The following is a 143799-nucleotide window of genomic DNA, read 5'->3' on the forward strand; positions in this document are numbered from 1 at the left end:
CACTCGTGCGAACATGGTCCAGATGATCCTCTGTTCAAACAGATCATCAGAGTGAGGGAAAAAGGTCATTTAAATAACTTTCAATGTAGAATGCTTGTGATGCCAGGGTGGTCTGATGACCTGGGATAACTATTTCTACAGTCTGCAGAGAATGGTTAGAAAAAGAGGAAAGCAGCAGCTATCTGGGTTACAATTTCTTGTTGATTCTAGAGGTCGTAGGAGAATAGTCAGACTTGTTTGAACCGATAGGAAGGCAACAGTACCTCTAGTAATCACTTGTTACAACCAAGGTATGCAGAAGAACATCTCTGAAAGCACAACACATCAAATTTTGAACCTTGGGCTACAGACCACAATGGGTGCGTGGCCACGCCTGTCAGCTAAGAACAGGAAACTGAGGAAGTTATTATATGTAATATAACTGTAGTGTAGTTTGCTTAAAGGCTACTGCTAGCGTTTTGATTCTTAAACGATTGAATATTTTATTTCCTTATTGCATTTACACTTCAAAAATTCTAAAAGTTGGAATAACTTCTGACACATTTTCAGCTGGAATCCAAAAACCTAGTTGCTGGCTTTTTGTCACATGAAGCAGAGTGATCATTTACTTCTGGGTTTACTTGGGGCGATCGTGGCTCAAGAGTTGGGAGTTCGCCTTGTAATCGGAAGGTTGCCGGTTCGAGCCCCGGCTCGGACAGTCTCGGTCGTTGTGTCCTTGGGCAAGACACTTCACCCGTTGCCTACTGGTGGTGGTCAGAGGGCCTGGTGGCGCCAGTGTCCGGCAGCCTTGCCTCTGTCAGTGAGCCCCAGGGTGGCTGTGGCTACAATGTAGCTGCCATCACCAGTATGTGTGTGTGAATGGGTGGATGACTGGATGTGTAAAGCGCTTTGGGGTCTTTAGGGACTAGTAAAGCGCTATATAAATACAGACCATTTGTCCTAAAAAAAAAAAATCTCCATGGGACAAAACAACAGATCCCCCAAAAACTTCCTGTAACGTATGATCTTTTTATCAAAGATCAACTTTTAATGCTTCACAGAGCATGCACACCCTTTGATATAAAAAAAACTCTTTATTTTGTTCCAAATAGCTTCAGGAGATTAAAGTTCTGCAGAATTTTAAAATAATAAATAGAAAATTTTCTTGTTAAACTTTTTGAACTTGTTGATTTTTTGTTTATTTCCTTGTTTTTGCTCACATGTTTATTGAATAGGCGACCATATTTAACTAATCTAGAATACAATCATGCACATGTGACTGAGATTTCATACCATATTGATACTTTGGTATTGTTATAGATTTTCTGTGCATTGGGTAAACTAGATGAATTGCATGATGTTAGTGTTCTTTTTCATTTATTTATGGAACGTATACCTTAACTTATAACCTACACCTGTTTTGCATCAGTTAAAAGTATGAATAATTCATTTAAGTGTCATCATAAATCAGATTAAGAAGCACTCTGAGAACACAAACCTCCACCATGGCAGCTCACTCTCTGCACACTATTTGCTTTTATGCAAATAGTTTTGTATTTTTTGTATATTCATTTTGCCTTCTTTGTTCTTTTTAAAAGTAACTTAATAAGTTTAAGACGTGAAACAAATGCATTTGAGCATAAATGTTTATTATTATTTTTTATTTATGTGTTTAGACAAATTTAAATGTTTAGCAATAGATACATAGTAGGGAAAATGGATTTGCTAAGTAAATAGTATACGTTTATTTTGTTTTCCAAAAGAAATTAGTATTTTGTACATGCCTTCAAATTTTTATGCATTTAAATCGTGATGAAACCTGTTTCTGTAATGTACACAAAAAGTATCCAATACCAACATGTTTGCGTCAGTCTGAAAGCCTGTTTTCATTTTAAATAGTTCTCTATCCCTTTGACCTTGAGGTAAGTTTATTGACCTTGAAGGAGAGGTCAGAGGTTAAATCTAAGATGAATCATAGTTCCTAAGTTTCTAAAAGGTTTTCTGTCCATTTTCAACCAATAAGTCATCAAGCTGGCCGTGACGACCTTAGTGGATGTAAGGCAAGTTGTAATGGATTATTACAGTAACATGACCCCACTCTACACAATAAACTTTTATCAGAATCAATTCAAAACTTTTTTAGCTATTGTGTTCATGGGACAAAATGACATACATGCAAATGTGGCCAAAAACATGGTGGTGGTAAGAAACTTGCTGTGGAGTTGTGAGATGTGATACATGTTTGTGTCACCTTATTCATAAAGGAATTAAAAGAAAATTAAAAGAATTTAACTAAAAAGACAACTTCAAGCATAATTACACTCTTTTCCACTTTTGGTGCTTTGTCGTTACTCACCCAACAAGCAGTTGTTTTCCTAAATTTTCTCACACAGAAAGTCGACTAATGTGAGGTCATCACAGTTTACCAAGTAAAAGTGATCACCTCACGTTAGCCTCTAGAGAAACAAGGATTTCTTCTTAGCTTGAAAAAGGAGATGTATATATTTAAGAAAAAGAAGAATATCTCTAAAGTGTCAAATTATATGTAGACATATGAAGAAGAGAAAATAATTAAAATGAAAAAAATCAAGACACTGATGCAGAAAATTTAAATTGAATTCCTGTATAGTCAATATTTGAGAAGGTATAAAAACTAGATAGGTGTTATTAGTGGTCCGTATAATGAATGCAGGCCTATTTAAAACTGTAAAATGAACCAATAAACTCTCAGAGACTCAATGATGAAACGCAGAAAGAGTACAGGCAAACATTTACTTCCTATCATCATCTCCTCTCCTCCTCTTTAAATTGTGTCTGTATGTGTGGCTGTGTGTGAACTGCATATTGGTGTGTATCCATTTTGGAGTGTTTTGGATGCATCACACCTCTGCTATCTCTTAGCTAATGGGAACAACGATAACATACCTTCCATTAAAAGAACACACACACACAGAAAAATGATGTTAACACTCTGGCTGACTGCTCCTAACTATTTTTAAGAAGCACTCCAGTGGTGTGGCAGCGCACACCGGGAGGTTGGGTTTATCTGAACCTCAGCACCTCCTCTGACAAACAGCTGACTGTCACACCCGAGAGAGAGAGGAAGCTCCAAGAGGGATGACAAAGTCGAGCAAAATGTTAACACAGTGCTGGAGCTACAGAGTTTTGTTATCGGAAAGGTCACACTGTGAACAGAAGCCTACAACAATCATTTCCAGAATCAAATATTTAAAAAAACTAAGTGCAATTCAACTAAAAATAGTTTTTTTTCTAATATGGCCAAACTTTTCAGATGAATTAATATTTATTTTCAAACGCTTATCCACTAAAACAGCTGCTGCCTACTGTCTAACCTTGTGTCCTTATCTTAGTCTAGAAACACATGTGACTGTTAAGCTGCTTGCTGCTGTTATATGGGCTGATCAGACCAAGATGATCCAAGTTTGTTCCAGTGTTGTTCACATGATACTGTTCTTAGCTAAAAGCACACACTAAATATCTTATCTTTATCTTGAAGATTGTTTATGACATGATTGATATTTTGTGATTAACATTTGGAACTAATGATGACACCTACTACATAAAGAAGAATGGATCCATCTATGGTCTCATGACTCTCCCCCAGTTACAGTTCTGGCCCCTGGGCACAGTTTTTCTGCATGTAGACAGTTTGTGTTTATGTTTAAGATTAAATATTAGCACATCTACCTCCCGAATCCCATTCATTATTGTTCAGTGTGCTGGTAAGAGTATAAATTTAGTCGTAGGGTTTACACTTATCTATGAGGGCAGGTTGGTAGAAATAGTCTGTGTGGGACTGTTTGTTTCATTCACCATCCTGTTTTTTATGTAATATGTGGATGCCTAGTGTACTGCTTCACACATTTGCCTGACAAGTGAAAGACACACAGCCTGCCCTCTGCTGGTCACAATGTGGTACTACCTCATCACGCACAAGCTACATTTTATGTGTTCCTGTTGTGTTATAAACATTTTTGTCTGTTGTAAAAGTGAGGGCAGAGGTGTTACTAATGTAACTACTGATAGTGGTTTGAAAAGCTAAGCCAGCATGCAGTACCTGTGTTGTTATTGATGGCATTTAGATATAGAAGCACTAAAAAATGCAAATGCTTTACTTCACTTGGTGGTCTCAGTGCTACAGCACTGAGAAACTGAAGGGTACAGAGGCCAAACAGGGCAGAAAAGTCAGTGATAGTAAAAACTAACAGCTGGAGAATTTTTTCTTTATTAATTAGGATAATTAGAATCGAGATTGTACACAAAGACTTTGTATCTTAAGTCCAGAGAAATAGTTTATTTATCTAATAATAAATAACTAAATAAAATATAATAAAGAATATAAATACATAAAAATATAATAAATATAAATAAACATTTAAAAATAGATTATATAAAACAAATCTATATTCATAAATACATATAAATATAATTTGTGAAAAAAACAGTGGCACTTTTTTTTTACTGAAATTTGTCAGCAGTGACTCTTTTTTTCCTGCATCTGTCAGTCACTGTTTAAAGTTGTCTGAACATGTTGCGTGCCTTTAACTCATCATTCCTACCACAGAAGACAAGTGGGTTTTTATGTGTTTCTGAGGCTTGGGGGGGTAGAAGGGTGGGGGTGACTCTGGACAGCTGGTCTTCTTTCTGTTCCTGCATCACTCCTCCTCCTCTTCTCCCTCTCTCTCTCTCTCTCTCCTCATACCATGCTGTCATTTTTCAGCAGAACAAAGCAGGAGTCTTCACCGATCACTGCTGGATATAAACTCATCATCTATGCAGGTACATGAGGATATTTTGGAAGTTTGGGTGTTTAGCTTTGAACAGACTCGCTATAAAGTGAAATTTGGGTACAGGCAAGTTGGTTCTTACAGGCTGATTGCAGCAATTACTGAACAAAGTATGATCAGACTCAGTCTTCACTGCTATTTTATTTTTCACAGTAGCATTACTGATGGTATCATGCATTAGAGTGCCGCTTTACCTCTGTCATTGTTGGACAGCATCATGATTGTTCCACTCCTGTCCACTTCAGATGTTGACCATCTCTGTGCTCCTGCTGCAGTTCCTCCTCTTCTTTCATCCTGTGTCCTGCTCTCTCCTTTCCAAGGTAAACTCACTGCTGAAGATATGTCATTTTGTTTTTATTTTGATAAAATGGAAATTGAGAGAAGTGTGCGGAATAATTATAGTGCTCTATTATGTTTAAGTACTAATGAGAATATGTTTAATATTACACTAAAAAAAGCTTTTGTTGTTACTGTTGTTGTTGCTAATACTCACTAGTTAGTAGCTGATGTTTACAGGCAGGTGTGTGCTTGCATATGTTGAGGTAATCATGATTTAGGAAAGTGTCTGTATGTGTTTTGTGCAAATGTTTTTAAGGCAACATAGAAACCCACAGAAATATAGAACAGGTCCTCAGGTGTGTCTCGCACTCCCTCCACCTGTAATTTTAGTGAAAACACACTCTGCTATGAGTAAGCTTGTTTCAAAAGAAGTTTCCATGGCAACTTTTTTTAAGTTACCTTTGAAAGAAGATTAAAAACATATGGTGACACACATTAAAATTTACTTTACTTCAAAGGTTTCAACAATCATGAGATAAAAACACTTTTTGAAAAATGTGAATAGAGTAACTCCAACATGTCTTTTTAAATTTATATGTCGTACACAACAGCCAATTAATAAAAATACATCGGGATAAAAAATGAAAAAATACAATAAACCAGAACTTTAATACAAAAATGTTACAAAAAAGACAGAACAGAATCCAAAAGGACTTTTGAGGGAAAAGTGGATTACTGCAGAATTGAAAATCTACACAATATTCATGCAGAAGAAGAACAGGATTGTTAGAGAAGAGAATAATGAGGTTGACTAAGGGAAGGAAAGAGAAGAGAAAATATAAAAGAGAGAACGAGAGAACAAATCCAGAAACTTGTTTTGCAGCCAAACAAAGTAAATAAGACATATACTCATAATTACACCAAAAACATTACTGCGGTGTTTGTGTGTGTGTGTGCGTGTGCGTGTGTGTGTGTGTGTGTGTGTGTGTGTGTGTGTGTGTTCCGTACCATCAGCTGGTTGCTAACAGCAGGTTTTCAGTGCAGCAGGTGTCAGCTGGACAGCCACAGGCGACAGATGTACCTATTGTGTGTGTGTGTGTGTGTGTGTGTGTGTGTGTGTGTGTGTGTGTGTGTGTGTGTGTGTGTGTGTGTGTGTCTTTGTGTAGAACAATCTGGGAGTGAAGACAGAGAACTTTTTTTTTTAAATGACGAGTTTGTGCAGTCCTCTTTCATTTAAAAGTCTGTCCTCAGATCAAAGTGAAGATTACTGCTGGAACCTGAGTTAAGATGTCCTTATGGTAGAGCTTTGGGAATAAAAAATGTTTTTTTTGTTCCTCTGTGTATTGAGTATTTTATTCACTGTCTCTTTAAGAACACTTTGAAAAGGAAATCTTGGCTTGTCATATCATAAACATGATGAACTTACTGAGAATTATCATCTGAATCTCGTCTGTTTTTCAGCTGTTTTAGTGAGTTTATGTTGCACTGATTACCTGCTGTCAGGTAATCAGTACAGGGATGGAAATAAATACAATACAAGACTCTGAATATAATAAAGAAAACAAAATATTTCACAGGTAATCATTATTATTTTTATTTTTTATCATTATAATCATTTTTGTTCAGCATTTCTCATTTGCCTCCAAAATGTTGGCTTTTGAATAAGTTTATTAAAATTGCCTAAAATAATATTTATATAAATATTTAATAATATTACAATATATTATAACACTGCTTTGCCTATATTTACATTGGTTATAACAACATTTTACTTATCAACTGTATATTATCAACTGCATCTTAATTTGGTGTTTAATATATTATTTTCTATACATTCACATTTAATTCTTTCAGTTTCTTTAATATGTAACTGGGTTTAAATGGACATTTGTTGATAAATCAGTTTTTGTCTCACTCAGAAATGGAGGTGGTGAAATTAAATTTTAAATTATAAACAATGAAAAAGTCCTGAAGAAGACAAAATTTTAAATGAGATGCATCGCTGCGCAGCTGCTCCAATACATTTTGTCTGTGTGTGTTTGTGTGTGCGAGAGAGGGAGAAATTCATGATCATTCAACGTGCCATGTGGCCTTTCAGACGAAGGTCAAAGGTCACCATCTGGAATGTGGAGCACACCCACCCCAAATTATTCCTCCGCTCTTCCCAATTCTCTTCACTGTGATGACAATGTCTTTGTCCCTGTGTGTTCTTCTGTGTTAGGATGAGTCGGTGTGTGCCAGGACTTTCTGCGGTGCAGGTAGAGAGTGTGTATCAACTGACCGAGGAGAACCAGTCTGTCGCTGTTTACAGGTAAAGGTAGTGACTACTAGCAAACATGCGTACTTGTAAAAGTGTACGTCTGTATTAGTTTAGGGAAAGACTGCAGGTAATATTTCTGCAGCTACCATTTTTTGGTAATCTTCTATTGACAAGCCTCTTTTATTTCCTTTGCAGCAGTGTGACATGTCAGAGCACTGGGTGTGTGGCAGCAACGGAAAATCCTACAGGAATCACTGTGAACTGCACAGAGACGCCTGCATCACCCAGACCAAGATACACGTGGAGCACAGAGGACACTGTCTGGGTCAGTTTCCACAAACACAAACTCTTTAAGCTTTGAGTGAAGCTTGTGCAGTCATGAAGGATTTGTGTGTGTTTCTATTTGCAGAGAAACCAACAAAGGCCAATGTGAGCCCCAGTAAGTCACGAAATATTTCACATTTTTACACAATTCAGCAAATTTGAGTGGCTGTCTAAAGCCGGTCTCTTTTTCATGCTTCACGCTTGCAGTCGTGTGTTTCCTATCTGATCGTGACTGGATGAGAGAGAGAGTGATCCAGTGGATTCAGAAAGAAGCTGAAGATCTGGCCTCAAACACATCAGCCGGTGACATCCTTCAGACATATTTTCAGGTGTGAATACTTCATACACTGTATAATAATTACAAATGTATCTGTTAGTCACTTGTAGGAAGAAATGATACATTTTAGCTTATTATCTTGCATAGCTTCAGCCTTATGATATACCATTATTGTAACCATTTATTAACTTACATGGATTCTGACACTGACTGCTTGCATAGTCATTCTTAATATATTCACTTCCTAGTTAGAGAAGGAGTAATATATGAGAATATCTGTGAATAAGAGGTAAAAGATTTTGAATGCAGTTGTTGATGGTGTTTTTGTGTCACAGGCGTATGATGATGGGGATTCACAGCTTGATTCGAATGAATTTCTGCGATTCCTGAAGCACAATGAGACGGCACTCAACATCACATACTCAGACACTCTGCAGACTAACCTGCTGCTGAGGTATTCGTTTTTTCATCGCTGAGAGTTTGTTCTTCTAATTGTTTCGCGTTTTGTTTTGTTGTTTTGTTTGTATATTGCAGCACACATTTTGCACATCATTTTAGAAATTAAATGGCTGTTAAAACTCCATATCCAGACTTCTCCAGTCATTTGTCTCTTACTTCTTTCTTTTTCTTAGATCTCTGTGTGTCGATGCTTTGATAGAGCTGTCGGATGAAAATGCTGACTGGAAGCTGAGTTTGACTGAGTTTATCAACTGTCTTACGCCCACCTACCACCCAACTGAGAGAAGTAAACATGCATACACACAAGCAGCAAAATAAGAGTATGAAACTGGACAAACACTTTTTGTGTTTGTGTGATTGACATTTTTATAAGATTTCTATTTGCTTTTCTCCATTGTATTCAGCTTTGGATTTATCCTAACACTGTTTATCATTTGAAGACTATTATTTACTGGACTTTACAATCAAGAACAAAGAGTTTACTACTTGGGGATGTATGTATAAACAAACAAAAAAGGAACATATAATTACACAAACACATACTTAGTGGCAAAGTATGTTTAACTCAATGTATGATCTACATCAGGAGTGTCGAACACAAGACTCACGGGCTAGAATCAGCCAAGCAAAGTTTTGGATAATGTGAAGAAGAGCACATATTTTGGACTATTTTTTTTTTTTTTTTTTTATTCTCAAGCGCTTTTTTTTACTTTTTATTTTCATTTTTTAAATTGAAAACGAACAACAAACAAACAGAAACAAACAATAAAATACATTTACAGTTATGGGACAGAGTAGGTATCATCAACTAGCCAAAGCTTGACTGGCCATTATGACCAAAAAAAAAAATATTCTCAGGAACACACTCTAGTATCTTTATCTTTCAAACATAGCCTCCACCCTCTGAGGACCGAACACAGAAAATACGGGCGTATTAATAATAATAATAAAAAATAATAATTATAATAGTAACAGTATTGGTAATTACAGAAATTAAAAACAAAAAAAAAACAAAAAAAAAAAAACAAAGGAAACAAAGGAAACAAAAAAAAGAAAAAAAAAGAAAAAAAGAAAAGAAAAACATATCGTGTGAACCCCTCCCACCATCCCCCCACCCCTTTACCCCTGTATGGCTCTCAACTTCATCACATTCGTGTATACAAACAGCCCATATTTACACCCGTCTATACACAAGAATCAGCACAACATTCAAGAATTCTGATCAGAAGGGCCTAACCAAGGATCAATTCAGGGTAAACCCAGAGGAATTTACATCATCTCTATATTCTGTCAAGTCCAAAGACGGTAATACTGAAAGAAATGGTCCCCAAATTTTTTTAAAGGTTCCGTATTTCCCTTTTACACTATGCGATATCTTCTCAGGTGTACAGTAGGATGCTAACTCATTAATCCAATATCTCAGTGTTGGAGAATTTTCAGATTTCCAATGTGTCAGAATACATTTTTTAACTGCAGTACTCGCAAGTAAAATAAAATATTTCTTGTGGTAATCCACATTTATAGAATCTATATCACCTAAAATCCATAGTTTTGGGTCCATTTCGACTTGGATCCCAATTACCCTTGAAATTATTTCAGTAGTCCGTCTCCAGAACTCCTCTATTACTGGGCAATTCCACAGCATATGAAGAAGATCACCATCTATCACCTTACATCTCAAACATTTGGGAGAGTAATTAATATCAATTTTATGTAATCTGTAAGGTGTATAATATGTCCTGTGGAATATATTAAATTGCATTTGTCTATGATTTGTAGAAATTAACATGGTCTGTGCCTGTTCCATTAGATGGTACCATTCTACCTCTTCATTTTGGACTATTTTAATGTATTTTCACACATTTTACAGCATCTGTTCCTTTTACAAGAATTTTTATTAAAAACTGAAAACTGAAACTTTTTATATTTTTAAGGACAAGAAAGTTAGCTGTTCTTGTGTTTATTACATTGTGTTTTATGTGTGTAGAGTGTGCTCTGGAAGACGAGGTCTTTGAGGATGGAGCTGAAACTCAGATGGAGTGCAACAAGTGTGTGTGCGCCTGTGGAAACTGGGTGTGCACCGCTCTGACCTGCAATGGTGCGAGTTCACTTAAAAACAGTAGTCGTATTGTATGACTGCTGCATTTGTTCTGTTTCTGCCCGCTGCTGTGTTTATCTTTGCAACATGTGTTTCAGGAGAGCATCAGGTTGATGAAGATACTGATGAAGGAGGAGAAGATGAAGAAATGACCGAAGAAGAGTGGAGCAGGAGGGTGGCTGAACTCAATGCTTTACAGGTCGACAGTCTCTCCTGAAACAATATTATTAACCTTTAAATTATTATTCACAGAGACGTTTAATCTCAACATAAAAGTTACTCAAATTTAGACCAGAGTGGCAAAAATACATTTATTTCTTCTGAATAAATAAATGCATTAAACTGCAGAGTAAGGGAGTTTAACAGAAAGGCACAACCAGAAAGAGTTCCACTTCCAGGTTTTCAATAATTGTTGATTGAATATTTTTTATTAATTAAAACTATTCACTTAAATAAGTCATTTAAATGTACAACTACAAAATTCTTCTGTAGCAATGTGATGCACACATGATTGGTATAAGTTTAAACACAACCTACAGGTCAATGAACGTCTCTTTTACCTGTTTCAGGCATCTGTCACCATGGAGAACTGAGGTCGCAACAGCCAGTCATCAACTGAGTGGCCTTCCGCTCCAAACATGAGGAACAGGTTTAGTTTAAATAGCTGTTGTTATTATTCTTATAAATGATTCAACACATTTTATTTGTGTGAACTGTTAAATCACTTCTAAACATTATTCTACCTCTTATTTTACTTCCTGAATTTAATGCACTGAAGTTGGTTGCTAATTCACAACCAGTTTTTAGAAAATGTTTTTAATTTGTTATTGATTGCTTTATACTTTTAAAGAATGGAATTATATTTTCTGGCTTTTGAAGAACACATGAGCACGTTTTTGTTTTTTTCAATTTTTGATTGATAACTCTGTCTAAACTTTGATTTCCCTCTGTATTAATGAACAAGTATTTATGACATCTAATTTCTTATGATCAGTGAAACAAACAAACAGCCCCCAATGCTGTTTGTTTTCTTGAGGTTTGTAATGAGATACTACTTTAACTGTTTTGATAGTGAAAGCTATTTTTGTATCATTTTTTATCTAATAAAAATGAGCGTGAGAAGCAACTATCGAATTCTTTTTTTTATTATTCATTGTTCAACACAATATATACAAATGTTGTTTTAATAAATAACAGTTTACAAAATATCAAGAATGTAGGTTTAAGGATTTATTCTGAGAAAAAAAGAAAGAAAAAAGATAGAAAAACATTAAAATGGGTTAAATGCTTACATTATGCTAAAATAATAAATCCAATCATCAATAAGGTCTCCAAACAGGCTCCTCCCCTCTCATGGAAAGACATGCCCCTTCAATGTAATTGGTCAGTGCTGTGACAACATTGCGGTCCTCCCCTGTGGTTTGGAATGGTTGGTTGGGCCCGTAGTGGAAGCTGCCGGCCTGGAATGGACCACTGTGGCTGAGCGGAGCGGGGGGAGGAGGAGGAGAAGACAGATAGGAACTGTATGGAGGAGGTTGGGTAGAGTAAGGGAGAGCAGGCAGGTGGTGCATTCTGGGAGTAGGAGCGAATGAAGATGCCAAAGAGGTCATTGGGCCCAGAAAGGACTCATTCATCCACAGAGAGGTGGAAGGAAAGGATCTGCATTCTGAAGCGAGACAAGAAGCATCAACATCAGTGTTTCTCCAGAACTCGTTGTCTTCTTTTGTTGTTTGCTCAGCTGTCATGTGACATGAGCATGACCACGCCCCACTACTGTTTCATAAGAGAAAGTTTTCTTTCTAAAAACTAAAATTACAAATGAACAACATAGTTTTTAATTTTCAGTGGCCTTGCTGTGTCATTCTTGCTGTGACATTTTATGTCTTACCTGATGAAGCTGTGCTGCTACTGATGCTGCTGGTGGGCCTAAAAACTCCAGCCTTCATCTCCTTCTGCCTCTGACCTGAGATCAGAAGAAATAATGTTAAAACCTCATCACCTCAGAATTGATCCAATCATACTGTTTTCACTCGTATTTACTAACGTCTGGGCAGCCGTGGTCCGTCCACGGTAATCTTGATGGCCCTGTGTAGGGTGGCGATCTGAGGAGGTGATGTCAGCACGTTTATCGTCAAGGTGAAGCTCTTACCTTTAAAACGATAATAAAACATATGTACACATGAAACTAGTTGAGTATACTTTATATACATTTGCCTACTTTGTTTTTATTTACTTAACTGAATCAAATTTTTTGTCTTATTCACTGTTTTGCTTTGACTGCTCAAAACTTTTCACTTGTTAATGTACTTTATCCAGCGTTATTTCTATTATATTTAAATTTATTTTTAATACTCTTAATTGTATTTAGTGTGTTCTTTATTTCTTTTAAATCTTATGGCTTTTTAATTTATTTAAATGTGCTCATGATTACACATGATTTGCTTTCTTTTACTCAGTTTTGCTCTGATGTTATTGATTAAGAAACTAATTAATTAACTAGAGTTAATTAATTCTGGCTCCATAGCTTGATTATTGATCTAACTTTACAGGTATTCAAATATTTAAAAGAAACATATAACAACAACTAAATGTTTTAACTGTGTGATTGCAGGGCACTGCAATTGCAAATAGTGTAAGCAGTGTAGACAGAGGTGGTAAAGATGGCAGGCTGCAGTCTTTCCTCTTGTTTATTGACAAACAAGTATGAATAACTTGTAACAGTGCTGCATGTATCTGTTTGTATACCTCTGCCGCTGCGGCCGATGAAGCGGAGGTCGTTGAAGTGGGCACAGCCTTGCTTCATGGTGGCTGTGGCATTACGTAGCTCGGCGCTAACATTTTCATCATTGCCAGCCATCACTGTCACAACCACGCCATCAGGCACATCGTTCCCCAGGGCAACAACCTGAGAAATGAAAAAACATTGTAACAGGTCTTTTATCTTTGTGAACAGAGGATTTTTACTCTTTCAGTATGAATAAACTGTATTTTGGTTTAAAAAGACCACCAGTGTATATGTAGATTACTCACAGTAAAGGCTCTTGGTAGTGTCTTATTACACCTCCAGTGCTGAGGCAGGCTGCTGCAGAGGAAATTTGGGCTGTCGGTCGGGACCAGTCCTCTGGGTGGAGCTGTACTGCACTGGTGGAGACACCTCAGCTCCTGTTCATCCAGTTGACGAGTGCTGGCTGATGGTGACAGGCGGCACTTCACCACAGGATCTTAATGATAGGAATAAAGAAGTCCATTTTTATCCCATTTTGTCTTTCATTTTTTGTTCTTTTCTCTGAGATTACATGCATTTTAGACTTGAATATATTTTTATTTCCTGAAGTCAGTCTTAGATTCAGACTTTATTAAGAGTCATATTAGATGGCAATTTAAATAAAGGGTTAGCTATTGTAGCTACTGCCTCAATCTAAAGCACTCCAACACCAGTTATATTTGTATACATAAATGTGTATTGTAAAATCATTACTAATTATATACATTTATTTACTTTTTAATTTTGGACCGTTTGGTCCTCCATACAAGTGAGATTGCCGCAGGAGAGCGCTCAAAGATATACAGCATATTTTGTTAAAGCTGTGTCGCTATGGTGGATATGTTAAAATTCTGAGTACTGATTAGAGTATAAACACTTCCCCCTTAAGCTGTGTATCTTCTTCAACTGTAATCTCAGCTGCTAACCTTGTATTTAACAGCTCATAGCTGGAGTGTAGCGCCTTTCGACCAGGACATGTAGAAAACTACAACTACCACACCCTCGCGGTCCCTTGCGTCATCAAATCGCGCCGAAAACAGAAGAAAACCAGAACATTAACAGTAATAGCGTCTCTCTGACAGACTCTGGTGAGAGTTTTTACTTGTTTTATGCTTTTCTATGTGTCTTTGGTTCTCCTCTTCGCCTCCCCTCCTCTTTCCCTCCTTTGTTTCTTTTCTGCATTGTGTTTCAGCCGCCGCAGTGTTTGAATATGAGGGAACTGCGCTGTATTATTATTCATATTTTACTGCCGGAGGGGAAGTTACTGCGGTCACACCACCTGTCCAACTGTAGGAGTGTGTATGTGTGTTTTTATATTTATGTATGTGTGTGAACGTGTGTTAGGACGTTGTGTTTATTCTCCCGAGCTCTGTTCTGCTATTTTGTTGTTTTAGGCTCTTGGCTCGGCTTCTGTTGTGCTCTGATTTGTTTAGATGAAGTGATCCCAAAATACTAAAACCACATGAAAGTGAACTACAAGTGCAGCATTGTGATTTATTTCATTTGAAACACACACACACACACACACACACACACACACACACACACACACACACACACACACACACACTGTATAAAGAAGACACACATACACATCTGTCAAAGTAGAGACTAAGTGCAACAAAGCCGTAACATGAACCAGCAGGTTCCTTCACATAGATAAAAACATGATGCAGGAGGATCAATCTCAGATGCAGCAACGATCAGGATAAAAAAAGAAGCTAAAAAAGCTGCAGTATTTCTAATTGGAGCTGCTTTAGCTGTTCTATACTGAGGGTACCTGAGTTTCTGTCTCTATTCAGACAGTGAAAAGGACGGCACATAACATCCACATGCGTGAATGAAGTTATGGTCGTTGCCACTAAACTTGAAGATGAAACTTTTCAGAAGTTTCAAGCAGATGAGATGAATGTTACTTTGTTCAGCTTGGGACTTTATTGGCATTAACTTGGCCGGCATTAACAGACAGAGTGTTTGGAGCTGCATGAATGTTAGCATGCCTGTGGATACACCAGAACACTAGCTTACAGAATGACTTTTCAGTCTGCAGTAATGACCCAAAGCAGGCTTTCAGAATTAACCGAGATTCCTTATTTCATTCCTTATTAAGGAGGGGGGAAAAGAAGAAAACTATAACACGCTCTGATTTTAGTAGAATATTCAACACTGCTATCAGAAATCATTCAGGAGGCTGAGAGGCGAAACTGCTTTTAAATCCTAAAGAGGTCCAGCTGCCTTTTATGATGACATTGATGACTGAGAACCTACACAGACATTTATATTGGGGGTGTTCTCTTCTTGTACAGTCAATAGATGATATAAGAAGATATAGTATATTTTGACTATATATAGTCAAAGTATACCTTATAGTCAATAAAGTATATTTAAAGAGAGAACAAAAGTTAAAATATTGTTAGATCTTTTCTTCACTCAAAAGATTGTAAATTAATTTTGCTCTCTAGTTTAATGTGGTTCTGTCTTGGTTTTCTCATCAGGTGGGTGTGGTTATGAGCAGTCCCATGGCTGGCTCCGCCCCCTCCAGCTCTAAAGACCGTCCAGCTTCCAGGATCAATTTTATCCCAGAGCTACAGAGCATGATGTAAGACACACACACACGCACACACACACACACACACACACGCAAACAAACAAAGAGAAGGAGTCTCACCCCAGTACAGCATTGGGCTGGGGCTGCTGAACAGACTGTTTGAAGCCATGGAAACCTGTTTTTTAAAGGAGAGAGCCACAATATTAGCATTGTGGTTAATGACACTTTGCAAATCCAAAACAGATGCCTGAAAACAGCACATAGCCCTTCATTTCAATATTTTATATAACACATTTGTACAAAGAGTTCAGAAGAATTTCAAGAAATTAATTTTTTTAATTGCTAAAGTATAACTTTAAGTAACATTTGGTTTTATGTCAAGCAAAACAAACGAAAAACAAAAACATAAAAGTATGAAATTAAATGGCTCATATCCAGAGACATGAGCCACGAGTGATAATCAGTTCAGACTTGAAGTCTCTAGACATTTAGTTAACCTTTACATTCACAACCAGTCAATATGACTGATGGAAAAAAGTACTGCTCTGCACAAAAGAAAAAAAAAAAGAAATCTAATTAACATTCCTACAAATTCACAGTAAGTGACAGTAGGTCAGTATATACAGAATGTAATGTTTTATCAGTTTTTATTAGCAACTCTTTCATTATTAGTTTATTTTTAGGTTAAAATAATGACATTTTCTTGTATTAAGTGACAAGAAACTCCATATATTTAGATTTTGGACCTTTTAGTTAGAAAAGAAGAAATAATCAGGAAGGTTCAGCATTAATAAATAATCGGCATTTTTCACCATTTTCTGAAATCATCCTGTCGAGGAAATAATTAGTGGATAAATCAGTGAAAGTGGAAAAAGATCTTTAAAAATAAAAATGTAGTTAAAAACAACTGTTAAAAGCAACTGTTAGTTAAAACTGTTAGTTAAAGTTAAAGTTAAAAACAACTGGACAACTCCGGTACCATAACAAATTACTTTTTGACTTAGTTTCTAATATGAAGTCACTTTTTCTGCTTAGGTTTTTTAGAAGTACTACACGTAAAACTGTCATATTTAAATTCTTACTGAAGGATTTTTTTTCTAAAGAAGCCACATGCCTGCTGCAGCCTCCTTTGTGTTGTGTGTCTTTTGCTGTACTCACCTTGTGTGGGCTGCAGAGAGGTGATGCTGGTGGTCAGAGAGGCTAAAACCAGACTAAACCCCAAAACCTAAAATCAACCTAAAGTCTGAAGCCAACCTCCGAACCTGAGGCCAACCTGCCCACAACCCCAAACCAAAACCTCTCTCACCTGTATGACAGAGCAACAAACAACCAATCAGGGAGCAGGTTAAAGGGCCGGGGGGCAGAGATTAAGCAAGGGGAATGGTGGGGGTGGCGATCAGGTGTTTGTATTTCATAGAGAAATAAAAGGAGAGAGTGGGAAAGAGAAGAAATGAGAGAAGGAAAGCGCTCCAGGATGTGGGTTTACGTTAGTCTGCCATCATGGAAGTGGCTTTCTGGATGCAAATTGAGGTTTTGACCAAATTGTGGTCAAGGTGTATGTGTGGCCTGTTGACCTTAGTGTGTGTGTGTGTGTGTGTGTGTGTGTGTGTGTGTGTGTGTGTGTGTGTGTGTGTGTGTGTGTGTGTGTGTGTGAGAGAGAGAAACAGAGACATACACAGACACATTTACTGGCTGCATGTTTATTTGGAAAGTAACCAAAACTTCAGCTCTGCCTTGTTTTTAGACAATAAATCATGTTTTTGTTTAGTTTAGTAACAGTTAATAGTTAAAAATTTTAAAACTTTAATACCGTACAGATTAAGAACTGCTTTTCATCTTATGAAGATTCCTTTACTTATGTAAAATGTTTATAAACAAGCAGTCACACCAGATTTTTAACAAATCTGAGCTGAACTGAATCTCACTACCAACTTAAAGTATCTGCTAATTTTTCTCCTGCTATGTTTCAGTTAGTACCAAAACAAGTTTTAATATCCAGCTACATTTAATTTGGATGCAATTAAAGGTATTTAAAGTAATGTGTGAGACGCATCCTTTAAAGGACTAAAGTCATCTGAGACAGCGCGTTTTACAGTACCTGTAAAAAAGTAAGTACGCCCCACTTTTAGCAGCAATAACTTGATTTAATTGATTTCTGTATGACTTCCTCCGTCTGTCATATTCTTCACAGCATTTCACAGCAGTTTGATTCTCGTCTCTTTCAGCCATTGTGCTGTAGTTTTGCTGCTGTGCTTGGAATCATTGTCCTGTTGCATGACCCAGTTTCAGTCGGGTTTTAGCCATCTGACATGACCTTACACTTAACCCCAGAATACTTTGAAATAGTTCACAGTCAACTCAATGGCTGCAAGGTGCCCAGGTACCCCCGTACTTGATTTGTTTGGCTTTCTCCAAACGTGGTGCTGTGCGTCATTGCCAAACATCTTCACTTTGGTCTTGTCTGTCCAAACGGGATTGTTCCAGTCTTGTGGTTTGACTGCCATGTTCTCTTTTTTGAGAAGGGGCTTTCTCCTGGTAACCCTTCCAAACAAGCCAGTCTGTTTCTAATTATTTGCAAGTGTTAGTGGTTTATGGTGAGAATAAAAATGAAGGTAATGTCCTGTAATGACAGTGTTGAATGTGAGCATCTTTGTATGTCTCTTTAAATTACTAATAAAATATCTCACCATTCACAGGTTTTAGCTGTTGTATAGTTAGTAACGATGTGTTATTCATAATTTATTTATTTTGGGTAAATTTCTGTGTTTTTATAAGGCATTTCTTTCTTGTTTGGTAAATAAAGTACTTTGCTTCTTGTCCAACTGGAAGAGGCTTCAGCCTCCCTGAAACCTTTGGTGAATAAATGGTTTTTAAAAAGGGATGGATGATAGAATAAATATAACTGCTGTAAAACTATTCTTATAGCTGTTATAATGTACAAAATATATACTTAGAATATATAAGTATGTTTCTCTGCAGGAAATCCACTCTTTAAAAAAATCCATACCATATATTTAGCTTTTTTGTTACTTATTATGATTAATTATGTAATATATTTACCTTTTAAATAACAGTGTATAAATACAGTAATTTTAATTTTGTGAAGGTGGTAAGAGGCAGGCTTCATTAATGGAAAATGATAGAAGTAACCCGTTAGAAGTGATCTTTCAGAGCAGCAGTTTAAAATGAGTGCTGTTAGCACAACCGGCGCTATGTTTAAGAAACGTTAATGAGTTATGACTTTAGACTTTAACAATTAGCAGCTCTTTAGCACGTGGCAGTGTAATTAGATTCGACTGACGCACTGGAAGCTCTGCAAGGCTCTGCACAACTATGATTATAGTTGTGTTTGATTTTCAGGTTTGCTCTGGGAGACGCTCGCAGGCCTTTGCAAGAGACTGCAGCGCTGGTGGAGGATATTGTACACACACAACTCATTACTATGGTAACATACAACATAACAAATATAACGCTGTAACAGTTATCTGTTCAAACTTCAAGATCAAAGCCTAAACCACCTGAAGAGGTAATTACAGGCTGAACAATAGTAAAGCACATCAGACAAATAAAACCCTTACATGTATAACTGATGTGGCTGTAAAAATCCACGATTCTGTCTCATTTCGGAGCCTCTGAATAGCAAAAAAACCTAAATGTAATTATATTAAAGCATAAGTGCAATTCATTTCTGACTTTACTGAAGCAATTGGTTTATTTCTCAGCTGCATCAGGCCTGCGAGGGAGCGGCTCTGCGTGGCTCGAGGGTTATTTCACCTGAGGACATTTTATTCCTGATGAGGCGAGACAAGGTACAAAATGCACACGTGAACAAAAAAACATTAAATATTCAAAACTGTATGTCCATGAATCTTTTCTTCCTTTATTGTTTTTTAAGGTTTGAAATAACTAATTCCTCTCCCCTTTTTCTGTTCTTTATCTTCATGCCTCAAAATCTACTGACCAGAGGAAGTTGGCGAGATTATTAAAATATCTCCAGTTTAGAGATTATAAATCCAAAATACTCAAGACTCTTGAGGATGAAGACACACAGGCAGAATCAGGTATACACAGAGCCTCACACACACACAGTGACCTTTTAAATGTTATTATAAAACCCCTGTGACCCTGTTTTGGAGTGGAAATCAATGCGTGGGCTCAAGAGCACTTCTGAGTCATTCAGCTTGTTGTTGCATCCACAAATAGAATTTAAAACTCTTGAAAAGAGCATTTAAATAGTTTAAATAAGAAAAAACTTGTTTGTTTTTTTTCCTTGGCTCACACTTCTTTCACATGGACTGATGCAGAATTGTGCTGTGGCCTGATTGGTTAAAATTTAAAGCTCATTATGAATGTGGTCGCTCTCCTCTTACACAGGCTGAGTGATATATGTGATGGGTTGGCTTCACATCTGTAATGGCACCATTGATGCTTAACATTTGCTACTACTAACATTTGCAAGGCGATGTCAAATCGTATCAGCATTGCACTATAGTTAAAAAGTCCGGGTGTTAAGCTTGTGTACACTTGTGTCACATTATGGAACAAAAAAAAAAGCCAATTTTAAGTTGAAGAACTTCAATTATGTGTCAGACATAAGGGTCTCGTCAGCTCCCAAACGTTTCTGTTTAAAAAAGTGATGCAACACACTGGAAAACATGGTCTTGTCCCGTCTTGTTGGCTTAAATGGTAAATGGTCTGTATTTGTATAGCGCTTTTACTAGTCCCTAAGGACCCCAAAGCGCTTTACACAACCAGTCATCCACCCATTCACACACACATTCACACACTGGTGATGGCAAGCTACATTGTAGCCACAGCCGCCCTGGGGCGCACTGACAGAGGCGAAATTTAACATTATCATATTGCACATTGCACAATACAAAATTCACCTTAGTTCCCACATTTGATATGTTGTTTTTGCAATACCTTAAATTACATATAGGTTTTAAATAATTTGCAGATCTTTAAAAATATATATTTTTACAGCATCCAAACGTTTTCAGAAACCACTGTACAAAAAAAAGCTTCAAATGCTACAGTCAAAACCCAAGTGAATACTGAGCTCTGGTTTTCATCTTAAGTGTTTCTTTCTTTTTTTGTCTTTTGTGAACAAATGGGGTGCTGTAGGTCCTGCTGGTGCTAACCAGCGGAGGCAGCGACTGGCCCAGGACTTCCTGGTGTGGATGGATCAGACCGGTGAACTCCTGTCATTAGCAGAACGTCAGGAAATAGACCCCATCAAACAGGAGAGGATGGAGGTCAGAGCCCATCGATGTCTGCATGAAAATGATTGATTAGTAGGGCTGTTTTGAAAGTAAATGACACATATATGAACTTATAGATTTAAAACGCCTTGACGCATGCTCAATCAAGATTTCCCAAAAAGTTGATTCTGCTCATCTGGATGTTTTCAGTGGGAGAAACTTTTTGGGATTATAGATTTAACTTTAAGTGTTTTTATGTGTATTTGAATCTTCAGCGTTTGGAGCGTCAGACTCGGAATATGGACCCGGCTCAGTACGCCGAGTTCTGTGAGAGTCGACAGCTCAGCTTTGGTAAGATTTTAAACGGCCCACTTAGTATCTGTCTCAGGAAGTTGATTCTGTCATAGGTACAAAAGGAGTAAAGGATTACATTTTATTGCTAATGTTTGCTTTCATGTCGGTTTGATGTTGCGTATATTTTTTTAATGCGGACTCTACCTGTGCTCTAAATCATGGTTTATGGGCATCTTATAAATAAGCAAATAAAGCTGTGGACTGTGTTTTTATCCTGTTAGTTCACCAATTGAATAATCAGCTGATTATTTCACTTCTAAATTTAAAAACGTAAGGTACGTACGGTAAAAACCTGATTCAGGATCAGTTTCAGCATTTTAAGCCTGTCTGACCTCTTGTCGTGTGTGCTTACTTGTGCTCACTCCAAGCTAAGAAAGCTTCAAAGTTTCGGGACTGGCTCGACTGCAGCAGCCTGGAGCTGAAACCCAACAGCATGGCCATGGAGATCCTGTCATACCTCGCTTATGAGACTGTTGCCCAGGTAACTAACTCATTACTTCACATATGTGCGTGTAATTTAAAAGCTTTCCCCTGTTTTAAAATGCTTTTCCTTCATTCAGATCGTGGATTTGTCGCTCTTGGTGAAGCAGGAAATGACAGCAAAGACTAATCCAGTCAGTCATGTGATCTCTGCCAGCTACATCCACTACAACACACATGCTGAGGTGCATACACACACTTCATCACACATTGAGACCTATCAATCGCTAAAGCTACCGTCATAATATTACTGAGTAAATATCATCTGTCTTTCGTCTTCCTCCCCAGCAGGTGAAGAAGGATCCAGACTCACCTGAAGCCACCCCTCCCTCCACCCCAGGGTCCTCACACTCGTCAAAGCCCGTCCTACAAGGTAACGGCAGTGTGGATGGCAGGGCGAGGCAGAGGAAACGTAAAAAGGTGAGTCCCAGCTGCAGTTTCCTATGAGTTTAATGTCTGTGTGTATCATGAAGGCACAGGAGAAATTACAAAGGCAGTTTAATTATGGCGGCAGGTTTCAGCAAAGGCGTTTGTCTGCCTCTGGATAGGTTTTGTCAACAGAATGGAATCACAACCTTACATGAGATCTATATAAAGTGTGCTTAACAAAAGATCGTCATCGACACGACCGTGGAATAAAGGATGCCGCAGAGTAGGGGGATTAAGGGGCTTTTGGCTGCACAAATACACCCTGTAAAACATCCTTTTTAACTTGTAAATTATTATTAAGTATCTGGTGCATAAATGTTTGTTTTGTATGATGAATGTTGTCAGAGAAGTCACTGCAGGTATGATTCCAAACCAGTGGTTTTCATTTTAAATGAAACGCACTGAGATTCAGTATAACTCTAGAGATCAAAACACATGTTAATAGTCCTGAATCTAAGCAGGAGTGTCTGGGTTAAATGGGTCTAAAGTTTGGACCCCAGGTACAACTAAAGTAGCCAATAATTGTTGTGATTTATTGTACATTTATTTGCTTGATCATATTTTTAGAAGGACTTATGATAAATAATGAATAAATGCTCTGACAATAACAAACATTTTGCTGTATTAATCTCTTGATTGTACTAATTTTTGACGAGTCAGACTTTAATGTGTCTTTTTAGGAGAAAGTCTTCTGTGCAGATGTAGAGTATGAACTCCTCTGTTAATTTTCTTAATGTACATAATAACTGATGTTATTGCTAATTGCTAAATGTAAGTCTCTGAACACACAAGACAAGGTGACCATTTTCAGCTCATGGAAAACTCCACGTTCCTAAAGGAAACATCAAAAACATTCCATTGCGTCCTCTGTTGTATTTGTGTTAATACTTATTACTCATGATTGTGCTTCAGAGCTGTCCGGCTACAGTGGAGCCTCCCAGCGGAGCGATCCAGCCCTGTCACATCCGAGAGGCTATTAGAAGATACAACTACAGACACACAGTATGTACACAATGAGAAACTTACACAACTTTTCCACAGCTGATTATTTTCTTTTTTTTTTAAAAAAAATTCATGGGTTAAAAGTCATATAACTAATGCATAAAATACTCTTAATTTAAAGTGTTGGTTTAGATGTTTTACTTTTTCTGTACATGTCTTAACCTGTAAGATTAAAGTTAGTGATTGCTGAATCAATAACTTTAATTTGTCCTTCATGCTCACCGATCCAGATCGGAGTCAAAACGAGCATTCCTTGCTTTTTGTGAAATAGGATTCAAAGTTCAGTTGAATGCAAATGTGACATTTAAAAAAAAAGTTAACAAAGGTAGGATTTTCCCACAGCCGTCGTTTTTTTGTGCACAAATGTGGGTTGTGGGGAGGTATTTTTATATTATTTTAAACAAACCATTAGGTCTTTTTTGGTACTGAGTAACTAGTCATGTTTGTGATTTTGGTTGTCACAAGAAAGCGTCTGTGAATCGCTGTTTTGTTGCAGGAAAAGAACAATTACTCTGCTACCAAACCAGTTATTACCAGACCCCCCCAGAAAAAAAAAAAGTTATTTGAAGCAAATCTCTCTGTACCTTGTGTCAGAAATACACTCTGGACAGGAATTTAAATGTGTTTTTTCCTACTGAACAACATGCCGTCCATCTTCTCTCTCTGGCAGAGTGCCTATTCCAGGAGTGGGATGACCTTCCTCACCTGCTGAGGACGCATCAATTATTTTAGGCACATTCTTGGATTTTATTCTATACATTTTTTTTTTCAATTTCTATTGTAATAAAAACTTTTCAGTAAGCCGGTGTCAGATTCATGGTTTATTGATTTTTACAGACCCAAGGTAGTTTTCTTAAAATACATTAAACTTTACTGTTTGCTGCACTTGATAAAAATCTACCCCAGTGATACTAAGTTATGTTGAAAAGAAACTTTATTGGTCACTAATACAGAAACACAAAGGACCACTGAGCATGCTGAAAACTCAGCCTGTGACATCTTAACAACATGAGCACATGGAGGGCTTATCTGTAGGATTTGCTGCGGGAAATTAAAAGGTTCAACACTCGCGGCAGCGGTCAGTTCGACGTCGATGTCTCTGTGATGAGTTTGCTCAGTATTTCTGAGCACTGTTGAGCAGCGACTCCCTCTCCATCAGCAGCTCTCCATATCTCTGCTGAAGTTCTTTCTCTCTCTCCATCTGCCTCTCCACGTCCTCCCGCAGAGCCTGAAACACAAGTTGAACACTTGTAAACACCAGTGAGATGTGTTAACTAGCTTTTTTTAATAACCTCAGTTACACCGCTGCTTTTAAACTGGATAATTTTAACCCCACTTTTTATTTGGGTGGGCGTGTAGTGCTGCAAGTGGTCTGTGATTGAATTTCTAACATTCAAAGTGTTAAAGTTACCAACTTTGTGTGACCAATGGAACAAAAGCAAGGAGACACCTTGCAATGTGATACACAGGTTTGTGTGTGTAATGTCTTACCTCTTGGCGCCTGGGAATGGCTGTGTCTTCTTGTTTCTTCAGTTGAGTGAAGGTCTGGAGCTCTGTGGCTGCCTGCTCCACCTGGTGGACACATTATGAATAACATGATTGTTATAGAAACTATGACACTGACTTGCACACTGTTTCAGGCGCCATAATAATTTACAGCCTGTGACAACACAACCTGTCAGTCCAATGAAAATGTGTTCAGTACCTGTTCCCAGAGTTCGCTGTGCTGCTTCAGGAGACCCAGCGCTCTGGACTGAAATCCTCCAAGCAGGATTTTCAGTTTCTTCTCCAGTTTAGCTGCTCTCCTGGCCTCTGCTGTCATGTGACCACGGTTCACCTATAGGGTCCACAAATACAGAGATGTCAGTGTTTAGACCAGAGCTCAAAAAGATGAAAGAGTCAAGTTTGAGAGCTTTTTTTTGTGTGCATTCTCACATCTAGCTTTTTCTCCAGGCTTTCAATACGGTCTTTCTTTGATGCCAGGTTTGCTCTGGTGTACCTGTTCTGAGTAGGCAGATACAGCACCTGTGCAGACGCAGATAATATGAACAGTTTCAACAACAGACAAAAATTTAATTGGTACCAATATCGTGAGATCACGAGTACAACAGTTTCCCCACATACCGTAAAGAAGTGTATGTAATGCATATTGTTAAAGGTGGCACACAGCAAGCCTACTCTGCTTTAGATGCATCCTCACTGCTGTATATTCGTCCTTTGGTTTAGGTGAGGGTGTTACTTTAGTAGAGCTTAGACTGCTCAAGTATAGCATGAAAACAAATTGTTATTACCCCAATTTGCTGAAACGCATATTATTCCAGTGGGGAGGTGGGGGGTGAAAAACAGAAGATACAGAATCACACAAGGCCCAGACTAGTGTTTTAGATCACAGTGAACTTGCACACCTCAGGAAACTCACTTCAAAACACTTAAGCTTCGGGGAGAATGATCGAGAGTCAACACCTCAGCTGTGTGCCATCAAAGGCAGACTGGGTGTGTAATAACTACCGTATTTTCACGACCATAAGGCGCACTGTGCTAAAAGGCGCAGTCTCAGTTATGTGTGCCCTTACTGTATTTAACACACACATAAGGCGCACTGGACCATAGGGCGCATACAAGTACCGTATGCGTATTTAAAAATAAAGCGGGAGCAAACCTGAGTTCGGTACCTTACTCACATTTTTATTACCAGTAATCGTCATCATCAACAACACACAAGCATACAAGTGTGCATATTTAACAATAAAGCAGGAGCAAAACAAAGTTTGGTACTCACATTTTTATCATCAATCAAACCCATGGAAGTCCTCATCCTCTGTGTCTGAATTGAACAGCTGCGCTAAATCTCCATCAAACATGCCAGGTTCACTTTCTTCACTGTCAGAGTCACTTTCCGTGCCGTGCGGCTCCTCGGAAATGATGCCGGCTTTTGCGAAAGCTCGAACAACAGTGCCAGCAGACATGTTAGCCCAAGCATCTACAATCCATTCGCAAATTGTGGCGTAACTCGCCCGGCGCTGCCTTCCACTCTTAGTGAAACTGTGGTCTCCATCGGTCATCCATCGCTCCCAGGCCGCTCGCAGCCTTACTTTGAACGGGCGGTTCACACCGATGTCCAGCGGTTGGAGTTCCTTTGTCAGGCCTCCCGGAATGACAGCAAGCTCACAGTTCATTTGTTTCATTAGTTTTTTCACATCGGCTGTGAGATGGGCACGCATAGAGTCACAGATTAAGAGCGATGGTGATGCGTGGAAAAAACCACCTGGTCTCCTTACATACACCTCCCTCAGCCACTCTTTCATCATTTCCTCATCCATCCAGCCCTTTTCATTTGCCTTAATGATGATTCCTGCTGGAAACTTCTCTTTAGGCAAAGTCTTTCTCTTAAAAATCACCATAGGCGGCAGCTTCTGTCCATTAGCATGGCAGTCAAGCACAACAGTAAAAGAAGACTTTTCGTGCCCCGTTGTGCGTATCGCTACCGTGCTGGTCCCCTTCTTCTCCACAGTGTGACTCACCGGGATGTCAAAAGTGAGCGGGACCTTGTCCATGTTTGTGATGTGGCTGGGCTGGATGTTTTTGTCGCCGATGTGCTTGCTGCAGTAGGAGCGGAAGATGGCCAGCTTTTCCTTATAATCCGCTGGAAGTTGCTGCGCTACCGTAGTCCTGGTCCGGATGGAAAAATGGCACCGTTTCATAAAAAGTGAAAGTGAAACTGCTTTTAGCCGAATGGTGACCGTCGAAACGCTTCTCCCGCTCGTTCTTTGCTCGATGATCCACCGCTCGAGTCTTTCCTCCAACTCGGGCCACCTCGCCTTATGTCCGCGGAAACTCAGCTGCGTTTTCTTGACCTGCCGGAGCTTGTTTTCCAGCTTCCTCCATTTGCGAACCATCGATTCGTTAATCTTAAATTCTCTCGCCGCTGCTCGATTTCCATGTTCCTCCGCGTAGCTGATGGCCTTCAGTTTAAACTGTGCTTCATAAGCGTGTCTCCTTGCCATTTTCAGGGTTGCGCCCACACTTCACCCTTTAGCGTTCTCATGGTGTTCTCTACTACGTCCTCCTTACAACACACAGGGCGCACTGCGCTATAGGGCGCGCCGTACTTTTTGAAGAAAATCTAAGACTTTTAAGTGCGCCTTATGGTCGTGAAAATACGGTAGTTGGGTTAGACTGCACTACACTCCATCCATGTGTATTTCTACACACTAGAAGCTTCTAATTTAGAAATATGACAAATATACTGACCAAAAGGTGGTAACAAATCTCTACACCTGTTTATGCTTCTCTGACTTCTCATTTTTGGTCCATGGGTGCTCACCTGTCCGTAGCATTCCTCCCACACCTGGCTGTAAGCCTCCATGCTGAGGTCACCGTGACCCATACCTCCCTTCACCACCTCCATTTCTGCTGCCAGGACTAACTTTGCCTGTTTGTTGACACACAGGTAAACAGAATTACTGAGTGTAAACAGTGTAAGGGACTTCTTTTTTTAAAGCAGAGACATCAGTGCTGCCGGGTTACCTGTTCCATCTCCTCTGTGCTAATTGGCTTGTAGGAGGTTTTTTCCAGGTAAGCAATATGTGACGCGTTGTTAGACGTAGACGTGGGGCCTCGGATTTTGCCGCGCTGCAGCTGATTGGCAGCATTGGCTGAAGGGTGATGCAAGCAGTCAAAATGCAGCATGGTAATCATTTCCTGTTTGATGAGCTCTTCGGCCTGCTGGAGGTCAGAGAGTGGCTCCATGGAGGCGGGACGGAGAACAGACTCGTTTACCTGCAGACACGGAGGATCATAAGCACAACTGGATCCTTTTAATGCCAGCTAAAGTAGACGAAATTAGTTTTTTCTTTGCTCGCTTTGATTTCTGAAAGATTTGGTGATTACATTCAAATACACATTTTCCTGCATTTTATTTAAATTATTTTAATGTTGTAATTTTACCTCAGTAGGTCTGGGGAGACTCCTCTGAACAGGAGTGTGCCGCAATTTCAACTCCTTCTCTCTTTCAGCGTCTCGTTGAGCCTGGAAAATGGCATAATGTAAACCTGTTGGATATATCTTATTCAAACTACGTGTGTGTGTGTGTGTGTGTGTGTGTGTGTGTGTGTGTGTGTGTGTGTGTGTGTGTGTGTACACGCACCTGCTTGCGTGCTTCTACATCTGCAGAGTCTTCTATGAATCCCGTCTCAGCCTCGGTTTCTTCGAGTTCTTTCTCAGCGTTTTCAGGAAGAACGATCTCAAAGTCGTTCTTAGGAACAGGAAGTGACATCAGACCTTGTCGCAGGTGCTGCAAGCTTTCCCTTTGCTGTGAAGAGAAGAACAGCAGGTAATTCATTCTGTGGTGTGTTGTTTGTTTCTTAACACACAAACTGTGCATCTGCTGCCAAAACATAAAACTAATTGTTTAAAGTTGTGATTTTTTTCATTGTATTTAATTTTTATTCAAGACACAAAAACAGAAAACTTGGAACTTTTCTGCAACATTCAGGATTTGTGGCACGTTACACAGATTCTTAACCGATCATTACAAATCTGTTTGTTGTGCATTCACATATGTATTAGTGTTTTTTATTTTACCGTGTGTTTAGCATATGCAGGGTCAGCCAGTTGTTCCTCTGTGTTAATATTCAGTTTGTCTCTCAGTGGTGTACGGCCGGGAGTTAAACCTGGAGTCCCTCCCACACGTGGAGTCATCGCACCTCCGACTTGAGGTGTCATGCCATCTGACCCCTGACCTGGACCAGGAGTTCTGTTGTAGTTGAAATACACAAAATTATTGGAATTAGTAAACTGTATAGGAACAAGTATAGAAACAAGTCTAGGAAATCCTTTCTCTTTGGTGAAAATGGTTGAGTTGTGACATGGAATAGTGCACCACACATTCAACAAATGCAGCTCAACAAATCTGACACAGCATTTGAGGCTTGAGTACTAAATGGTAACACATGTCTCTTTAAGATTCTTTGTTCACACTGTTTACAAAATGTAAAAGGATAATAGCATCTGGTTTTTTGTTAGAGCCTTGACAAAGACCACTTTTGTGTTTATTACATCTTAACTTGATGCAGAGAGTAAATTTAAAAAAAGAATTCAGAACTCTATTTACGTGACAGAGAGTAAACCTTATGCTATGTGACGGATTAAAGGTTTCTTACCTGAATGGTGTACTGAGAACAGTGTTGGGCGTTTGTATCTGTTGGCGCTGAGGCGTCACTCCACTGAAATCGCTCTCATGCAGCGGGGTGTTGAGGCCTCCCTTCAGAGGGGTGTCGATGTTAGTCAGAGCCATCAGGTTCTGAGCTTCCTGAAAATACAGACACACACACAGATGGTAAAAATTAATTTACAGATAAATACTAAAAACAAAAAGAAAGGAATTTAGTATAATTTCAATTTAATTTAATTTTACATTAGTATAGGAGAAACATGCTCTCTCTTTCTAGTCAGTACTTTTGCTGCAGCATTTGGGATTAACTGAAGGCTTTTCAGGGAGTTTTTAGGACATCCTGATAATAATGAATCACAGCAGTCCAGCCTGGAAGTAATAAATGCATTACCTAGTTATTCAGCGTCACTCTGAGACAGGATATTTCTAAATACATTAAGACATTAGGCAAGTGGACGAAAGGAGTCCTACATATTTGTGTTATATGTGCATTGAAGGACATTTCCTGGTCAAAAATGACTTCAAGGTTCCTCACAGTGTTGCTGGAGGACAAAGTTATGCCATCCAGAGTAAGAATCTAGTTACCCACCATATTTCTAGATTTTTAGAGCCAAGTACAATTACCTCTTTCATCTGAATTTAGAAGCAGGAAATTGGTATCAACTTTGTAAAGTTACATTTTTACTGACAACGATATTCCTTAATGTATACATAAATGCAAATACATAAATGATGCAAAAAGATTGGTGGCCAAGTGATCAACACATAACATGTACATGCATTTTTAAGCACTATCCTGTCTCTACTAACTTAAGTTTATTATTATCTGGATTGGCAATAACTGATCAAACAGCAGACTATAAGGTATTTTTCTGATGTAACTTGTATGACAAAACAAATTTCCCACGTGTGGGACTAATAAAGGTTATCTTATGACATTCAAATGTGCAGACAGGACTGTGATTTCACATTGGCCCTCTAATTTTGATTGACTTTATTCTTTATTCATGAGGGACAATTTAGCTTAGCATCGCTGTAATTACATGGATCAATTAATATAAAATATCACAGATATGCAGAAATCACACATATGAGATTAAACAAAACATATGTGAGACATTTTGCTTTTGAGTGTCTTTATTACCTGCATGATTCTGTCCTGAGCAGCAGGGGTTCGTGGGGTCCGTAGCCCTGTTGCCATGGTATTGGTGACACTGTATTCTGAGAGGAGGGTGGAGGAGGCGGAGTTAGCGCTTTCACTCTCCTCGGCAGCTTGACGGGCGACCTCACTGGCGACACCCAATTTGACAACTTCCTCCAACTCAGCATCACTGATCTGTGAAGAAAGGCAAATTAAAAAACTGAATGTACTACCTGTTATCAATATAACAAGTACATTATATTGATATATAAAATCAAGAAGTAATAACAAAAGAAACAAAACAAAGTGGTTACCTGTGGTGCGGGTAACACTAGTTTGGAACGTTTTTTGGTAAACTCAGCTACTCCGCTGGTCTGCAGGATGGCAGATGGCAAGTCACTCTCCTTCTTCTTCTTTATCTTCTGTTTATCTTTCTTCCTCTCCCTCTCTTCAGTCTCACTATAAAAAAAAAAAAAAAAAAACACAATAGGGCTTATGAATGGATGAAGACAAAAAAAAAATGTCGAACACATTTTGATCCTTATTATTTATATTATATAACATTAGCGTGACAATCTCACGCCTTCGCTGGGAGAAGCCAAGAACCAAGGAAAATATTCAAGTGACATAAACAAGGAACTTGTTAGCATACAGAAAAGCACCAGAAGTTTAAAGTTATACTAACTTGCGTAATTCTCCATCCAAATGCTGCTGTCTGAGCCTCTTGAAATTAGGCTCCTGAGCATCATACTGCTCCATGCTGGTGTCATAGAAACCCTTAAAGTAAACAAAAGACAACAATTAGTACTGTAAGATTAAGTTAATCTCACTGCTGATGTTGTGGGTTATTTTTAAGGATACAACACATAAAGCTGTGGTTACCGGTGCAGGTTTCTTTTCAAAAGGGATTTCAGCATTATAGTCTACTCCTCTCTTCTTCTTTCTCTTCTTCTGAACATCGATTCCTGCTGCTCTCAGCTCTCTGCGTTTCTGCAGAGCAGCCAGCCGTCTACAGTATGACATCAGGAAAAAATAGTCAAATATGATCATTTTATTATTACATGTCAACTGCTCTGTAAGAGGTCCAGTTATGGACCTCTAAGACAGCTTGTCTTAGAGCAATTGTAAAAACATTATTAGCTGAACCTGGCTTCCTCCAGCTGTTTCTCTCTGGCCTTCCTCTTGGCTTTCTTGCCCTGAGTGTTGGCCAAACGAGCCCTGGCCTCTGAAAGCATCTCCAACTCATCTAGAGACCGATGAAGAGAGACAGACACACACACACAACACATTGGTTAGTTACCACATGTGACTGTGTTATGATTAAACTTATTTTTAAACTCTCACATGACTCGACTGAAAGTACAAAGTAGAAAGGAAATTTTTTAAATAATTAAATATAAAAATGTACAAGACAACTAGGAAGCAAATCCATTCTTAACATCAGGATACATTCTTTTGTTGGCTCAAATAAATCTGACAGCATCTGACAGTGTGTTTTTGTACCTTCATCCATATCCACAGGGTCAGGTCTGGCAGGTTTTGTTTCAGGATTGGGATCAATTTCTCCTGGTTTCAACTTTCTGGGGTCATCTCCCACTTCCTCCTCATTGTCTCTTTGAGCTGCTTTGTCCCTGAATAAAACACAAAATACATCTCAATTACAAATCGACAGTGATTAGCAACAATGAATGCTCCTGAACATACAAGGTGAAAAGCCACAGAATTACAAATCATAGTGAATAAATGTGTCCTTAGAGATAAACATACAGCAGGTATTCGTAGTGTTCCAGACACTGAGCAGCAGTCCTTCCTATGATAGGAGCAATGGTCCTCCACTGGGTGGGCATCAGCTTGGCCAAGTGAAGCAGCTTCTCCTCCTCTTCTCTGGACCATTCTGTTTTCTTGATACTGGGGTCCAACCACTCGTACCTACAGACAGAAACAAAGCCAGAGGAGAAGGTCTTTATTTCACTCTTCATAAAGAGAGATTTGAAAGCTAAAAAAAAAAAATCACAGACAGAAGAAACAACCATCAATGTATATAGACGTTTAATTAATCTCATGTTTTTGACACATCACACATCTCTGACTCAAAACTCACCATCGGGCTTTACACTGTTTGGCAGACTTTCGGTGCAGCAGGGAGGCGATACGGGACCACTGGTTTTTCCCATATTTCATTACAGCTGCCTTGAGGATCTCATCCTGAATAAAAAAATTTTTTAAAAAGGAACAGACGTCCATAAATTAAATGGATGTACTGAATGACAAATGATTTATAAAGACTAAACATGTCAAAATCTTTTATCCTCAATCCGCAGAGGGCTGATTAATTTTCATCCCAGTGCTGAACTACAATTATATTATCCCCTATCTTTTGCTCACTTATAAACTTTTATGAAGTCTTGTGGTTTATTATTTTGGCCATCTAGACTGCCAAATATTCGCTAACTGTAAACATATATGTTTAAGTGCAAATTAAAAAGCTGCGTTCATGCAACTCAACACAAGCACGAAATAAAGTATTAAACACAGCTGGTGATAATTTAAATGAACTTAAAATGTCACACGGGATAAATTTGTTAAGTGAGTAGCTAGCTTTATGCTAACTCGAGACCACAGGTTTGCTTTCGGAGGTTAGCATCATGCTAACCAAGCTAGCCATGTAAACACGTACCTCAGTGTTGCGCCAGACGCCTCCTTTAATCATAATTCGCGGCATCTTGGCGGCTTCGTTGTATCTCCTCCTTCAGTGAAATGCTATAAGTGATTCTTATCCAGTTGTGGTGTTTTGTAGCTTAAGATTCAAACAAAACAAAAATCCAACTACAGAACAAGCGCTGCGAGGGAAAAGGCGACATGCACCATACCGGAAACTCAGAACGGGTCCACCAACTGAATTGTGGGTAATGTCGTCGATGAGTAATGACGAAAATCGATGACAGTTTCCTTTACCCCTCCTACCCCGCCCCCCTCTTTCGGAACTTGATTAAACAGACAAAGTCTATGAAAAGCACACACCATAGCATTAATACATGTTAAAAAAAATAACATGAGACACGTCTGAACATTTAAAGATAAATAACTTGTCGGAAAAAATAATTCATTTTAAAAAACACCGTTGGAAAACACATCCTCTGTGTATACACATTTTCATATAATGAGAGCATATCTATTATTCCATATTGGTGTTACGTGTAGCGTGAAAATATGTTTCTCAACCAGTTTCGAATAGATAGGAACCATTGATATGTAAGTTCCTGAATTCAAATCATAATAAAAAGTCTATTCCTCCTAAATTTTGAAATAAAAACAAATAAAGTTTGTTAAACCAAAAATAATGATCTACTATTAAGGAAGGGTTTTAACCATTTTAACTTTAAAACACCAACACCAGATGGCATCTGTCATTATGTCATTCAAGGTTATCAGGCAATCAAAAGAAATGTGCAGGATGGTCAGCAGAGTACAGCTGAGACACAAGGTCTGATGCAGTGTCCTGCTGACTAGGTGAGTGGATGAATAAATACAGAGCTGCTTGCTGTCTGGAACTCAAAGTCCCACAGGACTTTACCTCTGTTGTTGTCAGTCACCTGTGGTGGTGTCTCCCATAGTCACAAAGGCACAGATGTTCCTCACCACTTGGTTGTGCCTCTCAGTGCATGCGGTCTCAGTTTGCATCTTACAGTCTGGCAACATGTGTTTGATAGTCTGCAGGGCACACTTTGCACAGTCTGCAACTTGTGTCCTGTCATGCTTCTTTGGAAGCAGTACTTATGGCCTCTTCTTACCCTCAAACACACAATAATAACATGGACTGAACCACCACTCACAACCACTAGCACTTTATATAGCCTCTGTAGAAACTATCTACACCCTCACTTATCTTAACTGCACTACTGTATAGCTCTGTGTAAATAATCATTCTGTACATTCGATAATTTTTAATCCTACAACTGTTTACAACTTGCATAGTTCCCATTTCTGTATAACTGTATATCTCAGATTTCTGTAAAGTTATTTATAACATATTCTGTATAGTTTTTCATATTTATATCCTGTTCATAGCCTGTACATAGCTTGTACTCACTAGAGCCTGTACATACTTATAGTTATAGAATATTCACAACATACTTCATACCGTGTATATTATAACATACCATAATAGACCCATTTCTGTAATATACTTACATATCTATACTATTGCTAATATATATTGTAATATATCTATATCACTGAAGCACTTCTGGATGGATGCAAACTGCATTTCGTTGCCCTGTACCTGTGCATGTGCAATGACAATAAAGTTGAATTCTATTCTATTCTATTCTATTCTATTCTTCTGCTGCCATGATCAGAATTTCTGTGCTGTCCTTTAAGCAGGCCTTTTCAAGCCACTTCTTGGCTTCAGGCATTTCCTCTATCAGTCAACAGCACATCACATGTAAAAGCTTGGTCTTCTATGGCAGTTCCTTTTCCTGTTCTGTATATATACATGAAACAAATATTCTCTGAACACAAAAGCTAAATATGAACCTCCTCACCATTCCTTGCTGAGCTGTGTTGAGTGTTGCAGAATTCATCTTGGTGTATCCACCTGCCTTTGGGAGAAACCTGATTGACTCACTCTCACCTATGACTAAAATCCATTTCAGATCCTAGCTTCCAAAATCTGTAACTGCAGCAATAACTACCACAGAGACACCAGTTCTATTTAGGAATGCGTCTACGTTATGTTATTAAAGTGAATGTAGTGTATTTATTTTCCTTTATTTATATTTCTTTTCATGAGATATTCTACTTTCTCAGTGTTCTCATCTTCTGGCCTGTGGTCTGTTTCCATATTCTAAATAAACACCCAGATACTTGGAGCGCTGATGTTTTTATTCAACTCGGTCTCTGAAGTACATATTTACCGATTTCACACAAATGATACGAGGCTACATGTATGTTCTTCACACATTAGCACAACACGGAAAACACTTACAACAACATGACAGTAGACATGCACAAAACAAGGCAGTGACAGGAGTCACCACTGGTGGCTTACTGTGCCGAACCACCACTGGCCTGAACACAAAGAGCCAACCAATCACAATGGGTGATTTCTCTGATTTGACAGGGTGTGGGGATGCGGAGAGGACAGTGAGAAAGAGGAGGAGGAAGAGAAGAAGTAAAGGAGAAAGGAGAAGGAGAGAGAGCTGAGGGGCTAATACCTAAAATAGTAAGACAAATCATAACACTGAGCACCTTAATAAACAATACATATGTTCAGTATTGACAATAAATATCAGAAATCTCATAAATAATATTTCTCAATATTTTTTTTTAATAACATATTTCCTTAAATCTCATGTAAGCTGCAAACTTTCCCATCAGACAGTTTCATTTACCTTTCTGGTGTGGACACACACACACACACACACACTCTTTCTCACACACACACACACACACACACACACACACACACACACACACACACTCTTTCACACACACACACGTTTTCTTTCCACTCTTACTTTTTAAGTACAATTCTGTCCAGTGTTACGAGAGCAATACTGCAGGACCGGGAGACACAGGGTGATCTTAAGGTGATTTAAAGGTGATGCTTAGCTCATTGGGGGGCAGGTCACATGCAGACTGATATGTACAACTGTAAACTCCTTCACCTCCCACCCTCTTTCATCTTTCTGCCTTTACTTTATTCTACTTTTGCACATCCATTAAGATACATGCCTGTCTCTTGTCCCATCATTTAATCCCCTCCACTGTCATCTTCCTTCTCTCTTCAATGGCCCCTTTCCCTATTCCCCCCCCTTTGTTCTCTCCCCCTTCTAAGTGTGTCTATTTCAGGTCCCCAGCGTCCCCCTGGATGGTTTTCTTGATGCGTAGCAACATCGTGGTCAGCCACTGGTCCAGGCGAGACACAGAATCAAACTCCTTCACGGCCTCCGTGAACGCCTCGCTGTTCTGCTCCTCGTGGGCTTCTAGCAGTTTCTGTTGCACAGAGGAGTGGCGAATAGGCAAAAATGTTCATGGGAAAAAAAAACACACAAATGGCACAATTAAGCTCTGATTAGTAGCAGCAGTGTTTTAATGATCATATTCTGTGGGCTTTCCTTTACATCATAATGTTCTTATGACTATTTACATTAAATACTATTGAAAGAAATCTACATGTTTGATTTCAGTGTCTAAACTTAACTAAAGGTGCAATATCTGAAGACATATCAACTGAAGTTGGGGTAAGGCTGGGCTGTACCTTTGTGTAATGCCAGTTTGAACCACAAGATGGTGCACTAAGTCAATGCAATTGTTATTTAATCACGTAAGTCAAAGATGGAGAGCTACAAAAATATACAGAAAACATTTCAATGCATCCACTAATAAACAGCTCCTCACTTTCGGTGAAAAGTTTAGTCTAAACCTTTGCAGAGGTTAAAAACACAAATTACATTTAAATTTTCCAGGAATTTCTTTCATAAATCACTGCCTGCTTGTTGTAAAGAGTGTTTATATTATTTTTCATAAAATTATTGTTTCAGCGTAACAGATTTTATAAACCGTTAAAACCTTTAATAAAATATTTATGCAAACTTAGAAAGTTACGTTGAAAAAAAACAAGAAAAGGTAATTTACCTTTAACAGTTTGAGCTCTCTGGAGTCTGAGAAGGCTGGAAACATCTCTTCATACTTCTCGATGGCCAACTGAAACACACAGGCGTTAGTGTTAACGGTACGTGTAAACTGATTTCTGCAATGAACAATTAAGCATGAAACCCGACCCACAAATACATCAGATTCAGTGTGCATGTGTCTGTGCGGACTCAGTGGCTGGCTATAGTTGTTGTTTGTTGTGTTACCTTGGCATTGAGCTCATCCACAATGAAATGACAGAGCGATGCCTTAAAGAAATACTCTTTTGCGTTGTACTTGAGTAGGGGATTGTCCATGGTGCTCATTGCAACCTAAAACACACATGGAGGCACAAACATTAACCGAAGTGGGCAAATGTCATAAACGACCAGTTTTTAAAACCCTCTCTTTAACTTGATACATTTTTACATTTTTGGTCACTTATAAACCAATAAATTTTGAAATGGGATGAAACATTATAAAAAAGGGTTCTTTTCAAATACAATAAAAACTTAACATTATTGCATTTATAAAAGCAAAATGGGTATAACAATCAGTTGTTACCTGCTCATAGATTTCAATCGCTTTCTGGTACTGTTCCAGCTGAGCGCTGTAGTGTCCGACCTTCAGAAGACATTTGTTAGCTGAGCTGAAAAGACGCAAACAAGAAATTTTACTTTAACATCTGCTGTTTCTTTCATACTGAATCTTCCTACAGATGACTGACAGTTTTTTACCCACAGACTGTATACAAAGCGTATTATCCAGCTGTAAAGACCATCAGGCTTGGCTGAGTGAGCATCACTCAATGACCACTTCATCATATTGTATGAGTGGCAGCTTTATCATGAAACACTCCACCAGTGTCAACAATATCACAGTCACATTTATACATGTATAGTTATACATTTTCCCCTACAAGGGCTAGAACCACTGCTTATATTTTAATTACAGATCAGGTTCTCAGTTTTTTCTCACTAATCAGACTAAAGAGTGATCCATCAAACTCCAAGAAACACAACTTTCCCCAAATCAAAAGAAATAAGAGAGTCCATAACACAAAAATACCAAATAAGCAATAAAATCAGCAACCCCACTTCCAGATTAACCCTCTGTGTAAACTCTTATGTTTTCCTTTGTCCTTTGTTCAGTTGTCTGTAATCATAATCTGGTTGGTTCCTTCCAAGTTTTCACAAAATGATATACTGTCACGGCTGCTGAGACGAGCCGTGTGGTATTGAAGGGGAAAAAGGACCCAAAACGCAGGCAGTAGATGATAACGCTGGTGATGATTTATTTACACAGTGGTGAGAAGGCAAAACAGGCAAGAGGGAAGACAAAACTAAAGACCTGAACTGGGAAAGCTAAATGACAAACCTGAGAAGATACAAAAAGGGATGAGAGGCAGCGAGACGAGCAGGACACCGAGTAACACAGACTGACACCGAGTAACACAGACTGACACCGAGTAACACAGACTGACACCGAGTAACACAGACTGACACCGAGTAACACAGACTGACACCGAGTAACACAGACTGACACCGAGTAACACAGACAAACCAGCAACAGGCAGGAAAACACACAGGGCTTAAATACACACACCAGTAATCAGGGGATGACAGACAGGAGGGCAACACAGCTGGGAGGAATCTGGGCTGACGGGACAGGGGAAACGTAAACTGATCACACTCACATACGACACGGACCTTCACAATAAAACAGGAAACTCAGACACATGGAACCAGACAAGACATTGAACTAAACAGACAGATTCACAAACAGATGGGGTGACACCACAGACAGACAGATACAGACGCAGACACAGAGGCAGACCGAATATAACACAGAACCTAAACAATCAGCATCTAGAAAATGATAACAAACTAAAAGCGCTGGGTCACCGACCCAGGACCATGACATATACTAGTCTCATAAGTATGCTGATGAATATGGGGTAAATTTAGTAGTTGAACACAATAGGTCTGCAAAAAAATGTATAAAGATAGCATTAACATCCACAGTTAGTTTAAGAGAGAGCACCTCCAGGAGACAACAAACAGGGGTAGAGAAGACAGAAACTGTCATGGTCCCCGTGTCTCCCTGGCTGGCTCTGTGTTAGGCAACATGTTTTTTTGTTGTTTTATGCGCTCTGTCTTTCGCTCTCTCTCCTCTATCTGCGGTGAGCTCATCACAGGCTCCTGCCTCTGGCCCACGCACCTGTCTCCAATCACAACACCTGCTGCTCATCTCCTGCAATCCTACGCACTATTTAAGATTGTCACTGGGTTGTTGAGTATTCTATGTTAGTCTGGCTGGCAATTTCTGATCTGAACCTGTGTATTTATCTTAGTCTGTTTCTAACCGAGTCCTTTGTGTGAATAGATCTTCCTGGACCCGTCCCTGTAAACCCAAGGGACCTGAGAGCGTTTGAGTGGCAAAGTGCTTAGAAGCGCGAGTGCCTACAGAAGAGAGTGGAGTGGAATTCCGAACAGTGTGGCGTGTGTGTGGATCTCTCCCTTTCCCACGGACCCTGGAGCCCTGGTCCCCGCGCCCCCCCAACCCCTGCAAGTTGTACATATTTGCAGTTGGTGTTTACTGTAAATAAAATCACTGCTTTGCAAAGGATTCCTGGTCTGCGCCTGAGTCCATTTGAGTAACCTGAAAAAAATGGTCTTTCTACTTTTAGTAATAGAAATAATTGTTTATTAGAACAGTTTTTTTTTATTAATATTCTAATTTATCAACCTGCAAATGGTAATGTGTTGTTTTTAACCCATTATTATGTCAAAAATTCCAGTAATTGTGATCTACCAAGTCAGAAGATTTGTGTAATCCCAACACAGAGACTTTCTGCTGTTTCTGTGTACTCCCTCGATCATTTACTGTGATCACATCAGCTTTAAATCACATCTTGATTTTACTTAAAACAAAAAAAATATTTTGTGCATTGTTTAGTTTCTCAAATATGTTTAAAATTGACTTGAGTTCATGAAAAATGTGTCTAAGATTGAAAGATGTGAGACAAATCTCTAGTGGCCATTTTCAATGCTGAGTCACAGCTCAGCAACATCCAATAATCGTAAATGTTTTGCTCTTATATCTGTTTTTTAAATTGCCCCACTGCTTGATTGCAAAAATAATAAACAAACCTGACTCTATAAATAAATGTCGGTTTTAGCATTATGTATGTACTATATAGTTATTTAGCTTTTAGCTAAACAGCTCATTTACCTGTTAGATTCTTCTCCCTTGTAGTAGTCTGCTGCCTGCTCGTAGTGGGCAATGGCCTGAAAACACACACACAGACGAGGACATTCAGAGCGTCGCACATAGATCCAAAATCTTTTCATCCCAAAGAAAGGGAGGAAGTCCTTTTACTCCCCACTTTACCTTCTCAATGTCCACCAGCTCTGACTCATAAATCTCTGCTATAGTGATGTGATGTTTGGCTGCAATGGTAAACCGACCCTGTAGTCAGCACACACACACACATAGAAGAGGCAGTACAGGACATTAATCAAAGGAAAGACTGAGATCATTGTCAGAGAGTGAGATCTAATGGCTGGCAGAGGTCTTACCATGTCAGTGTAGATGTCAATGGCCTGATTTAAACAGTTGATAGCCTCTGGAAAGAGACAGATGAGAGGGTAAGGAGGGCTTTTATAAATACAAAGAAAATGGAAAGTGTGCTGAAGCCCCGAAGTCAAATTAATAATCTCCAATTTCAGTTTCCTCCCTATGTGACTGTTAACCTGATAACCCGCTGTATTTTATTAAGCTCATCACCAGGAAGCAGGAAGTCTGTCACAACACAACCCAGATATTAATTTTCCTAGAGCAAACCAGGGACCCATTTTAATCTTCCAACAATCCCACCCCTGGGCCCGAACCAGTCGGAGAAATGCAGTGATGCAGAGGCTTCCCCTTTCACCGTGTAGCTTTACACTTTTTTGTAGTTGTTCTGAGGAAACTGAGGAAGTGTAAACACAGCACATTTATTTAGCACATCTGTGGAGTCAGCTTTAACCTCTTTAATATCTCAGTTAAAACTGTTGCAATTTGATAAAACTGTTACTGCATTTTGGGGGGAATGGGAAGCAGCAACCACCAGAAACAGGATTTTCCTGCTTTGAACATCTTACATAGAGGCAAAGAAATGAACCAGTGCTGTCAAATAGTAACTGTTTAACCAGTTTTTACATGTATTTTTCTTTACCTAAACACAGCAAACACTATTCTTTTGGTTAAATTGTCAAGACATTTTATGCATCCTGCCTCATTGAGCTCCATTGTAGAGCCCTTTCAGCTACAGTGTTCAGAGGCTCCTGTTTTTCCTGTTTCTTTAAATTCTTTAAAATCTTCTTTTTACTACTTTAAAAAGTGTTGAATGAATGTTTTTATGGAGCCAGGCTGGTTTAAATGGACCCTGTGCTATGTTTAAACAGCAGAATTTGCTGCCCAATGTTCAGAGAAGCTTTAAACATGTAAACCCACAAACAAGTAAGAAAAAATGGATAAAGAAGGACAGTAAACAGTTAGGGCAGCTCAGCTAATCCAATCTTAATCTAATTACCATTATGGCTTCCACTGATTATAAAAACAAGCATATCTTGTTGTAATGTCACTGCAATGTCTTTCCATTACAATGATGCACTTTCAACCTTCTCTAAAACTCCAAACTCACTCCTCTGACGGGATGTGGAAAGTTTTTTCTGCATGGGCCACAACAACAGAGCACCGGCATTCATATAATGCTTTTCTAATCTAATCAAATGTTGGTTTCCAGCACAAACGCTACGAAGACTGATTACCACATATTCTACAACCAGCTTAAGAAAATCAGCATAATGAACGTAGATTAAAGTTCTGACACACCCATATTCAGTCCTGTCTGCCTAAGCCTGCTTCTACTGGAACTTTCTTCCATCTAAAAGGGAGTTTTTCCTCCCCACTGTCACCAAGTGTTTGCTCATAGGGGGTCATGTGATTGTTAGGGTTTTCTCTGTATTACTGTAGGGCAGGGCTGCCCAATCCCAGTCCTCGAGAGCTACTATCCTGCAGCTTTTAGATGCATCCCTACTCCAACACAGCTGAATCAAATGGTTTGATTACCTCTTCAGCATGCCATCATGTTTGGCAAAGGCCTGATAACAAGCCATTCATTTGATTCGGGTGTGTGGGAACAAGGATGCATCTAAAAGCTGCAGGACGGTAGCTCTCGAGGACCGGGATTGGGCACCCCTACTGTAGGGTCTTTACCTCACAAACATAAAGCACCTTGAGGCACATTTGGATACTTCTCATTAAACATTTTACTTATGTTGCACTTTGTGAATAAAGGGTGAAGAAATCCAAGAAAATTGACAAATTTGGGTATAATTGTGGCTAGAGGAGGACAGTTTAGATGGTCAGTTTAATTCTAGTGCCTTTTCTGTTGCTCCTCCCTTCTCCACTTGTTAAAGCGACAGGTTTGAAGTACAGAAATCTGAATAAAGCCAGATCAGGAGGTAAATGATAAGAGTCCTTGAACAAAAAAAACAACACACCGATTTTATCTCCGGGCTGACATAAATGGATGGTTTTATCTCCTGAACGTCAACAGCACCTATTAAAATTGGATCTCACTCGGCTCATCTCAGAGGAGTGAGTTTGGTCTGATTAAAATCAAGGCAATTATCTGCGTATCAACCAAGCAGCTTCTAGCCAAACATCGGTGCACCACAATGTTGTTCTTACATAACAAAAGTCATGTTTTATGTCAGCAGACCTTTCTGACACAGCCCCAAACAGACCTGTGTCTCCTCTCAGCAACCAACCATCGTCCTGTTATTAGGCAAATGTGTAAATCTGTGGTGCAACACTTAAAGGAGACATAATGCACGGCCTAAATGTAAGTTTGTAGTGGTCACTCAGCCAGATGTGTGTGTCTGTGTGACAGAAGCACTCACCCTGTGGGTCGGCCTTCTTGTAGGCGTTTCCTGCATCGACGAAGCTGGTGGCAGAATCCAGTTTGTTCTGAAGCTGCATGTGGAGCCGAGCGGCCTGACAGAACGCGTTCCCAGCAGCTAAAAACACACACACACGCACACAAACCACACACACACACACACACACACACACACACACACACACACACACACACACACACACACACACACACACACACAGTGTCACATCTTGAATGAGAAAAACTTCATCCAGGTTTCATTTTTTTACTCCTGCTGCATTACACGACCATGCTCACGACTGACTGTGTGGACGGACACACATCAGGCTGCATCAAAACACACATCCAAACAGCTAAATTCTGCACAGCGTGAGCTATTATTGGCACATCTGGCATATGTAGAGCACAGGGTGGCTCCTGCAGACAAAATCTCACTGATCAGTCCATGTTTAAAGATCTCATTGCTGTATGTGGTAACATGATGTTTTCTACAGGCTGTTGAATCATTCATATGTTACTAAAATGCAGAGGGTAAAAGCATTCAGATACATGTGCGTGTCTGCATGTGGGTGTTTGTGTGGGAGTTTATCTTTTTTTTGTAAAGCATTTTTTTTTTACTGTCTAATGAATGTGACGCATGTACTTGTGTGTAGATAGTGTGTTTGTGTGTGTGTAGATAAGTGTGTGTCACCCACCACTCCAGTTCTTTGCCATCTTAAACATATTGGCTGCTCTGGCGTACATTTCGCAGGCGTCCTCCACCTTATGGTTCCCCCTAAAACACACAACAAGGATGCACATAAAAAGCAAAGTCAAACAAAATGTATAATTTCTTTTGTCTGTTTTCATCAACCTCATTTTTGAACCTGACATAAATGTTATTTTTTAATGTAAATTTACTTCAACACTACAAGTTATTACTACAGCTCTTCCAGTTTAAGGACATACGTGCTGAGAGGACAGAAACCCCTCCAGCTGACACACTCTCAAGTCTCAAATCAAATCCTTTTTCTCTTGCATATTGTATTGCTGTGCACACAGATACTTGCTGCACAACTCAAACTATATTTTTCGTTCCTGTTCGATAACCGTGCTCATCTGTGCATCATATTTCTTTCTGGTTTACTACATGAAGCCTGAACTAGATCACAAAGTATTTACGTCACACTCCACAGGACAGAGGACTGGTTTGCATCTAGAAGAAAAGGAGGACAATAAACCAAGCAACCATAAAAACGAGAGAGGCAGGCTGCTAATTTGCTGATTAGATATGGATAAAAGATGCGTATTTCTCTTGCAATGAGAAATGTAATCTGTTAAATGTGATTTAAATAAGGACCATTTCCTCAATTTTGCAAACATTTTTATCTTAAAAAACAACTCAATGATTTATTTTCTGTAAAAAAATGCAAAAACAAATGTGGAAAACAGTGTTAGGGAGCAAAAATGAAAGCGATATCGCACGGTGTTCTTTGCGTGCAAACCACAACAAACAGACAAAGTTAAAACCCAACAAGGATCCTTCTCAAGCTCAATGATAAATAAAAACTGTAGATTTTGTTCAGCATTTGACATTTCGTGGCTTTGCTACTTCCCTCAATATTTATACAAGAGTCTTGAAGAAAATCTTTCACAAAAGATTTCAAATAAAAGGCAAGTAGCTCTAAATCATGAAAAAAAAGAAGGGGCTTTGTTTAGCAACAACATCTGCACCTTTCTGTAGGAAAATAAATGCAGCTTTTAAATTATACATCAACACTAATTAGATGTATGATATGATATGGCATCACAAATCTACAACCTACCTCTGGTCACAAAACAGCCACAGCTTAACTCGTCTCATCTTTCAACGCAGGGGAGAAACTCATCAAATAATCATGGTATAGCTTATTGAGTGACCTAGCTCTCAATTTTAGCACACCAAATAAGTAGCTCTGTGTCAAGTCCTCAGTTTTTTGTCAGCAATGTAATTTTTGACATTTTGTCACTGTACAATACCAAAATGAATTTGAAATGAAGCAATCTGTATGTGTCTGAAGTGTTAGTGCATTAACTATCTAGAAATTGCTCAAATTTTTATATGGTTTCTTCATTTTAATGACTCAAAAACTATTAGGTTCAAAAAGGACTGATGGGTTTAACTGTTACTACATGACAAATCAAACTCAATCAGAGACACTATTCGAGAGGTACATGACACTCAAAGTATCCTGAAGCAGAAACTATGGGAAACTTTTTTAAAAGTAAAGATGGTGCCAGAAAAAAACACACATTTTAAAACCTTATTTTGGGAGAGATGAGAAAACTTTGATCTCTGACATGCAGTTTTTAATGTCCTAGTGGTCAATAAAATGAAAGTTAATTAGGATAATGCTTCAAAATATTTGCCAGAAAAAGTGTTTTTATGCATTATCAGGATGATTTGCTTTTAGAAGAGCTTTGTCTCAGTTTATAGTCCAATGAGGTGTGGACACAACTGTTGTAGAGTTAGAAGGAAAATTATTAACACTGTGTCACAATCACTATCTATCTATCTATCTATCTATCTATCTATCTATCTATCTATCTATCTATCTATCTATCTATCTATCTATCTATCTATCTATCTATCTATCTATCTATCCATTCTTTTATAAATATGCATATATAAACAAAGATTTAGGACCTATAATATAACTGTATTTTCTGATACTGTATGCCAGACTTGGTACTCTGGTATTAACCATAAAAGACTATATGGGATTTAGTGTCTGATCGTGGCTACTCCTCCTTATTCTTTCATGGTTATTTAATAATAACCAGTTCTGCTTTGTTGGACAGCCCACTTATTGTTCTGTGTGATCTATTTTATTGGCTTCTAGGTTCATATTACTTGCTTAATCTTATGTTTGATTTTAGTTAATTAGATGTTCCTTAAAAAATGGCTGATCATAAATCATAAAATCATAAAACCCCATGTTATATCTCTAAATATGCAAGCTGTCAGTTGAATGGACCAAAAATTGAAATATTCAGAGTAGTCCATTAGTTGAAAAAACAAAAACACCCAAACAAATAAAATTATTATCTGTCTCCGTTGTGTAGTAAGAAAGGTTTTTCATTGATCCTGTTCAAAACAACTCAGATGATTTCTCTTTTAAGTTAGTTATATTAAGTTATATTAGCCAGCATTATTTTTCTTTTCTTATTTCTTAAATAACGATAAATTCCTAAAAATCACTTGAAAATACACTTTATGTATAACTTTATAAAACCGACATGACTCTAACAGATACTCAGGACATGCAGATTAATTGATTTTAGAATCTAAACCTCAAAGATAATTAGGGTAAATGCACATGTTCACAGTGTTTCCTTATACCAACCTCAAACATATCTGTTTGAGTTGAAGCTGGCTGCAATCATCTGACCCAAATTTATCAGATTCAGATAGTAAACAGTCAGATTTGGAGAGACTAATCTCAGAGGCCATCGGGTCAGTTTGAATTTGGAGAGGCCTGCTTTGCACAGAATACATGTTTTTCTATTTTTTTTTCTTTATTACACAAAGAGCCCTCAGTTAATAAGTTGCCTCAAGCAAACCGGCTGTTTGTTATCAATGGTTACATCATATCAAAAATGATGGCTAAACATCCGCCCCTCCCACACGCGTGAAATAAGCTAACTCACTCCCATTCCCACACACACACACACACACACACACACACACACACACACACACACACACACACACACACACACACACACACACACAGAGAGAGCAAATAAAAAACCAAAAAGAAAACCATCCCCCGCAAACACCGCATCACCACCGGCCTGCCTGCGCTGCTCTCCCCGCCTCCCTGCATCTTTGCCTCGGTCTCACGCTTCATCCAAACTCGCTCACCTCCAGCATCCTCAGCATCAGCACCATCCAGAGATGTGCCACATTTACATTTGCCAAGATGCACAATCTGCGGTGCCAGCCAGTGTTTCTGGCATGAAGCCGACTCCATGATTCGTTTATAAACGTTTAAAAAAGGACACAATGTCATAGTGAAAGTTAGGCGCACCCGGTGGGATTTATAAGGAATAAATTAAAGGGTGATGATAAAATACAAAAGCGTGCAATGCAGGCTCATGTGCCGCTCGCTTCTGAGCGTCAGGCGCGTTATTTGTATATCACAGGCTTAATATAGACGTAATAAAGCGGCCTGTCCGTGGAGAAGATGGGCCCTGTGTGCAGAGAGCCCCCTCCCCTCCCCACCACCACCACGACGAGCTGGTAAACAGAGGCAGAGAATCAGAGCATCCTTTACCCGAACATCCCTCCGAGGAAGGATCCGGACGCTTTGACCTTCTTGTCGGCTTCAGCCATCAGCTGCATGGCCTCCTTCTCTTTCCCGGAGTTGTCCATGACGAGCTGGGTGTCTGCCGCTGGAGGAGGGACGGGAGGAAAACAGGCCGATGTTCCGCAGTGGATGGAGAAGAGGAGAGCTGAGCAGAGGAGAGGAGAGAGGAGAGAGAGACGTCTCTGCTGGTTGCTGAGAGGCTGCAGCTCTTCTTCGACGTCGAGAGTGGAGCGTTAGTTGTGAGTCAATGGCACCATCTGCTGGAAGGAAGCGGAAGTGCAACTAACTGGCGCAAGGTTGAAACTAAACTAAAAACTAAAAAGTTAGGAGAAGTGTGGGTTGACCCCTAGTAATCTAATGGTGCCCAACACCTTTGATGAGCATGAATAGCACCTGTTGAGCAATTAATTATTAGAGTTAATCAAGTAATTACTGAAGGTGTTTATCTGCCTCTAACCTGTTATTTCTTTATGCCAGCATTGTACTTTGTACTCCATACTGTTTTATTTGAAAACTTTACTCTTTATTTTGTGGACTTTAAAACATAAACCTTCTTATACTGCCACTTCATTGGAAAACTGCTCATCAATGCAAATATCTAATTATCCAGTAAATGGCAGAACCTTGGTGTATTTAGATTTGAAAGATTGTAAAGACAACCTGCCGGTGACCTTCAAAGTGAAAATCAGAATAGTGTTAGTTTAGAGACTGATGATTTGCTGGGATTTTCCTGCACAACTACCTCAGGTTTGTAGAGAGTGGTACAAAAAGACAAAATATCCAGCGAGCTTTGCGTGAAAAGGTCTTGTTCATGCCAGCGCAGATTAGCCAGACTGCTTGGAGCTGAAGGCAACAGTAACTCAAATAAACACAACTGAGTTATGTAGAACAGCACCACTCAGTGCACAACATGTTGGACCTTGAAGCAGAAGAATCAGCAGAAAACCACACGGTGTGCTACGTTCCTCAGCTAAGAATACAAACGGAGGATACAGTTACTGCTTATCAAAACTGGAAAAGACAAGATTGTAAAACTGATTCTGATGCAACATTCAGATAGTCACAATGTGGTATAAACAACATTATTCAGGCCGGCGGTAGTGTCATGGTGTGGGGATATTTTCTTGGCACTCGTTGGACACCTTAGTATCAATTTAGCATCATGTAAGCTTCGCAGCTGACTTGACTACTGTTGCTGACCATGTCCATCCTTTTGTGACCAGAGTACCCATCTTCTGATGGCTGCTTCCTACAGGGAAATGTGTCATATCATCTTATACTGTTTTCTTGAACGTGACAATGAGTTAACTGTGCTCAGATGGCCTCCACAGTTACCAGATTTCAATGATAGAGCACTTCTGGGATCTGGTAGAGCAGGAGTGTCTCATCATGAATGTGCAGCTGACAAATCTCCAGCAAGTATGTCATGCCATCCTGTTAACATGGACCAAAAATATCTGAAGTATGCTCGCAGAACCTTTTTTAATCTGCGACATGAAGAATTAAGGCAGTTCTTAAGGCAAAAAGGGGTCCAACACAGTATTAGCAAGATGTACACAATAAAATGGCCATATACTATACTTTATCACTACTGACAAAGCTTAATTAAGCTAAATAATAAATTCATATCGAGCTGTGAGATTAAAAAATTCAGCAATTATGATCCAATAATAAAATATGTTCACAAATGTTCCATTCTGCATATTGAGTATTTCAACTTAAATACTTTAAGGATGATTTTAGGATACAACTGTTGCTCGATTGCTACAGGGAGATTATGACTTTTACTTAAGACAGTAATGTAAAATAAAACAAGTTAAGGGCACCAGTTAAGAGACTATTGTAAATATTTGTGTTCGGTATAGCATTTCAAAAGTTGCAAATTTGGTTAACTGATAAATTTGGCGATAAATGTCTTATTACAGATCTCACAAAATTCAGTGCAACAACAAATATAAAGACACAAACAGCAACAACAACAAAAAAAAGATTTGAATTCTGGTCTGAGTTTAAATTTTATCATTACACCTGCGTTATTGTTCTTGCTCACTAGAGGGCAGCAGAGTCATGCAGAAAACATCTGTCAGAAAATCATCTTATACGGTTAAAAAACAACGCAAATGACATCAGGGCAAATGAAAACATACAAGAGGAAAGTTCTATTGACAAATATGTTGCGTATATTAAGGAAACATAATTAAAAATATTTTCGGAATATATGTTGTGTTTAATTAACAGTTCATGTACGGCTTGATTCAGTTCACTACATGTTTTGTTATTTAGGAAGCAGAAAGGTCATCATAGTCACATTAATCTCCTGTGACAGACTGCCGCTCAGCTCCTCCACTTTCCTCCCCCACACCTTCAGTACGGCGCCCGAAAGCTCACGTTATCCCGGCTGTGCACGCAATTACAGCAACAGCAAAGTTTTGTGAACAGGCACGATTCAGTGGGCTTGCCTTTGACGAGGCTGACAACAGCAATTACCTCCTCTCACACAGTGCCTGAACAGTGCATCTTCTCGCAACACTGTAAGTCTTCAACTGTAATGGTAGAAAAAACATTCCAAGAACACTTTGTTTTTTAGATCAAATATTTAATAGTCTGGTCTTAAAATAGCATTCAATTAACCCAAGAAACAATTCAACTGGTGGAGAAATCTAATACGATAAAGCATGCTCAGTATATGTGCTAAAGCATGAGGCATGTTCAACAACACATTTTTGCAGTAGAACCTCAGCCACTTTGCAAACATGAACATCCTTAATAGACAATTTAGTGAATGATGAGGCACTCTGATGTTAGTGTGAAAAGTTAATGACTGAGTCTCTATATTGCCATGAAGACTGCAAGTGTAAGCTACCTTTATGAGGTCAGGAACAGACAGTGACCCCAGATTGTTCAGCTCAATCATGTGTGGCTTAAATTTGAAGTAAAGGTTCACGGCAAAAAAAAAGTTGTTGAAAGCAGCTGAGGCCTTAGAGGAAAAAAAAAAACATCATGGAAAATGTTCCAACAAATATTGTTCTGGAAGATCACTATACAAAGAGGAACAAGCTCCAATCATTTTACATTTTTACAGCAAAGTAAAACTTTACAAATTATGCTGTTAAATATCAGGAAAATAGCAACCGATAAATCCATACGTCATCAGAATGAGGACTACGTTATGTACATCTTTCACATTAGAACAAATAAATCATGCAGTGGCAGCAGACTTTCACATTTAAAAAAGACGCCTGGCCACCAAATCAGCTCTGCAGCAGCATCTGGGGCAAGTCGAGGGGGTGATTGCTGCAACTACAGTAGTCAGAAAAAATCCAAAATAGGCCGATAATAAAACCTTTGTACTTTATCTTTCAGTGCAAATCCTTCTCACTCGTATAAACATGTCTTCTACTAACAGTCTTTAAAAAAAAACAAACAATGAAAAAACATATCAGTTTTACATTTCCTTCCAAAATCTCATGAATAAATACACAAAGCAGATAATGATACACACTTACTGGGAACTAGCATAATTTCTGCTAGAATAAAACACAGAGTTCTGCCATTAAAAAATCCTTAAAACAGTTGTGTCAAAATCCTTATTAATGTTCAGATAATGCAGTATATGGATGAGTGATACACACCCACACACATACAAAGAGCTGGATATTAACTTCTTGAAATATAACACATAACAATATGTTTATATAACAGAATCCTGAAACCACAAATATGAAATTAGATGTTTATGCAACTGCATGAGGCAAAGGTTTAGGATAAGAATTACTGACAGAGGACCTACTATGCTCATATTTTTGTTCTTGGGCAAAGCTAAAGTAGCTTTGCACAACTCACAGGTGAAAATAAGCCTTATTTATCTTATACTGGGCACTGTTGAAGCACTGTTGATTCATTCATCATCCTTTAAGACTTCTCTTGCTTTAAGCCTTCTGATTGTCTGGCCTTCCTAACCAAAGGATGGAAAAACAGTTGGGACTTGCCTGAAACGGAGCGAAGAGTACAAAAAAATTATCTGAAGTCCCATTGTGACCCCTTGCACCTTTGGTCTGTGATTTCCCTACTCACTCCAAGCTTGTACAGAGAGAAAACATCAACCTCTGCTTCAAACTGACCTGAGTTTTGTGTGGATGGTCATTAATTGTAATGTGAGCAGGGTCTCTTTCCAGTTGAAGACTTCACCGTTTCCACTTGTAAAGGCATCTCTTCAGACGAGAAGTGGCAGTGAGAGAATGCTTGTCATTTTCTTTCAAACTACATATGGCTTTAAATTATAAATTCACCTCTCAGTGAGAGACTGTCAAGACTGAATATAATTGTAGCAACTTGAGTCAGTGGAAGGATATTTAAAGGAGAACATTCAGAACAGAACTGAAAATGCAGGACTTAAGCCACTAAAACAACCTTTGCATACTGCTTTAGACCAGTCACCAGATTTGTCTCCCTGCAACAATTATAGAAATGAAAATCAAATTGAAAGATCGCAGTTGTGACACATAAGAGGAGATCCAGCATCTGTCACAGAGGCACAAGTGCAAGAGGACAAAGAGGGACTTCCACTGGGAGATCTAAAAAAAAAAAAAGCATCTCTATTAAAAATTGTCCAGATGTGCACCAGAAGATGACTTTTTAAGGGAGATCAGACAAACTTACAGCAGGTAAAGGTTTTTTATATTATGGAGTTATTGTCAGCTCCTTTAAAAAAAATCACACCTCATCTGTATGACAGTAAACAGGGGAAAAAAAATCCTATTTAAAATCAAAAAAAGAAACGGAATGCATTATTATCAGGATGTAGGCAGAAAAAAGAAAACATTTGCCTCTCTTGCATTTCCACCACTGAGGTGTCCCTGACAAAATCACCAACATCCCAGCTGCAAAGCTGCTCGGAAGTCAGGCATGTAGCCTGTGGCTATATCAGTGATGCTAGCCAAAAAGAAAGAAAGAAAAGAAAGCATTTATAATAACAGTGATAAATAAATGTATAAAAAAATACAGCATTAACTGTTGTCATGTATTAACCCCTTAAATTCTAATCTTTCTGTCTTTCTGAATAAAAGAGTTTCATCCAGATTTAGTGAGCAACAGCTTCCAACTGTGAGTTCAGCCAGCCTTGGAGTGGAGATACTTGGGAGAATTGTGAATTGCAAAATGTCTTTTTCTGTCCTTGAGAGATTTAACAAAACCCAGACATTAGTGGTTCTGTTTTAAAAACTCTCAGCTCAAACAAATGCTACAGTGCATTTTATTCTTGGCAGCACCAGACCAAGTGTGCTGATTGTGTTTGTAAAAGCATGGCGCCGAGTGCTCCAGGATGGAATTGTTCTAGCTTTGTAGTTTTTTAAATTTTTTGACATTGTTATAGCAGACTGGACAAGTAAAAAGGGCAAACAGCTGCTTAGAATTTGTTGAAACTCTGTTGAAAACTCTATATTTGTAAAGATTTCTCTCCAATAAGACAGAGCCTGATGTATGTTCAGTGATCTTCAAATGATCGATCGATCGATCGATCGATAGATAGATAGATAGATAGATAGATAGATAGATAGATAGATAGATAGATAGATAGATAGATAGATAGATAGATAGATAGATAGATATGCAGTCATGCAGTACAAACTGTTGAGGTCTAAAATAACAGATGACAGAATAGAAGACTTAATGCAAGACTAAACGGGGTCTGATTAAACACTTGTATTAAACACACAAAGTTCATGCTAGAATGGAATAAAAAATAAATTGTTAAAGCATTCTTCCATTAAAAAGAAGTAACAGTCTATATAAACTTGATTATTTACTCTTTCGCGCCCTCTTCATCAATACTTCTTGTTATCTTTTATTCTCATGCTTTGCATTTCATTGATCTACTCCACGCTGCTTCCATTGATCCAATTGTTCTCGTTCCTCATTCCCCCTTGCTCCTTCATCCTTTTTTCCCCTCTTCAGTCCTCCTCTGAAAGAGCTTCGTGTGGGGTGGAAGGTCGTGACTTGCTGTGGCCTCGAACCTCCAACTTCCTGTCCTGCAGGAAGTCGTGAATCTCTCCAGGCAAACGCTGGAACTTCTCTTGAAACTCTGCCTCCACAGAGCCCTGCAGCTGGAAAACACCACACACATTCGCTTGCTCACTGAGGATAGATTGCTTTTAAAGATTTTTTGTGGCTAAGGTGGGATTACATAACGGCAGATGTAGCGAAATATAACCATGATGAGTCAGGTCCCAGTCAGAAACACCACACAAATTTGTTTAGTTATCTCCTACAGTTGAGACAGATGGGTTGTACATTCAGAAACGCAACCAGCTGTTGTCAGCCGTTTCTGCCAACACTCGAACAGCTCCAATATGGCTGCCAGAGGCCACATTGCATCCTTTAAATGCCCCACGTTGACGTCAGCGCTGCCTCTAAAGTGCGTGGGTGTGGGCAGACAGCAGCACCAGTTTGGAGCCTCGTGTACAAGAAATGTTCTTGCCAAGCAGTGCATTTGAGCATGAAGCTTGCAAAGTGGTCGGTGGCAGATTTCACTGACTTTGGCTAAAAATAAATGAACTTAATTGTGGACAGAAAGAGAAACTTGTATTTACCTTTGGCTTCTGGTCTTGTATCTCCTGCAGGAGATCATTGTGTTGCTCCACCAGCTGCTCGTGGCGCTTTGCCTGAGTCTCCTCAAGCTGAGGATAAACAAACAGACATACAGACAGAGTTGCACTAAATGGAGAGAGTGTTGCAGCCATAACATTTTCATAATTGTCTCTTTGGAATTCACTTTATGGAAAGGCCCATAAAAATTCCTTTAACCTCATCTGCTGCTCACCCTTTTAATGTTCTGGACGACTTCATTGACGTAGGACTTATTGATCTCAATCTTCTCCCTGGGAACATAGAGACAAATGGATTGACATTGATTGGATCTGAGATAAATATTTTTCTCTTCTAATGAGACTAGATCAGTGGATCAGTGCATGAAGCAGATGAGCAAGCTACAGCAGCTAGATAAATAGTGAAATGTGTGTGCGTGTGCTTATAGATCATACTCCTCAGCCAGATGTTTCTCTTTGGTCTTTGCTTGGTTGATCTTCTCTGTTCTCCTTCGATCCATCTGCTTCTTCAGCTCTTTTTTCTCCCTATAGAAGCAGAAAGAAAGATTAGGGCAAATGCTTGGTGAAAAACATGGTATCAAGTTTTTAGAAGTGCACTGGGTAAAAGTCTGGCTCATAGTATCTTTTGAAGAACAGCTGAAATAAGATAGGGTACATATAAAGTATCACGTACTTTAAAAAGACATCTTTAGCAAGGCTAAAAATCCAGAGCCATCTTGGCAACTCTTCCTGGCAATTATTTGGGCCGGTATTTGAAGAATTGCCCAGATGATGCCCTCTAATCTGTCCCTTTCTATTGTTAACCTTATTTTAATTGTTACTACAATGTAAAAACTGAAAGCATAGAATTACCACTTGAATCTGATTCAAACTAAAAGCTTTTTTTAATTTATATTTTTTATATAACAGAAGCCATGGTTTTACCATCATGGCTTCTGTTGTGGAATTCACATCTAATTTTTGCTTCCAGTGGAGTTGCTCCCTCTGGGGCCAATAGAAAATGCGGAGGTCAAAACGAGCTTTCATGCCTCACACTGCAGGCTTACTTGTTGCTCCCAGAGTATTCAAAAGTAGAATGGGAGGGAGAGCCTTCATTTTCCCTCCTCAGTGGAACCAGCTTCTAATTTGGATTTGGGAGACAGACACTATCTCTACTTTTAAGATTAGGCTTAATCTTAACTAGATAAATACCTAAGATTAAGCCTTAGCTAATCTTAGCTAGGTTTTCTTTTTTGATAAAGCACGTAGTTAGGGCTGGATCAGGAGACCCTGAATCCCCCCTTTGTAATGCTGCAATAGGTGTAGGCTGCTGAGGGATTCCTATGCTGTATTGTGTTTCTTCTTCAGTCACCTTTCTCACTCACTGTGTGTTAATAGACCTCTCTGCATTGAATCATACTTCTTATAAATCTCTGGCTCTCTTCCACAGCATGTCTTTATCCTGTCTTCCTTCTCTCACCCCAACCGGTCGCAGCAGATGGCCCCGCCCCTCCCTGAGCCTGGTTTCTTCCTGTTAAAAGGGAGTTTTTCCTTCCCACTTATAATCTAAAGTGCCTTGAGGCGACTGTTGTTGTAATTGGTGCTGTATAAATAAAACTGAATTGAACTGAATTATTAAATCACCTTCAATTAGCTCTAGGAGCCATTTAAGCATTTCAAGGTAACTGCCTATAATTTTAAGCTGTTAAATGCATGCTTTGTCTGTTTTTCCTTCCACCATTTAATATGATAATACTAGGAGAATCTCTACATTACTTTCAATATAAAAAATTAATAATATTGCAGATCATTAGTTTCATGTTCTACAATATAAATATTTCTCAAAATGCTGGCAGTAGATATATTATGTTGTCATAATTAGGTGTCAAAACAGTGATTATGATTTCATTTGAAAAAGAAAATATGCTTATGTGAAAATGTGTCTGATAAATAAATAAATGACATGTTTTATTTACTAGAATATGCAAATACATCCAAACAGGAACACTTCCAGAAATCAGTGTCTGTGAACACTGTGGATTTGCTGTGCCATTCACAAATGCAGGTTAAAGCTCTATCACACAACGGAGAATCCATATGTGAACATAATCCAGAAATGTTGCTGCCAAAACTCAAACTGGAAACCTGTTTGAGAACAATTTGATATTTTCTTTTGGAAAACATGGAAACTACATCCTTTGGACTAAAGAGGAGTGGAACCATCTGGCTTGTTATCAGCACTCATTTAGAAGTCTGGACTTGGCAGTTTGCACATCTGGAAGGGCACCATCAGTATCAATATACATTCCCATTCAGATGATGCTGTTTTTCAGGGAAAGCCTTGCTGATTTCAGCAAGATAATTCAAATGCAACTATTGTGACAGCCTGGCTTTGTACTGGAAGAATCCGAAGCTGAACTGCAGTCCAGACCTTGCTTTAAAAAATAAGAAAACAGACCATTGTTAAAAAATGAGGGGATGCTACACAGTAGTAAACACACCCTGTTTTTTTTTAGTTGTATTGCTAGGATCAAATTCAAAATTAACTCTTAGCCCCCTGAAAGCCTACTAGTAGTTATCCGTGCAGCTCTTTTCTGAGCCGAGTTGTTTGCATCAGAAGTAGGGAGGACGGTTTCTAGTGGTTGTCAAACCACATCTTTATTCGTATATACTGTTACGACCCGGCTCAAAAGCCGCAACATAAAAAAGGAGACGAATACCAGAGTGTAGGTAAAAAGAGGTTTATCTTAAAATGGACTATCAGGTTGGCTAAAATTGCTGGTGCCACCAAGGCAAAGACTAGTGAGCTCCCTGGGAAGCTTGCCTCAGGTATGCTTTTATCCACACCTGATTAGGTGTGGCCAATTAGCACCAGCTGAACACACTGAGCAGATTCGAGGCTGCAGAGGGACGTAACAATACCGACACATCCAAACTTGTCATTAAGTGTAAAGGGGAGGTTGTCAGATTTTGTCTTTATGGTATAAAGACCATAAAGAATGGCACCATGCCCTGCAAATATCCAACCTGCTGTTGCCTGAAGCAGCTCAGAGGGAATGCTCTGCAAGCTACTGCTGTTATGAAAATAACTCTAACACCATGTGGAATTCCTCTGAGCTTAAAGACCCGTGAGACTTCAGTCACAGATTTTTATCTCACTTGTCACAGATGTCTTTGAGCTTCTTTATCTGGGTGTTGTGACTCTCCTCAGCCAGACTGGTCAGCCGCTCCGTCAGCTGGAGGGAACAAAGACAATGTTTCACACAAATACATTTTACAGACATGCTCAAAACTGAAGGCGCTAACTTAACACAGAGCCTGTCAAACATCATTCTTATTGCTATACCTGGCGGGGAGAGACTTTCTGTCATGCCAATCATAGCGTGATACTTATTAGCAATTTGTCTTTTGGGGAAGATGTTATTATGAGTTTCCCTTGTCAATAATACTTCAATCAAAAGTGAAGAAACTATTTTTTTTGTTTTAAAAGTTCGTTTTGTTAGATTTTACCGTTTTAATGTGTTCTCTCTGCAGATATTTCTGACTATAGTACTGTTCCTGCCTCAGAGCCAGAAGCTGCTGATGCTGCTCTTCTCTCAGCTGCTGCAGACGGTCGTCCTTCTCACTGTCCGAGTTCGAACTCCTGACAAGGGCAAATCGAAGATTTTAAAATGAAACACTTTCCCCTCTCTTTCACAGTAAAATAACAGGTGTTATTTCAATATGATAAGAGAAAAAAATGTTATAATTAAAAAAACACAAACATAACGTGTCTGTGTGCGTCAGAGTTATTACAGCTTTAAAAAGTATAATTATTTTTCTCTTTTTTTTCATTTTGACTTTGTAATTTTCAATTCAGTTTAGTTTTAGTTAGTTTTATTTCATTCACTATAATAATGTTGGTGTGCGTACCTGTTCTTGCTGCATTGTCTTGCTGTCTTCTTGTACTTATTGTTGAACTCTCGGAGGAGTTCTGACGTTTTCTTCTGGTGTCTCCTCACTAACTCCTTCAGCTCTTTAAACTGGCGTCTCTGCTCCTTCTGGTAAACTTTGGACTGCTGCAGATTCTCCAAAGTGCACACTGGGACATCTGTTACCATATGTGATCACAGATCATACAGTGTATTAGTTTGTGTTAAAACTCCGGAATCACCTTAAAGTACACCACACTTTATAAATAAAATGAATAAATAAATAAACAAAATAAAAAATGATGCCATTCATGTTAATGACTGTGATCATATACTTAGTAGGAATGTATTTCCTGAGATCATAAATCAATAAAGTTAATTTTCCCTGCTTCTATGAAAACAGACTTCTTCTGCAAGCCTTTAGAAAAATCACAGGTTTAAGACATGCATGGATTGGCTTCACTTTTCAGACCTAGTCCTAGACTCACCTTTATATAAACATATATAATACACGATATATTTAAGATACACTCAGTGCTAATTTTGCTCTTAATTATTTTTTAAATTTGCTATCATTGAATCACACTTTCAGACCAATCCAGAGAATTAAAATAAGAAATCTTAATGTGTAATTTATGTAAATACTGACCTATCAAAACACTTAAAACCAGGTCTTCAGTCTTGGCTGCTGGTTTGGCTGCATCTAAAATGTAGAAAAGAGAAAATCCATACCAAAAAAGTAAATTTAGTATTTGTACATATTACCATTAGAATATCTGCAGTTCACTTTTATCAGTCATTTAATATTTGTATTAGTGTGTGCATCTTCACTTGCAGTTGCTAACTACCTGTCGTGGCTGCCTGTTGATTGGCTGCAGAAGCTTTGGGTGTGGTGGCGATGGGGGTGTGGCCCGGAGGGCCAGAGACCGGGCTAAGCCCGTTTTCTAGTGGAGCTGATTTCAGATCAGTCTTACGCTCTGCACAGCTTTCAGTCTCCTCCTGGAAATCAATACCAAGACCTTTTACAGCCAAACTTTTAGCTCACGAGACAAAGAATGAATAGAATCGAAGCAGGTCTGACCTCAGTCTGCGTGTCCTCCTCGCCATCCTCCAGAGTCAGGGCTGCCAGCTGTTTAGATCTTTGCTCCAGAAGGTTGACATAGCGAATAGGGTTCGATAGAGCCTCGATTACATCTAGAAGAAATAAGAACAAACACATACAGAGCTGATGGCATTGCATTGAGGACTATGTGGACATCATGAATATGGTTATGTGTATGTGACCATATCAGTTTGACTAACATGTAGCAATTATTTAAAACAGGAAGAAGTCATAGTTTTTGTGTACACATATGAAGATAAAAATTGAAATGCTAAAACCAAAATCAAGACCAAAATCAAGACCAAAATAAATAAATACATTTTCCACTGAATGCACCAGAAATATTAAAAATACACGCAAACATTTTTAATTTTAATTGGAGGGACATCGGTTGACTGGTTACAGTGGCGTAAGGCAGGCATCCTTTATGTATCAGATTTATTTGACTGTGGGACTAAATGTTTTTTAAGCTTTGATAAAATTGTGGAATTATATAAGTTGCAGCGTAATCAATTCTGGAGATATGTCCAAATACATAGTTCATTATCGAAGTGGCTGGGAACCCCTTTGAGTTGTCCTGTGGACAGCCCTGTGGAAGTCCTGCTCTCAAGATCATCCTTGGGTAAAGGCATCACCGCAAAGATTTATCACTTATTGCAAGAACGGTCAGCTGACCCTCTCCTTAAAATTAAGGGCTACTTGGCCCAGGACATGGCATTGGACATATCTTCAGTTGAATGGGATTCATGTTTTCAAAATGTTAATACTATGTATAAAGAAACAGGCAGTAGATTTATTCAACTTAAGATAATCCATAAGTGGCATCGAACACTGCAACAATTGTATAAATGGAACGTGGTCTCTATGGACAAATGTTGGAGATGTGATGGTCAAAATGCTTTGATTTTACATATCTTATGGAGCTGTTCGGCACTTTGGGATTGGTAGGAAAACATAATGGAGGTCATTTTCAGTGTTTTGAAAAGGAGATTTGGTATCTCACCAAAACTGTCCATACTTGGTATAACCACACAACTTTCTGATGGAGATTTTTCCAGTTATACAAAAAGATGGATGATTCTGGCTCTTACTACGGCCAAATGGGTCCTGCTAAGACATTGGCGGAAAAAGAACCCCCCCTCCCTATGAAGAGTGGCAAAATGGCAATGGCTAAGTTGGCATCTTACAAAAAAGTGACTTATGGCTTATTAGACAAATTGCATCAATATGATTGTATTTGGTCCCCTTTACAAAATGGTTTTCTGTAACTTGAAGAACAGAGGAGTAATGACAGAGTGGTGGTGTGGGGATTGGTGTGTTTTTTGGGGTTATTTTTTTGTTTGTTTTGTTTTTTAAATTATTTATTTGTGTATTTATCTTTAAGTTCTGTTATTGAAGTTTAAATGAAATAAATAAAAATTGTTTATGATAAAAAAATACACGCAAACATGAATTAATTTATAAAAATATTTAACTTTGTATTAATTCCCCTATTTATTTACATCCTTATGTAATTTTCATTTTTTTCACCATTTTTATTTAATAATTTTAGCAATTTACATGGATTTATGTTGATTTTTTGTTACTGTATTTCTTTCCATTTGCCGAATTATGCAAATTATGAGTAAGTGGATGAAGAGCATATGTAATGGGGTCCTTTCTTTCTTTACTGTATCAGAAGAATAGCAGTACTAATGTTTATTTATGTGATTTGTATTTATGTGATGTGATTTGTGATTTTGTCAGTTTTGGTCATTCATTAAACAAACAAACAAACAAACAAACAAAGGCGCCCCACTGCACTCTGGACTTTAAATGCATAAACAATGTTCTGAAAGCTCTTCGGCTGATGATCAAATAAAATATTTTAGCCGTTTAAGACACTTGTGCTCAATCATGTGGGTGAGACATTAAAATGATAAAACCTTTATTCTATTGAGCCAATGAATATGTTCAAGAGATTTACTGCAAGGAGTGGGTTTCTGCTAATGGATGAGCCAAATAGACGCAAAAACAGGAGCCCACTTCGGCCATGATTGGTCACAATATGTCCTGTAGGTGGCACTACAGAGCTTGGGATCCTACATGTGTTGAAAAACTGTCACAACAGTGGATACCTTTCGCTGTAAGCCACCTTGCATAAATAAAGACACTGCCCTTTCCCCCATGTTCTTTTATGTGATGCTTGGTTTTGTTATGAAAACAAAAAACATGAAATAAATCAGTCAGTGTAGATATTTGGTTCTGTGATGCCATTAAACAGTCCAGAAGTTTGTACCAGCAAATGTATCTGGGACATAGTCTTTGACTTCAATGTAGACGAACACAGCTGGCAGAATCAGAGACTGGTTTTTCTCATTCCTCAAGCCGATGTAACGATAACCTGCAGAGTAACAGATGCAACAGTCATCTGGTTCATGTAGACAGATAAATATTTAATGCAATGCACAAAACCCCGGCAATAAAGTTAGTTGGCAGTAAGAAATGCTAAGTGTTTTCAGACCAAGCATGAGTGAAGTCAAACTACACAGAAAAAAACTTATTTAGTTCACATTGTTTGTGCCTCTGCAACCTGATCACACGACATAAAGTCTGAACATAAAAGTCAGGATGCTTCCCGGGAGGTAAGGTAAGTAGAAAAATCAAGAGCCCCAAAATATGGTCAATGACACAAATATCAACGTCTGTACAGTCTCCACAAGCATGAAAAGCCAAAGAAATATTTATGTATGAATCTTTCATGATAGGTGCCATAAAACATCTACACATATAAAAAATGCTGATTTTTATTCTCTGTGACTTTTTATTTTATTATTTTATCATCAGTTCATTTCCTGGGAGTTTGGACAGTTATTGTCTGCTAAGCTTTATGACATATTGCTGTCTTTGTACAAGGAAAACACAATAAACTCCATAAGAAACATGGAGAAGAAAAACTGCAATACAAACTAGTGAACCCATAGAAACTCAAGCACACTCAAAGAAATCTCTAAGAGGTGTAGTTAGTAATAGCAGTCAGCACTAAAGATACAAAAAGGTCAGTATCTGATAGATAAATACTTTAACATTTAACACCAGGGTGAGAATCAAAGGTTGAAATGAATGAATACCTGGCCTAATGGCAGACACCGGAATAATTCGATGACCAATAAACTTCCCTCCTTCTTCAAAGGCAGCAATTCTTAGTGAGGCCAGGGTAGGAAGAATCACCTGTGAAAAGATTTGTCACAGTCACACTGTTAATAGGCTAATTAGTATGCACAGGTAAGACATCTGACTCCCTGTAACGCACCTTTTTGAACACAATCGGCTCTTCGTCCCACACTGGATTGATGGCATTGTTGTTCTGAGACGTTTTGGTCTTCAGAGCTTTCCGCCGAGTGTCTGCAGGGAGTCCGAACATCTCCACCTCCACATACACCCCCACTCTCCGCTCAGTCAGGAACTGGCCTGAAATAACCTGAAACACAGAGGATTCACTTGCATTTGTTTAAACACATACAGGAAGATACTACAAGAGTTATACCAATAGAGACTGTTTAAAAAAAAAAAGCACTGTGAATATACCTTCACAGAGAGGGTGTTAGCTACAATGCCATCTACTGTGTTTTCCGTAAAAGGGTCAAAGTGTTTGTCCGGGCGCCTCATGAACTCAGGCTTCAACCTGTAGCCGCTCCGACCGTTGTACTCAAACATAAAGAGATTCAGCTGCATGGACAAATCTGCAACAGAAAATTGAAGTTTAGCATCACAAAGGCTTAAAGCACCAGTTTGAGTTTGAGCTGTACAGCTGCACTCTGGTTGTTGCACAAAAGAGCAGCAAAGTGGAATGTGTTATTTTGGGGAATCAGTGGCTTCTGAAGTACATTTTCAGCTGATCTGACTCTAAACAAGGGTAAGTGGTTAACAAATGAGTACATTCAAAGCCTAGATAGCCTTGGAAAGACTATCTCCCTTAATTTAAAATGCACTTAAAAGGGGGGGAAATCTTGAATGCTTTCTTTTACCGAGGCAAAAGCATTATAAGGCAGAGACATGGCACTCAAAAGAAACCTAAATGGGAGAATTCTGCAATTCCAAAAATGGCATTCCCTTTAAAATGTCAATAAGGATATTTCTTCATGACAGTCAACGGTGGCACATAAAAGTCGCAATCTTCCAGTTGAGGTCCAGAACAGTTTCAACTGTGTCAAATGTTTTTCTTGGTTTAATGTGGATTAGCACAGCAATTGTTCAAGATCTCTGTAGGGATGAGTCAGAGATGAACTGTTATGTTCGTGGCTCCATTAATTCAGATTAGTCTTTTAACCTGGAATTGGCCAATGGGCTTTCCATGATAGGATACTTGCTTGTGGGAGGACTTTTATTAAAGGTCCTTGAAGGCACCTTTTACAAAAAAAAAAAGAAAAAGAAAAAATAGTTTACCAATAGTTTGGTAGTTTAGAGCCACCAGTTGACATCCTGCGTTCCAGAAGAGTTGAGGCATAAAATTTGATGAATCCACTCTGGTTCCTTTTGGGTAGATTCGACTCAGCTGAGATTTATTATATCTGGTTAACAGAAGGTTAAGAACCATTATTTCATTAGTGCTAACATATAGATTCATGTAAAATGTATTGTACTGAAACTGCTGGTATAGAAACTGATGAAATGAAAACTTAATCAGAACTTACTGAGTTACAAAGATTTCTGAAGGTTAACAGAAAAAAAGCAAGCAAAAGTGAGAAGTCAATGAAAAATAAAGTGATGGTGCCTTGGTGTGATGTAACTGTGGTAACTGTTGCCAAGGATACTCTACAAACTCCACTGGTGACTTTGTGAGATGCTCCAACGCTTTGGTCTCCACAAAAGACGACATGTGGTAACAGCGGGCTGCCTCTACACAAACACACACAAAAATGAGAACACACGCATTTCTGAGCAATTAGTTTGGTTTCAAACTTCCTGCATCTACAGAAAGTTAACAAATTGAAGGAATTGGATGAACCCATTGGTCTCTATGTGGGGTGGCTCAGTTATTTTGTGGGGGCCACTTTACTGACACGTTTTTGCTCTTTTAGAGGGACATGTCAGTGTAAGTGTCTGAGTAATTACCTTTATCCTACAATTAAAGGTGCCTCTTCCAAGAGGACAAAGTGTTCACTGAATGGTTTGATGAGAATTAATATGATGTAAATCCTGTGCTATGATCTTCACAGTCACCAGATCTTAACCAAACTGATAAATTATGGGAGGACTGAGGTGTTAAGTGTTCAACATGACTGTGTATAGATGCGATTGCAGAGCTTTGCAGATATGAGCTGCAGGTCTGTAGCAACCACAGGGCAGTGTCAAAATATGTGGTACAACCATAAAAATTGCCTACTTTTGCTTATGACTGGCTGGCTATAGTTCACTGAGAGAAAGAAGTCTTGTTTGATTTTTAAAAAAGTTTTTATATTATATTATGGCAATGTTTTTCTCCCTTTGAGGGACTGTTTTCAACAGATTCATCCATGTGTTTTATTACTGGCATCAAGCTACGCACTGGTAGCTCAGTTTTATTCACACAGCAGTTACATTTTATATTGTAAAGAAAAACATCAGTATCTACAAGAAAAGCCTACAATTAGATGGTCCCCTGTGAGCAAGCACCTGGCAACAGTGGGGGGGGGGGGGGAAAGTCCTTTTTAACAGGAAGAAACCTGTGGCAGAACCCAGCTCAGGGAGGCGAGAAAAGAGAATAGATAAAATAGAAAGAATGAAAAGAGGAGACAGACAAAGAGAAGAGAAGGAAGAATTCCCACAATCACTCTCTCTGCACAGCCACAGACCCACACGCATAAACAACAACATGGGACAGTGAATCCTGATTTACACAACTCTCTCCACCACCATCGCCTAAACACCAAATGAAGATCTATCTTCTGGGAATTATGTTGTTCCATTCTTCCAGTAGAGTTTCAGAGACTTGAAAGATTCATCCCAACCCTGAAATTTTCTAGACATGTCTTTTGAACGTAAAAACACAGATCTACAACCCAGTTGGATCAGATATTTAGGGGTTTTCAATTTACTAGCTCCCTATGCCAAACTCACAACATGAGCATAGTGCAGGTAACTATGGGCTGGGATCATGTGACCTGCCTATTGAAAGCTCTACTTAGGTTGAATTCCAGCAGTCAAAACACATTTGGCCCTGAATAGCTCCTGCTGTGTGTAAAACATTGACCTGATCCCCTCTTCACACATTATCATCTATTAAAACTGATTAAGTCACTTTGTGTTGAGTTATCCTTTCATTTGTCACCTGACTTTACTTTAGATAACAATTTTAATTAAAAAAAAAATCTCTCTTAGTTAATTTCACACCCTATTTCGTGAACACAGTGAAGGCCAAACTTATGCATTATATCATTTATATTGAGTTACAGTGGATATCACTACAAAATAACATATCTATAGTGAGCTTTTCTTACTCTTGGAGGCTTCGAAGGAGTTGAACTTGGTAGGCTGGACGTAGTTAACCAGAGTTGACATTTCCTCTGTTGCCACTGCTTCCCGCTCAGCTGAGCCCTGCAATAAACGACAGAAGGAATAAAGTATAAGCGTCACACATCCAAAGCATAGTTTCAATGAGATGAGACACATCTTTTTCCATAACATCTGGAGGGAACAGCAGCTGTCATTTGAAGCAGACATTTTCATTGTTTGCAGTCCTGCATTTCTCTGCACAGCACTTAGTAACAAAAAGAATGGCAGCAGCAACAGAATCTGACAGCAAACACTAATACCAACACAACAATAAAAATATACAGCAAAATGAAATCCATCGACTTTTTAAACACAAATACACAAACACTTGTGCACACACTCTATGTCCGACCTGCTTTTCATTTCATTTTTTGTTTATTATCCTGCTACTTTTTGTTGTGCTTATTTATTTTTTTCAACCTTTCACTTTCGTCGGTGTAATGAATTCTGTCTTTCTGTCTCAATACCTAACACACTTGTCTGGTCTGTTTGATATCTCTTGCCACATTATGTCTCTTCTACTTTTATTCATTTACAGTCAGCATCATCTGAAACTTAAAGGGGAACTCTGACATCAAATGCATATCAAAGACTGTTTACAGCTCCTGGGGAGTGCTTTAAAACAAAGTGAAAAACACGCACGTTATATAAAACCTCTGGTGGCTCTAAACAGAGTTGCATAAAATCTGATAAATGGCCTTAGGTGATTTCACTCAAGACAGCGAGTTTAAAAGTTAGAAAGAAGGGAGCTTACCAGACCTTTGAAGCCAGCTGATCACTTTTGCTCAAGGCTACATTAGCTTTTGATACATGCAGTGCAATAAATTCCCCAGTAGCAAAGATAGAGGTAGAACAAAGTATATTTAGATGCATATATTTAGATATATGTTATAATCTATAACATATATAGAGGTGTCAAAGCTCCTCATTAATGGTACTAAAGGGTACATTAGGGGTACTAAAACAATATCAAACAGGTGATTTTGTATTTTCTTTTGCAGTGAGGTGCTGTGTGTGCACAGCACGATCTCATCTTCTATAAAAATTAATAATTACTGCAACAAAACTTTTTTGTGATGCCAAAGCTTGGAAGAAAGCACAATTAAAAAGGCTTTTAAATACATATTTAATGCCGTTAAATGGTTTATTTTACTGGAAAGCAGGATGTTTTCCTAAATCTATTTCCTCTGTGCTGTACTTTGTTATAATTTAATGCAGATACACAGAAAGAATAAAGGCTGAGAGAGCAGCACTAAGAACTCATCACAGAGTGGGCATTAACAGCAACAGATATGAATCTGTCTGGGATGAAAGTGGGTTGCAAAGGGGCTTGCAGATATGCAGAAATTGTCGACAGGCTGAAGCAACTTCAGTTGCACTATGATATCGCAATACAATGGCTGGTCAACTGCAGTGATTTTGTGGGAACAACATTAGTATGATGCTCTAGCAAAACCAACATCCTGGTTTCAGACACACTGTATAACCCCCAGTCAGATAAAATGATAGTAAAGTAATGCTACATAAGTGCAGTCACCTTATTAACAAAAACTGTGAAAACAGAGGAAAATGCACGAATGGTACAGATACGGAATAAACCACAAGAACCACTGGAGAGACAACAGAAAAAATAAAGCACAAGCAACAGCAAAAAAAAAAAGAAAAGAAAAAAAAAAAAGCAAGTGTTCACAACAACCCACAACAACAACAATATTCAGGGTTCAGAACAAGATTAACAATGACAATGGCTTAAAGAATAAACAGCAAAACCATGAAAATAAACAGCACTTGTAAACATTAACGAATGGCGACAGCAGTGAGGGTGACCCTCTGTCAGCTCTGTTCGATGTCACCACTGACCTTTTTACCATCATCATCTTCATCATCATCATCTTCCTCACTCTCAGCTTCCATCTCTGTTAAAATTAAACAAGTCTTCATCATCTCTTCATCTCTTTGTCTTTTTTTTTTTCAGATATAAACGGCCAGAATAACACAGTTATTCAGCTGACACAAGAACAGGATTTGCATTCTGCTTTTCAAGCAGAATGCAAATAAAATACCCTCACATAAATACTTCAGTTTAATGAGATGTGTCCTAAAGCTGGTGAAAAGAGCTAGAGACTGATAAAAGTATTCACTGGAGGAAACTTAGCCTGTGAACTGCTAATCAGGTGTGATTGATATAATCATCCAGGAATTATCCATTAACATGACTGTTTGGTAACAATTTAGCATATGCCTGAGAGCAAGGACAACAGATTTTCTCCTGAGCTGTACAATAAAATCTGTGCACAAATAAACTAATAATAGATAATCATGCACAGCATCTGAGAAACACATGACAATGGCAAATTTGTGCACCAAAGAGCAGAATATAAATCAAGCAGATAGTGGAAGGAGTTTAAACAGCCCTGTGCTTTAACTTCTCTGGTGCTGATTATTCAGCCCACTCAGGCAGTCGTTGTCTAAAGGGTCACGGCCACTGTATGAGCATGGACTTCAGTAAAGATGCTGGTCTGATCTTCATTCACGGTTGTGCTCTCAATTACTGTCCTGTTTTCAGAATCTGCATGTCAAACATGTCAATAAGGCTCCCTCATTTCCCTCTGCTCTGCTATTTAATTGCTGAAAAGAGCTTCAGACCTCATCTGGGATGTCCTGCTCATTAAGCATCCCTGATGAGGTGGAGTAGATAATACTTTGGGCCAAAGGATTTTACAAAAAGTCATGATGGAAATTGTGGTTTAAAGAAATGTGCTGTCCTCTGATAGTGACCTTTCAGAAAACTAAACACTACAAAATGATTTGGGGCAGTAATCACATTATTTTTCCTGGGTCTTTAAAACAAATTTCTCAGGGACAGTGCTGAAGCTCCAGCCACTGCGCCTTTTCCCAATGATGCTGATTACCCGATGACTCATGTTTGTGAGGACATACGCCTGCTGAATGTGAAAACACTTTGAAAGACACACAGTGAAAGTGTTTTTTGGACATCTGATGCCCTTAAGTTACAGCCAAAATATGCCTGTGTTTTTAACATTTCTCCAGCCCCGTGCAGCTGTTGAAACCACAGAAGAATTTACTGTCTGTCGTATTTTTTTATACAAAGGCTGTCGCAGTTGAATACATTTCACTTGGATTTCTGGGCTGAAAAAAAGTCCTTTTGTCTTTGTGTCTTACCTCCTGTGTTGTTGCTAGGAGACACTGGTTCATTGCTCTGATTGGCAGGTTGGTCCGTCAGTCTCTTTGTGTCTGTGTTATTGGAAGGTTTGTGGGATTTCTTGTTCTTGATGAGAATTTTGCCCATCAGCTCCTGAGGACTGGGCAGAGGGACACCTGGCTCCAGCTGCAAATACACACAATAGAAGAGAAAAAAAAGACAGAAAAGAGAGAAATTAATTTAAACTGCAGTCTGATCACAAAATAGACACTTTGAACACTTTCACGTGTCAGTATTTCTTACAGGGTATTTGTCCAGAGGGTCAATCAGAAGAGCTTCTCCAAAAATGGATCGACAGTATTCAGCCATTTTAGCCTGCTGCTTCAACCTGATAGATGGGTAAATGGAAAATTACAGATATAAACAAAAAGATCTTATGATTCAATCAGGATATTAAAAAACATAAATAATGAGATTCTCACGAGTCCACGTGGTTTTCAAAAGACAGGATCACAGGGAAGGGTGAGGTCTTGAAGGCGCATTCTGCAATAGCTTCAATCACCTCCTAGAAAATGAAAGACAAAAACACATTGCAAAGTGGCTTGCAGATATTCAGAAACTCAAGGCAGGTTTTTTAGGGAAGACCTTACATATTTAAGTAAGATAGTGTGATGAATCTATTACAACAGCATGGCTTCGTAGTAGAAGAGCCCTGTTAAACTGGCCATCCCACAGTCCAGACCGTGAACGGCTGAAATCATTTGGCACATCATGAAACAAAAATTACAGAGTCAGGACTGTTGAACATCTAGAATCCTATGTGAGACAAAAGTCCAGCAACGGTCTGGACGTGCAGATTACCACTTTATTGAGACATGATTCTGCCTCTTCTTACAATAGTACATTTTGTCAGTTTCATTTGACAAGTTTTCTATGTAGTATTGTGAATAAAATATGGGGTGTCTGCAATGCTATAGTTATTGTGAATTCTTAGGGCCATGATAATCATGCACACCAATAGTACAACAATCCCTCAGAGAAAATGAATGTTTTTAGCCTGCTTTTAAAAGTTAATGGTTGACACATTTGATGTATTCTAGCAAACAGGACCATTCAAAACAAACACAAGTTGGCCTCTTTAACAAGCAGAAGATCTAAGCCAGATGACTAAGAGGTTGCAATTAGCTCTTAAACAGTCCAGAATCATTGCAGATGGCTTGGCATTTTCATTCAGCCACAAAAACAATGTGAGCAATCAAATTCAGAAGGTTTAATCCAAATCTATTTATATTTATATTTCAACAGCACCGAGACAATTATTGTACACGTTACAACATTATACACAAAAAACCCCAATAACTGCCCTATGAGCAAATGCTTGGCGAGAGTGTGGAGAAAAAAAAATCCTTTAAACAGGAAGATGTCCAGCAGAAACTGCTTGAGGGAGGGGCAGCCATCTGCTATGACCGCTTTGGGTGACTGGGAAGCAAAGAGAGAAAAGAAGAGCATATAGACCAAACAACCAAGAGGATTAAGACGAACCTTCTGGAGAGAAAACACAAAATTGTACCAAACATTTGCTTAAATGGCTTCCTAAATGTGCACTCTTAACTTGCATGATTTAATTCCCACTTAGACACACCTTAAAGGAGATTTCTGAAGTCATGGTGAATCCATGAGTGATGACAGGTTCCTCCTCAGCAGTCCGTCCTTTCCACACATCCAATTCCACACAGCGGCACCCGGCCAACAGAACTTGCCTGTACATTTCTACTGAGGAGCTCCCGGCCAGCTGGCCCGCTGAAACACAAGGACAAGAACAAATGATGCAAAACAAGGCTATAGATTTAAATACAAAGCTACTTCCTGTGTAGTCTGTGTAGGCTCTCAGTCACTGAGGTCATGGTAGACTTGAGGACTTGAAAAGAAGGAAATTACTTCTTTTTGCTTTGTTAGAATGTTTCATCTCTCATCCAAGAGTCTTCTTTGGTTCTAAAACAACTCATGAAGAGTCCCAGGTATTTAAAACATAGCAGGATTGCCCCTTAGGATGTGATCCCGAAGGTTGTTCGTCCATTTATCGTATGAATAGTCACATAAGCCAAGATGTGAAAGAATGCATGGATTATTAGTGTCACACCTTGTCTCCTTGTGTAATAGATAACCAGTTCCGTCAAATATTTTTTCTAACTGTTGGACAAGCAGGGAGTTTGCATGCTTATAGAAGCAGAAGAAGCAGGAGACACTTGAATCCCACCAGGCCACGATTCCAAGCTCTCTTTTTAGGCCATCTCGTTTTAGACTCAGGTGCAACAGGCCTCAGGTCTGTGCATAATTTTGATGAAACTGAAAAATGTTATGTGCGTGTTAAGTCGTTTTGTGTCCCATATCCTTTATGTCTTCATTAATGTTCAGCCTATTTGGAAAAATCTGGATGAGATCTGCATTTGGCTCATTTACATGCCATTAAAGTGCTTTTGTTGCTGCAAATGCATACTTTTTGTTTAGCAGAGGTATTTTTCTGGGATGTTGTTTAGCTCAGTGTCACTCTGAAAAACTATAATGGCTCTCTTAGTAGAGCTGTGTGTTCCCCCGATACACTGCTTTGTTGGCAGAATTAAACTGTCAACTTGAAGAAGACTTTGGACGTATTTGAGTCGCAACTAATAAAAAAGTTTGGTAATTCACCTTTTCTCCTGTTTGCATCAGTTGTTAATTGAACAGACAAATATTTTATTTTCTTCACGCTCACACATTTAAATCAACTCATTTGTTCTCTCCCAAGAAGTTGCCAATGCCTATCAAAGAGAATGTATTTGGATCAGACCGGTGATGGAAAGTAATGGATTTATTGCTGAGCTTTTAGGACTTGTGCATGCGTACCTGTCAGGTAGGTATTATGCGATGAGTTGATGAAATAGTGAGATATCGGGAAGCTCATGTCTTCAGACTGATCCAGCTTTTCTGGTGGAATGACTCCATTCTCATCACTAGACAGATAACTGGAGAACGCCTGGAGGGAGATCTTGCCTAAAAATATTGTTCACACAAACACAAAAGACAAAAAGTGAGAACCCTATTCCAACAAAAATCAGTTCAGGACAATAAAAACTGGTCACTTTGACTCTTACTTCATTTAGGCGTGATCAAGACAATCTAATGAAGTTGCGAAAGTGAATTTGAAAGTGCCGTAGAGTTTGGTGGCACACAGGCTGGTATTTCAGAAGCTGCTACTCTTTTTTCCCACACAACCATCTCTAGTATTTACAGACAGAAAAGGAGAAAATAGCCAGTGAGCGTCAGCCCTCTATGAAAAAAAAATGCTTTGTACATGCCAGAGGTCAAAGGAGAATGACCAGACTGCTTTGAGCTGAAAGGAAAACAGCAGAACTCAAATAACAGCTCGATACAACTACGGTACATCTCTGAATGCACAACATGTTGAACCTTGAAGCACATTGGCTACTGCAACAGAAAACCACACCACATCAAAAAAACAGGAAAGGATGCTACAGTTCATACAGGCTCACCAAAAGTGGACAACAGAATATTGGAAAAACTTTGCCAGGTCTGGGAAGTCTCAATTTCTACTGTAATATTCCGATGATTGGGTTTGGAAAAAAAAAACATTAAAAGATGGAATCATCCTGCTTTGTATCAACAGCTGCTGTCGGTGGTGTAATTGCGTGTGGGATATTTTCTTGGCACACTTTAATCCCGTTACTACTAAGTTATCAACATTTAAATGCCAGACGAGTTTTGTTGCTGAACATGTCCATCCCTTTATGACCACAATGTGTCCATCTTCTGATAGCTCACAAAGCTCTAATCATCTCAAACTGGTTTCGCCAACAAGACAATGAGTTTACTGTAATCAAGTGGCCTCACATCTGACCTCCCTTGCTGCCTTTTTATTGAGAGACAGTTCACACAAAAAACATCAGAACAAAGCCACGCCCACATGGTTCTAAGACAAGGCATTGTATGTATATGTGTGAACTTCTGTAAGAATGTGTGTGTGTGTGTGTGTGTGTGCTAAATGTTAGCGTCATAGCATCATTGTCATACTCATTAAACCCCTTTAGTGACTTGTCACCATCCTAGAATAAAGCTTCAGGTTTTTCCTTTTTAATTTCTCAACCCTCCTCTATAATGAATTTTTAATTTCTGATAAGGAAATATAATATAATACGAACATAATCATTTTATTTCTTAGATAGCAGCACTGTTATCTTATGGGTGAAAAACAATCTGTAGTTTATGTTTGATGCAAAGTAGACACCTAAATTTCTTCTAGTAGGATCTACACAAATTACAGAGTAAGTATATAGGTGGGTTAGAAAGGTATTTTTGGATCAACTTGTGTGGTTTTTTATTTTTAACCTCCTAAGACCCGAACTCTTCCATAGCATGCATTTTTAATTTCTCTTTGATATTTGAGCATATTGGGGCCCGATGAATGTAAAAAGAAAGAATTACCAGATTTTTTTTTTTACCTTATTTTCGTTTTTATGAAAAATAAGAGCCACATATGAGGATATTTGTTTAAAATTTTGATAGAACAGTAGCAGTATAATGTCCTCGTAAGTGGATATCAGGCTCTTGTAGAGCAAAATTGAGTATTTTGGTCTAAATAACCCAAAATGTGATGTCCACATATGTGGACGCCAGGTCCTAGGAGGTTAAAGTAAAAAAACAAAACAACAACAAACAAACACATAAAACCTCCAGCAAAATCTGCTTGTCTAAGTGTGTACCTTGCTTTAGTTGTGTCTGGTCATGTTGATACCTCTCCATCGCAGTGTGCGTCTGTGCAGGACGAAGAGGTGGGTAGAGGATTTCATTGAGCCTTGGGTCTCTCTGCTTATTGTTGATGAACTCTGTCATCTGATCGACTGACAGCATCCTATCATTGGCTCCTCTGCAGAGCAGAGAAGAGTCAGGTTGAAAGTCAGAGCATTAGAGGATAAACCTTCTCAGAAATTTGTATGCTGTTTGGGTATTTTTGTGGAACCACTGCTGGAGTGCTGCTTAACCTCATACTCTTGAAAAACAGTTTTTAAAATGGGAAGAGTGCTATTGTATTGGTTTTATCAATTGATTAAATCAATTAAGTTAAATCAATTTGCAAGGGTTTAGAACGTTTGTAGAAACTGGAATACGTCAACATGTTTTTATGTGTGATGAGAAACCACTAGAACAAATGTACAAGTGGTATGCTGCATAAATCTGCCAGTTTTCACATTGTACAGATTTATCTACTGCTTTCCAATGCTAGAAAAAACCCCAGATACAGAGAATTACTACTACAAGTACAAGTGTAGTACAAGTACTACAAAAATTATAGCTAAACATTTAAATTATTTTATTATTATCATCCTTTATTGATTCCAGTTTCTTCGATGCAGAAATGCCCTGTGATAATATTTGAGAACAACTAGATGATACGCTTCTTTTTAAAAAAATATCAAGTTGTCATTCTAAGTGTGAAGATACGATGTGAAATTTCAGATTGGGCCCATCTCACAGTGGTTCAGGTCTCAGTCACACAGACCTAGAGACCTGTTGGCACTTATCTAGCAACCACCAGTCATGCGGGAAAAGTGTGTATTCTGTGACTAGTAAGCGAGTGGTTGCTGGAGGTTCCTGACAGTCTCGTGCATAACAAACTGGTAGTAAAGAGGTATATGATGAAGCACTGAAAAGCTCCTTGTGATTGCTGTGGTCATTACTAGGCTACAAGTAGTTTGCATAGATGTTTGCAGTTTCACTGTAGCTCAGAGAGAAAAAGGTAGAATGTCTATTTTGCAGAATAGACATTTATTTTCCTAGTGATCAGTGGTCGCCAGGGGGTTGTTGACTGGTCTTAATGAGGTCTTAATCATCATATATTTCCAACTGCATATCAACTTGAAATAAAAAGAAATTGTGACGTATTGTCTTGTTGTTCAAGTAATTAATACAAATAGATTTAGATTTAGACACCTTTCTGGTTCTAGGGACACAATTACATTAAAAAAAACTCCAGGATCAGGATTTAGATCGGCTTCAGAAAGCTAATTACTTCTAACAAACTGGTCCAGTTGCATAACATCGTTGGAAGAGGGGATAGATTAGTTTTAAGAATATGATTACTGCTGCAAAGCTAAAGATCAACCAGTTTGTTCAATCCCTGTCTGTCTGTACAAGTGGGACAGGCGATGAATCACGATTTTTCTGATATCAAAAAAATTGGCCTGAAGCAAATAACAACTTTTCATTTTGTAGAGTAGCTTCTTCATCTTTAATACATCTTTTAGCAGAGTAGAGGTCAGTAGCTGCAGCAAGAGCTCCAGCTCAAGTTATTTTCTGTTTACTTACTGCAGTTTGAAGATGTTCCCAAGCTCAGGACGAGGGCACAGACTATCCAAGAAGTTCCGGTAAACTTCAAGTGTTAAGTCTTCCAGTTTGATGCTGTCACCCTGTCAAATACAAAGAACATGGACATTAATTATTGATAATGCCAACTGCAAAATATAGTTCAAAACCCTTTTTAAAATGCAACTTTTCCTCCAACATGTCTTCTTCAAAAACAATCTTTCTGTGCTCACAGGAATATTCAATGTGTGATTCATGTAAAATCAACACCACTTTGTTTTGAATTGGAAGTGGCTGCTTGAAAACTTGATGACCCAGATATCTGAGCTTATTTCACCCATCCATGCACTATGAGTCATTCTGGACAAAACCAACAGACAAAAGCTTCAACAGAAAACAGAAAACTGAGAAGAAAGAATAAAGAGAAAAAGAGAGAAAAAAACTAAATACTTTGTGAGTCTAATATGTAGTTATCCATGAAAAGAGAACAGCTTTTCATGTGTGTCTTTCATTCCCTGCCACCTATAATAATCCAAACTAACTGAAGTATTTACCCGTCCATAGGGCAGTTTGCAGCTCTCCAGGGCATTCTCGACTCTTTTTCTGTCCGATGAAAACAGCCGAACAATACTGAAACAGACAGTGGTGCAACAATATTATGATCATTCCACCAACCCAAAACTCATTTTTTTACTTTCCGTAAGAACCTCTACATATTCTTCTCTCCAACTAATGGGCCGACATTTACGGTGCTAATCCTCCATAACGGTTCTTGAAATGCAACTATTCCCCGTGTACGCAATTTCACTTTGGCAAATCTCACCCTCTTCACTTGAGCCCAAAGCTTCGACTGTGCAAACTGTCAAACCGTGCGGGCTTTCTTAAAACTCTACTCCCTCGGCTTCTTAGATATCAGCTGACCTTAATTCGGCTCTCAGTTTGCTTCTAAAATACAGCTTCCTGTCATAACTGTATTATCCATCTCATGCTCTGGCAGTGGTTGATTACCAGGTCAGTGCTGAATTAAGCACCTTCATGAATCCTGTCCCTGTTTTTGCTTCCCCAAGTGCACATGGAATTAAGTTTATTTTTGGAAGCAAGGGACAGGAAAGAGCAAAGTTAAAGTTTGTGCGTGTCTCTGAAGATTTCTTCAGGCTAATTCCTCACGTTCCCAACCATATACTGTAACATGTGCCTCAAAGCAAATGCTTGGGTAAAACCACTGAGTGAGGCTTGGGGACCTAATAATCATCGGGAACTCACTTCTTGACAGGAATTCTCCCCTCTGCATTCGGCTGAAGAGTTAACTTGATGTACCTGAAGCAGAAAAATTAGAGGGTGTCAGTTTCAAAGGGTGAAGTAGCAAAAGTGGTCGGGCAAATGGGTCAATGGTGTGTGTGAATGAAGCATTTTGTAAAACCATTAAGATTAAAAGATGTGCAGAAAATAGGTTTCAAAAAGGTGTCAGGAAGCAGCAGGGATGATTAAGTTTATCACAAAAGACTCAGTATTTTTTTTATTAACCTCCAAACTCCACAAATCCACATCTGTGCTTCCCTTTAAGCCATATACTGTTTAATAAAACAAACAAGTGCGTGCAGTGATGAATGTGTGCGTACTCACGCTTTCAGCAGACTCTGGTCTCGGTTGAGATTGTGGCTCAGCAGGTTGGAAGACAGAGAAAACAGTTCCTCACACCACACCTACAAAAAAACGAAACACAAAAACAGTCACACACTGCATCATCATTATCATCACAATTAGTCATGGTCACGGTCGCTTTAATGAGCTCAGCACCTTGGCTTCGTCCTCCTGCGAAGCGATGAAGTTAAGCTGGTTGACGTTTACAAGGTCTGAAGCCGTAACCACGGTAACCATGCGGTTCTCCAGCCTACCAACCAGGTTTCCCACATCGAGCAGCTCCCGCAGCTTAGCCTCCTATTGGATGACACAGAGTGAAAGCTGTCAGTGGAATTAGAGCCACGAGGGAGGCATGCACTGTAGAGAGGAGACGGATGAAAGTGAGGGGACCTGGAGGGATGCGGGGACGGCTGAGACCATTTGAGGCAGTTTATTTGCATCTATTTTTACCCAGTGTGACATGTTGTTTGCAACATACAGTGTGTTATATGTGTAAAGAGAGTGCAGGCTGAACTTGATAGTAAATCAGGCGATCAAACAGAGAAAGATGTTTTTGTGGAAAGTAAGGAAATAAAAATTATTTAATGTTTGTCACCTTCCTCAAGAGGGGCTCCACATTTTCTCCAGTTTTTCTGACTGAAGAGGGTCTCATCATCGCTCATGCAAGTCTTGAGTTTCCACTTATTTTTTTATTTTCTAGTAAAATGGGAAATAGGCACAGCGACTCATTGAAACTTGTGCAAATATACAGGGAGTGCAGAATTATTAGGCAAATGAGTATTTTGTCCACATCATCCTCTTCATGCATGTTGTCTTACTCCAAGCTGTATAGGCTCGAAAGCCTACTACCAATTAAGCATATTAGGTGATGTGCATCTCTCTAATGAGAAGGGGTGTGGTCTAATGACATCAACACCCTATATCAGGTGTGCATAATTATTAGGCAACGTCCTTTCCTTTGGCAAAATGGGTCAAAAGAAGGACTTGACAGGCTCAGAAAAGTCAAAAATAGTGAGATATCTTGCAGAGGGATGCAGCAGTCTCAAAATTGCAAAGCTTCTGAAGTGTGATCATCGAACAATCAAGCGTTTCATTCAAAATAGTCAACAGGGTCGCAAGAAGCGTGTGGAAAAACCAAGGCGCAAAATAACTGCCCATGAACTGAGAAAAGTTGAGCGTGCAGCTGCCAAGATGCCACTTGCCACCAGTTTGGCCATATTTCAGAGCTGCAACATCACTGGAGTGCCCAAAAGCACAAGGCGTGCAATACTCAGAGACATGGCCAAGGTAAGAAAGGCTGAAAGACGACCACCACTGAACAAGACACACAAGCTGAAACGTCAAGACTGGGCCAAGAAATATCTCAAGACTGGTTTTTCTAAGGTTTTATGGACTGATGAAATGAGAGTGAGTCTTGATGGGCCAGATGGATGGGCCCGTGGCTGGATTGGTAAAGGGCAGAGAGCTCCAGTCCGACTCAGACGCCAGCAAGGTGGAGGTGGAGTACTGGTTTGGGCTGGTATCATCAAAGATGAGCTTGTGGGGCCTTTTCGGGTTGAGGATGGAGTCAAGCTCAACTCCCAGTCCTACTGCCAGTTTCTGGAAGACACCTTCTTCAAGCAGTGGTACAGGAAGAAGTCTGCATCCTTCAAGAAAAACATGATTTTCATGCAGGACAATGCTCCATCACACGCGTCCAAGTACTCCACAGCGTGGCTGGCAAGAAAGGGTATAAGAGAAGAAAAACTAATGACATGGCCTCCTTGTTCACCTGATCTGAACCCCATTGAGAACCTGTGGTCCATCATCAAATGTGAGATTTACAAGGAGGGAAAACAGTACACCTCTCTGAACAGTGTCTGGGAGGCTGTGGTTGCTGCTGCACGCAATGTTGATGGTGAACAGATCAAAACACTGACAGAATCCATGGATGGCAGACTTTTGAGTGTCCTTGCAAAGAAAGGTGGCTACATTGGTCGCTGATTTGTTTTTGTTTTGTTTTTGAATGTCAGAAATGTATATTTGTGAATGTGGAGATGTTATATTGGTGTTACTGGTAAAAATAAAGAATTGAAATGGGTATATATATGTTTTTTGTTGCCTAATAATTATGCACAGTAATAGTCACCTGCACACACAGATATCCCCCTAAAATAGCTAAAACTAAAAACAAACTAAAAACTACTTCCAAAAACATTCAGCTTTGATGTTAATGAGTTTTTTGGGTTCATTGAGAACATGGTTGTTGTTCAATAATAAAATTATTCCTGAAAAATACAACTTGCCTAATAATTCTGCACTCTCTGTATATGGAAATACAGTATATAAGGGAAAATCAGAGTCTGTACAATTCTAACAAGGCTGAAAGCCAACACTGGGTATACACAGCAACCTCTATTCTTCAGCGCAGCCTGAATTCTCCTAGGCAAGCTTTCAAGTAGTCTTCAGGAATAGTTCTCCGGGCTTCTTGAGGGAGATTCCTCTTGTTCCAGTCAAGATGATACACGGTGTTTCAATAATGTTGAGGTGCGGGCTCTGGAGAGGCCATTCCTACTATATGCCATCTTACTGATAGTGTTATGTTGTATGTTTTTCTGTCTAAGACTGAAAGTGTGTTTGTGAACACTGCTGCCAGATGCTTTTTAGATGCTACTGTCTGGTTTGTGACTGAAATGCAGTCCCAGGACATGATGGATTCTCCACTGGTTCCATGATCCTCTTGGGGAAACTCCCATAGGGCTTAAAATCTGGGACTCTCCACCAGTTACTCTTAGAACTGAAGAAGCTTCTCTGATGAGAGGTGAAACATCTTCAAGGAAACTTAAAGAAGTCCAGACACTTTTCTTTCCAAGCTCCTTAGACTACCATGACCTGGGTGACTGAGAACCTTCACAGACATTTCAAATTTGGTTTGTGTAATTTGGCACATCTCAGACTTTTCTCCTGGTTCCTTTCTTTGGTTTTTTCTTGACAGCCACCCTTCAATTAATACTATTTCTATGAGACTTTGGGGAACCAATCAACTGTCAGGTGTCAAGTCTTCTACATTTTTATTTTAATTTCTTAAGGACAATACTTTCAGATACTGTTTATCTGTTGTAAATAGTTTTTTGACCTGACGTTTTTTCTTTTGCCCTCCATTTGTTCACTTTCCTCAAATATTTTACGGATACACTATGTACACCAGTCAATAGCTGGAGAATTATTGCTCAAGACCATTTTAAAAAGTACTAAAAAGTCTGGTGCCTTGGAAGCAAAATGTAAGAAATGAGAGGCCAGTTTGGGAGATCAGTATAGTCTTGCATTCTGTTAGTACCATGGTCTGGTGGGTTAAACGTTATGCTTAAATAGTGCTGCCGCATGTGTAGATTTCAGGAAAGTTGAGTTTACATGTCTACCAGTGATTTAAAGCACATCATTCACATTTCCTTAAAGAAGTTTGTTGCCTGATGGCAAAGAGGTCCTGGGTTCAAATCCATCAACCAGACTGGTGCTTTTCTGTGTGCCTGTGTGGGTTCTCTCTGGGTATTCTGGCACCCCACTACATGCATTTTAGGTTAACTGAATCAACATTGCTTGTAGGCTTCAAAGTAATTGTGAATGGTTGTCTGTCTCTTAGCCCTGATGGCAGGTGATCTGCCCAGTGTGTGTATGCCACGAGGTGATGGCACACCAGCCATGTCTCCTTTTGCGTACTTATTGAGGAAAGATGTGAAATCACTGATTTTTAAAAAAAGGTTTTCCAGGGGTTCGGTTTGTTAAATGTTTTTGCGTTTTCCTTTTGTTGCTTCGGTTTAATGTTCAATCTTGTGATTATTCCGTTAAATTCCCTCCTCACATGGTGGCACATCATTTTCAGGATGACAAAGTAAAAGCAGGGGTAGAGGAGGACCAGAGGGAGGAGATTATTAGAGACTTATGAGGCAGTCACAGTAACAATCAAGGATTAAAATCATTAAGAAACCCAGTCAGGCAAATATTATGGCTGCCCTCGAACAAAATACATCAGATGCTTTGCTATTTATGAAAGCAAAGCACAAGTCTTCTATTGAAGTAGGAAGCAAAGCAATAAATATAACATAAACGATAGTAGGTAACAGAAATAAAATCTAAAGTACTTCATGGTAGTACAGAAAGAAAAAAGAGGCAATAAAAAACATCAACTTATTATTAAAGCACGAATGCCGTAATGTCAGCTACAAAAAGTAATGCAAACGTTAAGTCAAATATTAAAAATTTCATGAATAAAACATCACATTCTGCTGCATAAGAGGAGCAACTGTTAGGTGAGAGGTCACTGGCTACATACAGAGATGCAGTAGGAGGATTGAAAATTGCAATGCAGGAAGGACACAGCATACATTTCACACGTGCAGAGTCAAGTAGAGGTGAATATAAGCAGAGAGATGACAGTACCTTGGGTGTTTTCGTGCTTCTGCCTGTTCTGACATCTTTTACCAGGGTCAGGTCCAACAGCTCTGTGTCCTAATGAAAACACACCCACACATAGAGCACACACACACTCACGCAGTCAGCTGTTATCTGGGAGCTAAAGGCCTCCTGCTGTTTCCTGTTAAGGATTTAAGCCGACCTGGAAAGAAAGTGTGCATGTATGTATGTGTGTGCACATACATACATTTTCATACTTTCAGGTGACAAAGCTAACCCCTGGGTTTTTGAACGTCTGGGTGGCCACTTATGATCGCAAGGCGATTGCACAAGTCACCTGATGGGAAGCAATCTGTCTCCAAATAATCACGGTCCAACTCAGACTGACTCACTCTCAAACAGGTTGGGGAGGCTTTGCAAGTAATTGATGTCTAATTTATGAACACTGACAGTTTGCCAATGTGTTGCAACCAATCTGAATCAGTCTGTGCTGCTGAGTGCAACTTGTCTGCTGTTCATGTCTTTGCAGCAGCTGACTCGACTCAGCTGGTTGACAAACTAGCTGTATTTTGGTTATATCCTGAAATAAAAGCTGGAATGCTGAGTGTTTATGCCATTCTGCAGTTAAATCACCATCTTGCAGCAACTACCTCATTATTTGTGGAGGCCTTTATTAATATTTGTTTCAAATCTATGTGGTTCTGATTTGACTGACTTTGAATGTAAGTATTTACTGTACTTTTCTGTTTAATGCAAATTTCTCTGTATGTAGATGGCAACAGAGTTGCTATTTTCACTGCTTTATCACAATAAATCATCATATTATCACAAAAAGTTTGCATGTAATTACCAACCTGTTGCTATTTAACTGTAAGCTAACTCAGACTGATATCTGACCAAGTCAGTGTAACTATCATTTGAAGACAGGAACTGGCTGTGAGTGGTCACAAACTTCAAAGCAACCATTTCAAAGGTAAGAAAACTGTAAAATCATTACACATGGTGGGAATCATTTTGGCTCTGCTATGATCTCCAACTGCAGCATTTAGTATATCTTTTTCTCTGCATTCCAAAAACATAACTGGTTATTGTTAGCACAGTGAACCTGAATGTTGTAAATATGTATGCAGTTTCTGTAGTAGATAAAGGTCACAGACAAGATTATGTGGAAGCAAGATATTTAGCATCTTATAGCAAAACATAACATAGCATAGCAAAAACAGATCAGACTAACAGCTAGACTGTATTGGTTATATTTTTGTGTATAAAAAAATAATAAAATTGCTTCACAGGTGCACAAAAAATGATTCAGACAACATTTAATCAAACTTAAAATGGAAAATTAATTTAAAAAACCAATCTTCATTAGCAAATTAATTTAGTCAAATGTGCATAAAATAAGAAGGTAATGAAACATTTAATGATTCATCTTTGATTCAGAATCTAGTCTGAAAAAAGTTCCAGTTTTAATGACTGAAATACTGAATATTGATGAGTCACCAAATCAATTAATGTCACTTTTTGAGGTTTCAAGCTTAATTTGTTCCTCATCATTTAATATCTACAGCCAGTCTAAGAGAATTATATCTAAGACAGCTGATTTTTGTGCTTAACCTTGTTTTGGTCGGTCCAGTAGAGGTAAAATCCATGTGGATCCACATGCAGAGTCACTGGAGTGACAGTGGACAAATCCTAGGGAGACAGGTGGAGAGAATGAAAATAACCGTAAAACATCATAAAAACTCAAGCGAAAAATCATTTACGTAGCTAATGCACTCATAAAAATGTTCTACTTTCTACTTGGTAGGGCGAGAAAATTATGTAAGAATACACTTGTCTGTGGTGGCATGAAGTGATAGTGATTCATACTGTAAGTGTCCAGAATCTTATTTTACTACTCACTACAGCGTGACCTCTTTTAACCAGGGAACACTAAGCGATTTCATTTTCATGTTACAGAAGTTCTTTTCAGCTGTCATAACACTAACTATCTATCCATATTAACCCACCATGATAGTTCCTAATTGGCTCCAGGTGGATTCAGACAGAGCAGCTCTTCTGATGTTTTGCTGTTTGAAAAGTCATAGCATTTTATACACAGCAGGTGTCTCAGAGGACCGGTTTCTGTGGCTAATTACTGATTAAAAATAAAAGCACCTTGAAGCCTGGTGTAAATATCTGGTATTGAATGGACAAAAATAATACTTACTAAGTATTTTTTATATGGGGTTAAGCAGTTTGAATCCCCCAAATTATTTGATAAACTGATGTTTTGAAGCTTGCAGCCAAATTGAATATGCTTCAAGGGAGTGCAAAGATTTGTGACTATGTAAAGCTTTGAATCTATACAGTTTAGTAAAAGTTTAATCAGAGTGGTTTCAGTTGCTTTTCTGCAAAACAGAGATAGGGTTGGAGTGACTTTATTACAGGTACTGATGGAATCTTTTAACAGTTTCAGTTGCCATGAATCAAACAAAAAGGTTCAAAAGATTTAATGTGACAGATCAAAAATAAGTTAATAATCAAAAATAAAGCAACTTAAGCTGTACAAAATCAATAATAACAGCAAAAAAGTCTAAATATCGAACAACACAAACATGCCAGTGACGCCAGAAGAAGACAGCATAGCATCAAAAATTAAAGCTGAAATTTGTCATTTTTGCAAAGTTGGTGAAGCAAACTTAAGACTTCTTTATAAAGTTGATTAACCTGCAGCTTTTGTAACCGGGGAGCTGTGACTTATAGTTATAGTTACAACAAGACAATTCAACCAAAAGGTTTTAGACATCATATCATATTGACAGTATATGTTAAATTGAATCCAATATTTTTGCTGGTTCAGTAATAGGAGATTCAATGAAATAATGAAGGCTACTAAAGGATTATTGTATAATAAAATAATAATAATATTGTTAAGTTGACTAATGCTGTTAAAGATTATAGTTGTAACATTGGTTGCTTTCGACCTCTCGAGTTATAAATATCAACATGTCAGAAATGAGAGAGATGGGAAACTTTGCTGCTTAAATAAACCACCAAACTGCATGTCATTAATGTATGATCTGAGCAGAGTGAAGCATGATACCATGCAGCTCAACTCATCTGCTTAAACTAGCTCACCGGCTTTGCTTCTTCCTATTCCATACCAGCACGGATTGGACTGATTTCTCTCCACTTTCAAATCTTTTGTTCTCATTGTCCTAGAACACTGAATCTTCCTAAAAGGGCACACACAAACAAAGACTATGGCATGCCAGTGCCTTCTCATCCCGGGGCTTGTAATGCTACATTTTACTGGATGCCTCCATGCTATGCGTAATGTGTCCTTTGTTGTTGGTACCTTGACACGGACTTGAAAACAATCTTGTCTGAGGCACAGGAATAAGATGTTCCAATACAATTTAATGTTACATCTAATTAATATAGTGCTGTCCACCTTCTTATAAGCTAAACCTTAATTGATTTGATGCTCAAACCCAACAGCTGTATTATCTGTGTGCAGAACAAGAGCAGGGAGGTGTGAAACAGTGACAGTTTCCCACTTCCAGCATGAATCTTTTGCATCTTTCACAGCTGCACACAGTAGTGAAGGCTTTAGCCTAACAAGGTTCTGGACTCAGTTACTGTGAATGGATATCAGTTTTGTACTTCTACAAAACTGCTCAAACTGTTTTGTTAATATGTAAAAATTATTAACAGGAACAGAGATCTATTTAGGTATTAGTTAAATGAAAACCATAAAAAATGCCTGGCACATAGGTTAATTGGGCTGCTGCTTTATACTATACACTGCCAGAAAACCAGTACATGGTTAGGGTTAGGAAAAGAGTATAGGTAAAACACACCCACTTGAAAAAAGTAGCTCATACTATTGACATGTGGGCTAACTTGCGTATAATCGACCCATACACCCGCATGAAATGATGCCCCAGGGACAACTGGAAAGGTTAATGTAGTTTGGCAGCTTGTAGCCATGACAGGCAAAATATCCGTTAGCAAAGTAAAAGGGTATAGGCTACTGAAATAAACTAATCCCCTCTTTGAGGAAAGCAGCTGAAATCAATACCAACAGAAGCTAAGGGCACTGATGACCAATTCAGATTCCTTTATTGTCATTCAGTCAATACATCACAAGTGCATTGCTGAACAAACTTACAAGCACAGAAAAATCACAATAAAACAGAACCAGGTTTAAAAAATCTGTCTATTAACCACTGAATAATGGACAAAAAAAATTAAATAATATGAAAAGGTATGAAATATATTTTAGGGATACAAATGCAAAAAAGAGCCTGGAATATCCACTAGTGGCCAAAAGTCCACCCCAAGGAAGGAATACCACCTAATAAACCAACTATTATCACCTATCACAGTAACTAAATACAGTAACTGAACAACACTAAATTAGTCACTGAATTCTAAAATTTCCCATATTTCTTCAGAATCTTTAGAAAAGAACATATGTTCTCCTCATACGTAAAAAGCTGTGAATTGTGAGTGAGAATAATGGAATTTATTGATTTAAGATTTAAGCTGGACTATTCCAGATGTCACAGGGAGAAAAGAAAGGTATCCTCGTCAGTTCTATCATTATAACTTGTCTTTAGTCCCAGCTCAGAATGTTGCACCTTAATTTAATGGTGCAAAATTATATACAGGGGTACACAATAATTTAAATAATTAATTGTTTGCATGCATGGAAAATGACTAGCATTAAAACTCTTACTAAGGCTCTTACTAAGACGGTTTGTCTGTCACACATCAGCATCTGCTTTTCATGTGGCACAATTGCTAACCTCGGCAACACTATATTTCTATGGTACTTCTTTTTCTCTTTGTTTTCCTGATCGTACACAAACTGTTTCATAATGCTAGTCAATAAAATCTGGCAAAGCTATACCTCTTACCTGCTGTGCTATAATTAATATAGCTATTCAAAAGGGCATATATTTAACCCTTGGAGGGACTTTTTACTCCATCCCTATTTCTCAGAAGGCACAGGAACCAGCTTGAGCTCAGTCCTCTAAACATTAGATGTCCATACTTATAAAGTTCTTCACATTCTTTTGCAGGATTTTTGTTTTCTTGAAAGTGTTAACACAGCCTACATTTGGAAGAAGAAAAACCAGAAGAAGAAGAAGCTCAGAAGCTGGTTAACTAGCTCCCTGGTTGTCACCTGTTGCCATAGCAACTGATTCTATTTTTCATAAAGCCCGGCTCTACATGTTTGAGAGATTCAAATATCAAAACACACACACACACACGCACGCACGCACGCACGCACGCACACACACACACACACACACACACACACACACACACACACACACACACACAAGTTTAAGCTATTGTGAATGGATTCAGCTCTGCATTGGATTAGTTCTTAAGTACTTCTCCATAAGTATGATCCATGACATTATAAAGCTCAAGGCAGTGATAATAAACACACACACACCTGATCTGTTTAGGTGCTGGTAACCATGTCAGTTACCATGGCAACCGGACAGCATTTTTTTTTCCTCCTCATTGTCAGCGCTCTGTACTTCAGCATACCAACACACACACATGCACACAGAGGAACACACACAGCTCTGCAAATACCTTGTGTTTGACTGTGCTCATGAAGGGCACAGGAGTAAGTATGTGTGGGCTTTATACACACACAGTACATGAATACTGGTGGATAGAAGACTGATCAGAAACACATTTCAGACACACACCTACATACACACACACACTATCTGCCTCACTGGTAAGATCCACAGGTACTTACTGCCAAAGCTCAATCAGCAAATGAATAGTAAACACATCTGACAACATGGCACATTTCCTCCTCTTCCTCCTCAATTTCTCACGCTCCACATTAATTCAGCTAGTTTCAATTCTTTGACTGTTTCCTCAGCCTCCTTATTTTTTTCAAGTAGTAGAATTAAATAAAACTATTTGCTTGTGCTTGAGGAAAATCAGTCCTTACCTCATCCCATTTAATGAAGTTGCTTCCGTTCCTCAGCGTGTGAGAGACGGAAGGAGGTTGGAGTTTCAACGCGTGGACCCCCGGCTGAGCACTCGCCATGGCTTCACACACACATTAACCCTCACTTTCTCTCTCTCACACACATGCACGGACTAGAGATGCTCAGATGCAGGAATGCTGCATGTCAGTCATGTCCGAGCTGAGAACTCCTCAGAAGTCAGGCATAGATGCTCAGCTGCAGCAGCATCCTCTCCTCTTCTGAAGAAGAGTCTTGTATTTTGTATTTTGTCTTTGCTTTATCTTTGTTCACTCTTAATTTTTTTTTATTTGAGCCCTTCTTCTCTTTCTCCTTTCTTTCTGCTCTGTGCCTCTGTTCTCACACCTCTTTTTTCTTATTCTTCCCTCCTCTCTTCTTTCTCCCTCCCTCTTCTTGTCTCCCCCTCTCTCTGTTGGTGCTGCATCTCACAGAGAGACAGACTGAAACAGATGCCTTCGTGGGAGACAGGATATGTGTGTGTGTGTATGTGTGTGTGCATGCACTGCCTCCACAATTTGACTCATCGGCGACATGCGCACAACGGCAGCTTCCCACAGATGGGGGAGGGGTAAGAGAGGGAGAGCCGGAGCGACAGGGAGAGCGAGGGAGATAGAAAGAAAGAAAGAGAGTGGGAGAGATGGAGAGAAATGAGGAGAGAAGAAGAGGAAGGAGGGAGAAAGAAGAGGAGAGAGAGAATAAAGAGCTAGAGGGAGAAAAGAAAAAGAGAGTGGGCGTTTTAGTGGAGGGTGAATCAAACCAAACCAGGATTATAGTCAAATGAGGCCAGTTTTGAATACACACTATATTAACAGCTATATTATGTGCTTCCTATACCAAAGGCATTAAATCTATTATAACAGCCTCTGCTCGTATGGGTAGGTTCGTCATCATGCTGTGAAGCTACGGTGCAGGGATTTGAACATCAGTCAGGTTTGGTGCTGATACTGTGTCATGAGGCTTTTACTTAGACTTTTTACTTAGGTTTGGTTGAAGATTTGGCGACGTGCTGGTAACGAGTCAGCTTGTTTACAGCCAGCTTTAAATTTTTGGTTTCTTTTGTTAGTTTGATTACTCAACTGCTTAAATTTTATTCAGGCTTACACAACAGAAAAGAGTAGGAGTAGGATCAGCCCTCCCGAGCTATGATCCCCCCCCCCTCCCCCCAAGCGCCACCCCACCAAAGACATTGAAGTACAGTACTGTTCATCTTACAGTCCACATTGGATGAGAGCACAGATCAGTACCAATGGGAATGTAACTGAGTACATTTACTTCAGTGCTTGTACTAGTATTGTGCTTAATATACTTATTGCACTTGCTACTAATTGCACATACTTATTAGTATTGCTGTAGTTACTTGGGTATTTTTCAGATTCATTGGATCATTTTAGATAAAGCTATAGTGCTATACATAGCTAATTAAAAACATCAACAGCTGTAACATTAAATATATACACACATCAATAAACTGCTAATTTTAATCCAATAATATCATAAATAGGATTCTGAAAAGTGTAATTTTGAGTGAACTATTAGCTACTTAAGTAGAATTATAATTTGTACATAACTGAAAAAGTAAAAAGTCTAAATACTTTTTTCCACTTTGCTTTAATAAATCTAATAAAAACAGGGTTGCAGATGAGCTTTATAATTTTAGTGTGTACACCAGTTTTCTACACATACACCCACCCCCTCTGCATTCTGGGTTCAAGCATATCACCCCATTTAAAAATTGCATATCTTTTAAATGTAGTCTTCGGTATAAACAAACATTTCCAATGTGATTTATAGAATTTTAAAAATTACATTTTACACATTTAATACATTTAATACAAGCCAGCTTTGTGCTCAGGGGAACGGTGAAGGTAAAAGCAGAAACAGAAATCCCCAAGCTGTTGTCACGAAGCTGGGAAAAGCTATATTATATCACTGTGTGCTGTAGAATTTAGGTTTTCCTTAACAGAGACCATAGGATTGTGGCCAAAACAGTTAAGCAGCAAAAGTATCTAGAATGTAGGAGTTTCCACAGACACAAAATACACAGCATTACTTTCTTTGTATTTTTATGGCTGTGATTTTTATGTTTACAAACACAGCTAATTATAACAGAGGAAGAAAGAGAGTGGGCGAGATGGTGAATGTTGAATAACTGAATATTGGATGATATGAAGGAAAAAACAGAACAATTGAAGACAAACAAGCACAAATCACCGACAATGCGTTCCTTCCTCTAAATGCAAAATCTGAAATTGGCAGGTTTGATGCAGTCAAAAAATAATTACCAAAGTGTTAGTGGGAGTGTAATCATTCAGTGGAACAAGAAGCCTATAAGGACATTTAAGGACATAACCTTGTGAATGTCTGCAATATCTGCTCCTGCGTGCTGTGTTTAACAATAAGCGGTAGATCTAAATCCAGTTCTGTTTTCTGAAAAGCAATCTCAGTAAAACATGTCACTAAGTGCTTACAGAGAGGGACACAAAAGAGATACATAAATACAATAAAATGCTCATAAAAATGCATCTCCGGTGATTTCACTGGGAAAGCGGTGGCACAAAAAGGTGAGCTCACACATTTATGTGTCTTTGGAGGGATGAAAAAAATAATTATTCACACAGTGTGCTATTGGAACCATTTTACAATAAGTAGCTGCGTACAGTGCTTACTCTGAGGATTGATTTCCCATTTCAGTAAGAAACAAACAAAAATAATAAAAAGGAGAAGAATGTTATCCCTGATGCTCTATAACTTACAATTCTTATTTTAGGCAGAGCGATTTGGCTGTCGTTTTTATTGCAGAATTAATAAATAAATTAACTTCCACCATATTAATATGGATCCAAGAATCTCCCAGATGGAAACTGGGTAAATAAAACCAAAACTAAACAACACAGTACGTATGGTTAAATATCATGTATCTAAATAAGTTTTTGATGAATTGATCACATAGACTGTATGTAAAAGATGGCTATGGCTTTATTAGTTTTGAAATGTGAATCAGTCATATGTAACTACAAAACAGCTATAGAGCAACAAAACTAAAAGCATTCAGAATAGTTTGTGTGTTGTATCTGTAAGCTGTATATAAAAGAGTTAAGGCTTTGGCTTTGCTTTTCTCTTCTCCAAGGAAAGAGAAAAGTGACCCCAATAAAGTGACTTAAACCTGCATTATTTGTAATTGCCAGCAGGGGGCAACAACTCTGGTGGCAAGAAGGAGACTGAATGTATGCAAGTCTGTGGGAAAATGACTCTATTTCTCCCTTACTTTATAACCTTGATAAACACTTCTTAATGGGTTTATAATCTCAGTCCCTAGCTTCAGGTATTTTTCAGATCATTTTAAGGTATTTTAAGGTATTTTTCAGATCAAATAGAGAAAAGAAAGGAGTATAAAATAAGGTGGACCTTCTGATCTGAGTAAATCACTTCCACTTAAACGTTTTTTGTGCCCTAGATTGTCAGTCAGATCTACCCCTCACTTGCAATAGCCATGTTCAAAGCAACAAGATGCTGACGACATCATATTTTAATGACATTCATATTTTGAGATTGTTGTAGTATTTTCAAGTGTCATTAATGACGTGGATTTAAGATAGCAAGACAGGGAACACTGCCCACCCATTGCTGTTTACCTTAACACATGTACCTCCTATGCACACTTATATATGAAAATATTTATTTCCATATGCCATTACATAAGTCACAAAAACACAGAGCTTGTTGCAATGCAGCAGTGTGACCCCATAACCTCCACAGGGTCTTACACACTCATGATATGCACTATTTCAGGGCCCACTTTACCAGCTATGCAGCCTCCTACACACTCACACTTCAGTGCATGAAAAGACACGTGCAGAGACTCATGTTGCCATGATACTGTGTGATACTGTTCGTCAGCGCCAGAGCCAAAATTATCTGTAAATATACAAAATTAACATTTTGTTGACAAGCTTGGCTGAAAAAACAAAAACATGACTGTATTGAAACGATGAGCTACATAAATTTAACATGAATTTAACTTTTACCAAAAATGCCATTTAGTCTTGTTTAGTGAAAAGAAAAGATGTGAGAGAACACATCTGAAGTCTGTGCTCGCTCATCAAATATCTAAGCAAGGCATTTTTGAACACACAGACACCGAGCTCTAAGAGCCGACAGATTTTTAGATGAAATCAAAACCAACACTGATGAAAATGAGGATTAAAGAGGCATTGTGTAACTATATTTGAGCCAGCAGCAGAAATGTCTGAAATGGTTAAAGCATCTATCTTTGTGGCTTTACCTACGAAATTTAACCTCAAAGTTAAAGTTTGTTAAAATCTTCCTTCGAGATTCAGAATAACCAAATAATCTAAATGCGTTGACATTAAAAGGCAGAAAATTATATCAACATGACAAGAATTCTATATACTGATTGAAGTTAATTTACAGTGGAGACTGACCAGGACAATCATGCAGAGAATTGCAGCCTAAGAAGAGAGTTATGCACATCTGCATATATTAAGGCAACTTTTCACACTTGAGCACAGCAGATGATATAGATACATAAATATGGCCAATTGCTCATCAAATAACCTTTTCACTTATGTCCCAGGGACAATGTTTTTAACAAGTATTAGCTGATGAGAGTGTCTATGTTTGTCAAGATGCCATAAATGATTATTTTGACTCTCCAGTTTCCTCTCTGAACCTTTTTGTGGAAACTAGCTCTGATGTCTGCAATAATATATGCTTGTTGTTTAAAATAAAAGACACACTTACAAATAATGTGGATGTATCTGTATATTTTAGCAGCTTTGCAGTAAAATCTTCTGGCTTCTTGAGCTCTGAGATGTGACAAAAAACAGCAGGAAAAGAAATTGAAATAAGTCAAAAGTGCAAAAGAGCAGGTAGGTTTTGCACTATGGTGAGATGACACAGAGCAACTGAGAAACTCCCACAGCCAGGTTCTGAGTTTTTGTCACGGATGGCTTCAGTTCAGAATCTTCCTGTTAAATTTTCATATAGCGAGTGCAGCAAACACAGACTGTAATCGGTAGCTAAGTGCTGCCTTTTAGTAGCATTTCTGGGGGTGCAGAGTTCTCCAGTGAATTTCTTTTCTGCATTTATAATTCAAGCAACATGAAACACGTTGCAAGTCTTTGAGGATTAGATAAAAAAAAAAAAACACATAAAAAAACTAAGACCCATTTAAATTATAAAATTATGATCAACTGAAATTTTTGGCAGTTTTAAAAATGTCTGTTAAAAACAGACTTGTCTGTTAAAACAGGTTTTTATTAGAATTTACAATGACAGGCAGGAACATCAAACCCACTCTCTGATATTGTTTAGTTCCCTCTTATGGCTACAAAACACTCGTTCCCGAATGGCTTCTACAACACCCCTGATGATGTCTTGTCACAATAAGATTTTGGCAGCAATGTATTCCTTCTTTATTAGATTCTTGATTAGATTCAGATATGGGAAATGAGGTGTCCAAAATCAAGCTGAAATCTTCGTTTTGTCCCTCAAACCGTTCTTGAACCATTTCTGGAGGGTGGCAGGGTGTATTTTCCTGTTGAAAATTGGCCCTTTCAATCAGGGAATACCGTTGCCAGGCTTAAGTAGGGGGTTATGTTTGAAACTAACACCTACTTCAATGCTTCTCAGCAAAACATTGCTCTGAGCTTCACGCCACCTCCACAGGCTTGCCTTGTTCTCACAGTGTATCCTGCTGCCACGTCTTCCCAGGTAATTGCACATGTTGCTGCCAACATAAAAGAAAAGGAGATACATTAAACCAGGTCCCCCCAGTTCATCTTCTGCCAAACCATGTGCCTACTGTAGACCCCTTCAGGGATGAACAGGCATCAGCAGGAGCAAAGCCCTTCTAGAAGAAAATCAGAATGAATGTGGGCAGTTTTCTGATATACCCTATACACCAAAGTGGGCTATAAAAATATTCCATACACCATTATATTACAGTACCAGCACCTGCCTGAACCACTGATAGGATGGATCCATGCTTTGATGTTATTTAAGTCAAATTCTGACACTTTCGAATGTTGCAATAGAATTTTTCCCCTAACATTTTTCCAGTCTTTGTGAATACTAGTCTCAGTGTCAGTCCTTCAGTTCAAGGTTCAACGTATTGTGCATTCAGACATGTTCTGCACACCTGTAGCAAGTGGTTATTTGAGTTTCTGTTGCCTATCAGGCTGAAGCAGTCTGGCCATTCTCCTCTGTCCTCTGACATCAACAAAGTCTTTTCACCCAAAAAGCTGCCACTCACTGGATATTTTCTTTAGATTAGTAGTTTCTAAATGCTCTAGCACAAAAAATCCCACCATGTTCAAAATCACTTAATTTCCCATTCTGTTGCTCTGAATTTCAGCAGGTCATCTTCACCACATCCACATAATTTATTTAGCTGCTGCAATGTGAATGGCTGATATCTAATTAGTTAACAAGCAGTTAACAAAGTAGCCAGTGAGTCTGTTGTTCCCATTTTAGCCACAGACTGGCTCTTGATTTTCCCGTAGATTTCTATTCTAGATTCTTTACTTTTCATATCTCCACCTTATATAGTATATCTACAATGGCTACAGCTCCAGAAAGCTGCAGTTCAAATTTGTTGTGACACTTTTATCTTAAGCAACATCAAGAGTTTCAGTAATATGTGCTGCAGAAGCGCTTCAGTGAGTCATGCCCCCCCCCCTTCATTGGATCACTTCTGCATACCAGGAACACCTGATAAGACTTGACATTCTGAAGATGTCCAAGCCACTAAAATAGACAACACAGCTGCTCACAGCCTTACTTTTGCCCATTTTTCTTAATCCCAACACATCAAATCTGAAGCAAATTGCTGTGCTAAATGCAGTCCATCATGCCATAAGATAACCTTAAGATAAGATAAGATAAGATAACCTTTATTAGTCCCACACGTGGGAAATTTGTTAGGTGCTATTTGTAACAAGATAATCAATGTTACTCATGCCACCTGTCAATGGTTATAATGTCGTGGCTGATCGGCGTATTACACTCAGTCACCCACTCGTGCAAAATGTGTCCTGCCTCAGTGTCCAGATAGAAGGAAACATTGCTTACAGAATACAAAGCCATTTCAAAACAGAGACTGCTCAGAGTTTCTGGTAATGGGACTCCTTGTTATGCACCAGAATCCCTCTGCAGAAGCAAAAGTAGCAAACAGATAATAATGATGCAAACACTTTTTTGTTGTTGTCTGGATTTCTAATACTGAGTCACATTTTACTGTATCTGGCTCACAGGTTATTAAAAAATTATTAAGTATACATAAAAACCTTTGTTAAAATAACATTTTAGAGTAATACTTTTAAATTAAATTTTCCACTATGAAGGACAATTACAGTGCTACGGTATTGAAATTCTTTCCTTTTGAATCCTAAATGCTACAGTTTGTATACTATGCTGTCTTACTAAATGTGTTCTTTGCCCTTGCCCAGATCTTTTATAACCAAATGATGGCCAAAAACTACAGAAAAAAGGCAGCGATTATGAATTTAAGAACATTTCTTTCCTTCAAGAAATTGCTTGTACTTTGCTGCGCACCGCATTATCAACAGGAATCTCAAATCATAAACGCTGTACAAAAACACACAACTTAAGACACTCCTACTGCCCACACACTGGCACTCACACAGACACAAGTGCACATGTGCACACACATCAACAGACAGATGCATTAACACACACACATTTGCACACACCCCAATCTTCACCAGCAGATCTCCGTGCTGGGAGCTTATATAAGGGAGAGTGGGAGGCTGAGAGCTATTTCAGGACCAGAAAAGATGTAAGTGTGCAGGAGCATGTGTGTTTGTGTGTGTGCGGAGCTATAGTACCCATATGGATTTGTGTTGGTACGGCTTTGTGAGTGTAGGCCTGGTGTAAGCACTATAAGGACTCTGATTCAGTGGGTTTCATAAGCAGTCAAGTTTGAAGTGAAGTTTGGCTCAGAACCTCTGACAGCTCAAAGTCTCTGTGCCTACGACGTGTCCAGTCACACCACGGAGCTTCATGAACACACACACTTGAAAGGCAGCACTCCCACGGAGCTGTGCAACTGGAAAATGCCTGTTTACTTGTCGTAGCCACAGACAAATCAAGTGCACCCGGATGTTGTGGCAGCCACATCCTTGCCTTCGCAGCTCTGATAAGAGCCTTTTGAAAACCTTTTAATTGCAGTCTTCTCCCTGAAAATCCTCTCTAAATTGCCTCAAGTCTCTAAAAAGGATTATAAAAGAGTCTGTTCACAACTTTGTACTTAAGAAAGAGTGCCAGCAAAACTGACTGCAACATGTTCTGTGGATTATACAGAATAACGGGAAACACATTGCTGCCGTCTTGTAACTGTAATTATTTATGGCCGTGAGCGCCACAAATTAAATGCAGTTCAACTGAACCTGATCCAGTGAAACGATATGACTACCGTGAGAAAATATGTTCATGCTGGCAGAGTGGTTACGGGGACGGACTGTGATGTCAGCAGTTCAGTCCACCACATTGCTCCAGACTGAAATGTCTTGTCAGATTTTGCATGGACTCGCATGAAATTTCACACAAGCACAGAAACAGGCTCAGGAATGGCAACAACCATGGTGTCAGACTCTTCAGAGGATGCTGTTGATAACCTACACAGCAAAGGCCAGATAGTACACACAGGTGGTGGCTTGTGTCAAAAAACACTGAAGTGGAATAGCAGTGACCAGGGAGGAGTGGTGTCAAATACAATCTTCTACTTAATTACTGTTAGCCATTTGAAAGGAGACTTATTCAATTCAGAGTACATCTTCATACCACATGTCCTTGGATTTTATTAGAGCTGCTTTAATAAAACAAGGCTATTTAGTTCCTCTCCCTGGAACACCCTGCCCTCTGTTTATGCCCCCAAGTTTTTCCTTGCATGGTGTAAATTATTTTAATTCTTTAAAAAAAATCAATTACAGGATTAAAGTTGAATTTTACTTTAATAAATGTGAGCATGATAGCATCAATAAACTTGTCTTTGCTTTCTCTTTGACAGTCCTATTCACTCAGCTAGTTTCATCCCTGTCCTACAGTTTGAAAAGCAGTGCTTTAAGCCTACTAGTTTCTAATTGGCTTCACCTTAAAAACAAAATGACCAGATAGGCGATGGTTGGAGCTTCTATGCTCACAACCACAGATGTGTGACCAATATGTAGCTATTAGGGATATTTTCTCTCGCTAATATCATATATCAATAGTTGAAAAAAATACTAGAAAATCAGCATCTAGCGGAGTCTGAATCCTATGTTTTTGACTCAGAGGACAAAAACTGACCTGATCATGTGAAACTTTAGCCATGTTTAATATGAGCATCCACCACTATAACATTACCTGACAGACAAATGTAAAAGCAAAGCAGGCAAAACAAGATTTCAAAGACATGTCTGTATAGGATATGTCTGTATAAGTTCTCAGTCATCCAGGTCATGGTAGTCTAAGGAGCTTGGAAAGAAAGCAACTGGATTTCTTTAAATTTCCTAAAGATGTTACATTTACACTGAAAAAAATAAAGGTCACTCTTTTGAGGATGCCAGTGTTCACATTTTGGATCGAGAGCACAGATGGTTTGAAAGAGCAGCAAAAGAGGGGCTGTGAATGACCGTCATTGAACAGAGGGTGGCTTATGACAGCAGCTGTCAGCCACCTACAGAGCAGTCCTGAGATCCCTTTGCAGGCACCTCAACCCCCACTCAACTCATGCAAAGTCTCACAGTGGTTTTACCCACAACCTCTAGTAGTAATGACTCATGCCTTTCTTCACAGCTTGGCTCATGGGATGGGATGATTAATAGTGGATCACCGGCCATCCTCCACTTGGGTTTAAATACCTAGACTCGGCACGATTTGGATTATGTATGTATCCATCCATTTCACCAGTTTTGAAACTAATCTAATAAAATCATCAGGAAACAAGGAGTCTCTGTTGAGATGTTGTTGGGCAGAGCTAAAGCTTTCTTTAGCTCTGGAGGACAGAGGATACCTCTCACTTCTCACTTGATGCAGGGCTGACTGAAACAGTGAGCGGTAGCCGCAGGGCCGTGCTGACTCAAGCATACAGATCCAAAGTTTGTCCTTGTTAGTGTGATTCAGCCTGTCTGTGGGTTTTGGAGAGCTGGGCTGTGAAGTGTGAAGGCACATTTGGCTTTTTTCGCCTCCATCACTAAATCATCTGTATGAGTGTTGGAGGGATTCTTTAACTGGTTTTTCCAGCAGGTTTTGAACCTGGCTTCACTAAGCATGGATAGTCCCAGGTGACAGTTTCTCAAATGTGTCCTGTTAAGTTTTGAAGAACAGGTTTGTTTTGGCATCAACTAAAAGATGAGCAGTAAGGAGAAAATGAGAGTGGCACCAGGTAGAAAATAAAGAAAATAACACACCATTCCTAACTAGCAATCACCGTCAGGTTCTGCTCTGTTGTTTAGAAAACTGAGTAATCTGGTTAATCTAACATAATTTACATAATTTAACATATTTCTACTTTTAGCTGACCCTCTTTTCTCTTGAGTCTCACAGTGGAAAAGTCTGTCTGTTACACTAGAGCTCATAGCTGTAGTGCAACAAACTGTGCACCAGTTTCTACTTTTGCTATAGAAAAAAATTGTTTATTTTTTGTCCTTCCATTTTTTAAATCCTTTCTGTGACTTTAAACAATTCCTGTTTAAAGTCACTAGTTAAGGAATATGACTTTAAACAGGAATTGTTAAATATATAACATATAAACACCTAAATTGTCAACTTATTTTTGAACCTTATCTTAAATCCTTTAATTATAAATGCTTATCTGTTCAAATAATCACATCACTGTACAGTTGATTGCTGAGGTCTTTAAATATTTATTGACTGCACATTAATGATACAAACAAGGCCTCTACTGACACTAATGTAAAATCACCGTCGGCGTTTCTTTGCCATTTCTCCATCTAGTGGCTGAGAAAGGCCTTACAGTGGCTTACTTAAACTATTCTCGTTCAAGGTGAATGAGTTGAGTAGCCAGACTAAAGTTTTGTTTATTAGTGGTGTCAGCCATTGTATATAAAGAAAAATAATCCCCACTGTGTGTTTTCTTTATATAATTTGGTTTGTGTTCTTGCAGAAGATGACCTCCTGATAGTTCTTAAATAATCTCATTATTTTCACTTTATTTAAAAACTTGTTTTTGCATAAAATGTAAATGGAAGATCCTTTACTCAAAGCCAGAAAATACAAATCCGTGAATTCTACTTTAATAAGTGAGAAAGTCATTTTCTGAGACAAGAGCACTGATTTCTTTGTAAGTGTGTCTAGACAAGAAGATTAATTGCAACAGACCAGGAGTCATTTAGACTCCAGTAACCTGAATGAGATGGAAGAATTTGAAGGGATAAGAGATGGATTTCCAAAGGGAAGATCATATTTGAAAAAGAGAAAGAAAGAAAGACAGACAGACAAGCCTTGGGTAAAAGCACTAAATAATTGCTGGATGGAAGATTTTGCCTTTTAACCTGAGAAATGTTTTAAAGGCATCTCGGAGGTGCTGTTATACTGAGAATAAATCCTGAAGACAGTTTTCATCTTTAGCTCTTTGTAATCTAAATTCTGACTCACTTTACTGACAGAACCATCACCGTGTAAATAACAGCTGTCAATATCTGTCAGTCACGATGACACGCATCTCACTGAAGTCCATCACAGAGGGCTTGAAGGTGTGTTTTCCCCATCTTTAATCTCAAAGGCATAACTAATTAAAGCTTCTCCCAAACACTATATGAAAAGACTGTGGGGCACCAAACAACTTCCAAATTATACTGTACACATCCAATTAGTCTTATCAAATATAGACTTTGGGGGAAAAAAATATAAAGCAGCAGAACTTCTTTAAGCAGTGTTTTAATAAGCGTAGGTATCAATTTGTTCTCGGTGACGGATGTCTCATATTAAAATGGGATCGTTTAAATTTATTCACTGAAGATATAATGAGGAGACATCCTACTCAAGGCCATGAAAACAACTTGCAAAAGCCTGGCAGTCATCAGCACATGCTCGGCGAGGAAGCTGCATTACCCAAGTGGTGCAGAAAATTGCTGGGAAATAAATGGTGGAGATGAAAAGGTTATGCTTTCTCGTTTCCCCTCATCACACTAGTTTTCTTCTTGAGGGAAAAAAATGCACAGTGGAGTAAGATACGACCGCCTGAGGAGTTCATCCGCAATGGCTCGCGTTCTCCCCGGGCCTCTGCATAACCTCTGGCTTATCAGGCATATTGATCCCAAGACTGGAAGCACTTGAAAACAGCACTGCAGTTGTTGTGGTTTTTAATGATACACATACATAAAAGCAAAGGAAATGTGTGCAATCAGTCCCTATTATTTATTTTCTTGTCTACAATACATGAGGAAAATAATAAAATGGGATCCTCACCTTTCCCAAAGCTGAGGTGTTTTGTTCTCACAACAGCTGATAATTTGAAGGTTTGGATTAATAGCAGCAATTTAAAAGTTGATGCTTTTTATTAATTATTCAAGTAATAATAGGATCATTGACTCCACATTCCTTAATAAGGATACTAATCTGCAGCTTGGCATTGGCCTTGACAAATTTAAGCTCAAAGCAGCACTAAATGAATCAGGACTGAGAATCTGCTGGGCCTGTGGAGCCCAGCTAGGATGTCATTTCACCGCGCACCCAAATTTTAATCCCCCGATTGTTGGTTTTAAATAGATCAGCTGTCACATGTGTCCCATAAGATTACCCCTCCCTGAGGAAAAAAAAAATCCCCTGCATCCGAAAGATTCTCGTGGACAAACACGAAAGCAGATTTCCTTTTTAATCATAAATCACAGTTGTGTAAAAATGACAATCATGTGACAATAATTAGGTTCACATTGCAACCCCTTGATTGAAAACCTAAGAAAAAATAAACAGAAGCTCTTGTTTCGTGTTGTGGGTGGACGGTCTATATTTGCGTTTGCTGTTTTTATCCTGTCTCTGAATGCTGTCTGCAGGCTCCACTGCTGTTAGGCGTTTCTGTAGTGTTGCAGTAAACCATCTGCGGCCTCAGTTGGTTTCCATGTGTCATTTCCATGGTGACATGTGTATGGTTGTCACATCCACTTGGTCTTAGAGCTCCTGGCGATCGTCCATCCTTTTACTGGGGCTCAGTGTCTCTGGGGCGACTGCTTTTGTTCTGCTTTCGGTGCGTTTATGACGGTGATCTGGTGTTCAACACCTGAACAGTCTTGCGGCCGTAGTGCCAGTAGCTATAACCTGATGCAGTTGTAGTCACTGCTGTAATATACCTGCAACATGATAAATGACATGTGCTGTAATACACACCAAACTTTGCACTTAAAAATAATTTGACCAAATACTTTCAAAGTTAGAAAAAAGATGAAGGAGAGGTAAATCATTTTTATATTAATATTAAAAGAATAATAGAATTTGTTATCTTATTGTGGTGAGGAATGAATTAATCTCCAGTTTGTTATAAACATTAAATGTGTTGAATTTGAAAGTGTGACTATGCTGCCCCCAGTGGTCTTATGAAGAAAGACACATTGGCTAAAGAAAGAGTATGATGAGCTTTAACTGTAATTTACCCTCATTCATTTCTTAACCTGTTGTTTAACTTAAAACTCGATTTAATTGGAAAAATTTATTATAACTGTATATACTATCTTTAGATATTCGATATAGTCTGTTTAATCAACCACAGCAAACAAAAGCATTTAAGATTTGTCTTACAACTCTAAAATCTAACTAAATAAAAGCCCATAGTTTCATATCAGTAATCCAAACTGTAAGGCTTGTAAATCAATTACGATGCTCAGTTCAACAGTCCACTGAAGTAGATTTGTAAAAATGTAGGTTACTATGGCACAACATGTTTGTCATTGGTCTGATTTCTACTCAAGCTCACTCTGAGGTGCGGACTGAAATGAGTCAGTACACTTAACCTGAACAACGTGCTGCAACAAACAGCATTTATGTGCTTGACTGAGATGAGACCATTTGCATCCATTGTACAATTTTTTTTTTTTTGGTTGTACCACCAGACTGAAAGGAAAAGGACATTTTGGATATGAAAGCTAAGTGGATGAAACTGCGATTGCATAAATAATGTGGAGCGTGTGGTTTACCATAAGCACTGCAGCAGGATGCTGTCTGTATACTGGAAGACCGGAGCGGCCAAAGAAGCTGCAACCAGACAGAGCTGAATGGCCGTGTTAATCTATTGAAAAAGAACATGAATCATGAATAAAATAAAAGTCAGAAAAGAAAGATGAAGGCATGATAGAATTTTGCACATATTTGAAATGAAATTATGCTAGTATTTCAGACTGTTTAAAGGCTATTTGTGGATTCAAACATAGAATGAATCAGTGTCAGGTGTATTTAAGAGAAGTTACATATTTTACATAGGCTGCAGTAATAAACCATATAACTTGAGAATGTTGGCTGAAGTTATGAATATTAAACCCTGGATAAATAAACTGTGCAAAATTGGGAAATACTGAAGCACAGGTCTTTTAAACAAAAATGAAACAATTTTTTAATTATCTGGGTGTTGATAGGGTGAGGACACAACAGGCACAAACTAGCTTTGTTCATATCCTCATCACATTGAATGTCTACCTCAAAAACATCCAATGTTTACAGAGTTTAACTGACATCCAATTTGACGCCAAGCATGAGGAAATGTGCCGATGCAAGATGCACAACAGGCTGTGTAAAGGTGCTGATGAGTAGCCTAAAGGCATTAATCATTTATTGTTTAGTAACTTTTGCTTATTGAGTGTAAAGATTAGTAAACTCTGTAAAACTACATCAGCGGTGCTCCTAACACGTGTAGAGGTAAAACTACATTACAAACACTTCATGGTGAAAGGTCTTCTACAGTTTTTCCAATCGGTAAAGAGCAGAGTGCATGGTTGTACATCTCACCTTGCTGATGAGTGTGGGCTTGAGCTGGGCAGTAGTATAGCAGGGGTTAAAAAACTTGGTGAGGGTCACCTGCAGAAATAAGAGGAGGAAACTGTAGATTCAGTATTACAGACACTCACAATGCAGTCCAGAATCACTGTGGCCCCAAAATAGTAAAGAGCAGTTAAGATTTACTTTAGCAATATTCATCATGTTTTTGGTAGAAGACAACATAAATTGTTATATAGATTTATTTATTCATGTTTTTCAACTTACAAATCAATACATATTTTCTATTCTTACATAATATCTGAGTAATCAAAGTAAACCTCTGTTTACTGCACTATAAACCTCTTAAAGTATGCTTAAAAAGAACAAAGAAACCAAAATAAATATATACAAAATAAAATATTATTGTTTGAACGTAAATATACTCAGCAAGCGCGCTGCCTTGACAGAGGGTTGCACTCTCGAAGTGCTTCCTTTCAATTAAAATGCATTATAAATACAGGGATGGATGGGTATAAATAATATAATTACTAAAATCAACTGTGCCATTTTTGGCAGTGAGGACTACATTGCAAGCACCATCTGCTGCACCCACAGTTTAGCTGCAGCAAACTTCTGTACAGTGCACATGAAAATATCTTGAAATTTGAGTGTCTACATGGCATTTAAATAGAAGATCCTCAGTTAAAGTTTAGTTTTTTAGAATGATATGTCTCACCGGTGGAGGTACCGTCTTGTATCTGACCCAGAAGACAGCAGCTATCAAACCAATGTCTCTGAAAATCACTAGAGCTGTCAGTGGAGCTGAAACAGAAGTCCACAGTTAAAAATCTTATATCCTTGTTTGAGACAGGAAGAAAACACAGAAATACACTGAGTATTATACCTGGTATAAGTTCAGCATAGGTGAGACTGACATATAAAATACTGATGAGAATCTTGTCAGCCAGTGGGTCGAGAGCACTGCCCAGTGCCGACTTTTGAGTGGGCCACGTTCTGGCAATGTAACCATCCAACTGAGTAAGAGAGAATGAGACAGAAAAATGAATAAATAAAGATGTAAATTCATTGTGGTACAAGTTTCTAAGCTGAGCTAAGTAAGACAACTAAAAGGTTCGGGGCAGATCAGAATGCAGTGAGTCCCAATTTAAAAGCCTAATTAACTTTATTTGCATCTCATGCATCTTGATCTTGACTTGATACACAAATAGTAAATATTTCAACTACCACGTTTTTAAAAATATTTTTACAGGTGCATCATTGACATGTGTTAAATGTCCAAAACTGTTTGCAATCCTCAGAAGCTGAAAATGAGTTTACAAGATTTCCTTGTACAGGTATGCAACTCCAGACTGGAACCACACACCTGTGCAGGAAGTGCTTTAGTGTAAATGTCCGTTTATGTGTAGATTACCAGGTCAGTAGCTCCGGCCAGCGCAAACAGAGCCAAACTGAGGTGAAATTTCTGCTGGATGATCAGATGACCAAGGAATGGAGCCAGCAAAATCCGACACACACATAACAGGTTGGGGATTGTCCATGGATTCTCATACTGAAGAAAAAAAATAAGTAAATATTACGACAGAGTTTACAGCTAGAGCTATTAAGAAAAAAAAAATCATCACAGAACTTGCTTCAGATCAGTCAGCCTAAATCTTTTCTAGCAGCTGTTCTCAGTAATGTGTGCAATATATATCGATTCTGCATTGGCCTTATAAACAAATAAGATGACATTTACCAATGGCAGGAATTTATATTTTCTCTAATGACTCAAATCAATTTTATGTTGGCAAATGCAATAGTTAGCTTTAAAACAGTTTTTTAAATAATGATTTATTTGTTTCCCTTATGAGTAGAGGACCTACAACAGGATACAAGATGGTGACAGTTAAATAAAAATAAGAGACTCCATTTTTTATCAGGTCCAAGGAATATGAACGTGTACCAATGTGACTTATCACTACGATTCATCTAAAACAGTAGGGGAGAAAATAGTTGGTGATATTGTTGTTCTACAGTCACAGAACTTAAATTTTCCTAGAGGACAAAAAACCCCAATAGTGACCAAGTAAAGCTCGATTTAAGACTGCAGGAGATCTACTTCATAACTGAAAACTCCTTTTATCCCTACACCACAACCTTCCACACCATTCAAGTCACAGTGGTATTTAGTAATTAAAAGCTTATGTTAAGCTGGGTCATATGGCGGTTAACACTGCTGTGTCATAGGACGAAGGTTCTGGGTTTAAATCCAGTCTGCAGAGTTTATGTGTGGAGTTTGCATGTTGTTTGTCTGCATGGGATTTCTCCAGGTACTCTGGCTTCAAAAACGTTGTTCATTGGTGATTCTATAAACTGGCTCTAGGTGTGAGTATCAATGGTTATCATTCTTTTTGTGTTATCCCCGCAACAATCTTGTGACCATAAACCTCTATGACCGCTGACATGGGCTCCAGCCCACCGCAACAAGTGGAAGAAAATGGACTGATGGGTATTTTAAACATGCCATTTTTACGTACAGGAAAAACTATTTACTTGTGGACTTGTATTCATTAAACCTAATAAGGCTGTTTTACGAGGAAACGTACTGTAAAAAATCTTGACATTTAAACCTCTGGGTTCACAGAGTCCATTGGGCCAGTAAATGACCCAGGGTTTGGGATAGCTCACAAACACAAAAATCCAGTTTCTCTTTTCTGGAACAAAGCCCAGTGCTCCCTCTTCAGTGGAAAATTACCCACAAAGCTCTTCTAGTGTGACCAATGATTACACTATTGTAAATTCTACTTAAGCAACTGTGTGTTTCTTCATGTTTTGGTCATGTTATGGTCATTGTTCCTTTTAAAAGTATAAACCATTGCACCGTTTTGGCCAGCAACTGATGAACACACATGAGTTACACTTTATTAATTGTTGTACAACATGCATCTACGGTGCCTACCCCCTTCTGTGAAGTTCATACTCCTGTCACCTCTGTACTCACCAGCTCTTTGAACTTGAACAGTCCGTGTCCCGGTACCGTGCCGGCGTCACCCCTCTCCTCTCCGGTAGAACTGTCCGGCTTCTCGTCGGTCTTTCCACTGCACAGTCCTCGAGCGCTCGGGGACAGCAGAGAACGGAAACTGGCCGCATACCGCTCGTGACCTCCCTGGGTCATGGGTATAGGTCCTTGCACGTGCCATGGAGTCTGCTTTCCCTGCTGGAGGACCCCACTCCAACACGCGACACGGCTGTCTGTCCCTTTGAGTCTCGCGAGGTACGAGCCGCTCACCTGAGGTCGTTTCAACCTAGCGAACTCCGTGACAGGTGTGTATCTGAGCCGCCATGATACGGGCTCCAGTAGGCACACGGGCGCACTCCGCGCGGACACCAGACAACGAACGTTTGTGTTGCGGCACAGCGGTGCAGAAATCCCCCGAAAACACAGCGTCATCATCTTCACGAGACTTACGTTACCGACCTGCTGGCCTCGTGCCGTTTCCCCGCGAGTTCATCGTGAAGTTAAAGACCCTGATGGTCAGAGCCGACGGGTACCCTCATCGAGCCAGCAGGCTGCCATGTTGCCGTAAATCGATACGGTACATGATGTCGTAAAACTTACTTTCCTTCAGCGTTTTTAATTTAAAAAGAGAGTCGCTTATTTAAATAAGTGGTGTATCAAGAGATAGAAAAATCAGATAATAGTCGGACTTGTCGTTAATAAATTGTAACAATTTCTTAAATAATAAGTAAATATTTAGCGTATTAGTCTTTTGAATTACAAATTAAAAGCATTTTCACTACCTCCCTTTTTGTAAAAACAAATCAAAAAACAACAACAAACAAAAGGCTGATTGTTCCACATCATTTAATAAAGTGCACCGCAGAGAGACAGAACGTAACCATGAACGTATGTTTAAGACAAAAATGAAAAGCAAATACTATACATCCAACAGGACACCCAATACTGAAGTCAATCTTTCAGAAAAATAAGAAATTTTATAATACAAGGGCAGCTTATTATGACACTATTATGGGTTGACGGGGTTATATTAGTGCCTTCTCTAAAATATAACCACAGACAAGCTTACATAAACATCATATACATATTATGTTCATTCTTCTGAAGTATTCTTTAAGTATTTGTAGAAAAAAATGGTAAGTAATCAGTTTTCTTTCATATTCAGTTTAGACAAAGTTGTGTAACTTAAAGGCAAAATTTGCAACTTTGCTTAAACTAAGGGTTGCCCGGTTCTGAAAATCTATCTTTATCTGGATTATGAATGAAATGTTAAGACAATATATCAATCTCAAGTCTAACATTTCTCTGGTTAGTGGGATATTGTCTTTACAAGAAGCTGTGGTAGCGGTAAAGATCAAGTTTCAGTATTTCCTTTTTTTTTTCAGCCTTGTTTTTGTTGTTCGTGGTTTTTTCTATCTCTTCTAATGGTCAAACTGCAGTCTCCATTTCTTTTGCTTTTTACAGAACATGGTCCAATGATCGACCTTTTGATAAAGTCTGCAGGTTTGAGCCTGTGAAAGCTGTAAGAAGTTAGATTGTTTGCAGTTGGTACAGCTTGGGCCCTTTCTTCAGCAGAAAACCTTGTTCATTCAGGGAACTCAAGAGGCCTTCGAAATCCATCACCTAGAAAGAATTAATGATTGACTTAATATAATTAAGAATTATACATTTAATGCAATTGAGCATATTGTTTTCATTCATGTTTAAGTATGAAATCACTAAGGTTTGTGGTGAGGAGGGGGAAGCCAACCTGTGTATAGTTACAAAAGGCAAAATATAAAGGTTTTGGAAAATCTTCTCTATATTAGGTACAAAGCTTTGTGTAAAAATCAAAAGTATTGTACACAATATCTGACCGATTTCAGTCAGTAAGGCACCATTAAAGATGTGCTGTGTTTGATAAAACATTTAGAGTTGGAGTTTTATTTCATTTTGGGATAATCAAGAGTTCTAACCCTTGCTGATGTGGTCTACATATTGGCTAAAGCAGTGTCTGTATATCTTTAAATCTTCCACATGCTTTTCTAATGTTTGTTTTTGCATTTTTATTCACAAAGAGCTTAAACAAGTCGATACCTTTTTCCTATTTTCCTTTAATAAAGTTTTTGTATCATGATGACATCCAAAGTAATTGCTCACAAATGGTGAGAGAACACTATTAATGTTTGTGTCTTTGCTTTATACTGTAAATCAGACACAGTATTTTTATTATTTATTATTTTATATTTCAGTGCTTTCACCTTAACGTTCACTCTGTCGGCAATGGATCGAAGCGTCTGTACGTCGAACTGCTTCTGACCGGTCCTCTGAGCGTGCTGGTGCAGTGCATTGACCAGTCGTTTTGCAGCACTGCGCTGACTCATACCAGACCCGAGCTGAGAGCGCTCAAAGTCCAGATTGCCGAGACCATCTGAATACGTGTTGGCCAGACTGAAAAACAAGACCCACAAAACGAAGGAGAGAGAAATTTACATGCAGGTGTGAGCAATTCAGACGTATTAATATTGTGAATATTATTTAACAAAAATATTAACACTTATCATCTTAGAGTTGGCTTTGGCCTATCATACTGTGCACATTATTACTAGTATGTATTTTCTGTGATATTAAAGTGTTGTATACCGTATCCCTGCAATAGCAACACCATGTATTTATGTTCCCCAGTGAAACAAGTCCAAGCATGTCTGACTGTAAGAGCTGTTTCAGTCTTCTATTACAATTTAGTTCCTAGAAAGGGAGCTACTTCAACAACCTCCAACAAAGCACAGTACTTTGCAAAATATGCAAGAAAACTGGTGGAAACAACAAATGTGTTTGAGGCAAAAACACCATTGAGAACAACCAGACTGCAAAGGAGGAGGAGCAGCTGGCGATGTGGAACTCAAGAGCAAACAGATGACTCAACTGAGCATTGCTAGCTCCGCTCCACATGACACTATTATGGATGGAGAGGGTTACATTAGTCCAATATTGTCCATATGACAATAAGCAAATGGTGGATGCAAATTACTGATGCAGTAACATGGTGGAAAGGCTTGGCTTTAATCAGCTAGTTAACAAGCACAAACCACGACATAAGAGGTACAAGTGTTGAGCAATGATTTTTATTTTTACTTTTATGCTTAGAGCCCTCACAACTATTGCGCTATAATGGTGTTGCTCCTGGCACCTTGGAGCAATTGATCAATACTTCAAATGAGGTAATGTGTCATCAAAGGCAGCAGCTAACTGAAAGGACAGAAAATGCATTTCATTTTCCTACATTTATAAATGCTATTGCCTACAAGCTGTGAGCATCGATTGTTCGGCTTACCTGTGTTTCATGATCTCAACAACATCCTCAGCATCACTCTTAGTGGCTGTTTCTCTCAGCTCCAACTTGACTCTTGCCTACACAAAAACAGCTACCATGAGACACCAGCAGGAAACTGATCCCTTCTGTTCCCCAAAACTGTATTTTTACTTTGTGTATTCATCCATCACATTTTGCCAGGTGTGTTGAGAGAATGCACCGCTATCCAAACCTACCTCAGTTAGTCTAATTAATGACTCCAGCTGTCGTGTGGTGATTGGTGTGGCATCAGTAGGGTTTGCCTGAGCTCTCAGTGACAGGTAGAACTCCTGAAGGGTTTGTGCTGCTTCAGGAGAGAGTTTGGGACGGACATACTGACGAGCGTAGCTGATGTACTTTCTTAAAAGGCACGTTGGAATGGGGTCTATACTTTCACCTGCAGGGATCTAGAAAAATATACACTTAATGCCTGAAAACAATTGCTTTTGTGTGATATCATTGTGATCCGTGTGCGCTGAGAGCAGACAGCGCATCTTTACCTGCAAACGTTCGGACAGTGGCATGTCAGAGTGCTCTAATAGGATTGAGGTCTGTAATTCAGTGTTATTTCTGGTAACTGTGGCACTGCTGGTTCTGCCTCTCCCGGACCTATTCGCCATGACATGCTCCGACAGCTGGCGGTCATGTGACTCGTCTGGGATGTCCAGGAGCAGGAAGACAACATCAAAACGAGAGAGGAGAGCTGATCCCATTCTATACAGAAAAAGAGTACACAAATGTAAATACAAGTCACATACTATACAATCTGCTGTATCCTCCATCTTTAACTTACTTCAGATTTTCAGAGACTGTTTTGCCTCTGTTGTAATGTCCTCCAACTGGGTTTGCAGCAGCCACAACTGAGGTTCTAGCAGGCAGAGAGGAAACTATACCAGCCTTCGCCAGACTCACAGATTGTTGCTCCATTGCTTCTAGCAGAGCCTGCTGCTGGTTGCCCATCTTGTCAAACTCATCAATGCAGCAAAGACCTAAATAAACAAGTAAAAAAGAAACGCAAGCAACTAACTGTGACACATGTGAAGCAAAAAGATTCCCCTGCAGGCTGAAAGGCTTGTCTGATAATTTGAGCCTGGCAAACTAAGTGAAAGTGGTCAAAGCAGTGGAGGAATACTTTGTGGAAGATGCTGTGAAGTTAAAAGAAATATAAATAATACTTTATACATGTTTTTTTTAAGAAATATGGCTAGATACCAAAGTGCAATTACCTCAAAGCCACTAGAACAGGTCGCAATGTTTTATGTTCACAGCACATTAAAATATGCTTAAAAACAAATTTCCCACCTTGGTCTGCCAAAACCAAAGCACCGGCCTCCAGAGCATAATCCCCTGTTCCTGCATCTCGAGATAAACTTACTGTGAGTCCTAAAGAAAAACAGAAAAACTGTAAAGATCACATTGCTAATTTGACTATATTTAACCAAATACTTAATGACTACTGTATAACAAATTAGTTAAGAAGTTTTCTACTTTAACACATTGTACCTGTGGTGCTGGTACTGTTGCCACAAACATAGATACCCCTGGGAGCCACGTTACACACTGCCTATGCAGAGTAAAAGACAAACGTAGAGCATAGTACTAGGTCGAAGAAGAACATATCAAAGTTTCAAAAAGGAAATACACAGCACAATACACAGTCTCAGCTTATGAGTCATCAACATAGCGCTGTTGACATGACATTAGTATTCATTTCTCTACGCAAAGTCCTCTAAGTTACCTGTAACATCTGACTCTTTCCCAGTCCGGGGTCTCCCACTATTAGGATGTGGGGGTCTGCTCTCACTGGAATGCTATTCTTGCCTGTTTGTTTCTGTCTGCCTCCAAACAAAACCAAAGCAAGGGCAGCTTTCACCAGCTGCAGATACACAAAGACACAAGAATTACACGAGACATAAGATGTTAGACTAAACTTTAGCATTGCAAGTAAGACCTCATTAGCAGCAGTGAAACTGATAAAAGTAGAGGTAGTTAAAGCAGAGGAGTTTAAATACCTCGGGTCAACTATCCGAAGCAATGGACAGAGTACAAGAGAGGTGAAGAAGAGAGTGCAGGCAGGGTGGAGTGGATGGAGTCAGGGCTGATTTGTGACAGAAGGACAGCAGCAAGAGTGAAAGGCAAGGTTTACAAGTTGTAGTGAAAACTACTTTGAACTATAATGTATGGTTTGGAGACCATGACAGAGAAAGGCAGAGCCAAAGGGGTTTGGGTTTTCATTGGGAGTGATCAGTATGGACAGGAGTAGAAATGAATATATCAGTGACACATCTCAGGTCAAACACTTTGGAGATAAAGTTAGAGGGGTAAGGTTGAGATCTTTTGGACAGGGAAGAGAGAGTAGATACACTGGATGGATACCGAATATGGAGCTGCCAGGCAGGAGCAAAGGAGGAAGATCATGGAGATAGATCATGAATATAGCAAAGGAGGACAAACAGATGGGATGACAGAGGATGATATTAGTGATAGGATGAGATGGAGTTAGACGATCCGCTGATGTGAGCCCTGACGGGAAAGAAGTAGTAATTTCTAATGAAAAGCTTGTTAGTGTACTCAGTCTTGCGGAACTCACCAGATGGCCGTAGATGACAGGACACAAAGAGCTGTAAAAACAAGTGGACGCAATTAGTTAAAATATGTTGATGTGCAGTAGTAGCATGCCATCATCATCAAAAAGTACATTTTTGGATGACTGAAGAATTTTATAGTTCTAAATCCTGACAAAAATAAAATAAATAATCAAGCTAACTAGATAACTTGAGATTAAATTGTTAAAATTGACTCATCGCCATACCATTCAAACACCATTGTTTGGACAAAAATTTAATAAATAGATGCTGCGATAACTCTTAGAACAATACTACATGAAACTAGGTAGCTGCATTAAATGCAGTAAGTAATCATCTTACTGCACTATAAGTCGCAGCAAGTCAGGCTGTGACTGGATCTCCTGAATAGCATACAGTTCCTTCAGACTGAACTCTTCCCCACCACAGCGATCTTCAACTGTCCCGCTTGAACCTTGACCTCCCATCTTGGACTGCTTGCCTAAATATTTAGAAAAAGTTCCAGTTCATTAAATACTTAAAAGACTAAAGCCTATTAATATAAATGTGAAGGTCTCAAAGAGAATACCTTTTGTATTGCTGACAGAAGTAGCTTCAATGTAGAGGAGGAACATACACTGATCCTTATTTCCTCTAGAACTGCCTGGACCTAAAAAGCACAGTCAAACTATGTTTGATGTCTAAGTAGGAGGGCACTTCTTCCAGCAAACTCCAACTTCAAAGGCTTAGAGTTTTTGTTGAATAAATGCTTGATTTAGTTGAGACATTTTTTATAATTCACTACACATTTAGAATTAGAGACTGCACCGGTATTTCTTTGGCTTAACTTTTCACAATGATCAGAATGTGTGTTTTTGTACCATCATTGCTAACTCTCACTATCCCTGTCACAGTAACAGTGTCTCCAGGTACACAGCTGTCACAGAGGTCAGAGGTCAGGTGACACTCCACTGTCCGTGGGATTCGTCCAGTCTCCCTCTGCTCTCCACTTATCAACTCCTGCACCCTGAAGTGGCACAAAATAATTCAAATTCAATTGATCAGGGATTCATGACAAAGGTTATTTACACGAGATGTGACCTTTAAGGACAATACTTCATATCTGTGAACTGCTGATAAAGCACAATGTCCAGAGTGACACATGAAAACTACACACATATGCACAGTAAATGGTACACACTAAATAATACAAGCAAAAAAACAAAAGGTAAAGTCCCTTAATATAAATGACTGATAACTTATATACAAAGATTCTTCATGAATCAACTTAAAATTAAATGTAAGTGACCTGGGGTTAGGGTGATTATAATATGGACCGGCAACAGAGTAGTTTACGGACATGCTGTATATACCTCAAAAATACATGCAACAGAAAGGCTTTTCTTTGGAGGAGCTTTCATGCATTTTTACATGTACATTTAGATAAGATAACCTTTATTAGTCCCACAGGTGGGAAATTTGTTAAATATCAGTAGATATCAGTACATGGCATCCTTTCCCGCTCTCAAATAACAACTGCAACAACCATTTTTGTTAGCTATGTCTTACTGTAGTTTTTCACTGTACATGATATACTCACTTGATGATCTGCCAGTCTACAGTCTGTGTAAGAGGAGAATTGCGGATAGGGATGAAGGTATGACTGCGACAGTCTGGCTTTCCGCACTAGGTGATAAAACACAAACAAGAGATGTGTGAATGCTGACAAGAACGCCATATGCATGCATACAATTTAACTTACAGCCTTTATGTACAGGAAGAAAGTTGCAGAAAAAAGTTAGCGTATAAGTGTGCGTGTACATACTTTGGTAGGTGTAGTGTATTTCCCATGCTGCAGAGCCAGAGACAGTGTGGTCGAGCAGGTCCGACACCTGAAGGCCAACCTGGTGCATAGCGGTCTAATACTGCTCACTCTCACCACTGTTCCCTTCACACAAACTAGCCGGCCAAACACACTGGCACGTAACATTCGCAGTGGAGTCAGTGGCTCATAGTTATAGAGCCTGCAGGTAATTTACACAAATGCAGTCATCCGTATTTATTGTCATTCAAAGTGGCTGTCAAGAAAACAACTCATTCTTCACCGAATGAAATACCTCGCACTAATATGGGGAATATTGATGACTGGTGTAGCAACAGGAAACTCTTCCTCTTGCAGCTCAGCAGCTTGCTTCTCCAAATCCAGAGTCAACACCTGAATGATGTGCAGACAGTTTTCAGTCAGGGTTTGGGGTTTTTAGATTGAGAGAGACTGAGAATTTGAGCATTTGTTATAATATGAACATCATTAAGACTGTAACATCCCGCTAGCATAAAATGTGTGGTAGGGTCTTTTGTGCGTGTACCTGGTGAATAGCCAGTCCCAAACAGTTCAGCATCACCTCTGGTTGTTGTTTCAGTTGTGTGACTATGTCAGGAAGTGCCTGACGCACAGTTTTGTCTGCAATCAAGTCAGCATAATCAACCAGGACACTTCCCTGACGCTCAATTTCATCCTGTACACAAAAACAAAGTTCACTTTAAGTGACATGGAAACAGACAAAGAAAATAATATAGATGGATGAGAAATTAAAGGAACAAAAACATATTAAGTCTCTTAGTAGGATGCCACCAAGTAGTGCCATTGCTGTGACAAATGATAACTTAAAGAGCCAGTGTGTTGTGCACTGAGCTCATCTGACGAACCTTGTCAAACAGATGAATCCTGGAAGTGAAATATTTCTCAAACACTTTGATTTTCTCCACATTAGGTCCACTCTCTATAAATCCTGGACATAAAAAGACATGGAGATTACGGGCACAGACAAAGACAGATAATCCTGACTATTAAATGTGACGTCTTTCTAAAGTTTCCATTGTAACAGTGTGACAGGGACCCATTAATGCACACATACCATCTGTGAAGTAGAGTGTCCATCCTTTGTACGGACACAATGCATCAAGAGTAGTTTGACAAAGGACTGAAGAGACAGTTGAGCAGTTGGTTATTTTGTTGCAGCTGTTCATTCATTGCACAACCACAAATGTGTGGTTTTTTTTAGACAAAGCAGTAACTCTAATATGTAGCATGTATTCACCTCGTCTTTTTTCAATAGAAAAAGAAAAATATAGTTCTACTAATGGTTTCTTACAAAAAAAACACTGTCAGAAACTCACCTCTCTGCGCTCTGTAGGTATGGTTTCCTGCTCCACCTCTCCAACCTCCTCCGGATCCTCCTCTCCATGGTCTACCTCTCCATCCTCCACCACTACCTCGTCCTCTCCATCCACCACCACCACCACTACCTCCTCCTCTCCATCCACCGCCACCACTTCCACTCCCTCCTCTCCATCCACCGCCGCCACCACCACTTCCACTCCCTCCTCTCCATCCTCCCCTGCCTCCTCTAGAAGAGCCTCTCCTGGAATCCTGTCCACTCATTACTTTCCTAAGACAATGAAAGGAGGAACAAAAATAAGTGACAGTATTAACGAAACACAAAACACTGTAAATATGCACTACAGCAAATGTTGATATATGTTGTGTTGATTGGCTCTACTTTTCCAAGTCAACACTGCAGATTTAAGATCAACTTTAACATTTTAAAATACTGTTGGGTAACTTAACTGCCCTTCCGTTTTAAAAACCGTGAAATCCCTACAGATCTAACTACACATTTCAGGTTACAAAGCTGCGGGCTAATGTTTCATGTCTAATTTCTTTCTCTCCAACAGTTAGTAACGTTATCCTTATTAGCCAACTTACAACGACAATCATCGACTTTTCCCTACATGTTCCGTTCAAAAAGTGCCAACAGGTAAAAACACACCGCCTGCCTTTTCTTGAACAGAATGAGTAAAAAATCTTACAGTTTAAGAAAGTGCACAATATATTACTCCATAAACCAAAACTGCGTGTTTCGGTGTCTCAAAATTCACGCAGACTGATATTACCAAACAAAAATTCCCTCCAGGAAGAAGCTTCTTCTTTTAATGTTATTTTGTCACATGTGCCTTTAAAGCGCTTTACTGCCCCCCAGAGGATAGCGAAACTACTACAGAATTCTTATTCGCCTGCCGCCCCCATACTCTGCATACTCTGAGCAGGAATTCAAACCCTGTCAGTTGCTCCAAAGATGTTTGATTTTACCCCGACACTTTCCTGCTGCTAAAACGAGCAGATTTACGAGGTAAGGATGATGATGATAATGATGATGCAAAGTGCAAACTGATTTCAGTATAAATAGAAGCATTAGAACTTGTAACCTCAAAACTGGAAGACTGACTCCAACATCAGAGGTCTATGTCCAGATTTTTCATTTCTCATCTTTTCCATAGAGCTCATTTCCACTGAAAACCTAAACATCTTCAGCTTTGGGGATTTGATACCTCCAGCTTAGCTTCCTGTTTTTATTTTGGTTAATGCTGCTGTATCCAAGCCATACATCTTAGCAGCTCTCCCTACCATCTTCCAGGCTTTCCCTTTCTCTTTTTTTGCAGTCATTCTGTCTCAAATGAGCCCTGACACTCACCTCCACCTACTCCACCTGCACTTCTTCTTCACCTTTCTTGTGGTGCACTGTCTGGTGCTTTGGATGGTTGAGTCCAGGTTTTTAAACTCATCCACCTTCATTGTCTCTACTACTTGTAGCTTTACCTTTCACCATTCATACACATGTATTCTGTGTTGCTGCTACTGGCTTTCATTCACCTTCTCTCCTGAGCACATCTCGACCTCTCCAGGGCCCTTCAACCTGCTCGCTACTCTCATTACAGATCACATTGTCGTTTGTGACCTGCCTGACCTCAACTTTCAGCCTGTCGATCACCACCATGAAAAAAAAAAGAGAGCAGATAAGAACCTTGATGTAAACCCACCCTCTCCTTCAACCCATGACTCACGCCTACCACATAACACAAAACAAAGCCCTCTGCCTCCATCTTCTGGACATTTTATGTCATTACATGAAATAGTAACTCATTTCAAGTTCAATTCAACATTATTGTACAAACAATCCATGTATACGTATTTTAGCTAGTTATTATAAAATTGGAAAAAAAAGTCTTGAGTCACCTTTTATTCAGACTTCCTTGTACATATTGTAGTCTTTTTGTAACCTGTACAGTCATTGGTCGAGACCGGCAGATTTTGCAGAGTCAGAATCAGGATTTGAATGCATCATTGTGCTAAGCATATTTGCTCTTCAAAGATGAGCTCCATAGATTCTCTGTAGGCTCCTCTTGTTGTGTTTGTCCTTTTCTTTTCTTTCTTTCTTTATTGATTTCTATTATTATTATTCACATGAGTGCACTTGTAACACGGCAATGTCAGAGTTGAAGAAAAATAGCAAGGAAAAAGGGGTAAAATAGGTAAAAATATAATAACAAGAGGACCTGTAAGAAAACACATCAAAAGAAAAGCACCTGAAAAGTGAAAAAAAAAATACATGCACTAACCAACAGTCTTGCTGTGTTGTGTGTGTGTGTTTGTGATGAAATACTTGATAATGAGGGTGTGAAGGTGCAACAAAGCCCACCAGGAGCCAGAGACATGGAGAAAGACCCAGGGGGCTCAGGCCATCTGCAGCCCAAGACAGTACTGAAGACCCAAGGATACACATCTCAATGACAACTGTGTGCCCACACCAGAAGAAGGAGGGATGCCCCAGTCAGAACCCTCGCGGCCAAAGGGCAAGATCCCCAGAGAGTATACCGGATTACACAAGAACTGAACTGAAAATCAGCAGCAACAGGTTTTTGGTTCGGTTTTGATGGTTGTGGTTCAGAAAAGTACCATCAGATTTTGATCCGCAATGCAATGCCATCTGGAAAGTGTCTGATTACCAGTGGCCACGTTTTTCAACATTACAATGATCCCAAACACACTGCCAATGCACTACAAGCATACTCGGACAGAAAAACACACAATAAAACACTCAGTCATGGATTGGCCAACATTATTAAAACAGTGTGGAATCATCTTGACAACTGACAACAAAAATCAGCCAACATCCGAAGAACCTTGTGATGTCCTTCACGAAGTCTGGAGAACTATTCCTGAAGCCACTTAAATTAGCTTTGCTTAAAGGAGTTCAGGCTGTGTCAAATGTGTTAAAGAATAAAGGTGGACATACCAAATATTGACTGCCAAGCTTGTTTTTGTCATTTATGCTGCATTTGTATGTCTGATTACAGCTGTATATTTCAGTAAACATCTGAATCCATCTCTTATTTTCCTAGAAAAATATAAAGAAATGAGAGTGGTTCAAGCCTTTTTGCACACTTATTTTTTTTTATACCAAAAGTAAAATAAACATGTTTGCTTTAAGTGTGTCTTCACACATACACAGCAAATTCAAACTCAGATGGTTTGAATAATTGTACCATTTAACCCAAAGAAAGATGTTTTTATGTGTGTGATTTTCCAAGTACCTTCATAAAATCACATATTTGCATTTCAAAACCTGCGAGGACCTCTGCGAATGGAAATTTATTCAAGATTAGTGAGATTTCACAGCTGAACTAGAAAAATACACATCCATCCAAACATCCATGTCAAAAAGAGGGGCAGATGCTTGGCCAAAAACAAGAAGCCAAATGTAGTTTAGAAAGTGACCAGAAAGTGTGTTCTTAAACTAAAAGTGGTCCACACAACAAAACCTATTTGAAAGCACACGTTTTCTCTCTCTCACACACACACACCATCTCAAGGGAGTGGTTTTAAGGGGATAGAGAGATAGAATGAACAAGGGGAAAAATCAATACCTGAAGTACTGTGGCCTGGAGTAGTTAGCGGTAATAGCAGAGGGCTGAGAGGGATGGAGACACACACTCACTCACACACACAAACACACACACATACAGTAAAGGGAGACAGATTGTGAAACAGGTTGCTGCAGGTTGTTGCTAAGGTCAGAAACAACTCTTGTCAGGGAAGCAGACAAAGAAATAAAGACAGAGGGGGAGATATGTCCTCTAATTCTCTCCTATCATTATCCTCAAGGCACTGATAAATGAAATAAGGCTTTTTCCTCCGTGTGTGTGCCTTTGTGATGATAACAGGTCTTTTGTGGAGAGAGATGTAGAAACTGAAGTGCCAGGAGAGAGCTGAACCACCAGCAGTCGCCTCAGAGAGATGAATGCGTGGACTGCGCCTCTCGGCAAGGTATTTAATCTCTACTTGATCAATCAACAGCAAATCAGTGCGAATTCACAGCTATTTGGCAAACAAGGTGAAATCATTTTTCAGCAAAGTTTGTTTTTCAGCCAGACTCTAGAGTTAAGTAGACGATGAGTCACCCCCGCTGGGTTGTGACATGACAACAATATCTACAGCCTATGTCTAAAATGAGTCTGGGTGTCAGGAGAGACAGATTTCATTACTTATGGATGTGTTAGGGACGGGACAAGATGGCATAAAGTCAAACTGAGTTATTTTCACAGCAGCAATCCCCTATTTGGATGCTCTGCTGCTATGCTCAGCCATTTGCAGACTCTTCCTCTCGATGATTCAATCCGTTTCTCACCTGGAGTTTGAGTTTGCCACAGTGCTAACCCACAGAGTAACCATAATTTATTTTTCCCCCCAATACAATGTCCCCATTGACATATAGGGCAATGATTTATATCAGATATACAATTTTGTTATGTTCCAAATGTCTTGTTTGCTGCGTCTGCAGCCATCAGCTCAGCAATAGATCAGCACCAAAGTGTTCAGGTTTACAAGCACCTTAATCTCTGGTGGCCACAAGCTAGCAGAGAAAGACAAATAAAAAGGTGCAAAGATCGAAATACACATTAAATGTATGCTTTGTTAACATTGGATGCTTTGTCCTTTTGGATCACACATGCATTTTCCTTTGTCTTCTTTACAAGACATTTGATATTAGCTGCTTATAAATGTTTAGATGATATAATTTTCGTTTTTGCTGCTTTTTTTCACAGTAGAAAAGGCTTTCACTCGTTTTGATGTTTGGCGATAAGTCATACTTTATGGTGAGAAAACTCTCCTAAGTATAATATCCCAGGTTCAGTGGGTGCAATATGGCTCCCCTCGAGGACTGTATTACACACGGATCAATCGTGGCTCTAGGAGAACAGCATGACTCAATGAGTACAGGCAGGTGGCCATCACCTTTTTGCTGCAAAGAAAAATTGGGCTGTCAAACCATCATGCTCCCTATTTTGCAGAAAGTACTGGGTGTAGAAACTCACTGGGAGAAATGGTTGGAGGTTTCACAGAAAAGACAGTTGCACATAGTTTAACACTGATAAAAAAAAAAGTAACGGTTTTAGTGAAACAACGGTAGTATTGTTAAAATAGTGAAAGCCAAGAAAAGTTTGTTCTTAAACTTTTAGCTCTAAAATGAGGATGTGCTGCAGTGAAAACAGAACATTACTGTTCCTGTGAAATATTCCTCAGTACTTGCATATAGCTTAGCAGTTAGCAGAGCAGAGCAGTAACGAAAGAAAAACCCTGAAAACTCTGGCACACATGGCATAAATTATTCTGAGATGTTAGTGGTTTCATTGAAACAGCAGACTTATTTCCAGTTTTATGCTTATTAGGACTTCAATTTGGCTTTAAACTAAATTATTAAAAGATTTTAAAAAATCACCCTTATTCATGCCATACTATATCAGCTCCACAGCCCTTCAGTTTAGCCCCTGCTTGAAATAGACAGCATTAGCTTCCAGCTCTCTAAGGGCCACCTTTGTAAAAGGCAACTTTCTTTGAACTGGCAGGAGTTGTGGAAGCCTGCAGAGGAAAAGTACCCCAAATATGTTTAGCCAACAGTGCAGGAGAGCAGCACATGCACTGGGCAAAAACAAAGATCAGAGTAGGATGTTTTTGTTTGACAGCATCTTCATTATTTTCTTAATGCGTTACACAACACAGTTTTACTCTGTAAATCACATCAACTTTTGTTTTTCTTAATGTCTACATGGCCCTGTCAGTAAAGTGTATGCATGTTAATTGGACATTATTATGCCACCGATAATCAAAGGATTTGAACCGAAGTTTGATGGGACTCCTGTGCCTCTTATTGATATATCAAAGAGCATGAAAACCTGAGGCTGAGAACACTGTCTGAAGTCTGAGCCTATAACTCACAGCAAATATTTGCAAATATAGTGACCTTATTTTCTCCCATCTTTAGCCATGACCTCTTGTAGGTACAGAATCAACTCTTTTCCACAAGGTTTAAGTGTGTTTTGGGGAATTTTGGAGGTCAGAAACTAATGTTGGACAAGAGATTCTGGTTTGCAGTCTCTGTTCTAATTCAGCCCAAAGTGTTCTATCAGGTTGAGCTTTGAGCATTAAGAGTTTTTTTTCATTGGAACTAAGGAGCCGAGCCCAATTCCTGAATATCAACCCCCTCCACCCCTCTCCACCCTCTCCACTACACTTGGCACAAAGCAGTCAGATAAGTACCTTACTCCTGGCAACCTCCAAACCAACTCACCAGACAGAAAATTGTGATTCATCACTCCAGAGAACCTGAATCCACTGCTCTTGGGTCCAAGGGCTGCATTCTTTACACCACTGCATCCAATGCTTTGCATTGTGCTTGGTGATGTAAGGCTTGGATGGGGTTGCTCCACTGTGAAAACCCATTCCATGAAGCTCAGATCTTACCCAATCTGAAGGCCACATGAAGTTTGGAGGTCTGTAGTGATTGATTCTGCAGAAAGTTGATGACCTCTGTGCACTTTGGCCCTGGGCACCCACTAATAATACCACTAACAGTTGACTGTGGAATATAGCTCTGTGTAAATAATCATTCTGTACATTCGATAATTTTTAATCCTACAACTGTTTACAACTTGCATAGTTCCCATTTCTGTATAGCTGTATATCCCAGATTCTGTAAAGTTATTTATTTCATATTCATATTTCATATTCTGTATAGTTTTTCATATTTATATCCTGTTCATATCCTGTACATAGCTTGTACTCACTACAGCCTGTACATACTTATAGTTATAGAATATTCACAACATACTTCATACCGTGTACATTATAACATACCATAATAGACCCATTTCTGTAATATACTCACATATCTATATTATTGCTAATATATATTGTAATATATCTATATCACTAAAGCACTTCTGGATGGATGCAAACTGCATTTCGTTGCCCTGTACCTGTGCATGTGCAATGACAATAAAGTTGAATTCTATTCTATTCTATTCTATTCTATTCTATTTAATAGCAAGGAAATTACACAACTGGATAGCATCCTATCACGGTGCCACGCTGGAGCTTTAGTCTTGGTAGCCAAACTTTAACACTTCTATTTGTCACATAAACAGTGAGAAAGCATTACAGTCATGTGGAAAAGAAAGAACGTTTTCACAGGACTCTACGCAGTCCAGTGAAAAACCTAAACACACCCTTACTGCTTCCATGGGAATAAAATGGGTAAGTAGTAGCCAGGTGTTGCTAATCACATTCACTTGGTTAATTGAGCAAATTGAGCAAATGCAAGCATATCAATAAATGCAGAAGTTTTATGAGTGTACTGGTCTAGAGCATTCAGCTGTGTATTAAACGAATGTCACAATCTTCCCAGTTGTGGCTGTCCCAGCAATTTCACCCCAAGGTCAGACCGTGCAATGCTCAGGGAAATACCCAAGAGCTACACCTCACACTTTCAGGCTTCAGTTAGCATGTTAAACACTAAAGCTCATGACAGCACAACTGGAAAAAGACTGAACAAAATTGGCTTGTGTGAAAGTGTTTCCAGGAGAAAGATTCTTTTTTCTAAGAAGAACATGGCAGCATGACTTCGGTTTGCAAATTTGAATCTGAATAAAACCTCAAGACTTCTGGAAAAAAGCACTTTGAAAAAACAAAAGCAAAGTGGAGATGTTTCTCATAATGCATATCATATTGATGGCACAAAGACCTCATACCTGCTGCCAAGTGGTGGAGGTGTGATGTTTTGAGCTTGTTTTGCAGCGACGGGATCTGGGCACGTTGCAGTTATTGAGTTTATGATAAACTCTGCATGGCAAACTAATTAGAGTCAACTGTAAGGACATTAGTCTGAAAGCTAAAGTTTGTCAAAACTAGATCATGCAATAGGACAATGATCCCAGGTTCTGTCATGGCACTGGGTCTGCGACTCAGTGTTTTGTGGTTGTGGATTAATTTATATTCCTTGATTATTGTTATTCATGGTTTTGATTCTCATTATTGTTTTCTGCTTATGTTATATTCTTAGTTCCTACAATTTAGGTTTCTGTTACTTTGTCTTCCACATGTTCCACATCTAGTAACTTTTCTCCATGTTCCTTCTGTCTCCCTGTCAGTCATGTCTCTGTGCCTCCCCCTGTGTCCTGCAAGTCCTGCATATGGGTCCAATCTCTTGCCTGCCACATGGCAAACATGACAGGTATGTTAGAAAATCTATAACAGAATCAAGAAACTGATTGAAATGCTCTGATGACCTTAAGAGTGTTGTGCATAAACAAATACACACAAATTTTAATGACTTACAGCAATGCTGTAAAGAAGATGGGTCAAAATTCCCCTACAAAGGTATGAGAGACTTTTAAAGTCTTATACAAAACAATTGTTTCTACAAGTTTATGATGGGATGCACTTGGTTTTTCATAGGGCTGTATATTCCCACTAATCAAAGTCTATAATGCAGCATAAACCCAGCTGACAAGGTAACATCAGCTCAGTGCAAAAGTAGAATTGGAGTTCAGAGCAGTGTGAGGACATATACACAAGATTTTAATGACTGCGTTTACTGGGCTTCCTTGCAGTGATGAACCCACAGAGAATTGTCACTTATTGCAGTTTCCCGCAGCCTCTCGTCTAAGTGTGTTTTTACAGCCCACAGCTTAAGTGTTTTATTTGATCAGTGTTGTTTCCAAAATGGAACAAAAGGGGTAAAAACCAGACCATACCAGCACACCAAATGATATGCACAAAAGATTAGCAAACAGAAAAAACCTACTTGTATTAGGAGCCAGCTATGAGCATAAAAAGCCCCCCAAAAAGCAGACTTCTAGATACAGGTAGTTATGCAAAAACTCTTCTTGCTCTCTGCTTGCTGAATGTGTTAATAGGGCACTGTGAGCATCAGCGATGACTCCTGGGCCAGGCAGAGCCCTCTGGTATTACCAATAGGAGGTGAGAACTAAGAAATAGGGATGGAGGATGAGGCACAGAGATGACAATTATCTGACACGTTCAGCAGGAAGCCATTCATAGATGTGCAGCCAGAAAGGGGGTGGGGGTGGGGGGGTGTCTTTCAAGGTGTGGTCCAGCACCTGAAAATGTTTTACTGCTCCACGAGTTTTCATTTATGCTTTAGCATCCATATAGAAAAAAATACACTTGTAAATAAGACACATTTAAGTTGTTGAGTGTCCTTTCCATATATTCTTTCTGTTTTTAAAATTAAACTTGGTGAGTAGTTTAATCGTTCCTGTTCTAATATTAATTTTCTGAACTGTTACTTGGATGATGGGTAATCATCATGAACACTGCACAAAAACAAAACTGAAGACAAGTCAAAGAGCTATCCCAAGTAAACAGAAGAAGAGAAATCACTCCATGCCACCAAAATAAACACATTTACAATTAAATGTCAAATAACCACCAAACAAACACATATCCACAAGCACACACTAAAACAGAAACCCACTCACAAAAAGTCTGGAAAAAGCCACTCTGGCAATTTGCTGGCATGCCCTGCTGACACTTCTGTCTTCTCTGCAGGCCACCAGACTACAATTACAGATGGCGGGCATTTCAGCTGTTATCTGAGAGTAACATATGCATGAAGACACCAGCAGAGACTCTGAAACACAGAAAATGAAATTTGTCTCTCAAGGTCTCTTCAGAGAAAAGAGCAACACCTCTTTTCTGAGCTTCGGTCTGATGAGAATGTCAAGGATTGCACAAACTGCTTTTTTTTTTTTTTGCTTTCCCCACAGACCTCTGCAATTTGAAAACAAAATTACTCTGATGACACTTCTTTGCTCTCTACTTTTCTTCCCATGCTTGTGTTTGAAAAAGAGGCACATAATAATTGCTGCTTTTTACTCTAAGGAGCAAAAAATAAAAAGAGCAATTAATGACCTCAGTGACCTTGCTCCAACTCCTGTCTGTCTTTTTGTCTCTCACAGGCCAAAGAATATATGTCACTTCTCTCCAGCCTCTCCTACTTTGCATTTTTCCTTTTACCATTCATCCATTTCATTACTCTCAGACACACAATCTGTGCATGTGCAGGCTTACACCAATGCACATGCATAAAATACTCTACAAGGCACCCATCTAAAAGCATAAACAGAAAAAGAAGCGCTTTTGAAGACAATTGGATGCATAACATGGCTATGAAAAGACAGTAATATTCCAGTTAAACCTCTTTATTGACAAGCTCAGTGAAACTGTGTGTGCCTGTGTGTTTTATGGCTTCATATTAGCTCTAAACCCCATTGGGTCTGTTTCTTCATCTCAACTAATTTGTGTTTTTAGTGGAGGCTAATGGACTATTATGAAGTGCAGACACATAAACTGCATACAGTTGCAGTGTGCGTATATGTGGGTGGTTCAGAGGATGTGTGTTTGCATGTGCCAACTTAGCAAGAGAGTTTCTCTCAGATGATCAGTTTCAAGTAGTGAGGATTGGATTTAACTATATACGTGAACCTTGCTTCTGTTAATCTCATTCAATTAGATTTTTACATTTCCCAAGACACAGTAATTAGCTCACAATAAAGTGCCACTTTACAAGACCCTGATTACAACTGTGGAGCTGGAATTAAATGTTCAATTAACATTACGCTGCACTGATTTCATAGGGAAATGTAAACATGTTACTCATGGTAATGGTTGTCTATTAAAAAGTTTGAAATTTGGTAATGATTTCACTTCATTGCAAGGTTTGAACAATGCCAATCGTTACCTCTCATGGTCACTAATTAAGAGCTTAATAAGTACAAACAGTAATGGAAAAAATACAATTTGCGGTTCAAAGGTTTACGTGTCTCATTAGTTTAAGGAGACTTATTTGCTCTGTAGAGACATTCGCTGTCATGAGACTACAGGAATGCAAGGTTTTTGATCAAGGAAGAGAACATAAGAATTGTATTTGTATTCTTGTTTGCATAAGCCTTGGCACGGTGCTTTTTTAAACACAATATAACAAGGCTCTGACACTTTTTCTCCAAGTGGTTAGGCAAGAATAAGTTTACTGGGGCCCCTACACATCACACACAGGAACTGCCATTGAAACTCATGTCATGAAAGTCCTGGCAGATCGTTTTTGTGCTGATGTTAATGCCAGAGGAGATTTGAAACTCTGCAGTTACTGAGTCAGGAGAATGTTGGCATTTCCTGCCTGAGCTGCTGTCGCTTCTAAATGTAACAAGAGCACTTCCAGTTGATCATACTTTTTTTTTTTAACATGAGTTAAAACATTTAGTATCATCAGTCACAAAAGCATATGTGATCCAGGAGAGCCCACTATATTAAATATTATTTAGCATTGGAATATCACAAACAGACAATCAATTGTGTGTTAAGTACACATCAAAAGAAAACCCAGACTGTCACCCTCAGATGAGAAGGACTTTGCTGAGAAACAACCCAGTAACAACCAACTAATGCTAAGTAAGAAAGAAGCCCCTGCTTTAAAATATAAACTTTCAAGCTCAACTGAAATTTGGAACTTTCCACGCGGACAAACCAAATGCTTTCTGGAGAGGTATTTTTTTCTGACGAGACAAAGATTGAGGTATTTGGCCAGAACAAGAAAAAGCCAAATACCTCAATCTTTGTCTCTTTCAAAGAACACTCGAGCAGCTCTCCAACATGATACAGGTAACATCATGCCCTTATACTGGTACATTGCACAAAATGGAAGGACTAATGAATAAGGAGGACCGCTTCCAAAGTTTTCAATTTAAACCTACAGCTAAATAGTTGGAACTTGGACACAACTGGGTATTGCAACAGGGCAATGATGGGTTCCAAACACATCAAAGTTGGTTTTGGAATAAATAAAGGAGGCTAAGAGCTTCTGGTATGGCCTTCACAAGGCACTAGCCTCAACTATATTGAAAAATTTGTTGAAACTTTGAGATTAGTGTTTTCACATCCACCATTTTAATAAACAAAACAAAACAAACCCAAACTGATGTCACACTGCTCATTGGCTAACAACTTGAATTCAGTGTCAGAGGCAGACACCCTCTCCACTTTTAGGATTAGATTCAGAACTTTCCTTTTAGTTAGCACTGATGCTAACTAAAAGGACCCTGAATCCTCTCTTAGTTACACTGCAATAGAGCTAGGCTGCTGGGGGATTCTCATGATGTGTCAAGTATTTCTTTTTCACTCATTAGGTGTTATATAACTCTCTGCATTTAATCATTAGTTATTATAAATCTCTGGCTCTCTTCCACATTGTGTCTTTGTCCTGTCTTCGTCCCCTTGTCCCCAAATGGTGGGGATAGACAGCTGCCCCTCCCTGTCCCACGCTCTGCCAGAGGTTTCTTCCTACTAAAAGGGTTTTTCCTTCCCACTGTCACCAAACAGCTTGCTCATAGGGGGGTCATCTGTTTTACCTGTTTGCCCTTACATTATATAGCTGTTGTTGTGATATGGTGCTATAAAAATTGAATTGATTCGAATTAAATTGTCATTTATAAATCATTAACCAATAAGTATACTGCAGATAATATTTTATTTAGTAATTATATATGTATTTTTATTTAATATGACACAAAATGAGTAACTGCGCACTCATGAAAGTGTTTCACGCAATCAAGTCAGAAAGCTGTTTCCCCATAGACTTCTTATTGCAACCAAAGTTATTGCCCTCTGGTGGCCTTCAGATATAAAGCATGTTTAAGGCACTTCTGTATTGGCTTAATTTTTCCAACCCATAAGCTGCATCTATCTTTGATCACTTTTATGATCACATAGTGAAAAAAATAGCACTTATTGTAACCTAAATACATTATCACTATGACAAAAACTTCAAGTTTCAGTGTCTTTATTTCAAGGGTAACAAACTAAGGATGTCAAACTAAGAATATTCAAACAAGGAAACAGTGCTGCTTGGTCCATGTAGAAGCAGAAGCATGGTGAATATGCAAAGCCTCTATCTCAAAGCCATTACAGGGAAGGTCTAAGGTATCTCTGTGTCCTCGGTGCTGGAGACAGACAATGAATCATAGCTACCGGTGAATGAGGTCACTTGAATTGAAATTGAGACTGCACTTATTGTGCAAATGACCTCTGAAACACCACCCAAAGAAAGTTCCTTAACAATATATATTGTTTATTAGCCTAACTGAGAGTAAAACTTTGAAACTCCTGCTTAATGATCAGTGAGATGTGTGTACTGCCTTTTCATTTTTTTCTCTGTTTGTCTCTAAGATCCAAAAAAAGTTTCTCCATGATTCCCTCAGACATCAGCTGCCAACAGCTGTCGTGCGTGCACTGTGAACGTTATGGGCTATAGCACCCACTTACTGTCTGAAAACACCTTTAAAGGTACTAAACATGAAAAAACTGCTAGTAAGGAGTGAAGAAAAATCACAATAGTTCCAACAAGTTTATACTTATTTTCAATAATAAAAGAAAATCCTCATCCCTCCTTCTCTCTGGGCGATGAGGATGTGCCATGGTTTGAATGATTTTGAGAGATTATTTCCTCTCATTTCTCCCTGTGGGTGTCAAGTGATTGACTTTAAGCAAAGTGTTGCATATTAATCCACACATAGATATGAAAATGTGCAGTTTGGGACAAAGAAACAAGAACAAAAGAGAGAATTTGCCAAGAAATTTGCTAAAAAAATAAATTAGGTTTGTTGTGATGGATTTTTGAGCCGAGGCAATTTGAAACTTTTGAACTTCTTCACATTATAAATGAAATTATGCTCCAGTGTTAAAGCAACAAACAGCAGCGATGGTGAAAATGTAGAAGAAATAGATCCAAAGAAGTGAATTAAAGAGGACAAAATGTCAATTGTCTGTTCATCCAATCTCTGGGTCCATTGCACTGTACAGACCATCAGTCAAACCTCTCACTCTTTACCAAATGACCCGTTGAGTCTCTTCACTCAGTATGTGACAGCGATCATCTTTTCAGACTCAGCCAGAAATATCTATACAGTAAATTTCTGACTGTGTCAGTGACACAACATATATTTAAAAGTAATATAAAGAATAAATAAAAAAACACCCCTATGTATTATAGATATTATACAAAAAGGGATAATGGTATTATTTATCATTTATATCTAACCAAATATAATGCCCTCTTTTATCTCCCATGTCTTTAGACACTTTAATTGGTTGCAGAAAAAACTGCACAACATGTGAAAAAAACATGTCAATAAACAATTATTGTTCACCAAAGATGTTCAGCGTGTGGTTTCCTACATTGATTGCCCATGCTGAGAAAAAAGCTGAGATGTCATGTGTATAATGACACCAACATGAAACCTTGCAGCCAATGTTCCCTCTAATTTTTCATGTGTCTGGGCGAACACACAAACTCCCTGAGCGGTCCCTTGGACCACTGTGAGCAACAGCAAACGTGTGAACGGTGGTCACGCCAGCATCGAATCCATCCAAGTTACATGGTTTATTAAAATAATCAAATTACAGCATTTACATTTATGTTAGACTACTTTTAATTAACTGCTTTAGCCCACTTACAATGCAAATTTAAAAAATCTTGTTCATGACCTGTGTAGTGTGTTAACACTATTGGAAGTAAAAATAACTTGAACTCCAAATTTGAAAACACAACTTTCTTTTTTTTTTTTTGTAATAAAGCTCTGACTTGCATTGTGAGTCTGTGGTCTGGGAGAGAGTCCTGTAACTCTCTGTCTGCAAAATACAGTATATAATGACCAATGTTGGGCAATTAATTATATAGTTACTTTTTTGAAGAAGTAACTAACTGAGTTATGCAAAGTTTTTTGCAGCTGTTTACCTAAAAATGCAGCCAAGGCATTTTTTTTAAATAAACATTTCAAACTATTTACAGAACAATCAGCTGTTCTGCATCAAATTTGATGCCACACAAATTATTTTTGCCCACTAACTACACAAGATTTGCGCTCTCAAAACACCGCTGTCACTCCTAAAACTTCCCTCCTTCCTAAACAACTAAATGCCATGTTGCCATATCATTTTTTTGATTGGTCGACATGGTACATTTTTCCACCAATAGGAAAGGGTGGGGGTTTTTTTTGGTGTTGTTTTTGCTCACACGCGGAGAGCGCTTTCGAGCGTTTTCCTTATAAAAGGCCGTTTTTACAGTTTCTTCCTGCAGTAAATATAAACAACGACAGTATTCAGGAAGAAAAACAAACATTGCATATATTTTTTTATCATAACTCTGGTTTTACGTGACCTATCAACACAGTTTAAAAACTGGTATAAAGTCCACACTTTGTACACATTGTCATTAACATGGCTTCGCTCCACATCAGCCACGCCGCTTTGCTCGCTAAAACACCGGTGTTGGCATGTAAGGACGCTGTCATAGCCTGTCAACGCTGTCAACGACGTTGATTAGCTGCGTATATATGAATGTGAATTGCATTATTGGCTGGAATATGGGATAAGGTGGCATCGTTCTAATCCCATACGGGAGCAGCCAGTCACTTACTGACTCACACTGCAAAACAGAATTGTTAAAGTCCATCCATCCATCCATCCATTCGCTTATCCTTTTCAGGGTCGCGGGGGGCGCTGGAGCCTATCCCAGCTGTCATAGGGCGAGAGGCGGGGTACACCCTGGACAGGTCGCCAGTCTGTCACAGGGCCAACACACAGGGACAGACAACCATTCGCACTCACATTCACTCGCACATTCACACAATGGCAATTTGGATTTTCCAATTAACCTATCCCCTCAAGCTGCATGTCTTTGGACGGTGGGAGGAAGCCGGAGTACCTGGAGGGAACCCACGCAAACACGGGGAGAACATGCAAACTCCACACAGAAAGACCCCGGCCTGATGTTGGAATTGAACTCAGGACCTTCTTGCTGTGCGGCAACAGTGCTAACCACCGTGCCACCGTGCTGCCCAAATTGTTAAAGTTTTCATTTTAATTTCAATTCAGGGTTAGATATTTTTTCTGTGCACAAGGCAGATTTTCTGTGTGCAGAGACCGTGCCAGCAGTGCGCAATTGCGCACGTGCGCAGCTTAGAGGGAATATTGCCTCACAGGTATTGTCCTTTGTACAAATGTAGTGTTTTTCTACTACAGCACCTCTCTTGCTTGCAGTCTTCTCTGTGTCCATACATCTGTCAAAATCACCACAACACTAACTTTAGCCTTAACAGCATTCAATTGCATGCACTAAAAAAATAATAAAAATAAATATATATATATATATATATATATATATATATATATATATATATATATATATATATATATATATATATATATATATATATATATATATATATATATATATATATATATGCTATGAAGTTGAAGCCATAAAAAAAACTTTTCTACTGACTTACAACTGAGCATTCTCACACAGACTTCTATGAGGACTGACTTACTTTTGGAGGCAGCTTCAAGTAACCATTCGAATTTCAATTTTTGTCACTTACACTTTGGTTTCATTTCTGATTTTCACTTTTTTTGGAGATGACTGCTTGATCTAAGGGTTCTGAGGCTGCATCACCAGGCCAAATGTCATCCATTCACTGACAGCGACCTGGCACATTCCCTGAAATCCAAATCCACTCTCTCCATTAACAGTCTTACAGGGATACTAAGGCGAGCATCCAGCTATTTCTTTGGATCAAAGAAATGTCATAGCTGTACTCCTTTGTGTGTGTGTGTGTGTGTGTGTGTGTGTGTGTGTGTGTGTGTGTGTGTGTGTGTGTGTGTGTGTGTGTTTCGCTGAAGTATCATTTTACATGTTTTTGCCAATAACGGAGTAGCATGAAAAAAATGAAGTACATTAAATTGATACCCTGTCCTGCTCTAGGGAGAACAGCAGGAGACTGTTCTTTGACACCCACCACCACTTCACACTGACTGATTTTTCTCCCAGTGCCTCTGCAGGTGATGCAAGACTCAAAATATCCAAATAATCTTCTTTTCTAAGAAAAATCCTTTAGGAATGATTTTCATATGGTCTTGAATGGTTTTCATATTTATGTTTTGTTTATGCTTCCCTCTCTGTAATACATTGCACACACATGGTACCCTCCTTGCAGAGCCCAAAACATTACAGGTGACATGTGATGAACTGTGTACTGTGTGCATATAGTTTTTGTTTTGAGCGTGTGAGAGAAACAAGCTGTACAGGTCCCGATAAAGCTCTCATCTTTCCAAGGACCTGTTCGCGTGTCTAAACGAGCACTGAATGCATTGTCTGTGAGCGCGTTTCTGTTCTCGAGGCCCTCTCTTGTCTCCCTCTTGACGGGTTAAACTTGTCAGCTTCTGCACTTTTGCGATGAAAGCCTTTGTTAAAACAAACACCAACTGCAAACTATGCCTGCCTCTGGAAACCATGCTGCCTTCTATTTGAATGTAAACACATTGTGGGTGTTTTGTACCAGGAACAAATAGCAGATTTCTCTGCTCAGGGTCTTGAAAACAGCAGGGTATTTTTTTTTTTATCCTTGTGACAGAGAAGCAGACATCTTCTTTGTTTGTTTGTCTGGGGAAACAGCAAGCACGAGCATTGTCACACTCTGTGACTATTTCTGATAACCTGTTTCCATTAAAAACGCTAGTGGCTAATAGTCTCCATCTGTGCAGGCTAAACCGGAAAGGGAGCCCTCAAGGGATCAGTATGTGTGTAAGTGTGAAAATAGTTGCCTTTTTGTCTCTGGGACTAGAAAGTAACAGGACCGCCACCTTAAGGGACCCTTTCCATTACAGCTAATAGGGCAGGATAGATGCTGGTTAATGAGCCTGTGGACCGGCGCAGATCCCGGCCTTTACCCAGAGACTTCCTTGTTTTCGTCAATACTAACTGTTGAGGAAAGTGACACTGTGGCTCACTTCACTTCTACTGCAAATTTCACTTAAAGCAACAAGCCATTAGTTTGGTTACATGCTGTGAAGAGACAATGATCCTATAAATTGATGCATCTGTTGTGAAGTTTCATGGTGGATGGTAAAATGAGGGCAAGCGTGCTTTTCACTTTCAGTTTAAGTCGGAAAATAATAGGCACTGCAACTAATACAAAACCGTTTAGCTTCAGATATAAATGATTTCATGTTATTTCTCTCGATACTAGCACGTTAAATACTTACACTTGAGATGACCTTGTGTTGCTGTCGTGAGGCTGAGTTCTTTATCTGGCGAGGACTGTTTGTGCCAACGGTCTTAAAAAACATTTCCTTTACATGTTTTTTTTTTTTTTCTAGTGAGTCACATAAATATTTGTATCGGGACATGTCCTTTGTGTTTGGAAGAAACATCGCCGAGGGCCAGGAGCTGAAACATTTCCAAAATGCATTGTTTTCTGAATTCTGTTGTGCGTTGGAAAGATTTGGTATTGATTTCTGTGTTTATACTCCCTCTGTCCTTGAGTCTGGCTTTCACCCAGTGCCAACCTCCTTTGGCTTTAATTATAAAAACTTGAACTAGTTTGCTCTTTTATCATCTTTGATGATGAAAAAAGATTCAGACATGCACCCTGGGTGACTAACTGGGTCACTGTCGTGGCCAGATATATTTGTAGATGATAAAGTGCACAAGTTAATTGTACATCTACTGCAGTAATAGCAACACTTATAATGCTCTTCATCAAATCTGGATTATGCTAATGAAAGAGAACCACAGCTCTCAATTTGTCAGTTGTTTCTGCATAATTAAACCCTACACAAAACCTTGTCTAGTAGATAATGACTCAGTTACTTCCTTAAACAAAGAAAAAATCAATCAATATATTTATCACAGCACTCACTTAAAGACATGGCTCTGTTTGTCTTATCAGTTGTTTTATAGCCCCCCTTTTTCCCAGCTCACTGCTGTGTTTTAAAAATGCCAAGAGTGATTTCTGCGTGACAGCTGGGATTTGGGTGGTGCTATATGGTGACAGAGCAAAACTCAGTGAGTGAAATATCAGGAAAACATTTGTTTTTTTTAAATAATTAATAAAACTGGAAATGTAACTAAAAACCTGTAGATTCATAAAATATTTTAAAATGTTCCACTCAATTAAAATAAATTAAATGCAGCAATGTAAGGGTAGTGGATGGGCAGGTACTCCTTGATTAAACCCTTCCAATCCAATCAGACAACATCTATCTACTGCCAGTCTGAGTTTCAACAGATTCTAGGGAGGCGATGGCTGATGTATTTCACGACACATTCAGACTACGTGATATGTCTGATTATGGCCCATCACAGATAATGTATAGCCTTGCTTCAGGTCAGGAATGAAAATAGATGTCTGCACTAGAGTTGATTGGCTTATCCGCACTGGGTGTCATAAAATTAATACTGCATCTACGAGCTCTTATGACGTCCAAACAGAAAGAATAACATGTTAGAATTTATTTTTACGCTCCGATGTTGCTTCTACCACTTCTGTAAGGCAGAGCAACGTGAGAAAAGAGCGCTGCTCCAACTGTTTACAGATTTTTCTACTGCTCTACTACTGTAAACATAACAAAATTAAAAGAGGAGTAATGTTGCCAGTGTAGTTATAGACAGAAGTGTGAAATGAAGTTGCCAACCAGTGTCACAGATGGCAGTCGCCACTTCTGTTTACATTTATTTCCTGGCTATCCCTAGCTAGAGCCTTCTTACTCAGTGACATCACACAAGTCAAGAAAGAATGCAAGCATGACTGAATCTGCAGGAATGTGTGGGCTAGTTCTCATGAGATTTAAGCAACCGAAATAAACTGTTTTAACGTGTCCTTTGGAATTATGAGGAGGGTACTGTGTTGGACAATGGAGATCTGTTCTGTTCTGCTTTTGTCTGGTGCTATTTTGATAGCCACAAGCATTTCCATTGGCTTTTTGTATAAACAACAAATATCAACAGTTTCATCCCGTGACTCCACTGACGAGGTGTCTTCACATCGATATTTGGTTTATTTCCAGTCAAAATCAACAAAACAACAACAGCAAAAAAAGACAGTAAGAGACTGTGCAGCCACATTTTTGATCACTGAAACAAATATGTGCAATAAATAAGAAGCTGCAGACATTTCAAACTCATTTTCATGCAGCATCTGTGAGCAGAAAAATGCCATCAGACATCTCGCTACTTGGATTCCCGTTTCCCCGTATTAACATCAGAGCATTAAAATTCACGGCGCTGTAATCCTCCACCCCTCATCTCTCCTGGCTTTTGTTCTGCAGGATTCCCTCACTCCTCTTGTGCTGGAGCACAGGCACAGCAGCTTGTTTCTGTTGCGCAGTGAATCATGAATGCTGACTATGTCTCTTCTTGTTCTGCGTTAAGAGTGTCTGATAAATGCATGCGCTAAACGCTCCTTCAGTGTGATTCTAAGTGGTGCGAAGCAGAGGAACTGGCAACAGAGGGGGGATAGCAGTATGAATTATCCGAAATAAGTTGTGTGGTTCCATTCTGTTTGTTTGTGGTTATAGCTTTGAACTGTGCCGGTCTCCTATGGGCGCTTTCAGATACCACCAGTAATGTATTGTTTATGGCACAGGGCCTCAGGCAGACAGAATGATGGATTGAGCCGTTCTGTTTTCTTCTCACAATCCGTCTTCAAAGAAACAAATCGATCTGGAACAGAGAAGTAGGGGGAATGGGAAAAATCACAAAAATAGACTTTCTTTATAGTCTTTTGATGCTGTGATATGTTATTTTGTTGGGAGCATTGTGGAATCAAAGTTTACCCTTCGGAGCAGAAAAAAGCAGAAGCTTACGTATGAATTTTTAAATCTGTGTGTGTGCATGAGTGAGTCACGTTGGCTTGGTGTGTGTGTGTGTGTGTGTGTGTCTGTGTGTATCATGGTGGGTGAGCAGCAGTAGGGAGCCATTAGTTACAGGAGCAGTGCTGCATTCAGGGTTCTTCCACAAAGCTTAAAATCTATCAAGGAAAAAAAAAAGCTGTGAAATATTTTATCCAGTCACCTGTAAACAAAATATTAGAGACATTAGAAACAGCCTGAAAGGACATTTAATACTGTTTAGCCCAGTTTTGGCACATTAACACTGATGTATGTTTTGTCTTGTTGTGCCTTTTCTTGTGCAACAAATTCCTGAACAGTTAAAGTTCAAGGCTGCTCTGTTTAACCCAACAGCAAAAGAAATTAAAAGTGTTTTCTCATAATAAATGTATTCATGTGCTGTAGATTTAAACATGATTGACAGATGCAAAATATCTTTGCATCTGTCAAACTTTACATCACATTTCAGTGCATGCAATGTATTCTCTCTGTGCAGACTTGTACACTCACACACACAAAAGAAACTGTTTCTGTTTGAAAAGTTTTTCTTCATACTGTTTATGTAGATGTTGCTAGCATCTCTTCAGCCACAGTGGTCTTAGGTCCCTATGCAGAAAGCTTGTTCTTCAGTTTATTTCGAACCTACTGGTGACAGATAATGCACATAATTCCCTGTGTGACAAAAAACAACATACCAGAGAAGCTGCGGCGTATAATGTGGAAAATGTCTCTTTCTAATGTGTAGAAATCCCCAATCCCACATGCTCAGCAGCATTAACAACCTGTGGTAGTCAGCTTATGTTTGTCAGCTCAATAAGCAGGCATTTGCAGACACTGTGGTTAAGCTGCTGCAACATTTATGACCTCTTGAGGGCAGAATAACTCCACAGTAAAAGAGAAAAATCAACATTTCAATCTCTTTCTAACTCACTTCTCTTTTTTACCCCTCTGCCTTCAACTGGCATCTTTCTTTCTTTCTTTCTTTCTTTCTTTCTTTCTTTCTTTCTTTCTTTCTTTCTTTCTTTCTTTCTTTCTTTTAACCTCTGCATTGCTCTCTCTCCCTCCCTCTCTGGTGTGCCAGCTAACAGTGTCACAAGCTTCACTGCTTTACCAATTCCATCAAAAAGCTATTTAACAAACCGCAGACCTGGGCAGCCGTGCCTGTGATGCCCCCGCTATACCTTTACACACACCCCCCCCCCAAGCACACACACCTCTTCCTCTTAGTGCCTTTAAATCTGTCAGCCTCTCGTTTTTCTATCGTTTCCATCCCAGTGCTCCTTTCCTTAGTATTCTCACTCTGTCTTTGTTTCTTGATTTCTCCTGCTGTGTTTTTTTTCCTTTCCTTTGCTCCTCGATCTTAATCTCTTTCTGGTCTCTCTTTTCACATCCCCTTCTGTGTAACTCCATCTCTGTCGATTCACTCAATTTGAAACTGTTATCTGGAGAGGAATGAAACCTATGTTCTCCAGTTTTCTGTTAGTGGTCATATATAGATACTAATATGAATGCACAAGTTGAAAACAAAGGTGCAGCTCTTTATATACACAACTTTACTGACCACTCTGGTGGTCAGTAAGACATGGCCAATTTAAGATAACCAATTTACCTAATATGCATGTCTGGAAAAAGAACATTTGAACCTATTACTCTGGTTCTGGCCTCCTTACACTGGCTTTTAATTGAATTTAGAATCTATTTTAAAATCCTTTTACTGGTTTTTAAATTCTTAAATGCTCTGGCACCTGTGTATTTGTCCAATTTACTGAAGCCCTGCATCCCCCCAGTTCACTCTGGTCAGCTGAGCAGCTGTTGCTCTCAGTCACTAAATCAAGGCTGAAACTTAGAGGAGACCGAGCGTTCTCTAAAGTGGACCCGAAGCTTTGGAATGATCTTCCTCTTCACATTAGGCAATCTACATCAGTGGTGGCTTTTAAATCCAGATTAAAAACTGATTTTTATTCGTAACTGAAAGTGTTATTTTATTGTTATTTATTTATTGTATCTATTATTCTTATTGTATTTTTATATTTCTGCTGTACAGCACTTTGGTCGGCCATGTGTTGTTTTTAAAGTGCTATATAAATAAATCATGGTATGGTATGGTTTTTGTACTTTTTGTGGAAGGAAACCAGAGCACCCATGTAGACACAGAGAGGATATCCAAACACCATAAAAATGGCCCAATGACCAGGAGATGTTAACCATTAAATATCACGTACAGCACTACAACAAGCTGTGTGTGTACATGGGTGGCTGTCCCATATTCCACTGAATGTTTGGCCCATTTCTGAGTTTTTCTATGGGCAACATCTGGACTTCATTGAGAGCCTTGAGTCATGAGGAGTCTGGCTGCCTCAATTCAGCTACAGATCCACCTTTTATGTGTCAAATATAAGGTGTATGTTGCATTCTTTGACACGTCTGGCACATGCAACACTTACCCTAACCCAGGGCTAGCCTACTTCATGGCTTTTCAGCATGACTGAAAACCTGCAGTTCCTGGAGTGGCCTTTTGAGGATGGCATCCATAGTTTCCCATGTTCCATATTTTTAACAGCATTAAAAAATATGGAATAAAAACCAGGTTTGGGGCAAATGGACATTTTCCATTACAGTGCTTGTAATTTATATTTACTTTTAAATTGGATTACTTGATGAAAGCTCTGACCTACTGTGTAATCTAGACAAGAAGTCTGTGTGACAAAAGGTTTTTGTGACATTTTTGATGAGTGAAGCGAGTATTTTATTGTTAATTACTTAGGACTAATTAGCAACCTGACAATAAGGGGTTTCTCTTTTATATATAGTCTGTGCTTTGGCTTCACTATAGTAGGATTCTTGTAAAAATAAATTACTTTTATGAAAATAATATTTTTATTTTTACATATTCATTTAATTTTCATGTCAAGTCGGTCTACCCAACCCATGGGCACAAAATGTCAACCCATCCAGCCACAGACTGTGGCCCAATTTCACATGAAAACCGTGGACCTGGCAACCCTGTCCTGTGCCAACATTCACCTGGAAGCACAATTAAATGGTGCCGCAGTTTGACTCTCAAGGCAGCCAGGTCATGTTGGCCTGGCTGATCATTATCTCTCTTTCTTTTAGTCACTGAAGTCAGGATGAATGTCTCTGTTTGTTAAAAGCGCGCGCGCGCGCGCGTGCACACACACACACACACACACACACACACACACACACACACACACACACACACACACACACACACACCGACAACAGACAGGTACAGAGACTCCTGAAAAACACAATAAAGGATTAAAAACATATTGATTAGAGAAAAGATGCTTTAAAAATAAAACATCAGTAGTATAAAACAATATAATATAATGATTTTATAGTAATAGTACAATATTATGGTTCTCATTCTGCTGGCCTGAATGACCAGTGGAAAACATGGAGTGAAAACACACTTCATAGGATGAATATGATTTATTTGGGCAAAATAAGAATAAAATACAAACAAGAGTTTGCTGATCCTAATACGCTAACCCTTTTTGTCACTAATTTTAAACTTGGATACTTTTTATTGTTAATGCTTGGTACAAATTGTTGGGCTTGGGTACTAAATGCTTCTTGGCAGCAGAAGAGGTGCATGAGAGAAAAGGTTTGACAACTACTGCCTTAAAGGAACAAACTGTTTCCCCCCTGTGTCTCCAATTCATCTTCCACCAACCGCCCCTAGATTGGGTTTTATGTGTGTGTATATATAAAAAAACACCCAGCACGCCCCTGCGGGCGGTTTATCCTTCAAGCTCGGGTCCTCTACCAGAGGCCTGGGAGCTTGAGGGTCCTGCGCAGTATCTTAGCTGTTCCCAGGACTGCGCTCTTCTGGACAGAGATCTCCGATGTTGTTCCCGGGATCTGCTGGAGCCACTCGCCTAGCTTGGGAGTCACCGCACCTAGTGCTCCGATTACCACGGGGACCACCGTTACCTTCACCCTCCACATCCTCTCGAGCTCTTCTCTGAGCCCTTGGTATTTCTCCAGCTTCTCGTGTTCCTTCTTCCTGATATTGCTGTCATTCGGAACCGCTACATCGATCACTACGGCCGTCTTCTTCTGTTTATCTACCACCACTATGTCCGGTTGGTTAGCCACCACCATTTTGTCCGTCTGTATCTGGAAGTCCCACAGGATCTTAGCTCGGTCATTCTCCACCACCCTTGGGGGCATCTCCCATTTTGACCTCGGGACTTCCAGGTTATACTCGGCACAGATGTTCCTGTACACTATGCCGGCCACTTGGTTATGGCGTTCCATGTATGCCTTGCCTGCTAGCATCTTGCACCCTGCTGTTATGTGCTGGATTGTCTCTGGGGCATCTTTACACAGCCTGCACCTGGGGTCTTGCCTGGTGTGATAGACCCCAGCCTCTATGGATCTTGTGCTCAGAGCTTGTTCTTGTGCTGCCATGATTAGTGCCTCTGTGCTGTCTTTCAGTCCAGCTTTGTCCAGCCACTGGTAGGATTTCTGGATATCAGCCACCCCCTCTATCTGCCGGTGGTACATACCGTGCAGGGGCCTGTCCTTCCATGATATATATATATATATATATATATATATATATATATATATATATATATATATATATATATATATATATATAAAAATCCACAACACTTTTTCCAGTTTAAAAAAATGAAATATAAAGTTCACAGATTAAAAAAACAAAACAAAAACTAACTGCATGTATATATATATATTTTTTTTCTTCATTGTATTTGTTGATTTATTTTTTTTCTTGACATGTGAGCTCTGCTTTTTCTCTTACTGAAGCTGCATGGTGCTAACATGCAGCCAGCAGTATGAGCCTCAGGCGCTTCTGTCGTTTGTTTTCGAATCCATTTTTCTCACTCAAGAGGTTACAAAGGTGGCCAGAATCAGCTGGTCAATCTGGTCAGCAATACACTTTCCATGTCACTTATCAAATGAAGAGAAATGACAGAAAATCATAAAACATGAGATGTAAAGAGGAATCATTTTCTTCCATCAAAACCTTAATTTCAGTAGCATTTCCCAACTTCTCTGAAATATTTCTGGCTGTAGAAGATTGTGCAGCATGCCCTCCTGCAGACTTTTTGTTTTATTTCCAACTTTTTACCCATTTTCTTATAGCTTTGGGTGCAGTTTAAGTTCACATTAATCTTAAAGGGATCCAATTGTTGGGGTGACTCTTTGGGTACCAGTCATTACTCAGCAGTGCTCTGTGCTGCGAACATTTTGTTCCTGATAGCGTTGGGTGACACCACAACCAGCAAATCTTTTCGTGATCACAGTGAGCGGTGACAAGCCATTTGGGGCACCTGGGGGACGGCCACACCTGCTGGAACAAGGGAAAAAGTGTTGAAGTGTTGAAATTAATATATGTCTGGATAAATGTGCATCATAAAATACTTGGCTACTGTTGACATTTTGTACTATTTCATCACTTAAGGCCAGTGAATGGTAGAATATTAAAAAAAGCCTAAATTTTGCAGTAGATTGTTTAATTACTTTCATCTTGGGAAGATTTAACTATTTGTTGAACCACCCCAGGTTGTAGAGCTGGCTCTGCTCTGGAGTTGTAGCAGGGTGTCAACTTGTCAGCCAACTGCTCATTGCCATTGTAGAAGCATTGCAGAATCATACCAGCTAAATGCAAATTAAAAATGAAATTAGATGACAAACCTGTTATCTTTTATCCAAACCTCTTTTTTTGATAGAAAAACTCAGAAGTAGTCAAATTCAATGATCTGACACCTAAAATCTCCTGCTGTGCATTATACACCACCATCAAAGTTTGTGTTTTAGTTTTGGTGAGTGAAACGTTTGAATCTTATTAGTGTCTTACTTAACACTGACTATCAGATAACTTACCGCTCCACTGTGGCCACTTCTGGCTCCAAAAAAACAACAACTTGGTGATGGCTCCACCCACATGGGAAACAACTTGAGCTAAGAAGAAAGTAAATGATATTTAGCGACTTCAAATTAGTGCTGGCAACACACAATGTTAAACTCTTCTCAGTGGAAACACTTAAAATGAGCCAGGTTATTACTTAGAGATGCCTCTAAGTTTGCAATGTGCTCTTTGTGCAGAAAACAGTACCATATTATAAACAGCACTGGATTATAAGGCGCATTAAGTGAAACAAAATCAGATAAGTCAAACTTTACTCAAATCATTCTTCTTGCTTCCTCCACTTCAATACCATTGATTCATTAATGCTGAATTCTCTCGCAGCTGCTCTATTCCTGTGTTGTTGCAGTATATTAATGACTAACCTCATATTGTGGATGGATTATCTCAGTTGTTCTCCTGACTGAAGTTTGGTCCGTTTGCAGCATCCTGCCATGCGATTTTTTTTGTCCATAACCATCGGGAACCCTCACATTAACTTTTATCAAGTGGAAAAAAGTTAGCGTTCATCTTCCAGCTTCACTGTTTATGTTAAGCTAACATATCTGTGTCTCTAGCGATCATGTAGCACATCGTTTTATACCAGCTAGTCCAACTTCAGTAACCCTACAGACATCACTGCTGTTTAGTTTTCTGTCTTCATTCATGTTGGAAGTGATAGTTGAGCTGTACGTTTTAATTTTTTCAGAAATCTCAGTCAGAACATGGTATATCATGTTTAGGTGGAAACTAGCGAGCTAACTTCCTGCTAACTGTTACATTTAATAAATTTTGTTTTCATGGATGCCTGGATGTTACACTTCATTGTTACGCTTGGTAAAGTAGCAACGCTGATCACTTTATTAGATGAAAGAATTTAGACAGTTTTTAACTCTCAGTGATGCTGTAGTGTTCGTTTGACTTTGAGGCCTGAAGTGGACGGAGTACCCAGGTTACTCCGCGAGGCTCCTGACTACGGTAAGCGTAATGTTCCAACAATCTATCAAGCAGTGCGGCTTTGTAGCTTACCAAAGTCGTACTAAAACATTTTTTGACACATTTTTGAGCGCTGTGTATCACATAAAATCTGTTCGAGGTCAGTAAGCACAACCCGAATTCATACATAAGGTGCAACGGATTATAAGGCGCACTGTCGATTTTTGAGAAAATTAAACGATTCTAAGTGCACCTGATAGTGCAGAAAAACAGTAGGTATCAGGTAGGGCTTATTGTATGTTTCCCTACTGCAACATGGCTTGACTGGCAGTTTGCCAAGCACTCTTGATGTCTTCTATTCAAAGATGCGTAGCTCAAAAACAAACTATGTAGAACTTGACCAGAGCAGTTGTTGTCAATTTCTTTGGCTTTTTAAATTACTTCACACACACATGCATATGGTTCAGTTTAGGTGTTTTAAGCAGATGATGACTTCTCTCTGAAGAGGTCTTGGTTGTTTGGATGTTTCATCCCTGGCATATAACTCCCTTCATGTTCTTGTGATGGTCAGAAGGTGTTGTTCAGCAGGAAGCCTGAGATTGTGCTGAGACAAGGGGGAAATGTCAGGGGCATGGACAGTCTGGACATTCTGGCTGACAGCAGGGCGCAGTCTGTTTTTGCTACCCGTCATATCCCTTCTCATTTTCCTCTTTCTCCTTTCCTCTCCTCGCTTCCATCTTATATCTTTAACTTTCATATTAAATCTCTGTCTCCTTCATTCTTTTTGCTTCCCTCTCTATTCCTCTATCTTTCGCTTTCTCGCCTACAGTGCTGGCTTGAACTAAGCAGCACTGACAGTAATAGACATTGAATTACAATTAATTCTGCCTCACTCGATTTGCCAATAGTCATCTTGCTGAGAATAGAGGAGGAAGGGAAAGAAGAAAAGATGAGATAAAGGTTGAGTGAAATTAGAGTGATTAGAGCAAGAGGAAAATAAAGAAGAAGCAGTTATGCCTTTGATAGCATTTCCATGTCATATTTTACAATGTTGTATTAGTGTTTGTTTATTTGTTGCAGTCATATCGCAATCACGCCCACTGAATTTGACAGATAAAGAAGAGAAAAAAAACTAAGGGAGGGAGGAGAGGACAACAAGGGAGCACAACAGAAAAACTGCAACAGTTTAAAGGGAATTGAGTGTTTTATTGTCATTTTGTGAGTGTGATGGAGCGAAACACAGAAACAGTGTTATTTCTGGAGATAACAGAGATAGATGATGTAAGTTAAACTGACAGTGAGATTTAGAGAGACACTGAAACATGGGGATGAAGATGTAACAGCTCTCTCCTCGCAGCAAGCTGGACTCCACCTGGCAAGGTGACATGGGTAATTTCTTAAATCCCAACAAACCAGCTGTGCACAAGCCAGTGCACAGCTGGTAATCAAAGAGCAGATCTAAAATAAAATAAAATAAAAAAATAATAAAAAAAGAAAATAAAAAAACACAGTGGCAGTTAGCAGGCACAGGAAGATGAAGGAGAGGAAGAGAAGTATGAGAAATGAGAGCTCATCCTTGGTGGTCAGTCTTTTTCCAGTGAGCTAGCGCTTTCCTGTGGATGAAAGCTTTGGCTTGAGCAGAGAAGCACAGCGCTCTGCCCGTGGATGTCGAATTCGAAGCTTTAAACAGGTGGCACACTACTAGCTGGCATTTGGAGAGCTGCGCTGCAGGGCAGCATTTGCAGGCTTTTGCATTTCTGCGCTCCAGGCAGACTTTCCTGGGATGGCGATGGGCTTTTTCCTGGAAGTTGCATTTTCTCCTTTTTCAGTTGCTCTTTTCTGCTCTCTTCTGTTTTTATTCCAGGATGACAGCAAACCCTGCTCTATCCTCACTCTCAGTTTCACTAGTGTCTATAATGGGACATTTGTCAAATCATGCAGTGAATCACAGAGCAGAACAGGCTACTGGGCTCAAATACAACCACTTTGTTCTCTTGTGTTATCGTCAGCTTTTTCTG

At 39.0% G+C, this 143799-nt stretch overlaps 8 protein-coding genes across 13 annotated transcripts; 2 read left to right on the top strand and 6 right to left on the bottom strand.

The window, feature by feature from the left end:
* The first annotated feature begins 4651 nt into the window (after window positions 1-4651).
* On the top strand, window positions 4652-11605 carry LOC146655283 (follistatin-related protein 1-like). Its single transcript, XM_085428337.1, has 11 exons — window positions 4652-4779; window positions 5033-5107; window positions 7288-7377; window positions 7522-7651; window positions 7736-7765; window positions 7858-7979; window positions 8263-8381; window positions 8560-8672; window positions 10374-10484; window positions 10583-10683; window positions 11054-11605. The coding sequence occupies exons 1-11, from the start codon at window positions 4774-4776 to the stop codon at window positions 11075-11077; spliced, it is 921 nt and encodes a 306-aa protein (XP_085284463.1). The 5' UTR covers window positions 4652-4773; the 3' UTR covers window positions 11078-11605.
* A 142-nt stretch (window positions 11606-11747) lies between these two features.
* Window positions 11748-19016, bottom strand: runx2a (RUNX family transcription factor 2a). Its single transcript, XM_085427374.1, has 6 exons — window positions 15917-19016; window positions 13515-13705; window positions 13230-13389; window positions 12529-12633; window positions 12373-12447; window positions 11748-12150 (listed from the first exon to the last, which is right to left on the bottom strand). Exons 1-6 carry the CDS (start codon window positions 16056-16058, stop codon window positions 11804-11806), a joined length of 1020 nt encoding a protein of 339 aa, XP_085283500.1. The 5' UTR covers window positions 16059-19016; the 3' UTR covers window positions 11748-11803.
* Window positions 14229-24089, top strand: supt3h (SPT3 homolog, SAGA and STAGA complex component). Of its 3 annotated transcripts, none has more exons than XM_085427371.1 (12): window positions 14229-14336; window positions 15744-15847; window positions 19157-19241; window positions 19519-19605; window positions 19761-19857; window positions 20924-21054; window positions 21276-21351; window positions 21723-21835; window positions 21915-22019; window positions 22123-22254; window positions 23176-23265; window positions 23936-24089. In XM_085427371.1, the coding sequence occupies exons 2-12, from the start codon at window positions 15756-15758 to the stop codon at window positions 23975-23977; spliced, it is 1050 nt and encodes a 349-aa protein (XP_085283497.1). In that variant the 5' UTR covers window positions 14229-14336; window positions 15744-15755; the 3' UTR covers window positions 23978-24089. The 3 variants fall into 3 exon arrangements, with proteins under 3 accessions (XP_085283497.1, XP_085283499.1, XP_085283498.1); XM_085427373.1 differs by having other exon boundaries at window positions 22126-22254; XM_085427372.1 differs by lacking the exon at window positions 14229-14336 and adding an exon at window positions 14401-14547.
* On the bottom strand, window positions 24074-33479 carry cdc5l (CDC5 cell division cycle 5-like (S. pombe)). The gene is made up of 19 exons (XM_085427370.1): window positions 33256-33479; window positions 32680-32783; window positions 32346-32507; window positions 32082-32209; window positions 31725-31824; window positions 31461-31587; window positions 31264-31355; window positions 30893-31037; window positions 30582-30773; window positions 29427-29575; window positions 28849-29020; window positions 28412-28576; window positions 28213-28293; window positions 27793-28044; window positions 27590-27697; window positions 25201-25290; window positions 24971-25102; window positions 24757-24837; window positions 24074-24493 (listed from the first exon to the last, which is right to left on the bottom strand). The coding sequence occupies exons 1-19, from the start codon at window positions 33298-33300 to the stop codon at window positions 24380-24382; spliced, it is 2439 nt and encodes an 812-aa protein (XP_085283496.1). The 5' UTR covers window positions 33301-33479; the 3' UTR covers window positions 24074-24379.
* A 1976-nt stretch (window positions 33480-35455) lies between these two features.
* Window positions 35456-47693, bottom strand: napba (N-ethylmaleimide-sensitive factor attachment protein, beta a). Its single transcript, XM_085427455.1, has 10 exons — window positions 47463-47693; window positions 43860-43939; window positions 43166-43282; window positions 40796-40842; window positions 40608-40685; window positions 40449-40504; window positions 37779-37863; window positions 37442-37546; window positions 37218-37286; window positions 35456-36575 (listed from the first exon to the last, which is right to left on the bottom strand). Exons 1-10 carry the CDS (start codon window positions 47558-47560, stop codon window positions 36423-36425), a joined length of 888 nt encoding a protein of 295 aa, XP_085283581.1. The 5' UTR covers window positions 47561-47693; the 3' UTR covers window positions 35456-36422.
* A 2408-nt stretch (window positions 47694-50101) lies between these two features.
* On the bottom strand, window positions 50102-87551 carry LOC146655288 (1-phosphatidylinositol 4,5-bisphosphate phosphodiesterase beta-1-like). Its single transcript, XM_085427664.1, has 32 exons — window positions 87127-87551; window positions 82767-82844; window positions 81180-81248; window positions 76920-77060; window positions 76746-76825; window positions 76386-76439; window positions 75677-75752; window positions 75126-75226; window positions 73523-73686; window positions 71649-71795; window positions 70408-70565; window positions 69248-69330; window positions 69069-69153; window positions 68786-68951; window positions 67463-67518; window positions 65548-65644; window positions 63883-63967; window positions 63515-63639; window positions 62657-62811; window positions 62382-62549; window positions 62200-62299; window positions 61368-61472; window positions 59069-59181; window positions 58836-58986; window positions 58637-58690; window positions 57989-58166; window positions 57587-57719; window positions 57236-57312; window positions 54533-54622; window positions 54313-54370; window positions 54083-54169; window positions 50102-53596 (listed from the first exon to the last, which is right to left on the bottom strand). The coding sequence occupies exons 1-32, from the start codon at window positions 87223-87225 to the stop codon at window positions 53444-53446; spliced, it is 3486 nt and encodes a 1161-aa protein (XP_085283790.1). The 5' UTR covers window positions 87226-87551; the 3' UTR covers window positions 50102-53443.
* A 12451-nt stretch (window positions 87552-100002) lies between these two features.
* crls1 (cardiolipin synthase 1) lies at window positions 100003-105705 on the bottom strand. The gene is made up of 7 exons (XM_085427476.1): window positions 105108-105705; window positions 103539-103676; window positions 103011-103140; window positions 102843-102928; window positions 102137-102205; window positions 101332-101423; window positions 100003-100491 (listed from the first exon to the last, which is right to left on the bottom strand). Exons 1-7 carry the CDS (start codon window positions 105558-105560, stop codon window positions 100395-100397), a joined length of 1065 nt encoding a protein of 354 aa, XP_085283602.1. The 5' UTR covers window positions 105561-105705; the 3' UTR covers window positions 100003-100394.
* A 231-nt stretch (window positions 105706-105936) lies between these two features.
* Window positions 105937-115015, bottom strand: mcm8 (minichromosome maintenance 8 homologous recombination repair factor). 4 transcript variants are annotated; one of them, XM_085427474.1, is made up of 22 exons: window positions 114891-115014; window positions 114412-114469; window positions 114198-114363; window positions 113936-114001; window positions 113727-113809; window positions 113387-113536; window positions 113138-113235; window positions 112846-113044; window positions 112621-112706; window positions 111902-112047; window positions 111610-111690; window positions 111384-111522; window positions 111047-111077; window positions 110195-110332; window positions 109960-110020; window positions 109759-109839; window positions 109250-109445; window positions 108957-109170; window positions 108654-108863; window positions 108439-108515; window positions 107366-107555; window positions 105937-106748 (listed from the first exon to the last, which is right to left on the bottom strand). In XM_085427474.1, exons 2-22 carry the CDS (start codon window positions 114460-114462, stop codon window positions 106656-106658), a joined length of 2556 nt encoding a protein of 851 aa, XP_085283600.1. In that variant the 5' UTR covers window positions 114463-114469; window positions 114891-115014; the 3' UTR covers window positions 105937-106655. The 4 variants fall into 4 exon arrangements, with proteins under 4 accessions (XP_085283600.1, XP_085283599.1, XP_085283598.1 ...); XM_085427473.1 differs by having other exon boundaries at window positions 114787-114989; XM_085427472.1 differs by having other exon boundaries at window positions 114198-114469; window positions 114891-115015.
* Window positions 115016-143799: the final 28784 nt, after the last annotated feature.

The sequence above is a fragment of the Rhamphochromis longiceps genome, linkage group LG13 (genome assembly GCF_057381845.1).
Source record: "Rhamphochromis longiceps isolate RC_006_pf linkage group LG13, R_longiceps_female_GT1.1, whole genome shotgun sequence".
Taxonomy (NCBI): domain Eukaryota; kingdom Metazoa; phylum Chordata; class Actinopteri; order Cichliformes; family Cichlidae; genus Rhamphochromis; species Rhamphochromis longiceps.

Coding starts and splice junctions, on each gene's coding strand:
- napba (XM_085427455.1), bottom strand. CDS start 47,560: ATGGACAACTCCGGGAAAGAGAAGGAGGCCATGCAGCTGATGGCTGAA. Junction 37,864..40,448: donor AAGGGAGAAGAATCTAACAG/GTAAATGAGCTG, acceptor GCGTCTTTTCAG/CTCAGCTAACAAATGTCTTC. Junction 36,576..37,217: donor GAGAGCTCAAACTGTTAAAG/GTAAATTACCTT, acceptor TCTGTGCAACAG/AAACTGCTAGAAGCCCACGA.
- LOC146655283 (XM_085428337.1), top strand. Junction 8,382..8,559: donor CAGACTAACCTGCTGCTGAG/GTATTCGTTTTT, acceptor TCTTTTTCTTAG/ATCTCTGTGTGTCGATGCTT. Junction 10,684..11,053: donor CTGAACTCAATGCTTTACAG/GTCGACAGTCTC, acceptor TACCTGTTTCAG/GCATCTGTCACCATGGAGAA.
- supt3h (XM_085427371.1), top strand. CDS start 15,756: ATGAGCAGTCCCATGGCTGGCTCCGCCCCCTCCAGCTCTAAAGACCGT. Junction 19,242..19,518: donor ACACACAACTCATTACTATG/GTAACATACAAC, acceptor TTTATTTCTCAG/CTGCATCAGGCCTGCGAGGG. Junction 21,352..21,722: donor GAGTCGACAGCTCAGCTTTG/GTAAGATTTTAA, acceptor GCTCACTCCAAG/CTAAGAAAGCTTCAAAGTTT.
- runx2a (XM_085427374.1), bottom strand. CDS start 16,058: ATGTGCTGTTTTCAGGCATCTGTTTTGGATTTGCAAAGTGTCATTAAC. Junction 13,706..15,916: donor CAGCCCAATGCTGTACTGGG/GTGAGACTCCTT, acceptor CCTATCATTAAG/ATCCTGTGGTGAAGTGCCGC. Junction 12,151..12,372: donor TAGCAGCACAGCTTCATCAG/GTAAGACATAAA, acceptor GTCTCGCTTCAG/AATGCAGATCCTTTCCTTCC.
- LOC146655288 (XM_085427664.1), bottom strand. CDS start 87,225: ATGGCGAGTGCTCAGCCGGGGGTCCACGCGTTGAAACTCCAACCTCCT. Junction 57,720..57,988: donor AGACAATGCAGCAAGAACAG/GTACGCACACCA, acceptor TGCCCTTGTCAG/GAGTTCGAACTCGGACAGTG. Junction 54,371..54,532: donor GAGAAACATCTGGCTGAGGA/GTATGATCTATA, acceptor CTATGTTCCCAG/GGAGAAGATTGAGATCAATA.
- mcm8 (XM_085427472.1), bottom strand. CDS start 114,462: ATGAGTGGACAGGATTCCAGGAGAGGCTCTTCTAGAGGAGGCAGGGGA. Junction 111,691..111,901: donor AGTGAGAGTTAGCAATGATG/GTACAAAAACAC, acceptor TGTGCTTTTTAG/GTCCAGGCAGTTCTAGAGGA. Junction 108,864..108,956: donor CACTGTCCGAACGTTTGCAG/GTAAAGATGCGC, acceptor ATATTTTTCTAG/ATCCCTGCAGGTGAAAGTAT.
- cdc5l (XM_085427370.1), bottom strand. CDS start 33,300: ATGCCGCGAATTATGATTAAAGGAGGCGTCTGGCGCAACACTGAG. Junction 32,508..32,679: donor AAACAGTGTAAAGCCCGATG/GTGAGTTTTGAG, acceptor TTCTGTCTGTAG/GTACGAGTGGTTGGACCCCA. Junction 28,577..28,848: donor CTGCATATGCTAAACACACG/GTAAAATAAAAA, acceptor TTCTCTTCACAG/CAAAGGGAAAGCTTGCAGCA.
- crls1 (XM_085427476.1), bottom strand. CDS start 105,560: ATGATGACGCTGTGTTTTCGGGGGATTTCTGCACCGCTGTGCCGCAAC. Junction 103,677..105,107: donor TGTTCAAGTTCAAAGAGCTG/GTGAGTACAGAG, acceptor TTTTTTCTTCAG/TATGAGAATCCATGGACAAT. Junction 102,929..103,010: donor CTATGCTGAACTTATACCAG/GTATAATACTCA, acceptor CTTCTGTTTCAG/CTCCACTGACAGCTCTAGTG.